Source organism: Sapajus apella, unplaced genomic scaffold (assembly GCF_009761245.1).
Source record: "Sapajus apella isolate SASKATOON/1434 unplaced genomic scaffold, GSC_monkey_1.0 scaffold183, whole genome shotgun sequence".
NCBI classification, from domain to species: Eukaryota; Metazoa; Chordata; class Mammalia; order Primates; family Cebidae; genus Sapajus; species Sapajus apella.
This window is the reverse complement of record NW_022437123.1, coordinates 43,144-186,800: the sequence shown is the minus strand read 5'-3', so window position 1 is coordinate 186,800 and position 143,657 is coordinate 43,144. Positions and strand designations below refer to the sequence as shown.

At 48.8% G+C, this 143,657-nt stretch overlaps 1 protein-coding gene, 1 long non-coding RNA gene and 1 pseudogene across 10 annotated transcripts; 2 read left to right on the top strand and 1 right to left on the bottom strand.

Moving 5' to 3' along the window:
• The first annotated feature begins 22,957 nt into the window (after positions 1 to 22,957).
• Positions 22,958 to 101,257, top strand: TSPAN11 (tetraspanin 11). Of its 8 annotated transcripts, none has more exons than XM_032268544.1 (9): positions 23,265 to 23,571; positions 29,324 to 29,468; positions 57,091 to 57,185; positions 71,257 to 71,448; positions 86,261 to 86,335; positions 87,530 to 87,634; positions 90,795 to 90,953; positions 91,317 to 91,403; positions 100,106 to 101,257. In XM_032268544.1, the coding sequence occupies exons 3-9, from the start codon at positions 57,102 to 57,104 to the stop codon at positions 100,163 to 100,165; spliced, it is 762 nt and encodes a 253-aa protein (XP_032124435.1). In that variant the 5' UTR covers positions 23,265 to 23,571; positions 29,324 to 29,468; positions 57,091 to 57,101; the 3' UTR covers positions 100,166 to 101,257. The 8 variants fall into 8 exon arrangements, 6 of the variants coding, with proteins under 6 accessions (XP_032124434.1, XP_032124435.1, XP_032124436.1 ...); XM_032268545.1 differs by lacking the exon at positions 29,324 to 29,468 and adding an exon at positions 23,877 to 24,084; XR_004265500.1 differs by lacking the exons at positions 23,265 to 23,571; positions 29,324 to 29,468 and adding exons at positions 55,560 to 56,584; positions 91,589 to 91,699.
• On the top strand, positions 60,174 to 61,661 carry LOC116543165 (annotated as a pseudogene). Its single transcript, XR_004265498.1, has one exon. The product of XR_004265498.1 is annotated as a U1 small nuclear ribonucleoprotein 70 kDa pseudogene (transcript).
• An 11,329-nt stretch (positions 101,258 to 112,586) lies between the features above and the next one.
• LOC116543164 lies at positions 112,587 to 139,637 on the bottom strand. The gene is made up of 4 exons (XR_004265497.1): positions 139,627 to 139,637; positions 137,795 to 137,800; positions 129,875 to 129,881; positions 112,587 to 112,923 (listed from the first exon to the last, which is right to left on the bottom strand). It is a non-coding gene; the product is annotated as an uncharacterized LOC116543164 (long non-coding RNA).
• Positions 139,638 to 143,657: the final 4,020 nt, after the last annotated feature.

Below are 143,657 nucleotides of genomic sequence, written 5' to 3'. Positions count from 1 at the left end.
TTAGGGCTCTGCCCTCATGACTAATCACTTCTTAATGCCACCACATAGGGGATACCAACACATATGAATTTTGACGGAACACAAACATTCAGCCCATAGCTGACTTGCATGCTAAAAGCTACAAAACACTGTTGGAAGAATCAAAGATCTAAATAATGCAGAGACACACTGTGTTTGTGGTTTAAAAGACTCAACAGAGGAAAGATGCTAATTGTTCCTCAAATATATGTACAGATTTAACACTATTTATCAAAATCTCAGCAAGGTTTTTATAGATATCACTTATTTTAAAATTTACATGGCAAGACAAAGGAACTAGAATAGCTAAAACAAATTTGAAATAGAGGAATAAAGCAAGTGGAATTAGTCTACTTGATTTCAAGACTTCTTATTTTGAAATATATCGCTGCAGGCCGGGCGCGGTGGCTCAAGCCTGTAATCCCAGCACTTTGGGAGGCCGAGGCGGGTGGATCAGCAGGTCAAGAGATCGAGACCATCCTGGTCAACATGGTGAAACCCTGTCTCTACTAAAAATACAAAAAATTAGCTGGGCATGGTGGTGCGTGCCTGTAATCCCAGCTACTCAGGAGGCTGAGGCAGGAGAATTGCCTGAACCCAGGAGGCGGAGGTTGCGGTGAGCCGAGATCGCGCCATTGCACTCCAGCCTGGGTAACGTGAGCGAAACTCCGTCTCTCAAAAAAAAAAAAAAAAAAAAAAGAAATATATCGCTGCAGTGACCAAGACTGAATGGTACTGATGGAGGGATAGACACATAGCTCACTGGAACAGAATAAAGAACCCAGAAATAGACTTGCACACATATGCATGAATGATTTTTAGAAAGGGTACAGAAGCAATTGGATGGAGAAAAGAAAATCTTTTCAACAAATGGTACTAGAGGAATTGGACATTTACAGGGGAAAAATAGCTTGCCCTACTATTTGGTATAAAAAAATTAACTCAAAATATATCATGGACTTATGTACAACTATAAAACTTCTACAGAAAAGCACAGGAGAAAATCTTCATGATATAGGATTAGGCAAAGAGTTGTTAGACTTGGCATCAAAGCATGGTCCATAAAAGGAGAATTTGATAAATTGGACTTCATCAAAATTTGAAACTTTTGCTCTAGGAAAAACCCTGTCAAGAGGATGGAAAACAGTCCACAAATAGAAAGAAGTTACTTGTAAACCACATATCTGACAAAGAATGAGTATTTGTAATACATAAGAATTCTTAAAACTCAGCAGTTAAAAATTTAGAAAATAGACAAAAAATAGAAACAAATATTTTATCAAAGAAGCTATACAGATGGCAAATAATACGAAAAGACAGTCAACATCACTAGTGATCAGGGAAATGCAAATTTCAACCACTTAGATATCGTACACACTTACCAGAGTGACTAAAAGGTAGTTCTAATTAATGCAGCTGAGGACATAGAGAAACTGGATCTCTCATACACTGCTAATGAAAATTAAAATGGTACAGCCACTCTGTAAAACAGTGGGGTGGTTTCTCTAAAAACTAAATGTACAGCTGCCATATGACCCAGCAATTATAGTCCTGGGCATTTATCCCAGAGTAATGAAAACTTATGTTTACACAAAAACCTGTACACAGGGCCGGGCACGGTGGCTCAGGCCTGTAATCCCAGCACTTTGGAAAGCCAAGGTGGGTGGATCATGAGGTCAGGAGTTTCAAGACAAGCCTGGCCAAGATGGTGAAACCCCATCTTTACTAAAAATATAAAAAAGTTAGCCAGACATGGTGGTAGGTGCCTATAATCCCAGCTACTCGAGAGGCTAAGGCAGAGAATTGCTTGAACCCAGGAAGTAGAGGTTGCAGAGAGCCAAAATCATGCCACTGCACTCCATCTTGGGCAACAGAATGAGACTCCACAAAAAAAAAAAATCTATATACAGGTCAGGCATCGTGGCTCACGCCTGTAATCCCAGCACTTCAGGAAGCTGAGATGGAAGGATTGCTTGAGCCCAGGATTCAAGGCCAGCCTGGGCAACATAGTGAGATCCCATCTCTATCAAAAAAAAATTTTTTTTAATTAGCCAGGTATTACATAGCTAATTTTTTTTTAATTAGCCAGGACTACATGCCTGTAGTCCCAGCTACTCAGGAGGCTGAGGTGAGAGAATCTCTTGAGCCCAGCAGGTCGAGGCTGCAGTGAGCCATGATCTTGCCACTGCATGCCAGCCTAGGTGACAGAGCAAAACCCTGTCTCAAACAAATAGACAAACCAAAAAACCCTGTATACAATTGTTCATAGCAGCTTTATGCATAAAAGCCAAAATCTGGAGATAGCCCTGATGTCCTTCAATGAGTGAATGGTTAAATAATCTATGGTACATCCATACCGTGAAATACTGTTGATAAAGGCAACAACTTCTTTAATCTCCAGAGAATTATGCTGAGTGAAACAAAGAAAGTCAATCCCAAAAGGTTACATACTGCAATATTCCATTTCTATAGCTTTCTTGAAATGACAAAATTAAAGAAATGGAAAACAGATCCGTGGTTGCCAAGGGTAAAGAAGGGGGCTTGTAGAGAAGGGAAGTGTGCGTGGCTATAAAAGGGCAACAGTGATGGAAATGTCCTCTATCTTGAATGCATCAATGCTGACACACTGGTGATGGTACGGTACTATAGTTTTATAAGACATTACCATTGAGGGAAACTGGGTAAAGGGTATGTGGAATCTCTTTGTAGTATTTCTTACAACTTCACGTGAACCTACATTCATTTCAAAATTAAAAGGTTAGTTGAATAAAAACCTGCACCATAATCAATAAGTCTGTGGAGCCATGCAGCCCAGAGCTGTGTGGCATGGACTTAGAAATAAAGGCAAAAACAGGCCCCGAGGGTGAACAAGAGGGAGGAAGCCAACAGCCCCACACGGGGTCGAGATAAATGTTCATTGACATTACATTTGCAGAAAGAAGAAAGGAAAGACATCACCATATGAGCTGATTTACAAAGAATCTTCTTTCAGCCTGAATCCATCTGAAGCCAGAGATTCCATTCAACCTGGCACACATTCAGATAGCAAGTCTGCCTGGTACAGAAATTAGGCTCTCCTACTCACGGTGAGTAATTTGATCCATTTACTCCAAGTCAGCAGTTTGGACATATGTTTGCAATCTGAGGGCTTCCTGTGAGGTACACAGACCCATAATAACATTTTTTACGGGAACTTTCTGGTTTTGGATGCCAGGCCAGACTGGAGTTGGACTGAAGTCATGATTGGATGTAAACAAGAGTTTTAAAGGTCAGTTCTCCAGCCAGCAGGCTGGACTGTGTGGACCTTGATGGTGGGTGGGGAAACTGTTCTCAATGGGTTTTCTCATAAAAAGATCATTTATATGTGTTTCCTCATATCAGAGCAGAAAAACCCCACAGGACTTTTCCACTTTGCTTCTGCATCTGATGAGAGGCAGAGGAAATGGCACAAAGCCAGTACCCCCAACCTTCGCCCCCAATTCTCCCAGTGCAGCCTTGAGAGAAATGCTAGCACACTGGGTCCCACATTATGCAAAGCCACTGCCTCTCCTCCCAGCCCCTTGGGGAGCCACTGCGTCCCACTCACCCTGGCTTTTGCACAGGGACAATTTTACATAAGTCACTCCTACAGGAACAAATTCTCTTCCCTATGTGCTCCTTAGGCATTTCAAGTGATTCTGTAAACCACATGTTAAAAAAGTAAAGTTCTCATGTATTCATTTGACCAATACCCCATCGAATATGCCCCTACGGCTCGCAATTTATTCTGCCAAACACCGGCATCCGGAAAAGCTCATTCTTTCTTACTTAACACTAACACCCTTTTAACGATTTAATCTCCTCCTTCTGCTGCAGGAAATAAAAACTCGGAGTTTGAAGGGAACACCTCCCTTCAACTGTAGACATAAACACTGCCTCTGTCTGTGGGCTTTGATCAGGAGTCCTAAACCTTCATGCCTCAGTCTCCAAAGGGCTGTCCTCAAAGACAAGGGGCAAAGGAAAGTTGACTAATTTGGCAAGAGGCTCTTGACCAGGGATTCCTAATTCATCTGTGGCCTCTCCAGGCCCCCAAACTGGAAGTCTATAGGATTATAGGGAGAGTATGAATATGCACATCTTCCACATATAAATAGATCTTTCTCATTTCCTATGCTTCTCTTCAACAGGGGATGGTGAAGGGCACAGACAGAAGGAAAACACAAAACAGATTAAGAAAGCAAACTGCCCAAATAAGTAAGAAACCTCGTGCCAGAACGGGTGATGAATTCTGAAGTCCTGGCTCCCGGCTCACAGGAATCAATCTCATGTCCCAGTGAGTTGCAGGGAGTGTCTTCCTGAGCAGGTGAATGGGGCAGTGGTGTGGCTGCTCATCACCATTCATCGCCATACTGTGAAGGTCACATGCAAGACAGGAAAAGCCACAGAGCAGATGAGGTGTGGGGCCAAGAACACTGAAGCTGGAGGTTCTCACTGTGGGCTCAGCTATGTGATTATGTGCTAAGGCAAGCCCATTGCCCTTCTGTGCCTCAGTTTCCTCATTGACAGGATTCAAACGTTAATACCCGTCTCAGGAAAAGATTGTGAGGAGTCAATGTTAGGAATGTATTCTGCTGCAAGTAATGGAAAGCCCAACAACTATACCTAAACAAATTAGGAGTTTGTTGTTCTCACATAAGAAGTCTAAAGGTAGGTATTCCAGGGCTCAGATACCTGTGCAATTTTCATTGATTCCAAAACACAATTGTTTTTCACATTTGAATATCTTGGGAATCTGATTGTGTCTTAAAAACAAGTCAAGTTGTAGCTTAATTAAGAGCATTTTGTCTTTCCTAATGGTACTTAAATACTGCTGTGTCTTATAATATTTCTTATATATCCAATGAAGACAGTATCAGGGGCTAGACTCTTTCTAGCGTTTATCTCCATTGTCCTTAGTCTGAGGACACCTTGCTGCATCCTCAAAACCTCATGGATGCAACATAGCTGCTGCATCTCCAGGAATCACGTCCATATTACAGGCAGGAGGGAGAGAGAAGTGGGAAGAATACAAAGGGTTTTCTCTTGTTGAAGTTTTTTCTTATAGTTGGAAAGAGATGCCCTCTCTACCAACTTTCACTTAACATATTACTGGACAGAACTATGCTGAATGGCCAGCTACGGAGTGCTGGGAAGTTGAGAGTTTAGATTTCCAGGCTCTCTAAAAGAGGAAGGAAGGCAAGGGAGGAAGTAGGTGTTTGGTGCCGAGTGAGCCCACCTATTGTGTCTGCCACAGTATTTAAAGTACCTAGCACAAGTCTCTGGCATGTATCAGATGTCAAGAGAGAGAAACCCTGTATTTACTATACACACACACACACACACACACACACACACACACACACACACGTGATTTGTTTTGGAGATGAGGGAAGCCAGCCCACCAAACAACTTCATTTCTTGGAACACTACAATCAACACTCTGTAGGAATGCAAATGAAGTTTACCCAAGAAAGAGTGATAAACACACTTCTGTCCTTTTCAATTCTGCAGAGCCGTTTCCATAGGCTCATGCACCAGAAGATTCTGGCACAAAATAAATTTAAAAAACGGTTTTGCTTTTCTCACACGTGAGGTTTTTTTTTTTGTTTCCCTCCACCAAGCTGAGGCTGTCTCTCCCTTCAGCTCTGCAGCAGCCAAAGCCCTGCAGCCCCCGCTTGCCTCAGTGGGAAGCATTTACAAGCTGGCATCTGTGAGCAGGGGATAAGCATTTCTATCTGCCAAAACTGCATCTCAGAGAAACTAGGAACACGTTCAAGGTCATCCAATTGGTAAGTGAGGAGCCGAGACAAACTGAGGCCGCTCTGGTGCCAGTACCCTTCCTTGTACATCTCTTTGCCCCCGAAGGATTGCTTTCTGTTTAACTCTCAGTTTCAGGCCAAAAAAGTCAGGCATCTCCCAACGTCAGGATCCCATGGCAGGGTTGTCACAGTGATGATGGAAAGTGGAGGCACTATAGGATTTTCTCTGCCCCTCTGCTCCCGGGCGGGCCTGGGGTACACAAGCCGCCTTGGGACTCTCCAAAGACATCTGAGCAGCAGAGTCCATCTCTGGGGGCTCACCTAGGGACTCCAGGGACTGTGTGCTTCTTTCTACTCAATAGATGGGAGACACTGAGACTTCTGCCAAGAGAAGGCAATGCGCAAGGTCATAACAGGACTGAGAGCCTGTGTGAGGGCCAGACCAAGGGCTTCATGCTGCCCTCTGTCTGGGACCGAGGGCTGCACTGGCTCCTGTTTTGTCCTTGATTAGAGATACCAGCTCTCAGGCTTCTCAGGATCATAGACAGTAGGGCTGAGCTTGGAGGGCATGGGTTGGGAGGGAGGGAGGGATACTGAGCTAAGACAGTGAGTCCTGGGGCAAGTGTTTGTGTAAAGAGCAACAGGAGAAAGGAATGAGGTAGGGAAGTGGTAGAAGTGTGTAAAGAGCAATGGTCTTTGGCCATTTTCGAGACTTCATCAGGGAGGCCTACCCTGACCTCATGAGTGAGCTAAATGAGCCTCTACTTCATTATTTCCTTTGTTCCTTTCCACTGTAGCCCTCATTACAATTTTCTTTGTGTGTGTTTTTCTTGTTCATGTCTGTCCAGACCACTAGACTCTAGAGTCCATGAAGGCAGGAAAGACATTGGTTGTTCATTTACCCAGGACACAGCAGTGCCTGGAATATAGTAAGTGCTCAACAAATATGTGATGAGAAAATGGTTTTGGGGTTTGTTTCTCTTTTAAAATTCCTGATTCAGAACAGAGAGGAGAGATCCAAGATGGCTGATCACTAGCAGCTCGGGATTGCAGCTCCCAGTGAAAGCAAAGAGAATGAGAGGACGCCACACTTTCAGATGAATTTTTGTTGCTTACGCACCAGAAGATTCCCAGTGGAGGAGCCCCATGGATTGGCAGTGCGGCTCTTGTGGCCGGCGAGGCGGTTTTGCTGCTGCCTTGGTGCGGTGGTTCTTGGTGCAGAGTCAGAAAAGCACCATCAATCTTAATACCGCTGTTTTGGCTGGCGCAGTGGGCTGCTCAGATTTTAGCGCCGGGAATCAACAAGTTGGACGTCCACTCAGAAACCCAATTATAAAGACGGTAATTATAAAGACCACAGATGGATAAATCTATAACGAAGGGAAGAAACCAGCCTAAAAAGGCTGAAAATACCCAAAATCAGAACGCCTCTCCCTCTACAGGGGATCACAGCTCCTCATCAGCAATGGAACAAGGCCTGATAGAGAACGAGTGTGTTCCACTAACAGAAGCAGGCTTCAAAAGGTGGATGATAAGAAACTTCTGTGAATTAAAAGAACTTGTTCTAACCCAATGCAAAGAAATTAAGAACTTTGAGAAAAGGTTTGACAAAATGTTAACAAGAATACACAATTTAGAGAGGAATATAAGTGAATTAATGGAGCTGAAAAACACAACACGAGAACTTCGTGAAGTATGCACAAGTTTTAACAGCCGAATCGATCAAGCAGAAGAAAGGATATCAGAAGTCGAAGACCAACTTAATGAAAGAAAACGAGAGACAAGATTAGAGAAAAGAGGATAAAAAGGAATGAGCAAAGTTTCCAAGAAATGTGGGACTATGTGAAAAGACCTAATCTACGTTTGATAGGTGTACCTGAATGTGACGAAGAGAATGAATCCAAGCTGGAAAATATACTTCAGGATATTATTCAGGAAAACTTTCCCAACCTAGCAAGGCAGGACAATATTCAACTCCAGGCAATACACAGAACACTACAAAGATATTCCTCAAGAAGACCAACCTCGAGGCACATAAGCATCAGATTCACCAGGGTTGAAATGAAGGAGAAAATACTGAGGGCAGCCAGAGAAAAAGGTCAGGTTACCCATAAAGGGAAGCCTATCAGACTCACAGCAGATCTCTCAGCAGAAACCCTACAAGCCAGAAGAGAGTGGGGGCCAATATTCAACATCCTTAAAGAAAAGAACTTTCAACCCAGAAATTTACATCCAGCCAAACTAAGCTTCATAAGCGAAGGAAAAATAAAATCTTTTGTGAACAAGCAAGCACTCAGAGATTTCATCACCACCAGGCCTGCTTTGCAAGAGCTTCTGAAGGAACCACTGCACATGGAAAGGAATAACCAGTATCAGCTTTTCTAAGGAATACCAAAAAGTAAAGAGCATCAACATGGTCAAGAATTTGCATTGACTGGTGGGCAAAACAGCCAGCTAACATTAAATGGCAGTGTTAAACTCACATATATTATTATTAATTCTAAATTTAAATCGACTAAATCCCTCAATCCAAAGACACAGACAGGCAAAAAAAGCCAAAATCCATTGTTATGCTGCATCCAGACCCATCTCACATGCAAAGATACACAAAGACTCAAAACAAAGGGATGGAGAAAGATTTACCAACCAAATGGAGAGCAAAAATAAATAAATAAATAAATAAATAAAAAGCAGGAGCTGCAATTTTTGCCTCTGTAGACTTTCAAGCAACAAAGATCAAAAGAAGCAAAGAAGGATATTACATAATGATAAAAGGATCAATGCAACAAAAAGAGCTAAAGATCCTAAATATATACTCACCCAATACAGGAATACCCAGATATATAAGACTTATAAAGAGACGTCGACTCCCACATAATAATAGTGGGAGGCTTCAACATCAATATTAGACAGGTCAATGAGACAGAAAATTAAGGACAATATCCAGGATTTGAATTCAAATCCGGAACAAGTAAACTTATTAACATTTATAGAACTCTCCACTTTAAATACACAAAATACACACTCTTATCAGTACATCACACCTACTTATAGGTTTAAATGAAATATTGGTTGGCTGCTTGTTATTTTCTTCCCTCATTTTTTTTCATGTCTCTATTATTAAGCATGATTATAGGCTTACTACATTGTAGCCTGGGCAATAAAGCAACACCCCCGTGTTCTCTCCCTCTTCCTTTTCCTCTTTCTTCCTTTCCTTCATTCTTTTTTTTTTTTAAAATTTTTTTCTTTCTCTCTTTTTTTTTTCTTTAAAAAAAAAAGCAAACCCTCTTCTTGTGTTATGGATCCCATCTTCACAAGCCTTCACCAGAATTTTTCATAAAAAAAAAAATTCCTGATTCTCGTTTGGACATTTATATGAACCGAAATATACGACCACTGAATAGCTGCAACTTGTGTCTGTGAGTACTCACCATTAGGTACAAGTTTGAAACAAATGTAATCTATTATAAAAACAGTTTTTTGATCATCTGTGGGTGTTTTTAGTGCTGAGGCAGATAATAAAAGATTAGGCTGGGTGTCGTGGCTCACGCCTGCAATCTCAGCACCTCGGGAGCCCAAGGCAGGAGGATCACTTGAGCTCAGGAGTTTGAGACCAGCCTGGGCAACATGGCAAGACATTGTTTCTACAAAAAATAAAAGATTAATGTATTTTCCAATAGACATGAGTTAATTAAAAGTACAAGATTATTTTTTATCTTATTATTTCTCATATTTACTTCACAGCATAATGATCAAGTCTGACACATAATGATTTGTGGTCTTGCTTTTGTGTAGAAAATGATGTTAAAGGGGTTTTCATTTTGCTTCTTTGACATGAGAACCTAGGGTAGAAGGTATCTTACCCAAAACCCCCAGGCCCACTACACACAGCCTCAGAAGGTACTGTTCCTACTGCTGCTCAGGTGAAAGGCACCCCTGCAGTTGAGCAGTGTGCACCCTGCACAGCCTTGCGGGAGCAGCCTTGTGAAAACCCAAGTTTGACAGCTCATCTCCCTGTTTTTAATCTTGTCCCTTTCTGTTCTTCCCATGACATCCAGAATGATCTTTTCAAAACTTAAGTGAGAGCCTGGGATTTGTCTCCTTAAAATCCTCCAGTGACCTCTCACTGTATTGCAAACAAAAACAAAATCCCTCTCCTGGCCCTCGGGCCCCACAGAATCTGCCCTTCACCTGTATCTCCTACCTGTTGCTTACCTCCCCTCTCTCCTTTGCTCACTGAACGCAGGTCCTCGGTTAGCCAAGTTCATACCTGACTCAGGGGCTTACACCTGTGTGCCTTCTGCCTGAACTGGGTCTCCTACCTGGCTTTCTAGCTTTGACTAATCTTCACTGGTATATCAGTCTGCTTTCACACTGCTATAAAAGAACTGCCTGAGACTGGGTAATTTATCAAGAAAACAGGTTTGTTTTTTTTTTTTTTCCCATTTATTTATTTTATTGCATTTTAGGTTTTGGGGTACATGTGAAGAACATGCAAAATTGTTGCATAGGTACACACGTGGGAATGTGATTTGCTGCCTTCCTCCCCATCACCTACATCTGGTATTTCTCCCCTTGCTATCTCTCCCCAGCTCCCCACCCCCCAAGAAAACAGGTTTAATTGACTCACAGTTCCGTGTGGGAGGCCTCAGGAAACTTACAGTCATGGTAGAAGGCAAAGAAGAAGCAAGGCACAACTTACATGGTAGCAGAAGGAAGAGAGCGAGATGAGGGTGAACCACCACACACTTAAACCATCAGATCTCATGAGAACTCATTATAACAAGAAAAGCACGAGGGAAACCACTCCCATGATCCAATCACCTCCCACCAGGTCCTTCCCTTTACACATGGAGATTACAATTTGAGATGAGGCTTGGGTGGGGACACAAAGCCAAACCATATTAACTGGCTATTTTCTTCTCATCACTCAGATCTCAGCTTAAATAACCCCTCTGGGGGGCTCTTCCCTAACCCTGATTCTGAAGTGCACTCCTCAGTCATCCTCCATGACATTTCTGTGTCTCTTCTTTCCACAGAACTCATCCCTATCTGATATGTCCTTTTTTCTCTACATTTATTCACTCATTATCTGTGTGCTCCCCTAGACTTTCAGCTCAGTAAGAGCTGGGGCATTATCTTTGTTGTTCTTTGCTGCAGTTCCAGTGCTGAGAACAGTGCCAGGCCCTTGGTAAGTACTCTAGAAACATTTACTAAATGGAGGAATGAAAATCCACAAGGAGGCTTGGTGGTTGTGGCTCCCCAGCCTGGCTTGCTGACCAATGGGGGAGTCCATCTGAGAACTCAAGAATGTACAGGATGTGCTGGAAAGAGTCAAGAAGTCAAGAGGCCTGAGTCTCCTGCCTTTTCTTGTCACAGCCATTAGTCTCTGTGTCTCTGTCTCTCTGTCTCTCTCTCTCTCAGAACTTCCATTTTCTCATCCGTCTTGTGAGGCATTTGGATTGGGAGGTCTCTGAGGTCAGAGGCTGCATATCTTTGTGGTAGCCAAGTCCCTAACTCTCCCAAGCCACTGCAGGCCCTGAGCCTGGGACAGGGCCAGACCACACACAGGCTTCCAAGAGACACAGCTGCAAAGCTTGTGTGCTGGTCCCTTCCTCAAGGCCACAGAAACAGGTGCTTGAGACAAAATGAGGAACATGATAGGAACTCTGTGGTTGAAGAGAGTGTGTGGGTTTGGCTTCTGGGCACTGTATTCAACACTCAGCCCAGTGTGAGTGAGTCTCCCACTGCCTCAGTTGTTGGCCTCCACCCTCAGCCTGTACCCCATGAGAGTCTGGCTGATATTCTGACTCTTCATTAACACAAACCCAGCAGTGCCAATGTGGTATTCCCAGAGGCCTAGCTGGCCCTCGACACTGCCGACTGGGGAGCAGATAGACCTTGCTGTCATTTCCTCTCCCAAACCTACATGGGTTCAGCTCTGCCACCTCTTAGGGTAGGACTAGGGAATGGCCAAAGAGCAGCTAGGGAGTAGGCAGGAAGAAAAACTGCCACAGAGCTGGATGAAAGAAGGAGTAAGGCACACATGTAACCACAGGAGGGAGAAGGAGTCTCCAGAGGCTATTCAGCCAACACCCGACCATGTGGCAGCCCCTCCCTCTCTGGGGATCAGTCTCCTGATTGTGAGATCAGACAAGTGACCTCTAAGCCATCTCCGAGCCCTAGAATTTTCAAGTTCTCAGTAAGTGCTAATTTCTAAAGCCGTGCTCGTCACATATGTGCTATGTAGGAAATGGGGCAGGGAGAGAGACCGCAGGAATTCCTGTCTGATAAGAGGAAAGTGCATTTGTCAGCAGACTTCAGGCTTTCTTTCAATAACACCATGTTGTAAAAGGCTAATTGAGAGTTTAACATACTCCCAGGGATTTTTGTGGACTTCAGCACATATGCAAAGGATCCAGGGCTATGCATGATTCTTGGAGGCTGGGGATTAGGGGTTGGGGTGACAGCTATAATATTTACCATATCACACTAGTGTATTGAACACCACATTTAAGAGCCACTTAAAATCTGCACCAGCAGACCAGGTTGGAAAATGTACATTAACAAGGCTATAGACCAGGCCCAAATCATGTTGCACACCATCAGCAGAGTGTCTTGATGGTTTTGTAATTTATTCTACATGTATTAATTTATCTTATTGTCCAGCATGTCCTAAGTGCTAAGGAAGTAAAGATGAGGAGAATCTAGCCCTTGCTTTCCAGCAGTTCCCAAAGAACCTGCTGTGGCATCCAGGTTTGCCCAAGCCAGAGCCCCCACCATTACTCCAAATGATACCTTTTGTGCAAATTTTAAAAAGGCCTGCCCTTGGGACGGATGCAGCCCAGGGTGCATACAGCCAGGTGAGCTCATTAAACTGACCATTGGTTTCCCTTTCCCCCTCAACTGAGCACCCTAGTGCAGTCAACAATCTGTGCAATTGATCCTGGTGGTCACGGTGGGCTGCCAAATTTCAATTAATATCTGACATATATTTTCATTCTAATGGGATATACATGTTAGCAATGTCTGTCAAATGGAGCACAGCCCCAAAAAAGTCATATCACAGTGGAACGTGGGCACGTAAGCTGACTATGATATGAGGTAAGAAATGTAAAATCTGGCCAACTTCGTGTTTATCGGAACATAAAAAATGTAACAGAACAGAAAATCAGTATTAAAGAGAGACCAAATAATAGTATGGTAACAGTTGGATGCTTTTACAGTTGCTTTGAAAACCATTCATACCGCAATAGTAATTGCATTGCAATGATTCCTGACTTGTTGTGTTTTAGTATTTTAATGCTGTGACGTGTGCACACACACACACACACACAAAGTTGGGAACCATCACTCTAGTGGTTATAGTGGAAAAGAAGTATATAAAAAAATTCTGTTCTATGATTAAGTTCTTCTTAAAGATATGAGATAAAAACAAGTCACTTAACTCTACCTAGAGAGGCCAGGGAGGGCTTCCTAAAGGAAGTGATAAGCAAAATTTGAAGATTATATAGGGATTCACCAAGCAGACAGGGTGGGAAAGGGCACTGCGAGCAGTGGAAGCCACTTGGGCGAATGTGTGGAAGAAAGGACAGGTTGTGTGTACTGAACTGCAAGCTATGATATAGACGGGAGAGGAAAGCATGAATAAGAGCATCAGGAGGTGAAGGTGAAGCCAGCTCACAAGAGTCCTAATGGATGTGGCTCTGGTCCTAATCCTTCCCACAAATTCAAACCTCCCACCACCGCCACCAATTCTGAAGTAAAGGTAAGAATTTTCCCAAGACACACATGATGTGTTTTCGCTTTGGGTTCAGCAAAATGCCACAAGCTTTAATCTTTTAACTAGGGTAGAAAATGTATAACACTAGCTAGGTGTTTCACAGAAATACCAAGGACCAGTACAACATGAAAACATGGAGCCTCTTTTTCAAAAATTGTTAAGAATTTCAAGATAGCAACAGCAGAGCATTAAATGAAGTGCTAGGCCCATCTAAGTGTGGGGCCTTGTGTAACTGCACAGATTACACACCCATATAGCAGGCCTTGTCTGTAGTTGAGGGCAACCAGGAAAAAGGAAGAAAGAAAGAGTTGGTGGGGAGGAGATAGAGAGAAAGAGAGGAAGAGGGAGAGAGGAAGAGAGATTGAGATGCTAATTCTAGGCAGTCGAAACCCTTTTTTTATATTGAACTTCCTAAATTTTGTCCTCAAAGTATCCCTAGTAACAAGAAGGATCCGCAGTAGAGCAACCGTCCACAACCACATAATTGATTTGAGTTCTTATGTCACTGAAAACTATTTTGCGTGAATTCTTCGTAATGATACATCAGTGTTTAATATGAAAAGTGTCTTTAGTAAGGTGACTGGTTTTGAGATAAATCTACCAAAACGTATGTCTCATACGTTTTGATCAAGAGGTCAGAGTGCACACCAGCTTCTCCATCTTCACCTACACAAAGCACCATGAAATAACAGAAATTGTATTTTGAAAAAAATAGATTTATAACATGGCTGGAAATCAAGGAAGAATGCTACCTGCGGACTAGAAATATTGAGTATGATTTTTTTTTATAAAGACAGGACTGAATTGATTTAAAAAAAAAAAAAGAGAAGGAAAGAAAAAAAAAAACAGCAAGCAAAAATGAGTAGGAAGAACTACACAAGGCAAGAATAGTTCCAGAGCACCCCAAGCTAAGAGTAATGAGATCCATGTGGGGAAGAGAGTCTGGGATCTCACTGTTATCAGCTGAATATTTCAGAATAGCTGAGCCAGTCAGGCCTGTCCCCTTCCAGGTCTCCACTAACATGGAGCCATTTGTAGACAGGACATTTCCTCCTAGGCTCAAGCTGTTGTCACTGCACTCTGAAAGGGGAGTTCTGACTCAATAAATCTTGTGAGTAGGACCTCTGGTGCCATGGACTACCGAAAGAGACAGAGAATCCCTGCCATCATGGTCATGCTATCTGCAGACCCCACCTGCATAGACACCTCCCCATAATCACTGGGGAGGGCAATAGAAATTGGTATAGGCAATGGGGATTTCCATCTGAGTTGGGGAAAGCATTGTGGTTGGATATCAGAACCTCTGCCATAGCTAGTTTTCAGATATTTTTGAGATCTTCCCATGGTCAGGTGATTGATCAATTTATAAACATTGTGTGACTGAAAAGAACATAAAATCTGATAAGTCAAAATGTTTCTTTTATATAATTATCCCGTATTTGTTATTTGTGTTCATTTAAATCCTCTTCAGTGCTGTCCAATAAAAATACAATGAGAAACACATGTTATTTTAAATTTTCTAGTAGCTGCTTTAAAATAAGCAAAAATAAACCGAGATTAATTTTAATAGATTTTGTTTATCTGTTTATGTTGTAATCCTTTTTAACTTTTATTTTAGGTTTGAGGGTATATGTGAAGGTGTGTTACATACGTAAACTCAAGTCGCAGGGGTTTGTTGTACAGATCATTTCATCACCCAGGAGTCAAGCCCAGTACCCAATATTTATCTTTTCTGCTCCTCTGCCTCCTCCCAACCTCCACCCTCAAGCAGACCCCAGCGTCTGTTGTTTCCTTCTTCGTGTTCATAAGTTCTTATAATTTTAATAGGTTTTATTTAACTCATATCTAAAGTATGATCTTTTCAAAATATAATCAATATTTAAAATATTAGAGCTATTTTACTTTATTTTTTTATACCAAGTATTTGAAATTAAATGTATGTTTTACACTTTATAGAACATTTCAACAGGATAAGTGGACTAACTATATTTGAAGTATCAAATAACCTAGCGACTATTGGCTATGCTGTGTGGCTAGTGGCTACTATATTGGAGAGTGCACCTCTCAATCTTTGGTTATTTTTCATCTACTTGTCCTATCATTTTTGCTTTATGCATTTTGAAGCTATGCACGAAGGTTCGTGGGTGGACATGAACAAAATCAAAGTCTTCTTTGGTCGGGCACAGTGGCTCACTCCTGTAGTCCCAGCACTTTGGGAGGCCAAGGAGGGTGGATCAGTTGAAGTCAGGAGTTTGAGGCCAGCTTGGTCAACAAGCAAAACCCCATCTCTACTAAAAATACAAAATTAGCTGGGCATGGTGGCATGCGCCTGTAATGCCAGCCACTTGGGAGATTAAGGCAGGAGAATTGCTTGAACCTGGGAGGTGGAGGTTGCAGTGAGCTGAGAAAATACCACTGCACTCCAGCCTGGTGACAGAGCAAGACTCCATCTCTAAATAAATGAATAGTCTTCTTCGACCACTAATTCTTTTGGCTTTGGGTTCATTTTATCTCATATTAATATTGGCACACCTACTTCTTGGTGCCAGCATTTCATTAGTTAATATATTTTTTCCACTGCTTTATTTTGAAACTTTGTGTTGTTTTTTCATGTGTCCCTTTTAAGCAACATATAACTGCATTGGTTTTGTTATCCAGAGAGTTGCCATCTTTTAACAGACACATTAACCAAATCATATTAATCCGAAATATGGGCATATTTGGACTTATTTGTCCAGATGCTTGTACTTTTTAGTTACTGTGTTTTCTTGTCTCTTTTATTTTTTTCATTTCTTGTTTTGTTGGATTAATCAAGGTTTTAGGTGTCCAGGTTTTTTTTCTCTTCCTTTAGCAGTTTAACATTTATACATCCTATTTCTATTCTTCCAGTAGTTACCATTAAGTTTTTTCAGCAGAGGAAGCAGATTGTTTTATCTGCAATGACGTGTGATTGTCACTTGATAACTACTTTATCTTGTCCATTTTTGGTTATTGTTACCCTTTAACTAATTTTAAGTTAAACATATATTTTCTCCCTGTGAAAAAACTAAAACATTATAGGTTTAGTCAAATTTCTCTGACTGCATCCCCAATCCCAGTTTTTTCTCAAGAAGAACTATATTTACGTTTAAAACATTATTTTTTATGTGTGTATATGTGAATGTCTACATATACATACATCTACATGTGTGTATGTGTATGTGTGAACATATCTATATGTGTGTGCATGTGTGTGTCCAGCTACCAAAAGAAATACTTTCTGTGACTCACTCTCTAGGAATTTGCCATAAATAATTGAATAAGTAGGTAAGTATATATATATGAAAGAGTGTTTCATAACAACATCATCAACATTTTTTTAAAACTGAAAACATCCCAGCTAGGCACGTGGCTCATGCCTATCATCCCAGCACTTTGGGAGACCAAGGCAGGTGGATCACCTGAGGTCAGGAGTTCGAGCCCAGCCTGGCCAACATGGTGAAATCCCATCTCTACTAAAAATACAAAAATTATCTGGGTGTGGTGGTGCATGTCTGTAACCCTAGCTACTCAGGAGACTGAGGCAGGAGAATCAACTTGAACTTGGGAGGTAGAGGTTGCAATGAGCCAAGATCATGCCACTGCACTCCAGCCTGGGCAACAGAGTGAGACTCAAAAAGAAAAAAGAAAGAAAAGAAAAAGAAAAGATCCTAAATATTCATTCATAGGGTATTGGTTAAATAAATTGTGGTATACCCATATATTACATCATTTAATATGATGTATTATATTCTTAAATCCATTGACATAAAAAGCTGACTAGAATATAGTCTCAAATTTTAAAAAATCAGATTATAAATACATATTCACAAACACGATTAAAAGATATTCACCAAAATACAATAATACAGTGATTATTTCTGACAGGTAAGAGGCTAAGTGACTTTTTACTTGCTTATTAAATATTTTATACTGATCAAATTGTCTAAAATGAGCATAGGCAGATGTTAGTTACACTTCTGAAAATATTTTTTTAAAATGTAATCCCTTCTTTCCAAAAAATCTTATATGAAATCTTAAATAGGATAGTTGCTCCAGGAAAATTCATGACATTTATCCAAAGTGACCTTGGGTCCAGAGAACCTGCCTCCTTACAGAAGCAGACTTTAGAAAGCTGTAAATAATTGTTATTTTGTATGTTATTTATATATTTGCTCAGCTGTCTATACTTACGTTTTCTGTATACTAGATGTGCTTTTCTGTTTTGCCTCCACTAATGTTCTCCTGGGAAAGAAGCAAGCTGTAAGTTCCTTCATGTAGAATGTCAAGAGAGCATAGACATTTGAGCAATGCTTTTGACACTGCTGATGAAGATCAATATTTCAAGCACTAATTAGTGCAACTAATGTTCTTGGTATGATTGGAAGTATGCCTGAAAACAGCTGAAAAACTTCTACTTGTAACATCTTTCTCATGGGAATTATACCTGAGACTGTGAGGTTCAATTCCATGGTCATTTCTTTACCTATTAAGCCCCAGGTATTATTGCAAAAATCAGCAGGCTCAGTCATTAAGTTCATAGCCAAATGCAGGCTGCATTAAAGATAAGCCTAGCTGATCAATATTTAACATCTGTTCATTCCCCAGTCCTTCTAGAAGAAAGACAGATGCTGAAAAATGGCTTTTTAGCTCTATTTTTCACATGGATAAAAAACCAAGGCTACTTTCCACTCTCTAAGCGAGAAGAAAGAATCTTAAGAGGAGTTTCTCTTCATGTTAAAGACGGAGCAGCAGGCTGAGTGAGACTAGCTGTCTCTGATGTGTATCCTGAGGGGAATGTTTTTATTAATATCTCCAAGAACCTAGCTGTTCCTCCTCAGAATAGCTCAGTCGAGAGTTTATACAGCATACTCATTAGGGCCATATCAGGACAGCAGCTTAACCAAGCATGAATGTCAGGGAGGCAGGAGTAGCTTCATTTTCTTGCAACCCTCCTAGGTCGTGACTAGAAATTGTTTTGAAAGACAAGCTTGTGCTCAGAGGATGGAGAAAAGCAAGTTTTACAGTTCCTGACCTATAAGGGTTTACTGTATAACCTGAATGCCAAGTTAATGTGCCATATATCCTGGGGATGCTAACAATAACAGATCATTCTCCTCACTGTCCTGTGTGTGTGTGTGTGTGTGTGTGTGTGTGTGTGTGTGTGTGTGTAGCCATCCACAAAACAAAAAATGGTATTTTCTGTGACTCCATTTCTAGGAATGGATATAGATACTGTTGCTGGGTAGAGAGGATATCAGGCCCTGTGCTGGCATGGAGCAGGGTCTCACAAGATCTACACTGTATCATTAAGTAGCAATAGATGTAGGTCATTTCAGATAAAAAAACAAGGAAGTCTAAGTTTTGTTTTGTTTTTTTCTAAATTTCTAAAGGAGCGTCTACAAACTCTATCACTACTGCATCCACTGACAGATCTATCAGACATAAAGGCAGGGGAATGGTGCCAGAGCATGGCCTAAAAGCAGAAGCTGCCAGCACCCAGCCAGGGACAGAAGATGAGCTACAGGCCCACAAAATGTCTTTGTCAGTTTGTGTTGCTATAAAGGAATATCTGAGGCTGGGTAGTTTATAAAGAAAAAGGGTTTATTTGGCTCATGGTTCTACAGACTGTATAGGAAGCATGGTGATAACATCTGCTTCTGACAAGGGCCTCAGGAAGCTTCTACTCATGGGGGAGAGTGAAGAGGAGCCACATATGCAGATCACAAGTTGGGAGAGGTGGCAGAGAGTGTGGAGGAGGTGCCAGGTTCTTTTCAACAACCAGTCCTCACAGGAACTAACCGCAAGAACACTCTTGCGAGAATGGCACCAAGCCATTCGTGAGGGATCGAACCCCTCCCACCAGCCCCTACCTCCAACACTGGGGAGCAGGTTTCAACACAAGACTTAGAGAGGACAAATAAACCATATCCAAACCATAGCAGAGGCGTAGGCCTCCACTGGATTAAAACTCTCCTCTGAAGGATTTCACTTAGCCCCTTCCATTTTTTTTTCCAAATAAGGGATTACTCTTCCCATTTTGCCAATGCAGGAAACAAGACCCAGACTTAGCCACGTCCTAGGTTTGTGACTCAGCCAATGCTCCATGCTCATGAGAAGCTGCCAAATGGGAGACTGTGCTAACAGTTGTCCTGTACATTCTCACAGCTCCATCCATTCAATCCCTGCAGTACTCAACCTGGCAGATAAACCGCCTTCCTCATATGACCCCAGAACAACAATCAAAATGGAATCTTTCGATCTCTTACCTCATCTTTCTCAAACTTTTTCTAGTCCAAGCTGAATTCCCATCTCTGTTTTCATAGATGGTGGATTCTCAATCTTCCCCATCACCTTCTTCAAGTAGGTTTTGTGAAATAAGATGGAACAGGTTAGGATATTGTTAGTGATGCAATGCTGATAGGAGAAGAGGTCCATTCCTTCATAAAAGGTGAGGACAAAACAAAGCCAAAATCAAAAGGTCTAGGAATTAGAATTCTAGGCCTGTGTGGTCTGATATGGTAGCCACTAGCCACATGTGGCTACTGAGCACTTGAGATGTGCTACATGCAACTGAAGGACAGGATTCTTTATTTCATTTAATTAACATAAACAAATTTTAAAACTGACCATTTGATTGGATTGTTGGAAAGCCTAAGTATGTATGCAGTAACATAGGGTTGTTAATCTATTTCCTCAACCATAAATATTCTGAAATCTAAATGCACATTGAATATTTCCAATGAAAATGTAGTGTCTGAACTTAGATGTGCAATACACATAAAACATAACCAGAGTTGGAAGACTTAGTAGGAAAAAATGTAAAATAGCTTATTAATTTTTCATATTGACACATGTTGAAATGATATTTTAGATATGCTGTATTAAATAAAATATATCATTACAATTACTTCCACCTGTTTCTTTATATGCATTTTTTTTTTAAACGTGGCTCATGGAAAGTTTTAAATTACATATTATATTTCCACTGGTTCTCCACTCTAGATGTTTAATGTTACTGGGGATAGTGCTGGAGAAGGAATACCCTAGTCCAGAGCTTCATTCATCACTCACCCTCTCCTACTGCTAGTCACTCCAGGCCATTTTCCAATCCTTGCCTTCCTCGTTGCTGTTTTAATATTGTTAACTATGGTGAATATTGACTTCCCCTCACCCTTACCCTCTTCCAGCAATCCTCCCCCTCCTAAAGCCTACTCCACTCTTCTCTCTTCCACCTGGCTTTTGAACATTCATATTCTACTAGGAATAAGCTTCCTCTTTGCTCCCCTTTTCCCAGGCTCTTCCCTGCACACTACCTTCTCTGAGTCTTTCTGACCATCCTGTCTGTTTAAACTGCTCTGTCAGAGGTCAAGGGGAGCGGCATCGGAGCATGTGCTCATTCAGGCCTCCGCTCCCGCAGGCACTCGATGGATGGGGGTGGGTTTTACCTCCATTCCACCTTTTGTCTCCCGTGACCTTTTTCAGTGCCCCCGTACCTTCGGTTGGATTTCTAGGAAACAGACTCTGCACGGAGATGAAGATCGGCACGTGGGAGGTCTCCTGGGAACAACACCTTGAGAGAGGGAGGGAAGCAGGATTCGGCAGAACATAAGCTTGAACGGTGCTGCTTTCCACAGAGGCCTCCGAGGATCCCTTGGGAAGCTATGGAGCTGGGGTGGCCCTTCGGGACCCTCCCTAATGGAAGGAAAGAGATGAACCTTTGTATCCCCGCATCAACCAATTGGATCCAGATGCCCCCACCTTCCCCCGCGAAGGAGTGGCAACCTGGTTTATACAACCCATCACAAACATAGTTATCTCGACCTTGCCCAGAGATCTCCTAATTTGTAAATCTAAACCTGTTTTCTTGGGCGTCCTCCTTCTTGGTGTCCCTGCAGCCCGGGCCCTCATTGAACGTCCCTCTACTCCTGGGCCCTGTCACCCCGCACAGTCCTGACCCTCCCTCATGGTTTCTCCTGATGGTTTCCGTTCCTTTCGTGGGCTCCTTCTCCGTAGACCGAGGTTCGGTCTTCAGCCCTGTTCTCTCTACCTTTTCTTTTCTTTTTTTTTTTTTTTTTTTGAGATGGAGTTTTGCTCTTGTTACCCAGGCTGGAGTGCAATGGCGCGATCTCGGCTCACCGCAACCTCTGCCTCCTGGGTTCAGGCAATTCTCCTGCCTCAGCATCCTGAGTAGCTGGGATTACAGGCACGCGCCACCATGCCCAGCTAATTTTTGTATTTTTAGTAGAGACGGGGTTTCACCATGTTGACCAGGATGGTCTCGATCTCTTGACCTTGTGATCCACCCGCCTCGGCCTCCCAAAGTGCTGGGATTACAGGCTTGAGCCACCGCGCCCGGCTCTCTCTACCTTTTCTACCCTCTCCTTCCACCTCTCGTGTCTGCCCAGCTTCTTTCCAGACTATTCCAAAATTGGCAACTCTTGCCTCAGCCTCTCCCATGAACCCCAGAATCACCTTTCCAATTGCATTTGCTGGATATCTGTCCCTGGAAGAAGGTGGCTTCTTCTCCAATCCAACTTGCCCCACACTAAACTCAGGCTCAAATCACTCCAGGTTCTCCTCCAGTCTCACAGCCCGTGTGCTCCTCCCGCAACACGCGCAGCAAGCTCTGTAGACGCTTCTTTGCCGCAGCTTCCTCACTGATCCCACAGTTAAGGTCTTCAACTCACGGGACTATTGCAATCATCTCCTTTCCGCGAGGCCCCTCTGCGAAGCTCTTCCCAGCAGCCAGCCCGGGTATTTAGAACACTGGTGCTCCGGGTGCAGTGGCTTTGTCAGCATTCCCCGCCTCCCGTGGCTTCCCTAATCTAGCAACCTGCTAAATAGGTAGTCTTACTCACTGCAGCTGAGTTTCAAAAGAACTCTGTTGGATAAGCACGAGGCCCTTGTTACTTTGGGAAACACATAGTGCATGCCCCACTGTTAGGGCCGGTCCAGTTAGCGCCAGCTTTGCACCTCCATCTGGGCACAACAGGGACAGATGGCCTCTACTCTTTGCTCTTCCTTTTAGCTTCAGAATAGAGAGACCTTGATTCTCCCCAGGGCCCAGAGAATGTAAAGCTGATGGTCCACAGGACTCTGAGAGGGACAGGGCAGTGATGGGGGTGGTGACGAAAGGGAATGGAGAGGCTCTCTCCTACCAGACAGGCTTTAGGAACCCCCAAAGGCCAACCTCTCCCAGGGACCAACAAACGTAGGCGGCAGGGAGTCCTAAGCCGGGATCTGAGGAGGGCGGGAGTTTGAAAGCCGCTCCGCCGCCCCCTGCAGGGATTCCCCGGGCAACCAAACAACTGCCTCGCACTCTGACTTAATTCCCTCCGCGTGCTCTGAATCGCAGAAAGCCCAACTCCCAAACAAAGGGCCGGCAGCTCGCGTGCGGGGCTCCTGGGCGCGTCCTGCCGGCGGGGCTGGGACAGCCGGCGCCGGGGCGTCGCGAGCGCGGGCGGGGGAGGCGCGAGGGCCGCAGGAAGCCTCTGTGGGCGCGGGGGCGCGGGCCGGGCTGTCCGCACGCTGACCTTCCCCGGCTGGGAGGGACGAGCACTGGGAGCCAGCGGTGGGCGGCTGGGCGGCCCCGGGAGCCGCCGCTCTCCGCCTCTCTAGGCGCTGCTCCCTCCGCCGCGTCCGGAGCCCCGGGCTGGGTAAGTGCAGACGCGCGCCGGGGGAGTGGGGGCACCGCGGGAGAGGGCTGGGGTCCTGGAGAGGCGCCGCCGCCTCCGCTGCCCGCCCCGCCCGAGGTCCCGAGCTAGATAGACTGTCCCGAGCTTCCCCCGGGCGGGCAGAGGGAAGCCGGCTGGGGATGAGGAGTGGAGGAGGCAGGAACGCCTGGGACGCTCGCGGGGCTCGGGACGCTCAGCGCGGCGTCCGTAACTACGCTCCCGAGTCTGCTTTCTGCACTTGTGCCTTGGGAGAGAGCTCTGGGCCTCTGAGGGCCTCGTGTCGTCCAACGTGCCTGAGGTATGTCTGTGCTCTTGAAAATGTCATTCTTTGTCCACCCTAGCGGCCGCTCATGCGGACACCAAGATGACAGACCCAGAGTTGTCTTAGCAAGACGCTCGTGGGGGGGGGGGGGCGGGGTGCTTGGCAGGGTACTCAGGGGTTAAGTGCCGGCAGCAGCTGTATCTGGTGCACCTGGCTTTCAGAGGGCCTGTCTGCCTGTGAAGGGGTGTCCCCGTGTTCCCTGGGCATATCTGTGTATTTGTGACAACATGGCTCTGTAGGCCCTGTCACCTGTGTTTTTGTGCCCATCCTTGCACATGCAGTTGGCCGGCTCCATGTGAAAAGAAGGCGTGGAAGGGTCTAGGGTGTATCCTTTTCACCAGCAATATGTGCAGTGTGCACGTGTGTGAATTGGCTGGAAAGTCTGAAAGGGAGGCGGCCCAGTTGGCCTGGGCAGGACAGCATCTAAACTTGAGTCTAAGCTGCTATGTGTGCAGGAGGAATAAGTGTTCCAGAGGTCTCCAGTTCGGGGCAAGTATTGGGAGGTGGGGAGAAGAGGCAGCTTCTGGAAAAACTCCTAAGTGCACTGTGGGGCATAGGGTGTGTGCCAGGGAGCGTGAGAAAGAGAATGAGGTGGTATTAGGCCAAAGTGGATAGTCTGTGTTCAGTTTGTGGGCAGCTGGATTGTAGTGGAAAGCAGCAGTTGGAAGCTGGAGACAGGTTTGAGTCAGCACTTAATGTTTGTCACTGTGTCAGTAGCATTGTTCCCCGGACAGGTAGGTCATCTGGGGTTCAGTTGCTTTGCGTGCAAAATGAGAGTAATAACCACTGGCCCACCAGTCTCCCAAGGGACTGGAGGTTCCAATTACTTAATGCCGGGAAGTGCTTTGATGGTAGTTAGAACTCTTAAGGCGAGGGGCCCTACTGGCCCACAGGTGCCAGGTTGGTGGTCTGGCCACTGCTTAGGTGGCCCAGAGCTGTTTGGTTTGTGGGTAGCAGGGGGAGGCATTTGCATGCTGCTTCCCACAATATTCAGCACAATAGAAATTTTACACCCAACTTTGGACTCATGTGTAAAATATGTACAGGCCTGTGTGATTCCCCATAGTTCCTGTGTGAATGCCTGCTGCAGAACGAAAGGAAAACTGGCTTTGATGCCTTTAAGTCTCCCTAGAATACCTTGAGTTTCCAGAGAACCTTTCTCCAGACGAGCCCAGGCCGTTTATACTCACCAACTTGCTTTTATCTTTATGCCGCCAAATGAAGCGAGAAGGAGCACCCTCCACAGTTGCAGTTTGCAGCCAGAGACAGGAGATAAAGAAGCTTTCTGGCGGGGCGTGGTGGCTCACGCCTGTAATCCAAGCACTTTGGAGGCCAAGGCAGGTGGATCACCTGAGGTCAGGAGTTCAAGACCAGCCTGACCAACATGGTGAAACCCTGTCTTTTATTTAAAAAAAAAAGCTTTCTCAGCCAAGGTCACAGGTCTAGGCTGTCCACCACAGAGTTCTGTCTCTTGGGTTACAGCACCTTCAGACCCAGGGCCAACCCTGGACTGGGCTGGAGAAGGAGGGAGGGCATGCACAGGCGGGGTACGGTGGCTCACACCTGTAATCCCAGCACTTTGGGACACCGAGGCGGGTAGATCAAGATGTCAAGACATCCAGACCATCCTGGCCAACATGGTAAAACCCTATCTTTACTAAAAATACAAAAATTAGCTGGGCATGGTGGTGCAGACCTGTAGTCCCAGCTACTCAGGAGGCTGAGGCAGGAGAATTGCTTGAACCTGGGAGGCAGAGGTTGCAGTGAGCTGAAATCTCACCACTGCACTCAACCTGGTGACAGAGTAAGGCTCTGTCTCAAAAAAAAAAGTCATACACAGAGAGCACCGAATTCCAGGATGTGGTTGGGTGGTTTGTCCACCCTCAGATGTCACCTGTCACTGAGACTTCTTTGCATGTGGTAGCTGTGTAGAAATGTTCATAAAAGGAAAGATCCTTGGGTGGGGTATGCTGGCAACCCAGGTCAGGTCCCAGCTCAGATACCTGCCTGGGGAAGGTCACATCACCTCTCTCGGTCTGCTTCCTCTTTGGTCCAAATCAAGGCATCTTTCCAGATTATCATTCCGATTTCAACTGTGCTTTGCTTCCTCGAGAGGCCTTTCCTGATCCCCCATCTAAAGTAGCCACCGCACAGCCATGATCACATCCTTGTTCCCTCATAGCTCTTGCCACCTCTCTGAACTTAGCTCTGCCACATCCTACTACAATGTGAACTCGCTGAAAGCAGGGCTGCCTTTGTGCTGTTACCTGCCGGCTCCACCTAGAACACAGTAGATACTCAAGAGATGTTATTGTGTGAACGAGTGAGTGAACAAATTAATAAGGGGGTGTGCATGTGTGTTTTTCAAATTGTACTCCCAGGAGCTTTTGAGGGCAAGAGCAGGATCCATTGGCAGGGCTCCAGGTCCCTCATACCAGCAGTTCGGGGTCAAATTAAATTACATGTCAGCTTCCAGATAGGATCTCCTTTGAAGAAAGGGCTCTCCCACTAAAATAAAACTAGAAAACCATTGCATCAGAAGACATAGAGGGGTCTTTCAACTCCAAGTAAAAATAACAGTACTGCAACTGGAAGAAGTGGATGCTTGGTCCTCAACGAGGATTATAGGCAGGATTCAGGTGTACAAAGTAGTTGTTCCACAAACCATTTCCGCTTGGCCATGGAATTCATCCTATGGCTTTTTTTTTTTTTTTTTTTTTTTTAAGTCTCACTCTGTTGCCAGGCTGGAGTACAGTGGCGCAATCTCAGCTCACTGCAACCTCCCTGGCATGTGTGTGTGTGTGTGTGTGTGAGAGAGAGAGAGACAGAGAGAGAGAGTGTGTGTGTGTGTGTGTGTGCGCGTGTGTCTGGGTCGCCAGGCTGGAGTACTGTGGCGGTATCTTGGCTCACTGCAATCTCCGCCTTTCAGGTTCAAGCGATTCTTCTGCCTCAGCCTCCCCAGCAGCTGGGATTAGAGGTGCGCACCACCACACACAGCTAATTTTTGTATTTTTCATAGAGACAGGGTTTCACCATGTTGGCCAGGATGGTCTCAATCTCTTGACCTCACCGTCCACCTGCGCCTCCCAAAGTGCTGGGAGTACAGGCATGAGCCACCACTCCTGGCCTCCTATGGCTGTCTTTATGCTACTGGTTTAATTTCCTGAATTTTGGTCAGAGTTAACAGAAATTTTGCTTACAACACAGTGGCAAGGGCTATGTGAGAACTCTGACCCATCTATGTGTGAGACAGGTATTAGATAGGGAGGACACGGGACATCTGCAAGGTGGACAAGGTGTGCACAGACATTTGAGAGCTACCTACCTGGGGTGACTCTGTCGTCGTCCTCTATTGGGGGTATTCCTAGACATACTGCCCAGACGTGTCTCATCCCCAGTAGATGCCCACTCAGCATTGTTTTTCTTGAGTAGTTGGTGTGCAGAGGAACTCTGGTCTCTGAGTGATTACTGAGCCTAGAGAACAGCCATGTGACAGAACCTGGCTATATTTACACGTGATGCCCCTGACCTATATTTATAGCAGCCATGCTTCCTGGGGTTTCCAAGCTCTCCTCCACGTGAAACAGTCTCTTGTGTTGTCTTTGCCTAGAAATACACTGGGAAGCGGCAGCACAGCTGCTGTATTCAACACCGTGCCTGGGTCTGGGACACCGAATCTAGATTTACCACCCTTTTATAAGCCCCGCAGGAGGAGCATTAATGACCATGGCCATGACGGAGGAGGTGGTGGTGTCCTGTTTGGTTGGCTTAGGTGGGTTGTTGAGGAGGGAGACTGGAGAGTAGTGAAGAGTCAGGAGTAGAGAACTGGACCCTCTGTTCATTCCTTTTGATGCTGCCCTTGCTTTGTGTAGATGCCCTGCTCTGACTCTGGTGGCTTTCTGGGTTTATACCCACAAGACAGCACTCCACAGGGTAAAGAGAGTTAAGGAGGGGCAGCAAATAGACACTCTACATGCATGTTTTCCAAGTGCCTGCTGTGAGCTTTGAACCTCCAGGCCCTGACCTCTGAGCACTAGTTGCTGAGGACATTAAACTCATTTCTAGGAGGGATGAGAAACAGCTGAGTGCAGACTAAGTGGCACTCACCCAAGCCCCAGCTGGAGCTCTGAGAGGGAAAGGTGTGCAGAGAGTACAGGCAGCCAGCAGCAAGGGTGGCCAGAGAGCCCACGTCTGGGGCCAGATGGTTCAGGCGCAGATCCTGGCTCTGCCCCTTCCTCTCCGTGTGACCTTCTGTGTGTTATGTGACCTTGTTAAGCTTCAATTTCCTCATCTGTAAATCGAGGAAATGACCTCAACTCCTAGCAGGGTGCATGGATGCCTGCCTAAGCTGAACTCAGGAGAAGGGTACAGAGCACCCAGGTGTCTGATGACCACAGTGAAGGGGTTTGAAAAAGGGCTCATGGCAAGAAGGGAGCTTGAGGGGTTGGTGACTGCTGTGGGACCTTGTCTAATGCTGGTCTCCCCTGTAGTAGTCAGGTCCATGGCATCCTACGGGGTAGGCCCCAGGCCAGCCAAGCACTCCCTTTCTCCCTGGGGTGCTTTTCCAGCTGGCCATGTGAGCTCCACTCACAGCTATGGAGAGGAAAGTGGCTGCATCCTGGCAGCTTCTCCCTCCCTCTCTCACTGCCCTGCATTGTACAAGCACATGGTCCTGCTTAGAGGCTTAGGGATCTTTGCTATAAAATACCAATAAGTGGGTATGTTACAGAGGTTCAGGAAATGAGGGGCATTGCTCTGATGGTTCCCTGGTCTGTTTTGAAGCAGGGAGAAAGGGACCCTCCCTAACAGTAGTGTGGGATAAACACCCCAGTGGTTCTCAGCCCTGTCTCGACTTAGGTATTCATTCTTTTTTTTTTTAAACATATACTTTGTGTTTTGTCTGCCAAACTTCAGTATACATGAGAATTTGTTTCTTTATCTTAAAAAGATTAATAATCAAAGACCCTATAACAGATAGTTTGATTCCTTTCTGCGTGATAGATACCAGTTTAGGTCATTTGCTAGCAAATGCTAGTGTTTAAAAGGCTCAGAAGGAAAAAGGACAAAGGACAGAAGCAGACTGGTGTTGTCTGGTTTGTCTGAGGTCTGGAACAGTTAGCAAACATGTAATCACACAGCTTGTGTGGTAGCTTCACTGAAGCCTTTTTGTCAGGTAGAAGTTCAAGTATCTATAAGAATTCTTGAAATGCTGTAAAGAGATTTCTCTCTCAGAGCTGCCTTTTGTAGATAAGCACTAGGGTTTTGACAGTTGGAAACCATGGTCTTATACTCTGCTTTTAGACTCCTAGGCTGGGCGCGGTGGCTCATGCCTGTAATCTCAGCTCTTCGGGAGGTTGAGGCGGGCAGATCTCATGAGGTCAGGAGTTTAAGACCAGCCTGGCCAACATGGTGAAACCCCATCTCTATTAAACATGAAACTTAGCTATGCGTGGTGGTGGGTGCCTGTAATCCCAGCTACTGGGGAAGTTGAGGCAGGAGAATCATTTGAACCTGGGAGATGGAGGTTGCAGTGAGCCAAGATCACATGCCACTGCACTCCAGTCTGGGCGACAGAGCCAGACTTCGTCTCAAAATAAATAAATAGAAGAATTAGAGTCCTCATCCTATTTGAGAATAGAATTATGTTTATTGACTTTTTATCCCTAGCAACTAGTACAAAGCTTGGCAAACAGGAGTTCAATAAATGTTCATTAAATGGACATTTCAGGAAGGAGCTCAACAGTCAGTCATCACCAAGACTGTGCCTCGAGGAGAAGCTCCTCAACCAGAGCCAGACACGTAATTTGTGGTATCCAGGGCGAAATGAAAACATGGAACCCTAGCTCAAAACGTGGGAAAAGATACCATTAAAGGTATCTATACCTTTATAAATACAAGTCCTTTCCCTTCTTCAATGATCTTTCCCTCAACTTGTCATGTGGTATTTTTATTTACTATTTAAGCATATTTAAGTAAAGAAAAATTAAAATTTTAAGTTATTAGCATGAATTTTACTGTTCATCCTTATGTTGTGCAATTCCAGTGTAAAAGACTATGAGCATTTAATGTGTGTAGAATCGGCAAACTACACAATTCCTATTTCATAGCTCACATATGCACACGTATTTTGTTCTTGTCAGAACAGTGGCATTGCTGTGCTTAACTACTCATCAATGCACTCAGCATTGCTAACTCAACTGTTTTTATTTCACTTCTGGATACCACACATTCTACCAACACTCTCTACCTTCAGCCTAATGTTAGGAAGGACTGAAAGGAAAAAGAACTATCCAAGGCTGTCTTTTCCTTCTACGTCACCATTTGCATGTAAATAGTTGGTTATTGTGGTAAGTAACACAAATAAAGTATAGGACATGGCCAGGCACAGTGGTTCATGCCTGTAATCCCAGCACTGTGGGAAGTCAAGACAGGCAGATCACTTGAGGTCAAGAGTTCAAGACCAACTTGGCCAACATGGTGAAATCCCATCTCTACTAAACATACAAAAATTAGCCAGGGGTGGTGGCATATGCCTATAATCCCAGCTATGCAGAAGGCTGAGACATGCTAATCACTTGAACCCAGGAGGTGGAGGTTGCAGTGAGCCAAGATTGCACCACTGTGGTCCAGCCTGGGTGTCAGAGTAAGACTCTGCTCAAAGAATGAAAAATTTTTAAAAGGCCGGATCAGTGGCTCACACCTGTAATTCCAGCACTTTGGGAGGCTGAGGCAAGCAGATCACATGAGGCCAGGAGTTTGAGACCAGCCTGGCCAACATGGCAAAACCCAATCTCTACTAAAAATAGAAAAATTAGCAGGGGCTGGGTAGCCTAGGACTCTAAAAAATAAACCTGTGATCACAGCACTTTGGGAGGCCAAGACAGGCAAATCACTTGAGGTCAGGATTTCAAGACCAACCTGGCCAACATGGTGAAATCCCATCTCTACTAAAAATATAGAAATTAGCGAGGCCTGGTGGTGTGCGCCTGTAATCCCAACTACTTGGGAGGCTGACACAGGAGAATCGCTTGAATCTGGGAGGCAGATGTTGCAGTGAGCTGAGATTGTGCCACTGCACTTGAGCCTTTGCCACAGAGGGGAATTCCATATCAAACAAAAACAAAAAAAAAAAAAAAAAAAGTAGCTGGGAGTGGTGGTAGATGTGTGTAATCCCAGGTACTCAGGAGGCTGAGGCACGAGAATCACTTGAACCCAAGAGGTAGAGGTTGTGGTGAGCCAAGATTACGCCACTGCACTCCAGCCTGAGTGATAGAGCCAGATTCCATCTAAAAAAAAAAAAAAAAAGTATAGGATGTCATAGTGTTTCTTGTTTTTTCATGTTTCTTAGAATATGTAACTTTCTTTCTGCATATGAACCAAGTTCTGGTTCCAACCCAGAGTATGACATGCTTTCTCTGTCACAAGCAGATACCCTGCCTTTGAGACTCTGAGCACCCGTGCTTTGTGGATCCCTGGAATTCCGTGCTCACTGGCATCATGAACACTATATGCAACTGACACAGCAAGGAAGAATGGACACACATGTGCATATCTCCTCTGTTCATGTTCGTGTCCCACTGTTCCATTGGCCTTCACTTTCAAAACACACGTTCAAAGATAAAATTATTAAGAATTTCAGCCAACAACAGGGCATTAAACCAAGGGCAGGGCCCTTCCAAACATGAGGCCCTTTGAGTCTACACAGGTTGCACAGCCATGAAGCCTGCATGGCCTCAACCCTTGGTTTCCCTTTGGGGTCAAATTTTTGGATGGTGGCCCAGTTAGAACAGAACGATTCATTTCAACAGATGAGCCATTTGCATGCCCTAGGCTTTCAGTTAGTTGTTTTTATCTTTGGAAAATGGTAGACACTTCATTTCTATATTTAGGTCTTCACTCTTCTGCTTTACATCATTTATGTTTTGTAAAAGCTTAGGTGGTTTACTAACAGGTGGTGTGTTTAAAAGGCTCAGAAGAAAAGAAAAAAAATGATAGGAGTAGAGGTGGATATTGTCCATTTTGTCTGAGGTTTGGAACAGATTGAAAAGCAAAAAACTCCTAGGAATACTTAGGACCATTCAAAGATAACTGCTCACTGTTCGAGGCTTGATCATTTTTATACCAAAGCTGAGCAAATAGGTTGAGATGAAGGAGGAAGGGAAAGAGCGGCATAGTTGTGAAGGGAGTGTCCTTTGGTGTAGAAAGAAGAGAAGTACAATGAAGAGGACATGAGAAAGTGCCTGGTAACTCTACATTTTGGGGTGTTTTTTGCACAGAGGGGCTTAGGGCAGCCAGGCCTTCCAGAAGAAACAACCTCCTCGGTATGGGAAGAGAGGGTGAGAAAGGAAGTTAGTACTAGAAGCACTGGGAGAGAATGAAATGCTAGAAAGGCAGTTAACACTTTCTGACAGCGCTGAACAGATAGCTAAGGGCTTTTAACTTGGCTGGAAACCTGAAGTTCCTTGAAAGTACTAGGAAGCAAGACTAGTACAGTGAACTGCAAAAGAGGAAGGGGTGCAAGGAAACCCCTCCTTGTCTTTTGTTAATGTACAAAGGAGAACTGGGTTAGGAAAGCCATGAGGGATAACAACAGTAAAAGTTTAACAAGAAGCAGCCACATGTGCATTGGACCTTTAATTCCTTTAAATAGCTCTACATTCTGCCTTGGTTTTAATTTATTGTATAAATGCTGCTAATTTTGAGTAGCTATTTTCATCATTAAATTTGATAGATACATGACTGGCTGTTGCACATTCTCCAAGGGGCCCACAAACCATTTCTACACTATGACCTGGAAGCTAAGAGTCATTTTTTAAAAACATATTTAAAGATTTGAAACAAAAAGCAAAGAAAAATATGCCACAGAAACCATATATGGCTTGCAAAGCCTAAAATATTTACTAACTAGTCCTTTGTTCACTGCCCTCTAATCTCTCTACCCTCAGCCTGGATGATCAACAGCTAAGTGAACCCAAAGCACTGAGGCTGCTGTCACTCTGGGTACCACCCTCTGAGATCCCAATTTAATTTGCCTGGGGTGCAGCCTGGGAATTTTTTTATTAGGTGGTTCTAATGGACATCTGAGGTTGAAACGTGCTGGCTGAAGACAGTAGTTCCCTAAGTAAGGTGTGAGAGCAACAGCATCAACGTGGCCCAGCTTGTTAGAAATGCAGAATCCCAGGTCCGCCCCACACCTGCTGACTCAGAAACTCTTGGCTGGGGTCCAACAAGAGTTCAGAGTGATTCTGAAGCATGTTGGATTTTGAGAACACTGCTTTAAGGCTTGGGCTTTCAAACCTAAACCTGCTCATGGCAGGCAAACCTCACAAATGGGTTAGGTTGAAAGCCTAAGAGGAAAGGCAGAAGCTGATGAGAGAGAATGGCAAGGCCTCAGGTCTCAGCCTAAAAATAACCACAACTGTTCCTTACACAAAACTGAGGCCCTGGGATATGAAGTGAGCTGCAGGAACCCCAGCCAGGACTAGAAAAACACTACAAGTAACAATAATGAATTCCTCCCTTAAAAAAAAAATCATGTATAATAATTGTAGCTTTGGGCCCTTTTTTAAATTTTTTATTTTATTTTTATTTTTTGGTCTTGAGACAAAGTCTTGCTGTGTTGCCCAGGCTGGAGTGCCCTAGCATGATCTCTGCTCACTGCAACCTCTACCTTCCAGGTTCAGGCAATTCTCCTGCCTCAGCCTCCCGAGTAGCTGAGACTACAGGCGCTTGCCACTACACCCAGCTGATTTTTGTTTTTTGTGTTGTTGTTGTTGTTAATATATATTTTATTGCACTTTACGTTTTGGGGTACATGTGAAGAACATGCAGGATTGTTGCATAGGTACATACAGGGCAATGTTGTTTGCTGCCTCCATCCTCATCACCTATATCTGGCATTTCTCCCCATGTTATCTCTCCCCAACTCCCTACCCCCCACTGTCCCGCCCCTAGTCCACCCCAACAGACCCCAGTGTGTGATGCTCCCCTCCCTGTGCCCTTGTGTTTTCATTGTTCAACACTTGCCTATGAGTGAGAACATGCAGTGTTTGATTTTTCTGTTCTTGTGTCAGTTTGCTGAGAATGATGGTTTCCAAGTTCATCCTACAAAGGACACAAACTCATTGTTTTTTATGGCTGCATAGTATGACATGGTGTATATGTGCCACATTTTCCCTGTCCAGTCTATCGTCGATGGGTATTTGGGTTGGTTCCAAGTCTTTGCTAAACAGCGCTGCAATGAACATACATGTGCATGTGTCTTAAAATAGAAAGATTTATAATCCTTTGTATATATACCCAGTAATGGGATTGCTGGGTCAAATGGAATTTCTATTTCTAGGTCCTTGAGGAATCGCCACACTGTCTTCCACAATGGTTGAACTAATCTATACTCCCACCAACAGTGGAAAAGTGTTCCTATTTCTCCACATCCTCTCCAGCATCTGTTGTCTCCAGATTTTTTAATAATCACCATTCTAACATCATCTCTATAGTGAGATGGTATCTCAATGTAGTTTTGATTTGCATTTCTCTAATGACCGGTGATAAGCGTTTTTTTTTATTTGTTTGTTGGTCTCATATATATCATTTTTTGAAAAGTGTCTGTTCATATCCTTCACCCACTTTTGAATGGGTTTGTTTTTTTCTTGAAAATCTGTTTTAGTTCTTTGTAAATTTTGGATATAAGTCCTTTGTCAGATGGGTAGATTGCAAAAATTTTTTTCCATTCTGTTGGTTGCTGGATGACTCTAATGATTGTTTCTTTTACTGTGCAGAGAAGCTCTGGAGTTTAATTGGATCCCATCTGTCTATTTTGGCTTTTGTTGCCAATGCTTTTGGTATTTCAGTCATGAAGTCCTTGCCTATGCTTATGTCCTGAATGGTTTTGCGTTGGTTTTCTTCTAGTGTTTTTATGGTTTTAGGTCTTATATTTAAGTCTTTAATCCATCTGGGGTTAATTTTAGTGTAAAGTGACAGGAAGGGGTCCAGTTTCTGCTTTCTGCACGTGGCTAGCCAGTTTTCCCAACACCATTTATTAAACAGGGAATCCTTTCTCCATTGCTTGTTTTTGTCAGGTTTGTCAAAGACCCCATGGTTGTAGATGTGTGGTGTTGCCTCCGAGTCCTCTGTTCTGTTCCATTGGTCTATATCTCTGTTTTGGTACCAGTACCATGCTGTTTTGATTACTGTAACCTTGTAGTATACTTTGATGTCAGGTAGCGTGATGCCTCCAGCTTTGTTCTTTTTGCTTAGAATTGACTTGGCTATACAGGCTCTCTTTTGGCTCCATATGAAGTTTAAGATGGCTTCTTCCAGTTCTGTAAAGAGGGTCATAGGTAGCTTGATGGGGATAGCATTGAATCTATAAATCACTTTGGGAAGTATGGCCATTCTCACTATATTGATTCTTCCTAACCATCAGCATGGAATGTTTTTCCATCTGTTAGTGTCCTCTCTTATTTCCTTGAGCAGTGGTTTGTAGTTCTCCTTGAAGATGTCCTTTACATCCTTTGCTGGTTGTATTCCTAGGTATTTTATTCTCTTTGTAGCAATTGTAAATGGTAGTTCCTTCTTGATTTGGCTCTCTTTAAGTCTGTTATTGGTGTATAGGAAACCTTGTGATTTCTGCACATTGGTTTTGTATCCTGAGACTCTGCTGAAGTTGCTTATTTTCAGGAGATTTTGGGCTGAGACGATAGGATATTCTAAATATACAATCATGTCATCTGCAAATAGAGACAATTTGACTTCCTCCTTTCCTAACTGAATACCCTTTATTTCTTTTTCTTGCTTGATTGCTCTGGCTAGAACTTCCAATACTGTATTGAATAGGATTGGTGAGAGAGGGCATCCTTGTCTAGTGCCGGATTTCAAGGCAAATGCTTCCAGTTTTTGCCCATTCAGTATGATATTGGCTGTGGGTTTGTCATAAATAGCTTTTATTATTTTGAGATACATTCCATTGATACCTAGTTTGCTGAGAGTTTTTAGTATAAAGGGCTGTTGAATTTTGTCAAAGGCCTTCTCTGCGTCTATTGAAATAATCATGTGGTTTTTGTCTTGGGTTCTGTTTATGTGGTGGATTACATTTACAGACTTGCATATGTTGAACCAGCCTTGCATCCCCAGGATGAAGCCTACTTGATCATGATGAATAAGTTTTATGATGTGTTGTTGCAGTAGGTTTGCCAGTATTTTATTGAAGATTTTTGCATCTATGTTCATCATGGATACTGGCCTGAAGTTTTCTTTTCTTGTTGAGTCTCTGACAGGTTTTGGTATCAGGATGATGTTGATCTCATAAAATGATTTGGGAAGGATTCCTTCTTTTTGGATTGTTTGGAATAGTTTCAGAAGGAGTGGTACCAGTTCCTCTTTGTATGTCTGGTAGAATTCAGCTGTGAACCCATCTGGACCTGGGCTTTTTTGGGGTGGAAGGCTATTAATTGCTGTCTCAACTTCAGCCCTTGTTATTGGCCTGTTCCGGGTTTTGACTTCTTCCTGGTTTAGGCTTGCGGGAGGGTGCAAGTGTCCAGGAATTTATCCATTTCTTTCAGGGTTACTGGTTTATGTGCATAGAGCTGTTTGTAGTAATCTCTGATGGTAGGTTGTGTTTCTGTGGGATCTGTGGTGATATCCCCTTTATCATTTTTTATTGCATCTATTTGATTCTTCTCTCTTTTCTTATTAATCTGGCTTGTGGTCTGTCTATTTTGTTGATCTTTTCGAAAAACCAGGTCCTTGATTTATTGATTTTTTTGTAATGGTTTTTTTTGGTCTCTCTCTCCTTCAGTTCTGCTCTGATTGTAGTTATTTCTTGTCCTCTGCTTGCTTTTGAGTGTTTTTGATCTTGCTTCTCTAGCTCTTTCAATTTTGATGATAAGGTGTCGATTTTAGATCTTTCCTTGCTTCTCATATGGCCATTTATTGCTATAAATTTTCCTCTAGACACTGCTTTAAATGTGTCCCAGAGATTCTGGTATGTTGTGTCTTTGTTCTCATTGGTTTTGAAGAACATCTTTATTTCTGCCTTCATTTCATTGTTTATCCAGTCAACATTCAAGAACCAGTTGTTCAGTTTCCACGAAGTTGTGCAGTTTTGAGTTAGTTTCTTAATCCTGACTTCTAATTTGATTGCATTGTGGTCCAAGAGACTGTTTATTATGATTTCCATTTTTTTGCATTTGCTGAGGAGTGATTTACTTCCAATTATGTGGTCAGTTTTAGAGTAGGTGTGATGGTGCTGAGAAGAATGCATATTTTGTGGATTTGGGGTGAAGAGTTCTGTAAATGTCTGTTAGGTTTGCTTGGTCCAGATCTGAGTTCAAGTCCTGGATATCCTTGTTAATTTTCTGTCTTATCGATCTGTCTAATATGGACAGTGGAGCATTAGACTCCCACACAATAATAGTGGGAGACTTTAAGTCTCTTTGTAGGTCATTAAGAACTTGCTTTATGTACCTGGGTGCTCCTGTATTGGGTGTGTATATATTTAGGATCATTAGCTCTTCTTGTTGCATTGATCCTTTTACCATTATGTAATGTCCTTCTTTGTCTCTTTTGATCTTTGTTGGTTTGAAGTCTATTTTATCAGAGACTAGGATTGCAACTCCTGGTTTTTTTTTTTTTTTTTTTTTTTGCTCTCCATTTGCTTGGTAAATCTTCTTCCATCCCTTTGAGCCTATGTGTATCCTTGCATGTGAGATGAGTTTCCTGGATACAACACACCAGTGGGTTTTGACTTTTTATCCAATTTTCCAGTCTATGTCTTTTGATTGGAGCACTTAACCCATTTACATTTAAGGTTAATACTGTTACGTGTGAATTTGATGCTGCCATTTCTTTGCTAGCTGGTTGTTTTGCCCATTAGTTGATGCAGTTTCTTCAGTGTGTCAGTGCTCTTTACCATTTGGTGTAGTGTTGGAGTGGCTGGTACTGGTTGTTCCTTTCTATGTTTATTGCTTCTTTCAGGAGCTCTTGTAAGGCAGGCCTGGTGGTGATGAAATCTCTCAGCAATTGCTTGTTTGTAAGGGATTTTATTTCTCCTTCTCTTATGAAGCTTAGTTTGGCCAGACATGAAATTCTAGGTTGAAAGTTCTTTTCTTTAAGGATGTTGAATATTGGCCCCCACTCTCTTGTGGCTTGTAGGGTTTCTGCTGAGAGATCTGCTGTGAGTCTGATGGACTTCCCTTTGTGGGTAACCCGACCTTTCTCTCTGGCTGCCCTTAGCATTTTTTTCCTTCATTTCAACCCTGGTGAATCTGACGATTATGTACCTTGGGGTTGCTCTTCTTAGGAATATCTGTGTGGTGTTCTCTGTGTTTCCTGGACTTGAATATTGGCCTGCCTTGGTAAGTTGGTGGAGTTCTCCTGAATAATATCCTGAAGACTATTTTCCAGCTTGGATTCATTCTCTCTGTCACATTCAGTTACACGTATCAAACGTAGATTAGATCTTTTCACATAGCCCCACATTTCTTGGAGACTTTGTTCATTCCTTTTTATCCTTTTTTCTCTAATCTTGCCTCTCGTTTTATTTCACTGAGTTGATCTTCGACCTCTGATATCCTTTCTTCTCCTGGGTCAATTTGGCTGTTGAAATTTGTGCATGCTTCCTGAAGTTCTAGTGTTGTGTTTTTCAGCCCCATCAATTCATTTATATTCTTCTCTACATTGTTTATGCTTGTTAACATTTCATCAAACCTTTTTATAAGGTTCTTAGTTTCTTTGCATTGGGTTAGAACATGTGCTCTTAGCCCAGAGAAGTTTGTTATTACCCACTTTCTGAAGCCTGTTTCTGTGAATTCATCATACTCATCCTTCATCCAGCCTTGTTCCCTTGCTGGTGAGCAGTTGTGATCCCTTGGAGGAGGAGTGGCATTCTGGTTTTGGGCATTTTCATCCTTTTTGCACTGGTTTCTTCCCATCTTTGTGGATTTATCCACCTGTGGTCTTTGTAGTTGGTGACTTTCAGATGGAGTCTCTGAGTGGATGAACTTTTTGTTGATGATGAAGTTATTTCTTTCTGTTTCTTAGCTTTCCTTCTAACAATCAGGCCCCTCTGCTGTAGGACTGCTGAGGTCCACTCCAGGCCCTGCTTGCCTGGGGATCAGCAGCTGCAGAACAGTAAAGGTTGCTGCCAGTTCTTCTTCTGTCATCTTTGTCCTAGAAGGATACCTGCCAGATGTCAGCCTGAGCTCTCCTTTATGAGGTGTCTTTTTGGACATATAGGGGTTGGGGAGCTGCTTGAGGAGACAGTCTGTCCCTTATATTAGCTCAAGTGCTGAGCTGTGAGCTCTGTTGTTCCTTTCAGAGCTGCTGGGCAGGTACATTTAAGCCTGCTGCAGCGGAACTCAGAACCACCTTTTTTTCCCAGCTCCTCTGGCCTGGGAAGGTGGGGCTTTATTTGTAAATTCCTGATGTGCCCTGCCCAGCGAGGAGGTAGGAATAGTCACAGTCTACCAGCAGAGGCATTACTGAGGTGCCATGGGCTCTGCTCAGCTGCTGTGTGAACTTCCTTTCAGTTTTGTTTATAGAGGTATAGTTAGAACTGCCTTGGTAATGGCAGTCAGCCTCAGTAATAGTGGACTGCCTCTGTAAGGGTGGACTGCCTTGGTAATGGTGGACGTCCTTGCCCCGCACAGAGCTGGACTGTCCAGGGTCCAGCTGTGCTTGCTGTGAAACTCTCAATTCAGAGCGTTTCAGATTGCTGGGCTTTGTGGGGGTGGGACCGGCCAAGCCAGATCATCTGGTTCCCCGTTTCAGCCCCCTTTTTTTCAGTTGAATGGGTGATTGTCTCTCAGGCATTCCAGGTACCAGTTGAAATGGCTGCCCACATTTGTGTGAGTTTTTGTGTAGAGACCTGCTGTGCCAGCTGAAACAGCCATACTGGAGACTCATGGCACTTTTTCGCCTGGGCATCTCCTGGTCTGTGGGCAGTAAAAACTCGTTTGGAAGTGCAGTGATCACTCACCCTCTGCATCCTTGCTGGACTCTGCACTCCACAGCTGTTCCTAGTCAGCCATCTTGGATTGAATCTCTGTGGTTCCTCTTTTGTCTGCTCTCCAGAATTGTCTCGCATTCCCATCCTTCCTTGGTCTTGGCCAGCAAAAGCAACTGGGTGGTGAAGATGGGCTCCAGGTATAGCGGACTTGACAGGCTCTGAGGTGGTGACCAGTGGTGACGGGGAGCCTCACCTACCGTGGCTGCCACTGGGGCTCCTGTTTCTGTCCTGACAGCAGGACTAGGCGTCTCCAGTTCCAAGCTGCATCCCCCCCATCTCTCTTTCTAAAAGAAAGGAATGTAACGGGAGTTATACTGAAGACCTACCATGTGCCAGGCACTGTGTGAAGTGTTACATTATCTCCTATAATCATCACAACCCTATAAACTCAATGTTATAATCCCCTTTAATAATTGTGGATATTAAGTCATAGAGAGGTTAACGACCTCCCCAAAATCCCACAACTGATAAATGGAATGGCTGAGATTCAAACCTAGGGAGGTCTGGCCTCAAAATTGATGGGGTTAGAAGTGGGGAACCCTGTTCATGGTTAATTATAGTGTGACATTTCAATACATCTAAATGATTGAGCCTATGAATGTCCAAAGCAATCATTCCTGGCTCTCCCAAGTATTGTGCATTTTCTTTTGTGCCCTGGGCACAACATGAGCCCACACCATATTGGATGGCTGATATGCCCATCTTAGAAAGAATCTAAGGACCAGAGGCATACAGGGCAACCAGAGATAAAGACTTCATCCAAGTTGTCTAGAATGCAGTTGCCATCAACAGAGCTGTGTCCTTAAATTCCTCCTCCTTCATTTTCAAAAGTATCAGTCAGAATGATGTGTCAATATTACATTTGACCATCTTCATCAATAATATTGAGGTATCCTTTCAGAGCTCCTCATGTCTCCAAAGCATTGCATGTTCATTAGCTCCTGATGTCCTAGTATTTAATAACGCTCATGACTTTGTTACAGTCAGAGACAAGGATACCTCAGAGACCAGGACTGCAGGAGTCAGCACTGTGAGTCTACAGCTCCCCTATATCTGTAGCATTGAGCTGAGAATCAGAGATACAGGTTTGAATCCCAGCACTTGTAAGACTTGTGAGAGTGGAGACATGACTTGCAAGAGTGGAGACATGACTTGCAACTTCTGGGACTCCCCAGCCAAAAGATAGGAGTGGACTGATTTCTACAGTTCCTTCCCCAGGTGGGACATGCAGCCAGTTTTCAAAACCTTGGAAACATGGGGAGCCATGAAGGTGGTGATGCTGTAACTAGTACATGAAGAGGGGGCCAATTAGGGCAATATCTAGGGTGTTCTGATGCCAAGTCCATTTCTACAACATCCCCCCTCAATAACTCATGGAACTAAAGTTCTTCCTTCATTTTTTGAAAGAATGAGGGCGACAGTGTGGGGTTGTTGGTTAGTCACCAGGTAAGTGCACAATTTTCTTGCCCAGAAAGGTCAAATATCTTTTTAAAAGACAAGTATCTATTTATGCTTGGCTCTCTAGCAGGGAGAAAATTCTGATGCTTTCCAAAGGGATTTATAAGTCCCTAGAAAGCATGTTTTCCAGACCTGAGATGGAGAAACATGGTTTATTTAACAGGGAGCTTAGCAACTTCCAAGTGCTCTTAAATAAGTTATATCACTTTCTGGACTTAAGACCTAGCAGATTTATGTCCAGGTATCCTGGTGAACATTAGAATTTAAATCTGGATGCAGGCTTGTTCTCTCCTTGCTCTCATTACAGATTCATCAGCCAGGTGGTGTGGGAGAAGGCCAGCTAAGCCAGGAGCCTGGACACCTAGGATGCGTGGCTTCTAGCTCCAGCTCTGCCTCTAGTAGCATTCCTGGGGCTCACTGGGTCTCGAGACTGTGCTGGGCATATGGTCCTTCTCTTGAGAGTTGATAGTTCAGGCCTTATCTCTGCCTACCTAAAAAAGAAGGAAGGGTAGGACATCAGTGGTTCATAACCTATTTGTATGAGAGAGTCACAAACTCCTTTGGAGATCTACTAAAACCTGTGGAACTGCAGCACATAGATGGTAAAAAAATTATACAATTTCAGGGGCCCCCCAATTATAACTGCATGGAAGGAATTGTCTTTTGGGCTTATTGCTATACCATGGTATCCTGTTCTAGAAACAAGACAGGGACTATTTTTAAAGCAAATTAGAAATTGTTCAAATCCTCCTATCTGGGAAAGCAGAGGAGATTTTAAGTCATTTGGCTTTTTTAATTCAATTCCTGACACCTGGAAGGGAATGACACTGCCTTCCTGATTCCCAGTGGGCAGGTCTTAAATGTCCTTAAGCATGAAATGACATGGTCCATGATGAAGGCTCTTGTGGGAGAGCCCCTCTTTCCATCCCACAGACTGGACTCTCCTCCAGCCTGGCTGACCCCTGCCAGAGCCACAGGATGACAAACTGCCACCATCCCCTTGCTGGGCTGCAGCTGCTGCTCTACTGGGGAGAGGCAGCTGCACATCCAGCCAGCACTGACTGAATTCAGGCACAGGCTAGGGCATCTTGGTCACTTTCTGGATGATCCTTGCCCTCTAATTCCACTGGGCAGAAGAGGACACTGGCTCTCAGGCAGGCTAGATGACCTGGCAAGGTCCTGCAGCCAGTAAGAGTGATAGTAATCTTAACCACCACGCATGTGACAGCCCAGCCTCCAAACCAGACATCAGAAGACCAGGCTCATGTTTGTGTTCCCCCTTCCGGTTCCCTCCTCTTAGCACTGGGGCTGGAGGAGGAGGAAAACCACCCTCTACCTGTGCCCAGAATGGTGCAGGAGCCTCTCCACTGTAGACCTCTTGCCGAAGCTCGCGGGTGTCCTCTGCAGCATCCAACCAGAGTCATTGCCCATCTACCTCTCAGAAATTGTCAGGTCAAGCACATAATGGCTGCAGCTGTGGACCTGGGAGGGGCTGCTCTGGGGACCCTATCCAGTGGAAGGTATAGCAGTGTTGTTGAGGCCCCTGTGTCTTAGATTCTTGGTCCCCTGCATCAAGCCTGATGGTGAGCTCTTGGTTCAGACTGAGTTGGGATCATTGTTGATTTGGGGGCCTGCGATGCCTCCCACATCCTCTAGACAGCCAGTTATCTCCCCTTGGGTCCCTACCATAACACTTGGGAATTCTGGGAGATACAATTCAAGTTGAGATTTGGATGGGGACACAGCCAAACCATATCACCTGGGCAGAGTATGGGGTCCAGAAGGTCTGGCTTCTTTCACTTAATGTAGTGTTTTCAAGGTTCAGTTATGTTGTAGCATGGATCAGTACTTCGTTCTTGTTGATAGCTGAATAATATCCCATTTTATATGTGTGCACCTTTTGCTTTTCCATTCATCTGCTGATAGACATGTGGGTTGTTTCCACTTTTGGGCTGTTGTGAACAGAGTTGCTGTGAACATGCATGCACAAGTCTTTGTTTGGACACCTGTTTTCCACTCCTTTGAGTAATACTTAGGAGTGAAATTGCTAGATCATGTGGTGACTATGTTTAACTTACTGAGGACCTGCCAAATGGTCTTCCACAGTCTCACTCCTTTTTTGAGTACTCTCTCTGTCATGGGGAAGTGCACCCCTTTCAGCATAACTCAGAAGGCAGGAGCCCCTGCTTACCAGCCAGGGTGGCCTGCTATGTCTGCCTCTCCAGGCTTTAGCTCCCTGGTTATTTGCACAAGCAACGGTAATAATAATGATACTGTGTGGGCAGTGCTCACATTAGCTAAGGCACTCTTGGGATCCCCAATTCACAGATAGACAAATTCATTCAAGGACACGTTGCATTGTCTGAAATACAAACCCATGCTCTGCTCTACTGCCTCCACTGCCCTCCAGGAGCCTTCCTGACCCTCCCTACTTGGAACAGTCTGGCAGATCCCCCACCCAGGTCCTGGTGCCTGCCTCCCAGGAACATGTCCTAGTTGGTTCCTGAGGTTGAGCTGCTTCAGCTTCTGTCACTGCCCAGGCTTCTCCGGTTAGTGCCCAGCTCCTGTGTGATGACGAGAAGCACCACCACCCAGCCCTGCTCTGCACCCTGAGGCTGCTGGGCTGCGGACTGGTGCCAGCTCTCTGCCCTCTCCAAGACAGCCTTGACACTTGTAGATTCACATTGTTGAGTATGCCTGGATTTTGGAATACTTGGGGATCTTGGAACCAGTCCCCCGCATACACTGCGGGACAGCTGCTGTTAGTAGCATGCCTGATGCATAGTACCTGATAAACTGTAGCCATGGTTACTCCTACACACACAAAATACAGAGAGCCTTAGGTGATGCAGAAATGGTCTGAAACTACTGTGCCCGCAGTAAGTCTTGCAATCAGGCAGCATCTTTACCCAACCCAGTAAGGAAGATGGTCACTCAGTTTGTAAGTGAGAAGAACTGAGGCCCAAAGGCAAGGGGCAAGTTAGAAACAGAACTGGGACTAGAACCCAGGTCCTTGGGTGTAGGTCTAGCCTCCCTTAAGTTGCAAGAGTGTTGAGGGCCTATTGAGAAGGGAAGGAATGTGTAGGGGTAACCCAAGCACCAAGACAGCTGTCAACCTTCTTGACTTAATGACTTCATTGGCCTTGCTGGGATGGCAGAGGCCTTGCCTGTGCTGCCTCCTGGAACCCCACCCACAGGGCCCTCCAGTTGCAGCCCTGCCTGGGGGCACCTCTTCCCACCCCACCAAGGGTGCTCCTTTTGCTGTCCCTTGCTGCTATGTTGAAAACAGAGATAAGGGGCTTCTCTCACTCTATAGCGCTTATCACTGCCTTTTTCCCCCTTCTTATCATTGCCTTTTCCCCACTTCTTTTAAATGACTTTCCTGTTGGAACGAGTCTACTTTGTTAAACTGAGGTCTTGGTTTTCTCTAAGTGGATTTTTCATGGCCACCTGGAGACAGGGTCTCCCCTCACAATCATCTGAATAGAGTACACTAGCAGGCCAGATAGGCTGAGGGGCAGAGGCCCTGAGACTACACCCCAGCCATCAGATTCAGGATCTGGTTGATGTACTTTTACAGTTACCCAACCTTTTCCCATTGTCCTTCACTGGGAAGCTCCTGGAGACTTGGGTCTAATCACTCCTTTACCCTTGTCTGGCACTGATGCTGTAAAATTGAAGTGCACACTGATCTTGCAAATTCTCCATCCCATTTGGTCGTCAAAGCCACCCTGCAAGGAGACAAAGCCAGCCCAGCATCGTCTCCATCTCACAGAGGAGGAAAGGAGGCTCCTGGAGGTCACGGGATTTGTCTAGGGTCACACTGCTATAGGTGGCAACTGGTAATCACACCCGAATCCTCAAATCTGCTGACTAATGGTTATTTTCTGTTTGCTTCATCACTGATTTTTGTCACAAGCACTGAAAAAGTCCTCATTTCATAGGTCAGACTGCAGTTTAAAAAATAAAAAATCTGGAAAAAACATGGCGTGCATGTGGCATTGGAATGTAACAAGAAAAGAAAAAAACCACACTGCAAAGCATCCAGAGACTCTGTGTGTATGTATGCATCTAGGGAATAAAGACAAGAAAAGCCACTTGCCTAATGACAGGAGCAAAGTCCTAAGACATGGAATGCAATTTGTTACTTGCAAATGAAATAAAAAATAGTCATGTACTTAGGAAAACATGTCTCTCGGGGCATAGAGACAAAGAATTCTTAGTGCTAGAGTTTTAATTCGAGTTCTGCCTACAGCACCATCCACATGGCTCTGTAGTTAGCAATCTTGACCCTAAGTTTGTAAGTTTGGCCCAAAAAAGTTGCCTGCATTCATTTACAGGCACACAATGAACATGGTGATAGAAAAGACCAGTGGTTGCTCAGAGACCCCAGTCCAGCCTGTACCTCACTGTGGCATGGGCAGCCACTGGATCTCTTGGCCTCAGTCAAGGAGACAGAGGAATAGGGAGAAGGTGTGATTCCCTCCAGAGGGTTCTCCAAGCAGTTGGTTTCTTTGCAGTGGTAGCTGTCATGGCATTCCTGACTAAGGCTCTCTTGAGGGTCAGAGAATACTGGCCCTGCTGCCTCCCACAACCCTGACTAGGGTCTCTGCCCAGGGCAGAGCCCCTCATTCTTGGCTTCCACCAGAGACCACCAAGCTAAAAGCAGCTACAAGAAACCTAAACTAGACCTGCTCAAGGAAAATTCAACATCTGCTCTGGGTGTCTGGGTCACCACTTACTGTTCTGTGCCTGTTTTCTCCTCTGTAAAAGGGGATAATTCCATCATGGGATTATTTTAGGTGTTAATTAATGCATATACACCACTTGACTTGCTGCCTAGCATGTAGTTAGCATTTAGTAAATGTTTGTAATTATTGTATCTGCCAATCAAAATCTTGTTGGTAGCTGTGGAAAGAGCACTGCCCTGCCACTAATCTGCAGCATGATTTTGGCCACAGTGTGATCTCCTGTTCCCCCACCCCAACCTCCACCAAACTGAGGCTCAGCTTCCTTGATTCTCAGACAAAAGGGCTGAGCTCAGGATGGTTTTGGTTCCTTCCAGCTGCCCCATTCCAAGGGTCTGGGGAAGTCTCACTTCTCTGACTGCTTCAGAAAGATGGACAGTCAGTGTCCACTCACTGGGAATGGAGCAGGAAAGTGAAAACTAAGTGAGAGAGAAATGGGCACTGAAGGACAAGGCTGTTGGTATGGGGTGTGGAAATCCACTATGTAGGGGCTGTAACCAAGTTTCATTAGAGGCCTACATTAAGTTATAAATTAAACCACTTAGACTGTTAGCCATCAAGCAAGCATGACCTCTTGTTGGCCAAGAACTCAGAGGTAGAAACTGGCACTTACTTAACTGAAGGAGTAGGGAGTGGGGACTGGCTTTCCCCCATAGCAGACACACTAGTTTTGTGGGGAGTTTTGTTTTTTGTTTTTTTTAATGACAGATAAAATTGTATGTATTTACCATGTACATTATGATTTTTTGAAGCATATATACATAGTGGAATGCCTAAGTAACATAGGTAGTACTTCATATAATTACCGTTTTGTAGCAATTTTAGTTATCATGTTGTACAATGGATCTCTTGAATCTATTCTTGTCTAAAAATTCTGTACCCTTTGACCATCTCCCCAGTCACTCTCACAACCACCCTAGCCCCTGGAAACCAACATTCTAATTCTATGGGGTCAACGGTTTTAGATTTCACATGTGAGTAAGATCATGTGTTGTCTTTCTCTGCCTGGCTTATTTCACTTAACAGAAGCCACTTCTGTGTCTATATCCAAAGGAAGTGAAGTCAGCATGTTAAAGAGATATCTGTACTCACATGTCCATGTCAGCACTGCTCACAGTAGCCAAGATAAGTAATCAACCTAAGTGTCCCTCAGCAGATGAATGGATAAAGAGAATGTGTGTATACATGCAATCAAAGACTGTCTGGTCTTCTTTTAAAAGAGGAAATCCTGTTGTGATGACACGGTTGAACCTGGAGGACATTATTTACAGTGAAATATGCCAGCTTTGTTTTTATTTTAGAAGCCCCAAGTTCCCTGGAAGCCCTCTCCTGAGTATGGGGTGCTCCCCACTTAGAGAGTCAGGGTCCCCTAACCTGAGCTTTTGCTAATGGGAGCAAACAGAACAAGACGTTGATGAGCTCCCAGGAGTAGAGAGTGTGGGGAAAGGGAGGGAAGTCGCAACTAAGTGAGGCCAAGCAGACTGTTCCAGGCCTTAACCTGACTTCCTGTTGCACAGGCCCATGCCGCCCAGCCAGTCCTCCAGGCCTTTGCTCACACTGTCCCCTTGGCCTAGGCAGCCCCTTCCTCCTCTTCTGCCCTCAGAAACCCTGCCTGTCCTCAAGGACCAGATTAAAAGCCCTTTCTTTTTGCCATCCCCCTGCCCCCACCACCCCTATCTGGCATAATGAATATTCCTTCCTCTGTGTTCATATTATCAACACAGGCCAGCATCTAGAAAGCGCTCCCCAGTGTCTGGAAGTTGAAGTGCAGTGATTCTAAGTACCAGGCCTGGCACCTGCTGGGGACTCCATACATGTTTGAGCATGTAAAAGATGCAGCTGACCCAGGGCCTGAAAATGCTTTGTATTTATGTATGATTTATAAAAACCAGCTCCCAAGCAATCCCCAACTCCCTGCTACCCATTAAAGGACTCAGCTCTGCCCCTCAGCCAACAGTTGTGATCCCTCTGCTCCTGGGCACTGGCCCTGGCTGGAGTCTTGCCCTGTTCACCAGGACTCCTGGCACATCTGGCCAGCCAGCTGGGCCCTTTCCACATGTCCCTTGTCTTCTCTGTGCTTTGAGCCTCATTCACTTAGGGAAGTGGGGATGCAGCCGAAGAGACAATGCAATGATCCCCAAGTCTCACAGCCCATGACATTACACATCCAGCCTGATGAAAGTCGCCAAAATGCATCACATCACCATCAAGGCATCTGCGGTTGCTTTTCTGAGATGTCCTATGGCGTGGGTCCTGCGCATGACATTAACGGCCCCCAGGGCCTGTCGGCTGCCCCTGAATCCCAGCTTTGTTCTGCAGTCAGAACCTCAGCCTGGAAGAAGGCCCACTGAGGCCCATTACCAGGATATCTGGGAAATCCTTGACATTTCAACAGGAACTGTGTCCTAAATGTGAGTTTCTATGAGAGGACACGGCCACTCTTGTGCTCTGCCCCACTCAGTAAGTTTGTTTCAGATGTGAAGGATACTCTTGCACTGCAGGGTCGTGGATTTTCAGAACTAGAAGGGGCCTTGAATACTGGTTCAAAGTGTGGTCCCAAGACCAGCAGCATCTGGGAGCAGTGGCCAGCCATCCTGGTTTTCCAGGTTGACTGAAAAACCAAGAAATTTTGAATTGAAAGTCCTTAGTCAGGACTTAGCTCCTACCATATTCAAAGAAATTTCTCTGTCCTGATCCCAAATGGGGATCATTAGTGACCCTGCTGGGAGCAAATTCTCCAGGGTCTCACCCTAAACCTAGTGAATCAGAAACTTTGGGGGTGAGCCCAGCAATTTATGTTTTAACAAGCCCTCCAGATAATTCTGAGACTTGCTCAGGAGAACCACTCTACTGATAGCTGGGAAAAAAAGAAACACCCAGAGAAGACAGTAACATGCCTCACCATCCACAGGCAGCAAGGAAGGGCAGAACCAGAGAAAGGGTCCTGACTGTACCATGTGGCTCAGCTGCCTCAGCTCAGCCAACAGGCTGAGGGCGTTGGTGGGGGGTGGTTACCCAAGTCAAACTCCATCAGCCTGCTAAGTGAGTGTGGTACTGAAGAGGACCTAAATCACTTGCTGTGGTCCATGGGCACTGGTTGCTGCTCCGGGGTTCTGGGAGGATGGGGACAGCCACCTTCAGAGAGGATGGGATCCCTCTGAGCCCTGAAGCATTTGGACAGAGAGGAGCAGGTGTTTCTGATTCAGATCACAGCATGAATGAAAGCCTGGAGGGTGATGCAGCAGGGCCTTTCAGAGGCCAAAGAAAAGACCAGCTTCATGGAGGTAGGGGGCCTGGGGATGTGAAGATACTGTCCCTCTCCTTTGTCCTCCTAGGCCTGTCGTGATTCTGTGTCCAGTGCTGATTACCACCCCCGGGTTGGAGTCTCTGCATTGCCTGCCCCTCAATGTCTGGCTTTTGCCCCTTAGGGACACCTCCTCTCATGGGTTCAAGAAACCCAGTTCCTGTGAACAGAAATAACTCACTTTGGAAGGCCAGTCTGCTTACCAGAAATCAGAAGACACTCTTCAAAGCTCAGTGAAAATAATTTCAGGGGATTATCCAAAGCCCAGGTCCCTCCATTCACTGGCAGGAGCAGGTAAGCCCACCTCAAATGGCATATGTTTGCTTCTCTCCAGGGGCTACTGCAGCCATTACAATGCCCACCTCATGTATCACTTTCTAGGCAGAGAAAAGCTGTGGGGTGCAACAAGGTCCTAGAGAGGGTGTCCATTAGGACAGCCAGGAGGAGGGCTGGGAGTGGTTGCTAGAAATAGTAGCTTCTCCCCCCTCGCCCTCCTTCAGCCCTGTCCTGTTTCTCTGGAGGCAGCAGAGCTAAGTGGGCTTTGGAGTCTGTCCCAGTGCACTAGGCATGCCCCAGCCTCCCTTGCTTACAACATAGAAGTGCTTCTGTATTGGTCCATTTTCACACTGCTGATAAAAACATATCTGAGACTGGGAGGAAAAAGAGGTTTAATTGGACTTACAGTTCGGCATGGCTGGGGAGGCTTCAGAATCATGGCGAGAGGCAAAAGGCACTTCCTACATGGTGGTGGCAAGAGAAAAAGAGAAGCAAAAGCGGAAGCCCCAATAAACCCATCAGATCTTGTGAGACTCATTCACTATCATGAGAGTAGTGTGCAAAAGTCCAGTCCCCATGATTCAATTACCTCCCCCTGAGTCCCTCACAAAACACATGAGAATTCCGGGAGATACCATACAAGTTGAGATTTGGGTGGGGACACAGCCAAACTTTATCATTCTGCTCCTGGCCCCTTCAACTCTCATGTCCTCACATTTCAAAACCAATCATGCCTTCCCTACCATCCCCCAAAGGCTTAACTCATTCAGCATTAACGCAAAAAGTCCACAGTCCAAAGTCTCATCTGAGACAAGGCAAGTCCCTTTCACCTATGAGCCTGTAAAATCAAAAGTGAGCTGGTTACTTCCTAGATACAGTGGTGGTACAGGTATTAGGTAAATACAGCCATTTCAAATGGGAGAAATTGGCCAAAACAAAGGGGATACAGGCCCCATGCAAGTCCAAAATCCAGAGGGGCAGTCAAATCTTAAAACTCCAAAGTGATCTCCTTTGACTCCAGGTCTCACATCCAGGTCACACTGATGCGAGAGGCGGGCTCCCATGGTCTTGGGCAGCTCTGCACCTGTGACTTTTCAGGGTATAGCCTCCCTCCCACTTACTGTCACAGGCTGGCATTGTTTGTGGCTTTTCCAGGTGCACGGTGCAAGCTATCAGTGGATCTACCATTCTGGGGTCTGGAGGACAGGAGCCCTCTTCTCGCAGCTCCACTAGGCAGTGCTCTAGTGGGGACTCTGTGTTGGGGCTCCAACCCCACACTTCCCTTCCACACTGCCCTAGCAGAGATTATCCATGAGAGCCCCACCCTTGTAGCAAACTTTTGCCTGAGCATCCAGGTATTTTTATATATCTTCTGAAATCTAGCCAGAAGTTCCCAAACCTCAATTCTTGACTTCTGTGCACCTACAGGCTCAATACCACATGGAAGCTTCCAAGGCTAGGGGCTTCCACCCTCTGAAGCCACAGCCTGAGCTGTATGTTGGCCCCTTTCACTCACAGATGGAGCAGCTGAGACACAGGGCACCAAGTCCCTGGGCTGCACATAGCACGGGAACCGTCCCACGAAACCACTTTTTCCTCCTAGACCTCTGGCCTGTGATGAGAGGGGCTACCATGAAGACCTCTGACATGACCTGGAGATATTTTCCCCATTGTCTTGGGGATTAACATTTGGCTCCTCATTACTTATGCAAATTTGTGCAGCTGGCTTGGATTTCTCCTCAGAAAATGAAACATTGTCAGGCAGCAAATTTTCCAAACTCTTATGTTCTGCTTCCCTTACAAAACTGAATGCCTTTAATAGAAACCAAGTCACCTCTTGAATGCTTTGCTGCTTAAAAATGTCTTCTGTCAGATACCCTCAATCATCTCAAGTTCAGAGTTTCACAAATCTCTAGAACAGAAGCAAAATGCTGCCAGTCTCTTGGCTAAAACATAACAAGAGTCACGTTTGCTCAAGTTTCTCATCTCCATCTGAGACCACCTCAGCCTGGACTATATTGTTCATATCACTATCAGCTGTTTTGTCAAAGCCATTCAACAAGTGTCTAGGAAGTTCCAAACTTTCCCACATTTTCCTACTGTCTTCTGAGCCCTCCAAACTGTTCCAACCTCTGCTTATTACCCAGTTCCAAAGTTGCATTCATATTTTCCGGTAACTTTTCAGCAATGCCCTACTCTGTTAGTACCAATATACTGTATTAGTCCATTTTCACACTGATAAAGACATGCCTGAGACTGGGAAGAAAAAGATGTTTAATTGGACTTACAGTTCCACATGGCTGGGAGGCCTCAGAATTGGGACAGGAGGCAAAAGGCACTTCTTACTTGGTGGCAACAAGAGAAAATGAGAAAGATGCAAAAGCAGAAACCCCTGATAAAACCATCAGATCCCATGAGAATAATACGGGAAAGACCAGCCCCCATGATTCAACATATGGAAATTCCCCCCTGGGTCCCTCCCACAACATATGGAAATTCTGGAAGATACAATTGAACTTGAGATTTGGGTGGGGACACAGCCAAACCGTATCAGCTTCCTTTCCCAGGCCTCCTAGCTGCTTCCCTCCTGACCTTGTCATTTAAAAATATCCACCACCGTGGGGCACGGTGGCTTATACCTGTAATCCCAGCACTTTGGGAGGCTGAGGCAGGTGGATCACAAGGTTAATAGTTCAAGACAAGACTGGCCAATATGGTGAAACCCCAACTCTACTAAAAATACAAAAATTAGCTGGCCATGGTGGCGGGTGCCTGTAGTCCTAGCTACTCGGGAGGCTGAGGTTACAGTGAGGCCGGATCACACCATTGCACTCCAGCATGGGCGACAGAGTGAGATTGTCTCAAAAAAAAAAAAAAAAAAAATCCACTGCTGGGTCTCATTGTCTCATTTCCTTCCACCTAATGGTGCATTCCTAACCCCCAACCCGTCCTCCATGGATGAAAGTGAGCCCTTGCTAGTCCTCATGTGACTGAGACCTCTTGGCAGCATGTGGCACTGTGGACCTCCCTGGCTTCCAGGACCCAGCATTCCCCTGGTTCTCCTCCTGCCTTCTCCCTTGCACATCATTTTGCTGCCTGGTTTCTTCTTCCTCCACTGGCTCTCTTTTTAGAGAGCAGGGTTCCTCCTCAGAATCTTTCCTCCCCTGCCTCTTACTCACACACTCTGTCTGCCTGATGGGACCTCCCCTCTATGCTGTTTAGGCATCTGTCCCCTACTCTCCATTCCCCCCACCCAATTCTCTTTCTAGAACTTAAGCAACACCATCCTGGGGTTGGCATCACCTTCAGGATGTGAATCCAAGTCCCCAAGCTTGACATGTAAGGACGCTCTTGACCCCCTACATACCCTTCAGTTCTCACTCCATTCATACTCTGTACCAGTGGCCTCCAGAGTGGAGACAGACAGTACACAGGTACAGGGAGGACTTACTGGAATCTCTATTCCTTAATTATTTTTACCTTTAAAAAATGCAGAATTAAAATTTGAATATCCACTGGGCATGGTGGCTCATGCCTGTAATCCCACCACATTGGGAGGCTGAGGCGGGCAGATCATGAAGGCAGGAGATTGAGATTGAGACCATCCTGGCTAACACAGTGAAACCCCGTTTCTACTAAAAATACAAAAAAATTAGCGGGGTGTGGTGGCACGTGCTGGTAGTCCCAGCTACTCGGGATGCTGAGGCAGGAGAATCACTTGAACCCGGGTGGCAGAGGCTGCAGTAAGCCAAGATCACGTCACTGCATTCCACTCCAGCCTGGGCCACAGAGTGAGACTCCATCTCAAAACAAAACAAAAAAAACCTATACTGCAGATACTCAGGGGTTTAACAATAGTATATGAATAAAATTTATCAAATTAGGGCAGTTGTACTGTCAGAATTGCTTGGCAACCACTGTACGGCATCACCTCTGGTCCTACTGTGTAAGACCTGCCATGCCCTGGCATGGGATGCTTTCGCACACCTTAGTACCTAGTGCTTCCTCTTCTGTATCAAGATGATGTTAGCTGTGAGCCATAGCATATCGAAACATGTACTACAAAGAACCTACAACTTGTCTTTCTCTCATGTAAACCCAATCTGGAGGTAAGCAGCTCAGGGATGGTATGGCAGTTCTAAAATCACCTGCGATCCAGACTCCTTGAACTTATTGACCTGCCGCTTTCAACCCATGGTTTCCAGCTCATGGCCCAGTATGGCTGCTTGAGCTCCAGCCATAACATCAGCATTCCAACCAACAGAAAGGGTGAAGAGAGACATATCCCCCACATACATTAAGGATTTCCTCTGATTATTACAGATAAAGAATGGCATTAATGATTTAATCCACCAGAATATCACAACTCCAAATTTCTTTGCACTCTATAAAATATCTGCAAAATATGTGAGGCAAAAATTATCAGTATTAAATGATAAATGCACCGTCATAGAGTCTGTTACATACCTTTTTCAATAGCCAACAGAACAAGTCAGTAAGGATATAGAAGATGTGAAAAGTACAATCAGCAAATTTGATCTAATTAACACATACAGAATTCCGTACCCTATAATGACAGGATTCTCATTCTTTTCAAATGCATATGAAACATATATCAAGAAATGATGCTTCTAAAAAGTTGCCTATACCACTTCTTATATACCATTTACTGGCCAGTGTGAATCCTGGCTATACCTAACAGTATAGGAGGCTGGGAAATGTTGTCTGTTCCAGGTGACTAAGTACCTAACTAAAATGGAGAAGTTCCGTTCCTAAAGAAAAAAGAGAACAGATATTAGGGGAATCAGCAGTCTGGCCCCTCCCCTTCCCCCTTTGCCCTGGCAAGCCTGGTCCTGTGAGTACTGCACAGTGGGTAAAAGCTTGAGCCCAGATGAAGAGATTATTTATTCAACTCTGGCTTTGTCACTGACTTGCTGTGAGTTTGGATGAATTATTTAACCTGTCTAAACCTCAGTTATATTATAAAATGGGAATAACCCTATTTCCATAGGGCTATTAGGAAAATGGACTAAAATAATGCTTGTAAAGCACTCAGTTCTGAACAAACGCATAGTGTTCCATAAATATTAGCTACACAGAGAGGTTAAATAACTTGCTCAAGGTCCCACAGCCAGTAAAATGGCAAGGCTGGCTTTCAGAGCCAGTCATCTGGCTGTAGGCTGGTGCTGATGCTTCTTTGGGGCCTCTGCCACCCCCAGCACAGGGCCCCACCCATGCTGTTAGGGGAAAGGGGCACTGAACGGTGGGGAATAGGAACCTCAACTACAGATTAGCCATGTGACCTTAGAAAAGGCTGGTCTATTTTTTTTTTTTTTTTTGTTGTTGAGACAGAGTTTTGCTCTTGTTACCCAGGCTGGAGTGCAATGGCACAATCTCGGCTCACCGCAACCTCTGCCTCCTGGGTTCAGGCAATTCTCCTGCCTCAGCCTCCTGAGTAGCTGGCATTACAGGCACGTGCCACCATGCCCAGCTAATTTTTTGTAGTTTTAGTAGAGACGGGGTTTCACCATGTTGACCAGGATAGTCTCGATCTCTTGACCTCGTGATCCACCCGCCTTGGCCTCCCAAAGTGCTGGGATTACAGGTGTGAGCCACCGCGCCTGGCTGAAAAGGCATTTTTAAATGTGCATCTTAAATATGTAAGTTTCCTCATTCTTTCTGCAGAAGAATTAAGGGATCCCAAAGGTTTCACCTGACCCGGACATTTTGTGGTTGTATCTTCCCTACCACCAGTGGCTGAAATGTTACCATTAGAATGGTTTCTTTTCCTTAAGCCCTGCCTTCTGCCTGAAGCTATTTTTAAAAAATACAATTTTCCTTTAGAGGGCAGGGCCCTGACTCTGTGGTTTGAGTGAGTCAGGCCCCTTTGCCACAGATAGAAGGTTCTGGGGCAGAAGTGCAGGGGCCCTGGCTGGAGGGAAGGGATGTGCACAGTGGGAGAGACTGCATCCCAGAGCTGCCAGACCCCACAAACTCTGCTGCTTGCTAAGAACCTGCAGTGGCCCAGGACACCCTGCACCTGGCCTCTTGTCAGGACTGACTGCGTAATGACCGTGAAATCGCTCCGGTTAGATCCCCTGGCCGACCCCATCCACAGCCATTTCTTACAGCCTTCCTTTTTTCGTCCTTCTATATATTTCTTCCACCATCCTACCTCAAAAACTAAATTGAAGAAAAGTGAGTTTTGTCTTTTTTTAATGAGAAAACTAACAGTCTTAAATTACCTTCTTCAAAGTCTGCAAATAGAAATCACAAATAAGTCAGTCACATGGCTCAGTGAGCCCATGAGCTTGAAATAAGAGGCAGAGCAATGGCTCAGAGGAAATAATTGGGGCGTGGCCCAGCACCAGCCCAGGCAGCAACAACAGAATGAAAGGAGGGCCCAATTGGGGGTTGGAAATAATGGAGGAAGAGATGGAAATGCTAAACTCCCCAGCCCAGCATGTGTGTCTTCTCTGCAGGCTCAGCAGCCATGGTCCATTGTAAGACTGACTCAGACTGCTGGCTGAGCATCTCCCTGAATAAGCATAAACCATGCCTCATTGCTTATGGTTCTGAAATAAAAGAGGCTCTCAAAATGGGGGTGATTTCTTAAAGAGCAACTATTCTGTGAGTGTGAGTATCCAGGTGCCCAGGGGCACATGTAGCTTAAGGAGAGGAGGAAACCACAAAGGCTTCAGACTTTCTGAGGTTAAGACTGAGAAGCAAACAGGATTACCAGGCACAGTAGGACCTGCCTTTATCATCACCATTGATGTCATACCTCCTAGAGAGTCCATCAGGGGACGTCAGGACAAGAGACAGCATGGTGTTGGGGTATACACGGGAGCTTTAGGACTGGAGTCTTAGGCTCTAGCCCCAGTTCTATGACATGTAATAATACCTAATACTGATTGAACATATACTTCATGCCAAGGACTATGCTAAACACTTCACGTAGATTATTTCATTAATCTCCAAAACAACCCTATATGTGTCATTATTATCCCCATTTACAGATGAGAATGCTGAAGGATGGAGGTCACGTAACTTGCCCTAAGTATCACACATCTTGTGACAGATCAGGGTGTGAATCCAGGGAGTCAGACTCCAGAAGCTCTTGTACTTCTTCCTGCCAAACCACCAGGTGTGGCTGGGCCTACTTCCTCATCTGGAAAGTCAAGCTGCAGCAGCCAGGTCGGGTGGCCTGGGTGATCACTGGGGCCCTTTCCAGCACAGGTGCTCTGCTCTGGGGCTCATGCCACACTTGTGGATGCAGGGTCCTGTTCAAATGATGCAGAGTGCAAGTTTCCTATGCAAAGTAATGACGCTGAGCATCTGTATGTGTCTGTGTGTGTGTGTAGGACAGGTACACTTGCGTCCTGCAACGCTGATGAGACTGGAAAAGAGATTAAGAACACAGTAAGACCTGTGCAAAGTCTGTGGGAGACTAGGTTAGATCTTTGTTAAGAGGACAAAACTGACATCCAAAGGTCTGGAAGATTCCGTCCCAATTCACCTCCATTTGGTATCCTTTGCAATTCCCTGATCTTTGCTCCATGCTGCACACACATAGCCTCAAAGCCCCCAACAGATAGGCTAATGAGCCCTTTGACGGGAGCCTTGCCAAGGTGCTCTAGCTCCAAGAAGGATGAGGTGGTTGTTGGTGATTCCCCGGCCCAGCATATGTGTCTTCTCTGCAGGCCCAGCAGCCATGGCCCACTTTAAGACTGAGCAGGATGACTGGCTGATTGTCTACCTGAAGTATTTACTCTTTGTCTTCAACTTCTTCTTCTGGGTGAGTGAATTCTGCACACACATCCCCTTCCCCAGGCACTGAATGAGTCAAGCCACCTTTTGTTTTTTGTGTCACCACTTTGAGGTTAATATCTTCCAAATCAAAAATCAACCATGGGTGAACTCTTCCCACTTTAAAGCAAATATGTACATTTGCTACTAAGAAGGAAGAAAAGAATTGGTCTGCAGGTTGGCACAGAGCTCGTACCACATGGCATCTGAATAGATGCACAAACATAACAATAAGCTTTGTGTTCTAGCCCTGCTGTGCAAAGGGTCCAGTTCTTTCTTCCCCACTAACTTGTCGCGCCCATGCCTTTTGGAAAATGGGACTGCCTGAAATAATGACTGGAGTCCATTCACCTTTCATGGTTAACATTCTCCAGGCCCCGGGCAGAGAAACAGAAGTCCTGGGGGCTCTGACTACCGCTGCCTGTGATGAAAATGATCTCTATGGTAACTCCCCTCAGGAGCCTGCTTGGGTGAGGTCTTCCAGAGGGGAAGACCTTCCACTTGAAGCAATCACCTGAGTAATTGGGAGCAGAATACCACCAGTTCCCACAAATACACTGGAATGTATATATTTGTTATTACAGTCTCACTAAATTTGAGAAGGTAGAAGAGCACCAAGAGTGCAGGCTTTGCAGGCAGCTGGACCCGTGCTCTGCTGACTACCAATGGTGCAGCCTTGGGCAACTTACTTAAGTTAAAGGAAACTGTTTCCCCAGCTACAACTCAATGATAATTTCTAGCCTGTTGGGGTTGCATTCAATAAATGCAGTATTTTGAATACATTAGATGTCAAATGCCTGAAAATGCCACCAAGTCAACCTATGATAAGGCAGAGCTGGGCTTCCTGCTTCCGTGGTAAGAGAGAAGTCTTTGAGTCTTGGAAGCATCTCAGAAATGCAAATGCAAAGGTGGGACATGTCTGAGTTTTCAGGGTCTTTCTTGCAGGGGCCTGCTTAGCATTGGAAAGTATCATAACATGAGAGTTTAGGATGGGTAGACATGGCAAGGCAAGAGTTTTGAAAAGTCTTGGAGAATAGCCCAGTCAAGACGCTATCTATTAAAAAGTTGGGCAATCTGCTATTTGTTCAAATGTTGTTTGCAAAGTTCCTGAAAGGAATAATAATTTGTCACTTTTATCTCCCTGGGCAAGAGTTTCCTGGAATAGTGAAGTTGTGATTATGAAGATGATGCGATAATAAAGCTGTGTTGAAATGGACAGTAAACTGTGTGGTAGAGATGGTTTCCATTCTGAGACACAAATCCAGTAGGATGATTAGGATTCTTGCTAAATAAGCATTTCTGCTTAAGAATATTTATTTCCTGGAGAGAATCCAAGATGGCCAAATAGAAACAGCTTCGAGTGCAGTTCCCAGCAAGAACAACACAGAGGGCGAGTGCCCCACCACATTTCCAAACAAATTTTCACTGCCCACAGACCAGGAGATTCCCAGGCCAAAAATCATCAGGAGTTTTCAGCACAGCGGTTTCAGCTGGTGCCAGGTTGGTACACAGAAACTCACACAAATCTGGGCAGCCGTTTCAACTGGTGCCTGGAACGCCTGGGAGACAGAGCCACCCATTCAACTGAAAGGGAGAGGGCAGAGACAGGGAGCCAGGTGATCTGGCTCAGCAGGTACCACCCCCACAAAACAAGCAATCTGAAATGCTCTGGATTGAGTTTTGCAGCAAGCGCAGCTGGACCCAGGACGGGCCAGCTCAGTGGGGGGAAGGGCAACCACCACTACTGAGGCAGTTCACACAGCAGCTGGGCAGAGCCTGGAGCAGCTCAGCAACTCCCTGCTGGCAGACTGTGACTAGACTACTCCATGTGGCACAGGGCATCTATGAAAAAAGGCAGCAGCATGACAGGAACTTACAAATAAAGCCAACCTTCCTAGGACAGAGCACCTGGGAAAAGAGGCAGTTATGAGTTCCGCTGCGGCAGACTTAAGAATACCTGCCCAGCATCTCTGCATGGAACAACAGAGCTCACAGCTCAGCACTTGAGCTCCTATAAGGGACAGACTGTCTCCTCAAGCAGCTCCCCAGCCCCAGTATACCCAAAGAGACACTTCATAAAGGAGAACTCGGGCCAAAATCTGGCAGGTACCCTTCTGGGATGAAGATAACAGAAGAAGAAACCGTCAGCAACCCTTACTGTTCTGCAGCCCCCGCGGGCGATCCCCAGGCAAGCAGGGCCTGGAGTAGACCTCCAGCAGTCCTGCAGCAGAGGGGCCTGACTGTTAGAAGGAAAACTAAAAAAAACAGAAAGAAATAACTTCATCATCAACAAAAAGGACATCTACTCAGAGACCCCATCTGAAAGTCACCAACTACAAAGACCACAGGTAGATAAATCCACAAAGATGGGAAGAAACCAGTGCAAAATGGATGAAAACACCCAAAACCAGAACGCCTCTCCTCCTCCAAGGGATCACAACTCCTCACCAGCTAGGGATCAAAGATGGATGGAGAATGAATCTGATAAATTGACAGAAACAGGCTTCAAAAAGTGGGTAATAACAGACTTCTCAGAACTAAAAGAACATGTGCCTAAACCAATGCAAAGAAACTAAGAACCTAGAAAAAAGGTTAGATGACATGCTAACTAGAATAAACAGCTTAGAGAAGAATATAAACGACTTGATGGAGCTGAAAAATATAACAGGAGAACTTCACGAAGCATACACAAGTTTCAATAGCCAACTTGACCAAGCAGAAGAAAGGATATCAAAGATGGAAGATCAACTCAATGAAATAAAATAAGAAGGCAGGGATAGAAAAAAAAGAGTGAAAAGAAATGAACAAAGCTTCCAAGAAATATGGGATTGCACCCCCGCGCCAGTCAGTAGCCGAGGCTGCGCGGGTTCTTGAGCAGCGGCCTTGTGAGCTCGCTGCGCGGGTGAGGGAATCAGGCAGATGCAGATGCCCTCGGAGTGGAAGCCAAAGCAGGAGTTCTTGTTGCTGAGGGGCCACTGCAGCCACCCCGAGCCTCCAGACCCATGCCATACCAAGGAAGGCTCCGCACAGCAAACTTGGCAAGATGACCCAGTTCCTGCCACCCAACCTTCTGGCCCTTTTTGCCCCCCATGACCCTATCCCATACCTGCCACCCCTGGAGAAACTGCCACATGAAAAACACCACAATCAACCTTACTGTGGCATTGCGCCCTACATTCCAGAGTTTGAGGCCCCTCGAGATGCCCCTCCTCCAACTCGTGCAGAAACCCAGAGGAAGGCATGGAGAGGAAAAGACGGGAGAAGATTGAGCAGCAACAGCAGGAAGTGGAGACAGAGCTCACATGATCCCAATGCTCAGGGGGATACCTTCAAGACTCTCTTCATGGCGAGAATGAACTGTGACACAACAGAATCCAAGCTCTGGAGAGAGTTTGAGGTGTAGGTACCCATCAAAAGAATCCACATGGTCTACAGTAAGCGGTCGGGAAAGCCCCGTGGCTATGCCTTCATTGAGTATGAACACGAGTGGGACATGCACTCTGCTTACAAACACACAGACGGCAAGAAGATTGATGGCAGGAGGGTCCTTGTGGATGTGGAGAGGGGCCGAACCGTGAAGGGCTGGAGGCCCCGGCGACTAGGAGGAGGCCTCGGTGGTACCAGGAGAGGAGGGGCTGATGTGAACATCTGTCATTCAGGCCTCGATGACACCTCCCACTAGGATGAGAGGGACCAGGACCGGGACTGCGAGCGGGAGCGCAGAGAGCCGGGAGTGAGACAAGGAGCGAAAACAGCGACGCTCCCACTCTGGGGACCAGAGGAGGCGCTCACAGACTCAAGACAAGGAGGAGCATAGGCGCTCCATGGAGCGGAGCAAGGACAAGGACAGGGACTGGAAACAGCGAAGCAGTCAGAGCCGGGAGTGGGCTGGGCGGGAGCAGGAGCTCAAGGAGCAGCTGCGTGGAGGCGGCGGCGACACGGCGGAGCCCTCTGAGGCGAGTCATGCGCCACCTGATGACGGGCCTCCAGGGGAGCTCCGGCCTGATGGACCTGATGGTCCAGAGGAAAAGGGCCGGGATCATGACCGGGAGAGAGAGCGGAGCCATCGGAGTGAGTGTGAGCGGCACCGGGACGGGGATTGTGACCGTGACCGCGAGCACAAGCGGGGGGAGTGGGGCAGTGAGCGGGGCAGGGATGAGGCCCAAGGTGAGGGTGGCGGCGGCCAGGACAATGGGCTGGAGGGTCTGGGCAACCACAGCTGAGAAATTTACATGGAGTCTGAGGGCAGCGACAGCTACCTGGCTCCAGAGAATGGGTATTTGATGGAGGCTGCTGCCGGAGTGAAGCGGGCCTCTCCACCTGCTGTGACTGGACGCATTCCTGTGCCACTCCCTTGCTGTCATCCCCTCCCCCAACCTTGGCCACCTCAGTTTGTCCTCCAAGGGTAGGTGTCTCATTGGTCCTGGCCCCTTGGATTTAAAAATAAAATTAATTTCCTGTTGCTAAAAAAAAAAATATATATATATAGGATTATGTGAAAAGACCTAATCTATGTTTGATAGGTGTACCTGAATGTGACAGAGAGAATGAATCCAAGCTGGAAAACACTCTTCAGGATATCCAGGAGAACTCCCCCAACCTAGCAAGCCAGGCCACCATTCAAGTCCAGGAAATACAAAAACCACCACAAAGATATTCCTAAGAAGAGCAACCCCAAGGCACATAATCGTCAGATTCACCAGGGTTGAAATGAAGGAAAAAATGCTAAGGGCAGCTAGAGAGAAAGGTCGGGTTACCCACAAAGGGAAGCCCATCAGACTCACAGCAGGTGTCTCAGTAGAAACCCTACACCAGAAGAGAGTGGGGGCCAATATTCAACATCCTTAAAGAAAAGAACTTTTAACCTAGAATTACAGATCCAGGCAAACTAAGCTTCATAAGCAAAGGACCAATAAAATCCTTTACAAACAAGCAATTGCTGAGAGATTTCATCACCACCAGGCCTGCCTTACAAAAGCTCCTGAAAGAAGCACTAAACATAGAAAGGAACAAGCAGGAAATCCAGGACTTGAACTCAGATCTGGATCTGGATCAAGCAAACCTAATAGACATTTACAGAACCCTCCCCCACAAATCCACAGAAGATAATTCTTCTCAGCACATCACACCTACTCTAAAACTGACCACATTATTGGAAGTAAATCACTCCTTAGCAAATGCAAATGAATGGAAATCATAACAAACATTCTCTCAGACAAAAGTGCAATCAAATTAGAACCCAGGATTAAGAAACTAACTCAGAACTGCACAACTTCATGGACAACTGGCTCTTGAATGTTGACTGGATAAACAATGACATGAAGGCAGAAATAAAGATGTTCTTGAAACCAATGAGAACCAAGACACAATGTACTAGAATCTCTGGGACACATTTAAAGCAGTGTCTAGAGGGAAATTTATAGCAATAAATGCCCACATGAGAAGCAAGGAAAGATCTAAAATCGAAACCCTATCATCAAAATTGAAAGAGCTAGAGGAGCAAGATCAAAAAAAACTCAAAAGCTAACAGAAGACAAGAAATAAGTAAGATCAGAGCAGAACTGAAGGAAATAGACACACAAAAAAAACTTTCAAAAAATTAGTAAATCCAGGAGCTGGTTTTTTGAAAAGATCCACTAGCCAGACTGATAAGAATCAAATAGATGCAATAAACAAACAATAAAGGGGATATCACCACAGATTCCACAGAAATACAAACTACCATCAGAGAGTACTACAAACAACTCTGTGCACATAAACTAGTAAACCTGGGAGAAATGGATAAATTCCTGAACACTTGCACCCTCCCAAGCCTAAACCAGGAAGAAATCAAAACGCTGAATAGACCAATAACAAGGGCTAAAGCTGAGGCAGTAATTTATAACCTATGCACCAAAAAAAGCCCAGTTCCACATGGCTTCACAGCTGAATTCTACCAGACATACAAAGAGAAGCGAGTACCACTCCTTCTGAAACTATTCCAAACAATCAAAAAAGAGGGAATCCTTCCTAGATCATTTTATGAGACCAACATCATCCTGATACCAAAACCCGGCAGAGACTCAACAAGAAAAGGAAACTTCAGGCTAATATCCATGATGAACATAGATGCAAAAATCTTCAATAAAATACTGGCAACCCAAATGCAACAGCAAATCAAAAAGCTAATCCATCACAATCAAGTAGGATTCATCCCTGGGATGCAAGGCTGGTTTAACATATCTAAGTCTATAAACATAATCCACCACATAACAGAACCAAAGACAAAAAACACATGATTATCACAATAGATGCAGAGAAGGCCTTTGACAAATTTCAAAAGTCCTTTATGCTAAAAACTCTCAATAAACTAGGTATAAATGGAATGTATCTCAAAATAATAAAAGCTATTTACAACAAACCCACAGCCAATATTATGCTGAATGGGCAAAAACTGGAAGCATTTCCTTTGAAATCTGGCGCTAGACAAGGATGCCCTCTCTCACCACTCCTATTCAATATAGTATTGGAAGTTCTAGCCAGAGCAATTCAGGCAGAAAAAGAAATAAAGGGTATTCAGTTAGGAAAGGAGAAAGTCAAATTGTCTCTATTTGCAGACGACATGATTGTATATTTAGAAGACCCCATCATCTCAGCCCAAAATCTCCTGAAACTGATAAGCAACTTCAGCAGTCTCAGGACACAAAACCAATGTGCAGAAATCATAAGCATTCCTATACACCAATAACAGACTTAAAGAGAGCCAAATCAAGAATGAACTGCCATTCACAATTGCTACAAAAAGAATAAAATACCTAGGAATACAACTAACAAAGGATGTAAAGACCCCTTCAAGGAGAACTACAAACCACTGCTCAAGGAAATAAGGGAGGACACAAACAGATGGAAAACCATTCCATGCTCATGGTTAGGAAGAATATTGTGAAAATGGCCATACTTCCCAAAGTACTTTATAGGTTCAATGCTATCCCCATCAAGCTACCTATGACCCACTTCACAGAACTGAAAAAAACCACCTTAACCTTCATATGGAACCAAAAGAGCCTGCACAGCCAAGTCAATTCTAAGCAAAAAGAACAAAGCTGGAGGCATCACGCTACCTGACATCAAACTATACTACAAGGCTACAATAATCAAAACAACATGGTACTGACACCAAAACAGACATATAGACCAATAGAACAGAACAGAGGCCTCAGAGGCAACGCCACACATCTGCAACCATCCGATCTTTGACAAACCTGACAAGAACAAGCAATGGGGAAAGGATTCCCTGTTTAATAAATGGTGTTGAGAAAACTGCCTAGCCATGTACATAAAGCAGAAACTGGACCCCTTCCTGACACCTTACACTAAAATTAATCTAGATGGATTAAAGACTTAAGACCTAACACCATAAAAACCCTAGAAGAAAACCTAGGCAAAACCATTCAGGACATAGGCATAGGTAAGGACTTCATGACTAAAACACCAAAAGTATTGCCAACAAAAGCCAAAATATACAAATGAGACCTAATTAAACTCCAGGGCTTCTGCACAGCAAAAGAACAATCATTAGAGTGAACCAGCAACCAATAGAATGGGAAAAAAAATTGCAATCTACCCATCTGACAAAGGGCTAATATACAGAACCTACAAAGAACTAAAAGATAATTACAAGAAAAAAACAAACCTATTCAAAAGTGGGCAAAAGATATGAACAGACATTTTTTAAAAGAAGACATATATGAGGCCAAGAAACATATGAAAAAATGTTCATCATCATTGGTCATTAGAGAAATGCAAATCAAAACCACATTAAGATACCACCTTATGCCAGTTAGAATGGTGATCATTAAAAAATCTGGAGACAACAGATGCTGGAGAGGATGTGGAGAAATAGAACACTTTTACACTGTTGGTGGGAGTGTAAATTAGTTCAACCATTGTGGAAGACAATGTGGCACTTCCTCAAGGACCTAGAAATAGAAATTCCATTTGATCCAGCAATCCCATTACTGGGTATATATCCAAAGGATTATAAATCGTTCTATTATAAAGACACATGCACATGTATGTTCATTGCGGCACTGTTTACAAATAGCAAAGACCTAGAACCAACCCAAATGCTCATTGATGATAGACTGGACAAGGAAAATGTGGCACAGATACACCATGGAATATTATGCAGCCATAAAAAATGATGAGCTCATATCCTTTGTAGGGACATGGATGAACCTGGAAACCATCATTCTCAGCAAACTGACACAAGAACAGAAAATCAAACACCGCATGTTCTCATTCATAGGCGGTTGCTGAACAATGAGAATACATGGACACAGGGAGGGGAGCATCACACACTGGGGTCTGTTGGGGGGGTTAGGGGAGGGACAGCGAGGGGTAGGGAGTTGGGGAGGGATAACATGATGAGAAATGCCAGATATAGGTGATGGGGATGGAGGCAGCAAATCACATTGTGATGTACGTACCTATGCAACAGTCCTGCATGTTCTGCACATGTACCTCAGAACCTAAAGTGCAATAACATAAATTTAAAAAACAGATGAACGAGGTTTAATCAAGAGGCTAAAATAGGAGGCACACAAGATAGCCAATAAAATAGGATATGATGAGGGCAATTATGGAACCATGTACAAGACACAGAGCTGGGACAGAGGACAGAATGGTTTGCTGGGAGAGGGGGCAGGGACAGCTCTAAGGAAGGTTTCCTCTGGGCTCTGAGCTGGGTTTGGAAGATGAACAAGTGATCTCATGTTCCCTCCCAGCTCCACCACTCAGTAAGACTCATGATTTTACTCTTGTTTTAGGGGTAGATGGGACTGGGGAAGGCAGCAGAGGAGTAGTAGTGATTTATATTATCAAGGGCTATTTAAAACCAGAGAGCCAAAAACAAGGATGCCTCCAGGTGGAAAATGGCCCTTAGCATGACAAGCTTATTGTTGAAGATTCCATCAACCAAGGCAGCAGGAGCATGGGCAGGAAGGAAAGGGATAGGGCAGAAACCAGGACAACTTGAATCTCAATAAAGGAGGATCCTCTGGGCAGGGGAGTTCTCCACTGTCAGTGAGGAGGAGCCCATGGTTCAGGAGGTGGAAACGCACAAGGAGACGGGCAGTGCACAGGGTGATAGTAGACTCTGCATCTGCTGGCCACCTGCTACATACCAAGCCCCACACCAGACTGAATCACCTTCTGGGCTGGACAGGAGCTCACCCATGGAAACCACACTCGTCATCTGTGTTCCTCCTCCCTGCTCAGTCTCATCCATGGCACTATCACCCACCCACCCCAGACCCCGCAGGGTCCCTATAGACTCTGCCTTCTCTCAGCAACAACCATGTGACCATTCCCCTCTGCCCTCCAACCTGTCTCCATCTCCCCGCCACACTGCCCACCTGGATTCCCCACCGTGGTCAGCTCCCAGCTTCTGCTCCGCCCACAGGCTGATTCCCTACGGCACCCCTGGCTGAGACGTCCCCATCTGCTCCCACGCCCAGGGCACCAAGCCCAAACTCTCACATGGCCTCAGGGCTCTTACAGTCTGGCCTTAACTTTTTGGCATCATATTTGCTACTTTCTTTCCCCCACACCTGGGTTTTAATCACTTTGAACCAAGTAGTTGCTTTTTCTTGAAAATAGTGTGGTTACCTAATAACTCGGGCACTGTTAGCATAGTGGTAAACAGGGTGAACTCCTGGGCGCAGCACAGTGTCCAGTCCAAGCCCCTCTGTTTATTGGCTGTGTGGATTTGGATAAGTGAAACAGCCCTGTGGGCCTCAGGGAGGCTCTCTCTCATCCCTGCCCACCTTTCTCACATTGTTCTCTCGGCCCTCCCTCTTCTTTTGAACTCCTACACACCCTCTAAGGCCCATTTTGAGATTTTGAGTGTGGCATCTGCTCTGACTGTCCTGGGCAGGTGAGTTCAACCCTTTCCTACATGTCTGTGGTGCTGCTCACTTCACAGCAGCCCTCGGCCCTGGGGGGTGGGGATCTCCCCTCACTCCCCTAAGAACGTGGCCCAGCACCCGGGAGCCACCCCAGGAAGTGTGGGACTCAGTGGATGGGGCTCTTAGAGGGCTGTAGAAATGGCATCTGCTCCCCCACCTGCCTCAGTCTGCTGAGCTCCTGGGGCAACAGCTAGTGTTCCTCTTTCCTGCTTTATGGTTGTTTTGATTTTAAAGGGGCAGTCCACAAAGTCCCAGCAGTCCCAGAGGGGAATGGGCTTTTTCTCTGGGTCATTAGGAAGAGTCTCCTGGAAAGGCTGGGGTTGGACCCTAAGAATCTTAAGGCTAGACTGATGCTTGGTTATTCTCATTCTTTCAACCAGTACCCATTGTGCACCTGCTACAGTGACGTCAGGCTCTTGGGCTGTCATGGGACCCATACTGCCACTGTCCCTGCCCCAATATCTGACTTAGGGTCTTTAGTCACCAGAGTGACTTCTGCTATGAAGAAGAAAAGAATGGGTCTAATTTGGGGAGCAAACACAGCATGGAGGCTCAGGGAGAGGACTGGGAGACTGGGTCTGAACAAGGCTGTTTCTTTTAAAGAACAGCTTCCCATTCCCACATCAGAAGAATCAGCTGAACCCCGGGCTGCAGCCCCAGTAGAGCACAGCTCAGCTGTATGCCCACAGGCAGGCAGGGTGGATGGCACCCCTGTCCCACGCCCAAGCAACCGAGCGCCCCAGGAGGGCACACAAGTGGGCATTAGGCACTGCTGCTCGCCCTCCTCATGAACGAGCTTCTCTGAGTGCCAGGCATGCATTTCTCAGGCTAATGCTTCACCCCGTCGTGTTTCCTATGAATGGGAAGTTCCTAAAATTACACAGCAGGGGTAACCTGCTCCACCCCTCCCAGCCAGCTCAGCTTGCATCCTCGTTGCCTGGCTTCACCCTCTGCAGGGCTTGCTGGCTAGTTGGCCACAGGCTATGGCTTTGAAAATGTAGTTATTGCCCAGGCAGTGGCTCACGCCTGTAATCCCAGCACTTTGGGAGGCCAAGATGGATGGATCACCTGAGGTCAGGAGTTCGAGACCAGCCTGGCCAACATGGTGAAACCCTGTTTCTACTAAAAATACAAAAATTAGCCAGACGTGGTGGTGCACGCCCCTAATCACAGCTACTCGGAAGGCTGAGGAGGGAGAAACACTTGACCTGGGAGGTGGAAGTTGCAGCGAGCTGAGATCACACCACTGTACTCCAGGCTGGGCAACAGTGTGAGAAAAAAGAAAAAAATGTAGTTATTACCCCAGTGGAAAATTACACCAGTTTCTGAAAAGAGCCAAATACTATTGAATCAACTGTATGCCAATGGCTTTTGAGTAGCTCACTGGAGTCAGATCTCTCCCTGCCCCATGAGTCCCTCTTCCTCCTCTCTGCTGACTTAAGCAGTTTCCAGGTGACTTTAGTGACAGCCTTGAGCCACTGGTTCAGAACCATCTTGCCAGAGGTGGTTTGGCAGAAACTTGACCCTCGGTACTAACAGGGACAGTTTAACCACGTGGAAGGAACCTCAGAGGTATTCCCATTCAGTGCCCCCAGTTTACAGATGAAGAAACTGAGGCTTAGAGGGGCTGCTTTCTGTCCCACAGTCATGTGGCTAGTCAGGGGCACAGGCAGAACTAGAACCCAGGCTGCTGACTTCTGCCCTCCCGTGAGCCCCTCTGGTGACCATCCAACAGTGAGCAGTGTTAATTTTCCGATCCAGAGGAAAGCTTGTTTTCTAAAGAGCTGACCACCCAAGGAGGTGGCCCCCTGAATGACTGAAACCTTCTCATTCCTTACCTAAGGATGTAACACTCTGGGGGAGAGGTGGAGGCCCTCAAAACATTAGATCGACAGGGAAAAGTACTCAAAGGGGTTCCCAGTGGTTATAGGTTGGAAACCACTGATCTAATACAACTCCCTTATTTGAGAGATGAAGAAGCTGAGGTCCAGAGAGGTTAAAAGACCATGTTTAGGTCACACCGCTAGTTATACAAAGTTAGGACCCTCACCTAAGCCTTCCAGACATGCTGTAGGGGGGAGAAAGAATTCTTTACAGGATATTTGGCTGCAAACCCTCATTTTACACAATTTTGTTGACCCAAACTCAGGAAATCCCTCACTAGTCATGGAGATTGTATGAGATAACCTATACCCACAGAGAATTTAAAAGCCTATTGTATTCTAGGATTTCACTGAATCTAAGATATCATCAGTGGTATGATACATTATTGTTTTTTGTACCACTAAGAAAACCTGCTGCCAAGTATAACTGTTAAATACTGTCAGTCATAAGATACATCCCAATTTTAGAGATGTTAAAATGTGAGGGAAAAATGTGTGCATCATGGAACTGAAGAAATCTGCATGGTAGCTGCTCCCATTCTGTTTGCCATAGCCCTGATGGTGTTCTTCCACCTGCTGGAGGTGCCAATGGAGGTACAATGGCACTTTGAAGAAATAGCACCTACTAAAGACACAGAAGTAGTGGAGCAGGCCCAGCCCAGTCTGTGGGATCTAAGACAGGTGGCAGAGAAGGCGGAGGACTTGAGCCCCAGCAGGGGAGTGAGATGGCTTGAGGGCATCACTGGGGTGGGATCTGGGGACAGAGTCCTGGATTTGCTCTCCGGAGATGTAGGTTTTAATCTCAATTCTGAAACTCTAATGGTGTCATCTTGGGCACATTCTTATTCTCTTCAAGCCTCAATTTCCTCATCTGCACAACAGAGAATATGTGCCCTGCCACCCTGCCCCATATTCACAGAGCTGTTGCCAAGCTCAGAAGAGAAAATGGTAAATACATGTTCACTTGCTCAACGGATGTCTGTGACTGCCCAGAACAGAGAACTAGGAAATGACAGAGTATGTTGTGTGGAGTCTTCCTGGGGCAGATGGGGAGCTCCTCTCAGTGACAAGGCTCAAGGGGGGCATGGACAGAACCCAGGGCACTTCTCTAGCTTTGAGCATGCCCAGGACCCCTTGAGGAAGCATCCGACATCCATCAAAGGAAAGAGACCCATCCTTAAATGGGGACAGGGAGACTAGCGGGCAGAAGGCCATCTTCCCAGGAGCAGATGGCAGAGAGGGTCAGGAGTCTTGGGGTCCTGTCCCCAAATCCTGGGCAAACACCCTAGTACTCCCCATCTGGTACCCTGAAGATGCTGTGCGTGTGTATATACACATACATTATGCTCTGCTGGGTCTAAGAGTCACAGAAAGAGTTACTTGTCTTCATTGCAAATAGAGCCAGTCAAGCTGAGCCATCCCTGCTATATTTCCCAAGTACACCGGTTTCTAAGGAGGCATCCCCCCATCTGCAAATCAGGAGTGTCCTATGCCTGCCCCCTTCTCAGGACCAAAGAGGAGTCAGACAGTTAGCCAAAAAATTTCTCCTCCTGCAGTCCAGGCAGCTCCAGCCTGTCAAGCCCCCTGGCTCTTTGATCATAGAGGCAGTGTGACTGAGTGGGCAGGCCCTGGGCTCCGAACTCTCATCCTGCCTCTGCCCCTGCCCTCAACTACAGGCAAGACCTTGGACAATTTACCTTTCCTCCGTGGGTCTCAGTTTCTTCCTCTGTAGAATAGGGATAAAAAGCCCAGCTGTGCTTCCCCAATCGGCAAACATAAGGTTTAAACAAGGGGTGTTGCTCAGTCCCACTGGGGAAGTGGGGCGGGGGGAGGGAAGTGGGGCAGGGGGAGGGAGTGCACTGAGGGGAGAGGAGCCGGGGGTGGCAGGAGTTGGGGAGGTGAAAAGCTGGGAGGTGAAGGGTCTCAGATATGTTGGTCAACCCTGAAACTGCTGTCCTCTCCCCGGCCTCATATGCAATAGGCCACCACAGTAAAAAGCACTGAATTCACAGACCTGGACTCAAAACCTGGCTCTTCAGGTTGCTTATCTTGAACAAGTCTCCTAACCTCTCTCAGCCTCAGTTTCCTCATCTATAAAATTGGATAACCACGCCATTCTCACTGACTGAGCCAGTGCAGGAGAAGACCCTGGCACCCTGTGGGCACTGAATGAATGGTAGCTGCTGAGGCCCCCGCCCGCCCCCTGCTCTAACTCAGTGGTGTCCTGCAGGTCGGGGGAGCAGCCGTCCTGGCCGTGGGCATCTGGACCCTGGTGGAGAAGAGTGGCTACCTCAGCGTCCTGGCCTCTAGCACCTTTGCCACCTCCGCCTACATCCTTATCTTCGCGGGCGCACTTGTCATGGCCACCGGCTTCCTCGGCTTCGGTACCATCCTCCGGGAGCAGAAGGGCTGCCTCTCCACGGTCAGTGCCTGCCCTGTGCTCTACAGGGAGGGGGAGCCCTGCACCACTCAGTTGGCTTCCCAGCAAGTGAGAGGGGCCCCAGCCCTGGAATGGGAGGGGCTGAGGCTGTGGGAGAGCCAGAGACAGGGTGGCATCTCCTGTTTACGATGGTCTCCAGTTTCTTAGACCTAAACAAGCAGGGCCATCTGGGTCACTGCAGCAGCAGCTCCTACCCCACACCTCCATGTCCGTCTCCTCCCACTCCCCTTCGGCCCCTTCCTCCCTCTATTTCTTCATCTCCTCTTCTTCCTGCTCCACTCCTTCTCCTTCCTCTACTTACCCTTCCCCTCCTCCTTATCCCTTTTCCTTCTCCTCCTCCTACTTCTCCCCTCTCCCCTTCTCCCTCCTCCCTCATCTTCCTCCTCCTCCTTCTAGATTTTATTATGGCAACTTTCAAAGATATGCACAAATAAAGTGTGCTTTTCATGAAGCTCTGTCTTTCCGTCACCCAGAGCTCAACAGTTACCATCTCAAAGCCAGTCCTGGTTCTGTCCACACCCTCACCTGCCCACTTCCTAACACCAGGGGATTCTGAAATGGTCCCCGACAGCCTGTCATCTGTCAATGTTTTAGTGTGTACCTCTAAAACTTAAGGACCCTCTTTTAGAAAATATAACATTACCATTATCACACTTCAAAACCATTAACAGTCATTCCTTAATATCACAAAATAACCAGGAATTTCACATCTTCCCAGTTGACCCACAAACCATTGTTGTTTTATTTATGTTTGAGTTAGAATCTAAATTAGGCCCATGTGTTCACATGGGTTGATTTGTCTCCTAAAGTGAAGGCCCCCAGAGTATGGGTTTTGAGCTCTTTTCTAGCAGAGAGCCAGCCACACCACCACCTACTCCTACATGGGGCCTACCGTGAGGATTTCCAGCAGGGCAATGCAGTCGGTCAGCCGAGGCCCCTGAGAGCCATGTGGCACATCCCAGATCTGACCAACTTATCTGGATGAAGGCATGTGATGTGACTGAGTAAAACCAGGCATGTAGCGCAGCCTGGGGGTGTTCCCTCTGTGTGGCACTGACCAGACCTTATGGGGTCCGAGGCTTATGGGGACCAGTACAGTTGGGCCCAGAGAGAGACCCTTCTCCTCTGCAATGTCAGCAAGCCTGCCTGTCCTGGCCGGCTCTGCACCCCTTAGCAAGCAGGGCCTTCAGCTTGGCCTCAGGCTTTAGGCTGAGCCTCTGGCCCTGACACCTGGAGGTCTGCCCATGAGCAGGCTGCTGAGCCTTGTGCTCTTACTTGCTTCCTTCTGTCAGGTCATCTTGCTGAGGGAGGACAAGACTCACCTCTGGACAACCCAAGAAGGAATTCAGAAGCCCTCACCAAGCGCCTTCCTTCTGACCCAGACCATCTGTCCTGGTTCTGTGGAGCCGGTAGAGGCCAGTGGTCCTCCTGCAGCACTGAGAAACAGGCCCTGCATTCCTCCCTGAGCCCAATTAGAACACAAATGACCGCCATTCACTAGAGTCACCTCACTCTATCCTCACTACAGCAACCTGCAAAGTCCCAGTAATCTGAACTCTGTGCGGAGCAAGCATTGTGCTCAACATTCATGCACATCAACTCACTCAGTCCGCGTCCCGCCCCAAAGAGCAGCAATTTTTTTGAGACAGAGCCTCATTCTGTCATCTAGGCTGGAGTGCAGTGGCACAATCTCAGCTCACTGCAGCCTCCGCCTCCTAGGTTCAAGCAATTCTGTGCCTCAGCCTCCTGAGTAGCTGAGATTATAGGTGCTTGCCACCATGCCCAGCTAACTTTTTTGTATTTTTACTAGACACAGGGTTTCACCATGTTGACCCAGTTGGTCTTGAATTCCTGACCTCATGATCCACCTGTCTCAGCTCCCAAAGTGCTGTGATTACAGGTGTGAGCCACTGTGCCCAGCCCAGCAACTCTTGTTATGTGTATGCACAGGGAGGCAACTGAGAGCAGAGGTGGGTGAAGCAATTTGACCAGAGTCATCTGGCGGTTGTGTTCCTTTAGGTGATGGTCAGTAAGGTGTGGCCACAGAGGTCACAGGAGAGGCACAGGACAGCAGAGTTATCAGACTGTTAGGTCCTAGACCTAGCTTGTCCAACCTGTGGCCCATGCAGCCCAGGACGGCTTGGAATGCAGCCCAACACAAATCTGTAAACTTTCTCTAAATGTTACGAGATTTTGGGGGGATTTTTTTTTTTTTTAGCTCATGAGCTATCGTTAGCATGTTTTATGTGTGGCCCAGGGAAGCCAAAAGATCAGACACCCCTGTCCTAGACAGAATCACTGCACACCCCACTGGGCGGGGGGGGGTGTCACACAGGAGGTGAGCCAAAGACAAGGGCTCCCTCAAGCAGGCAGGGGACAGACAGTGGGTGAGACCCTTTCACTAGGGGTCATGGTGGAGCCATAAGAAAAGGCAGGAGAGTCCACTGGTGCATTTGAATGTCACTGGGTCACACGGGAGGGTAGCAAGGGGAACTTGTAGCAGTGCCAGCCCTATCACACTGGTGCACCTGGTCACCCCAGCAGGTGCACACAGCCCGCATATAGGGATGTGGAGGCAGCAGGAAAACGCGAAGTTTTAAAATGCATGATACACACTGCTGATGAGCAGTATGCGGTCTGCCTCCAAGCCCGCGCTCGGACAAACCACACTATTCTGTGTCCAAAGAGGTCATATTCACCCCCATTCTCCAGATGAGGAAACTGGCTGAGATGTAGAGCAAGTAATGGCTGGAGCTGGACTGCGTGTTGCAGTCCATTGGAATCACCTCCAAGAATCTGCTTCCGTGGGGAGGCCAAGCCTGATGGGAAGCAGAGGGACCAGAGGCCAAGGGGGAGGATGCGTGCAGGGCACACCCTGCTCTCCACCTCTGCAGAGGTCTTCATGGAGCGGTAGCTTTCGGAGGTCTGGCCGGTAACAAGGGAGGGCTCCCTGCAGCACCTAGCTCAGAACACTAGGGCAGGAGACAAGGGCATATGGGGGGACCCTAGAAGCCTCAGGCATCCAAGTGCTTCCTTGCTCCCATTATAGTAAGGAAAGAACAGCACACCTGGTTGAGAGCATATTCAGTTTAGAAGGGTACTTGAGGATCAGAGTCCAGTGCTCCATTCAAAGGTTACCGGCTGAAACACACCGGCTGGGTGAGTGGGTGGGTCACCCAGGAATTAGTGGGAGACACTCAGATTTATCAGATTTTTTGGAGAAGAGTGTAATCATAGGAGCTCTTAGCCTTGGCCATCTCAAAGGCCAGATGGGAAGCCTAAGCTTTAGCACCTGACCACACTGTGCTCTCCAAGCCACTGAGCACAGCCTCCCATTCCTCACTTCCTCTTACACCATCCATTCATGAAATCTGTCCTGCCATCCAGGCTGATCCATGAAGAATGAATGTCTTCAGCCTCTGCATCTCAACCTGACTGTCACTTAGTCTGGATGAACTGCCCATAGGGAACCAAGCCCTGTGCCCGGGGCATGCAGGAGAGATGTGGAGAGTCAGTGAAGGCAGTGAAGGTCAGGGCCTTGTGTTTGCCTAAAGGCTTGCTGCGTACCTCTTGCCATAACCTTCTGCACTTCGGGGCGTCAGCAGTGAGCCTTGTCATCCCTCTGGGGCTTGAGGCATGGCTGGGGCACAGCAACTGTTGGACAGGCTGGTACAAGATTCCCTGCTTCTTTTCAGTTCCACTTTACTCCCTCCTATAGCGACCTGCCTGTGTTCACTCCCAGCCCACACAGAACTGATGATCTCTCTGGTCTAAGTCACTAACAGACACATCAGGGAGGCAACAGCTTGAAACTCTGGTCAGAAAAAAGTGTGCATGCACACACACACATTCATGCGTACACATGCCTATGCACGCACACATGCGCTCAGCCACCAACACAGGACTGTGGAGACAGGCATCTCTGCTGGGGTGCTAGTTTGCTAAACAGCAAACTCCATGGCCAAGAATCTGCTTTCTTTGCTTTCTCTGCCCCTCTGTGAAAGAACCAATGACGGAACCGGCCCAAGAACAGGGCAGGAGGTAAAGCAGGAGATCGTGACTAATCCACATCCGGGCCCAGCAGCCCCTGAAGCATCAAGCACTTGATTGTTTAAACCAAGAACGTTAACCTATTACCTTTCTTGTGCTCACACAGTAGGAATTTTTAAACCCAGGCTCCCATTTAGAGTCCAGTGGTGTGGTTAAGGCAGTGTAAAAGTGCTGTATGGCTCTTAGCAGTTCCTTCTCGGTTTCATTTCATTTTGTCCCCTCCATGTCTAACTTCCATTTAAAATCTTGAATCAGCCGACAGGTGAGGGAAGCTCCAAAGGAGAAGGGCAGTGGGTCTATCACTAGACAAAGCAGTCCCAGAGGAGAGGGAAAGGTGAAAGACCAGGCGTCTGAATGATGTGCATCTATCTTGGATCAGGAGGAGGAGGGGAGGAGTTACCAAGGAATGACCCAGAAGGGGACCGTCCAGCTTCCACTCAGGCACAACGTCTGTCCTGGGACAACCCTTCCTCCTAGCTCATCTGCAGCACCTCAGGGTCACTTTCCCAAGAAGGAAGTGGCCATCGGGGACAGAAATAGCACATCTCTGCTGGTGCCGAAATGATGATCAGCTTGATATTGGAAATCTGCTGAGAAGGAACAGGAATGGGGCTTAAATTATTCACACCAGATCTTGTTTAGCAAAGACTGCATAAGAGAGATAATTCAGGCCATCTGAGCCTAAGGCCAATGACCAGGACAGAGGCTACCTACATCAAAAGAGAGGGATATTTTTAGAGTTTTGAATGGGAACTCTGAAAACTTTTATATTTTAAGCCAAATGAAGATCATGGTGGATGATTCAGACTAAACTGGGTCTTTATTGGGGGTTCTTTTCTATTTAGGGGATGGATTAAAACATAAAAAATTCTAAAAACCAATTTCTGAAAACTAGGGGATCCAGAATTGCCATACCTCCATCAAATAGGCCAAGACTTGGTCAACCAGGGCACTAAGGTCCACAATCAAAGGTGAAAATATCTGGGCTTGGGCTCAGAAGCTGGTTTTCCCGTAGCTTGCCCAGCTTGCTCTGGGACCTGGGGTAAGTCACTCAGCCTCTGCCTGCCTCCTCGTGTTGCCATTTTATACAGGATGATGTGAGGATAATGAAGTTGTATTTTCAGGTCTTAGGAAGAGAATCACATTATAAAAAGACAGTAAAAATGTGGCTGTAATGAACTTTCATATCACCACTGCCATCACCATGACCAAGCTCCCTGAAGAAGGAACCTAAATAAATAAGGGTTTTTCTAAGCCCTGTGGCTCCTGGGGCCTTGCAACCTGAGCTGGGCCACATCCTCTGAAGTCGCTGGTGCTGGTGGGAAGTTCAGGGTGAGGGGAAATGGACTGTGTCCTCCCTAGCCCATTTCTTACCTGCAAGTTCTGATGTGTTGTTCCACCAGCCACCCAGCTCCAGGGTGGGCCTTGCCTTGTCTGATGGCTCTTTAACCTTTCAGTCAGCTGCCCCCACCATGCAGTAGAAGGGAGCATTCTACAGCCAAGGCTTGGGGAGCCCCGACCTCTCTCCAGCATAAGTGTTTCCTCATCCACCGTGGCTTATGCAATGCAGGCAGGAAATGGACCAGGTGGCCTTGGAACCCTGGAGGCTCCTTGGGAAGAAGGATGTAGACATCTCTAAGAACTGGCTGCTCAAGAGACTCATAGGGTCTGTGTGGACATCCACCCATCTCAGGCTGCAGCAGGTGTGCCTGATCACCACAATCCAGCAGCATTTTCTCGATGGGGTGGTTCTACAGCCAATTAGCTTCCACCACCACCTTCCTCCAATTTTCTTTAATGGATGCTCCATATTGCATTGATGGGACTGCCTAATTCATCAACATCCACAAGTATTTCTAGCACATTCCTGGCATGTCCTGCTCTGCTGGACAGAAGGCAGGGTGAGAAGGAAAAGAGGGAAAAGGGGACTCTGATCCAGTTCTAGGCTTGGAGTCTAATGAGGAACACGAGGCGCCCGTACTAAAAGGCAAAGGGCCATGCAGGTGATTTAAATTTGTATTGGATTTGGTCAGAGGCTCTGACCTCTCTGGGCTTTCCCTAGCTTCCAGGCTGTCCTCTTCCCTCCTTGTCCTTGGGAGCCTTCCGTTTCCACCCATAGCCAGTCTTGTCCTAGAATTAATTACCACTGCTAGGAACCCATCGCCAGCCCTGTCCTGGTGTCCCTGCCACTGCCCCTTGCACAGGTGCCTGCAGGCTGTACTGTCTCTCCCACAGCCTGCAAGAAGACAGCCAAAAGGAAAGTCTGGGTCCTTCCAGGGTTCAGGGAGGAAGTGGCAATTGGTCACTTTCCTCATGCCTGAATCCACTGGACACCCGCATCCTCTGAATTCCCTGGGCCGTGTCTCCCTATGGGGGTTTGGCCCTCATTTCCCCCAGCCAGCTGGCCAGGCCCTGCTGCCAACTCTGGGTGCCGCTCCCGCTCAGCCTGTTCAGACTGGGCTCTCGGTAATCCTGGCTTGAAGCCTAGTAGATGCCTGTCTCTGGCTTGCAGTTCTGGAACTGTGTTCTCCCTCTGTGACCCTCTCTGCCCCCCAGAACACACACAGTGTGATCCCGTTAGACCCCCAACATTTGGGCTGGGACACTGAAGGGGCTCATTTTCTTGATGTGCCTCTAGAAGACTTGCTGCCTCCTCAAGACCCAGTTTTTTTTCCCTCCCTGCCTCTTCCAGCTGCTCTCACTCTGCCCACCAGCTCTCTTCACCCCAGCCCTGGCTCCCTTTTCTGCTCCCAGAACCACATGTCAGTGTTGGACATTGGCCAGAGCACACTCTTGAGCCCTCACTGTACAGCTATTCAGGTGGAATGGCTGAATACCAACTGCTGGTGTGCCTGCAGCTGGACGACCCAGGCGTTGAGCCCTGGGCTGGGGCCAGGAGGGGTAGAGGTTACCTCTATCCATGTAACAGTGACAGGAGTGGCTGAAGGCTCCCAAATCCGCATCCTCTCTTCTCAGCACAAACGGGTGGGCAGCTGCACCTCTGAGCTGACTGCAGTTAATGGTTAATTGCCAGAAAACAATTCACCTGAGATCATTGCCGCTGAAACAGCTGGCTTCACTTTTCCCGTTTGGCAGTGGTTCTGAGCTCCCTGCCCCTCCCTCTGGCTTCCTCTGTAATCCTCTCACACACACAGCCAGCTGGGAGCCTCGGGCTGGGCTCTCCTCCCTGCAACTTAACCTTGGCAGTGTCTTGGGTTTTCTTTGGCTGTTGCCACCCCGTTCTGAGAATAGGCTAGTACCTCTCTCTCATCCCAGCCTGCCTGGACTGCCTTGACTGTCTGGCTGTGGTTTGGCAGGAAGCTTCACAAACCCTGACTATCTCTATGCAGAATGGTTGGACATACAGAAAAGGAATGCTTCAGTGAAGCTCCCTTCTTTGTGGCAGAATTAATGGAGAAATTTTGAAAGTCCAAATGTCATAAAGTTCTTCAAACTTACCTTAAAGACGGCACCAGCTGATGCTGAGCTGCCCTGTCTCTTATGCACCAGTGGATCTGCCCCCAAAATCTCTATCTGGGGCTCAGCTTGCCCCCACATGATGTAAGTCCAACAAAACACTCAATTTCTGGCAGGGGGCATGGTGGCTCATGCTTATAACCCTAGCCTTTTGGAGGCCAGGCTGGGAGGATTGCTTGAGGCCAGGAGTTCAAGACCAGCCTGAGCAACATGGTGAGACCCCATCTTACAAAAAAAACAACTTTTTTTAATTAGCCAGGCATGGTGGTATGCACCTGTACTCCCAGCTACTTAGGAGATAGGATGATCACTTGAGCCCAGGAGTTCAAGGCTACAGTGAGCCGTGATTGTACCATTGCACTCTAGCCAGGGTGGCAAAGTAAGAACCTATCTCAAAAAAAAAAAAAAAAAAAAAAGGACTCAATTTTTAATCACTCACCTTAATGTCACAGTGAAATATTTCTGCATATTTCCTGCAATGCCTCATGCTAAAAAAAAAAAATTGGTTTGGTTCAGAGAGTGCTTTGCTATTCTAGCTTCACTTTGGATCTATAGTTTTAGAAAGTATCTAATTTTGCTTCTAGTTCAAACTGTTCCATTAAAGAATTAATGGGAAATAAAATCATTTTTGTACAGGGAGAAAGATGAATGTTTGGATCCCATTCTATGCTTAACACGCTACCCTAGTTTGGCATATTTTGAAATGGGATAGTTCTTACTGAGGGCTCTGGGGCAGATGCTACAGGAGCTTTCTTTGGAATTCTCATTATCTGTTTCCATCAGACCAAGCATAGGGGGTCGCTTTTGGAAGGACAGACAGCCAGCCCTGGATCTGTAGGGGCAGGCCAGTCACAGAAACCACAGTGGGGCTGGAGATCAGCAGGGAAGGTTCAGGTCACATGAAGGGCACAGGAACCATGAAGGCAGAATGAGGTACAGATCAGAGCCAGGAGGGCAAGCGGGGATCAGCCTATACACAGGCCCAGGGGTAAGATAAGCAGAGAGGCACCAGAGTCAGAGGGAGGCTCAGAAACAAGGATGCTAGCAATGAGACCATGCTGAGAAACTTCTGGCTCAGGAAGGGATGCATGGAGGCTGTGCCTAAGCTGAGAGTGTTGGTGGCTGAGCAGCCGATAAATAGAACACAGATGGGGTCAGGGCAGGGAATTCCAGGCAGGAGGAACAGTGAGAGCAAAAGGCACAGAGGCTGGAGGCTTTGCTGTGCACGGCTCTCTGTGCACACACAGGAGTGTTTCACAGGCCTGTACAACAGTGACTAGCTTCTGAGGTAAGAAGAGCGGACTGGGCTGAAAAAGTAAAGGGCGGAGGGGGCAGAAACAGGCACTAGAATCCATGGTCATGAACCCAGGATGGACCACGGGGTGGAGGAGCAGGGAGAAGCAGGCGAAAGATGCTCTTGTGCCATTCTTGACAAAGAGGAAGGCCTGCTGCCTGGGGGAGGGACCACTGGGAACATCTCTTGCCTGCCCCACTGGTGCCCAGGACAACTAGAAGGGGACTGACCACAAGGCAGTGATGGATGCTTGTGCACCAAGGGAGTGCTTCCCTCTATTCCCTCCATCTTCACCTACTCGTGCCTCACCTCTCCTGATACCCTGTCCTTTGCGGGGGAGCATTGACACCCCTGTGTTCACCTGAAGCATACCTAGCCTAAAATGCTGGACCCACCCTAAGCAAGCCCAGTGAGCTCATCTGTCCAGCCCTCCTCCATTTAGTGGGGACAGCACCACGCAGCAGGCCTGAGCACAGGTTCTGTAGCTGGAACTCCTGGGTTCTGTTCCTTACTCACCACGTACTTGCTGTGTGACCTCCAGCAAGCTACTTAGCTTCTCTAGGCTCCTGTCCTCATCTGTGAAGTGAGGCTGATGCTCGTGCCCACGTGGCAATGTGATGAGCAATGCTTAGTACTCTCCCCAGAGGGTGGATGGGAGAGACATGCTTGCGAGGGGCGCTAGTCTCTGGAGAGCTTGTACACGTGGGCTGTTACTGTTACATGTGGGAACCATGTGCCGGGCTGCGCAGATGAGTAAGGCACTGCCTCTGCCAAGGAAGGGCTGGTTTTGTTTCTTTTGCTGGAAGGGATGCCTGTCTATTGCTTCCACTACAGAAAACCTGCATGTCCTCTGCTCCCCTACTAAGTTTTGAGAAGCAAGGCCAGCCCACTCGGAGTTGAGGTATTGCCTCCTAAGCCATGGGCCAGTGATTCTGGGGGCTCCCTGAAGAGAATTCTGGACTGTGTTGGTGGAGTGTGGGCCCTCCCTGGCACAGTGAGCTGGGAAAACAGGACAGCATGAGGTCCAGTGAATTTTAACTACATGGATATATGGGCTATCTGAGAATTTCTTATTATTGAGTTTTGTATACTAATTCAAAAAAGACCAAACCCAACTTAAAGACAGCAAAGAGTATTTCCAGAACCTTCTTCATGCTTCCTAGAGTCAACCCCTTACACAAACCTTATGGCATCACACCCCTCATCAGCTCATTGAGGCAACTGGAAGAATCCACAGCTGCTTCAGAAAACAGATGGTCCCTAAGGAAGCATTCAGAACTCTTGGGATATGCCTGGTCTCATGGAATTCCAGCTCCTGGGTCCCATGGGGATGTGAGCTGAAGCAATATAGGCTTCCCTGATCCCTCCTTGTGTCGAGGCCAGCAGCCTCCTGCCTCCTGCCCTCCCAGGCAGGTACAGCGCTATGCAAGTCTATCCATGTTTGTTTCCAGCTCCTCAGGAGCTAGGTAACATTTCTTGGGGATGGGTGCAGTGGCTCACACCTGTAATTCCAGCACTTTGGGAGGCCAAGGCAGGCAGATCACCTGAGGTCAGGAGTTCAAGACCAGCCTGGCCATCATGGTGTGACCCCATCTCTACTAAAAATACAAAAAATTAACCGAGGGTGGTGGCAGGCACCTGTAATCCCAGCTACTCAGAAGACTGAGGCAGGAGAATCGCTTGAACTCAGCCGGTGGAGGTTGCAGCAGAGATCATGCCATTGCACTCCAGCCTGGGCAACAAGAGTGAAACATAAGCAAATCAAGTCTCAGCATCAGCCTGAGAATCTGAAGGTAAATGTGCGACCCAGGATTTTGCAACCTCGGCACTACTGGCATTTTGGGCCAGATCATTCTTCACTGCAGGAGACTGCCCTGCACCCAGTAGGATGCTTAGCATCCAGGCCTCGACCCTCTAGATACTCCTTTTGCCAGATACCCACTGGGTGCAAAATTGTGCCAGGCTGAGGACCACTGGTGCAAATTTAACTATAGTAATTGTTCTGTGCTACACTCAGATCAGAAAAAGATGAAGCTACTGTCCCCAGCATGGGGCTGGCATGCTCCAGCTGGCCCTGCTGTCTCATAGGTGTACTCAGTTAGAAAGTATACCCCAGCACCATACCAGGCACGGTGGAGGAGCCAGAAGCAACCTCAGATGTGGTCCCTATTCCCTCGAAGCTCATAGTTCCAGGGGACAGAGTGGTAACACCTGTAGCAAAAGTACTGCTACAGAGCGATGGGGAAAGTTGTGTCTCTTGTCCAGTGATGACCTGCACTGAGGAACCGCACAGCAGGCAGGGGAGGGACACATAGGTGAAGCCCAGTCCAGCTGAGGAGAGAAGACGCAAAGCAGAGAGTGCAGGTGTCAGGAGACAGCAGACGCGCGCTGCAGGCATTCCGATGGCAGGGAGTGGCAGGTGCTCCCGCCCAAGGATGGCCTGGTGGAGCCATGTCTGAGCCGAGCCAGGTATGGAAGGACAGGTAGGCCCCTGCATTCCAGGCAGAGGGACAGGCAGGGCAAAGGCCTGAAGGCTGGACGCTCAGCCTGTGTGAAGAGAACTGTGTGCAGCAACGCCAGGAACACTTCGCAGCTTTGCACACAGAGCCAGCGTGGGCTGCAGGGGCCCTGAGATGATCCCGCCAGACCCAGGGAGTCAGGAAAGCCTGGGTAAACTGCAGAGTGTCAGGGCAGGGGTGAGGGGTTTGTCAGAGCCCATGACCTCCCCCAGCTGAATCTTGATGATCTGGGCCTGTCTCACCGCCTCCTGGGTCCGTCACACCTGCCCAGGTGAGGCACACACCTGCAGCCTCCCTGCTGTAGAAGCTGCTGCCTGGAACCAGCACCTGTGCCCACCAGCACCCAGCCTTAGTGCCCTTGAAGCCCCAGGCCCGCCCTCAGTCCCCTCCTAGGCATCTTTACACACTGAAGCTGGAGAGGGCTATCCCCATACACCGCCGCCCCTGCCGAGCGCCTTCCCCTCCTCCTGACCACTCCAGCAAGTCAGAGAGCCTGTCTGATGCCTCCGAACAGGCCTGTGGAATAGCATGTACTGCCTTATCCAGCCACTAAACCAACGGGCGAAGTTCAGTATCTCTGCCTCCCCATCCTCCCTGTTCCCCACCCTGTCTTTAATAGCAACTGGGGCAGTGACTTACCCCAAGAAGCAGCATGACACTGCCAGCTATCCAGGAGTATCCTCTGGGCCTGACTCACAGCCCACGGTGGTGATGGAAAGAAGGAAGATGTTGAAATGCCAGGATGGACCCTCCTAGCTGCCAGCAGCCTGGGTGTTCCTGTCAGTTAGGGGCGCTCCATCACCTCTTCTTCCCATGCCCCAGTGGGCTCTGGGAGCAACTAGCATCAGTGCCTTTAGGTCCTGTGCAGTGGGAGGGAGTCGGCTTCAGCACCATAGTTGGGGGTGGTGGAGGGAAGTTTGGAGCAGGCAGGAGGGGCATGCATGTCAGAGAGGAGCTGCAGGGCCCAGCAGCTTGTGGCAGGGGAGGGCCTTCTGGGTGGGGTCAGGGTGAATGTGTAGCCATGTTCTGTCCGATGGGCTGAGCGGCTCACAGGGGACCACACCTGGCATGGGCTGGCTGTGCCTGCCACTGGCTGACAAGGACCACACCCCTCATGCTGTGTTACCTGGAGCTCTGGGAAGGCAGGAGACAGGTCAGATCACTGGAAAGCACATTTCCCCTCTCGTTGGGTCCTCATTGGCCCTAAAGTTTGCATCCTACCCGAGGGGACCAGAGAAGGCTGAAATCCAGCCCATGCAACTCTTGCTGAGCCACGTTTTTCTAATTGGCACCAAAGCATTAGCAGCCACCCAGCTAGAGCCAGCATGTGGTGGAGACTGGACCCAACCCAAGTTCACGGACATTTCCCCCAGCCTTCCTCAGTGTCAGGCCCTGCTTCCCAGAGGCTCCTCAAGCAGAGGGACCATCCACAGACCCTCTCTTCAGTCTCCTGCCTCAGCTTACCCTGTATACCACTCAGTACCACACACAGACCCAGGGCCCTGGCCTGGGGCCCTCCTCCATCCACACTCCTCCCCAGGGAGTGGAAAGTCCATAGGGCGGAGGGAATGTGCCCTTGTGGAATCTGCAACTCCCTTCCCCACTTCCTGACCTCCTAGCGGGGACCCAGGAGCTTAAATCCTCTGTCCAGAAGACCTGTGCCTGCATGCAGCACCTGCAAGCATGTCCTGAGGCTGACTAGACCCCTAGCATGTGTGCCCCTAGCCTGCACCACACCCAGCCCTCTCCACACCCCTGGCCAACAGGCATCTGACCCTGGGGAGGGGCAGACAGGGCTCTCGGCTGGAGGTTTTCCTTGGTGCAGCGAAGAGCCTGGGGTAGGCAAGGAAGGGGCAGGGACCTTGCTTTTGTGCTCTTGGCCCAGGCCCCATAAATGATGGGGCTAGGCCTGACGCTGTTATTCTGAGACTGGAAAGTCTCCCTGTGTCCCTGACTCTGGGAGATTATAGGACACAGCAAAATTGTAATGAGGAGGGGGGTAATTCACTTCTTTTGAAAGGAAGCCTTGCTCTCAGGCACAGTTCTTTCCCTGTGAAAAGAAATGGCCCCTCCCCTGTATTCCTTAATCCCTGCCCATGCCAGGCTCGCTGCTGAGTGGTGCAGGAGATGGTTGGGCGAGGCCCATGGGCCCATGAATAAGGTTGCCCCTGAAATGCCCAGCAGCCCGTCTGTCCTGGGCACCACCACCACCCACCACCATATCCCTTCTGCCCACACTCCTTTGCCTGCTGAGTGAGCCCTAGGGTCTCAGTCTCACCCACAGGCTGGGTCTTCCCTAGAATCCAGCCATCTCAGGGACCATGGGTAGCTGCCCTGCTGTGGCTGGGTGGGCAGGCAGTGCCTGGGGCAGCCCAGGTCGGAGGTGCTCATTAGTCAGGCTGAGCTTCCCCGCAGTGGGGCCAATTTCGATCAGCAGTGCTCCCCCTCTCTTCTCTTCCCTTGTCCCTGTCTGGGAGCTCTGTGGCTGCCTGTAGCTGGCTTCATCCCTGCTCTTCCAGGGTGGGGAGAGAGGGAGGCCCAACGTGCTTTCTAGACCTGTTGCTCCTGCAAGCAGAGTTGGTCGACCAGGATCCCAGGAGCCTCCCTGACTGTGCAAGCCAGTGGGGGAGTGAGAAGGAAGCAGGGCCCATGTCCTCCTACAGGTCACACTTGAGTGCAGGGCTGGGAAGCCAGCAGCAGCAGCAAGGCTGTGAGTGGCGGAGCAGGAATGAGAACCCCTGCAGGGGCATGAAGGACGGGAAATGGGCATTGGGGCTGAAAGACAACACAGGAATCACCTGCCTTCCCTGGACCTCTGATTTGCTTTTTCCTAAGGCTTGGTTGCCAGAGTCCACCCTGGTCCCTGCACTCCAGCTACATGGGCATTCTCCACTCCCTGAAGGCAAATGCCCCATGCTTCCTGCAAACTCCAGGCTTTTCACTTGTCCTCCCTTCTTCCTAGAATGTGCTTCCCTCCTTCACTTAGCAAATGCCTGTTCAATCCTTAAAGATGTTACTTAGGTGTCACCACCTCCAGGAAGCCTTCTCTGACTGCCCACCCTACCAGGAACCTCCCACCATTTCTACAGCGTACCCCATAGTTGCATTTGTAACACAGCATTGCAATCACTCATCTGTCTTCCCACCATCAATAACGTTGAGAGTATTAGTTGTCTTAGTTACACTACCTGGCATCTGGCATCTGGCATCTAGCAGGTATTTAATACCTATTGGGTGGATGGATGCATTACTGAATTGTCAGCTGACCAAAGAGGGAAGGAGTAAGTGGGGAACTTGGTGCCAGCAGCCAGTGAGGCTGGTACGGCCAGGAGGAAGATGGCATGTTTGATAGGGGTCCCAGCAGGTATCTCTACCGCCCCCACCACTGTAGGGAAACATCTGTCATAGCAGCGTCCCAATCCCAGTGGTGACCCTCCTCTCTCCTTGCTCCTAGTATTTCTGCCTGTTGCTCGTCATCTTCCTGGTTGAACTGGTGGCGGGAGTCTTGGCCCACGTGTATTACCAGAGGGTAAGTGACATTTCCTCCTCCTGCATCCTCTGTCAGTGCCCTGAAGAAGCAGTGTGGGTGGGGAGGTTTGCACTGTGATGAGGGAAGCTGAGGCAGGCGCAGGGGTGGTCCTGTTTCCCAGGCCCCGGCAATCCCCCCGCACACCTGCATCCCGGCTCCAGCAATTCTGTGCTGCATCTGTTGATGCTGATGTCTTCCATGTGGGAGCTGGGGATGGGAGTTTCCCATGGGACATTGGCTCATCCTTCCCCCCCTTCCAAGGATGGTCTAGAGGATGAATCCATCTGTCAGAGACATCCAAGAAGAAAGGCCTGGGCCAGGATCACATGCCAGACCCTGAACAGGATCAGGCCTTGCCTGCCTGGCTTGGACAAGGATGGAGTGTGTCCCATCCACTCCCCACTTGAGCCCTCTGAATCAGAGATTTGAGGTCACGACTGGGGTAATGTTTGGCCGGTAGAAAGAGTGCAACCCTGCTGGTTTTTCAAGCCAGTGCTTGAAGTTATAATTTTTTTTTTTTTTCCTTTGAGATGGAGTCTTGCTCTGTCTCCCAGGCTGGAGTGCAGTGGCATAATCTCAGCTCACTGAAACCTCTGCCTCCCGGGTTCAAGTGATTCTCCTGCCTCAGCCTCCTGAGTAGCTGGGATTGTAGGTGCCTGCCACCACGCCCACCTATTTTTTGTATTTTTCAGTAGAGACGGGGTTTGCCATGTTGGCCAGGCTGGTCTCGAACTCCTGCCCTCAGGTGATCCACCTGCCTCAGCCTCCCAAAGTGCTGGGATTACAGGCATGAGTCACCACACCCGGCCCAACTGTAAATATTTTCAGTGTCACCTCATGATCACAGTTAAGATCAACAGACATTTTAAAGCACCCTATGTCTGGCCTCACTGCCACTACCCACCAGCTTCTGGATGTGACCCTTTACCTGAGCCGTCTCCCCAGCCTCTCAGCTCTGTCCGTTACACCTTTGCCCTAAGTAGGGGCCCGGTTTTTGCAACCTCCTCTCCATGGCCGTCTTCTGCACTGTCTCTGGCTGATGGTCCCTTCCACTGCTGAGAAACCTCTGCATCATCGCATCCTCTGCAGTCCACAGTATTCTAGAATTAGCTGGGGAGGCTTGGGAGTGGGCCTGGTGCCAGGGCAGGGTGGGGCTGGTCCCGTTGATGGCGCCTTCACTCCCTCCCTCCTCAGCTGAGTGATGAACTAAAGCAGCACTTGAACCAGACTCTGACCAAGAACTACGGGCAGCCGGGAGCCACGCAGATCACCGCCTCAGTAGACCGGCTCCAGCAGGATGTAAGCCGTGCCCCACATGGCCTTGAAGGCCAGGCCCACATGGGTTCAAACACTGACTCTGTTCTTTCCCGTCTGTGTGACCCTAGGGAAGTTACTTAGCCTCTCTGAGCTTCAGATGTCACATCCTAAAAATGAAGCCTCTTTAGGGCATATGGGCATTAAATATGATCACATCTGTAGATGTCCTCACCCGACATGAAAAGTACCTGCTGAAGCCCGGTTCCTCTCCTTCCCCGACGACCTCCTCCAGATCCCACCCCTTCTGCCTTCCCATTCTGGGGCCTCTGGGGCCTCCCTGGCCAAGAATCTGTCTGTGCCAGGAGAACTCCATCTCCTGCCAAGATCTGGGCCAGGAAGCTCCTCCCCAGCCTGCTTCCACCCGTAGGGCTGCCTTCCTCCTTCCTCGGATAGCTGCCTGCTGCGGTTCTATAAGAGTGAGCTGTAGCCAGCAGAAGAATTTCAGTTACGCTGCCCCAAAACCTTCCAGTGCAAACCATCAGGCAGAATGCTGGGGGACAGAAAGCTTTTCTCCTTTCCAAGAAGAGTCGCAGCAAATCTGTCCAGGGACACCCACTGGCCTGACCAGACGCAGGGGACACGAGCAAATGGACCTCAGAGCTGTCCTGTCCAATACGGCAGCCACCACCACCCACATGTGGCTGTTTCCAGCTCGGTTAAATACAACATTCAATTCCTCAGTCACACCAACCGCATTTCCAGTGCTCGTTAGCCCATGTGTCCAGTGAGCTCCAATTGGACAGCACAGACAGATGTAGGACGCCGCCTTCATTGCAGAACGTTCTCCTGGACGGCGCTGCTCAGGATCCAGAAGTGTTCATGTCAGATAATTCGAGGCAGTGCCCCCTGCCCACTCTGGTCCCCCTTCTCTCTGCCACCCTATTCCTCACCCCCACTCCCTAGACCTGAGGCCTTGATCTTGCCCCCCGGGAACGTCAGGCAAGTAGAGGAAGTAGAAGTACCAAGCTCTGAGCCCCAGAGGCATCATGACTCAGGGCCCCTCCCATCTCTCCAAGACGCTGGCCCAGCTCCCAATGGGGGCTGCACGGAGGAGTCTCTTCTCTGAAATAGTGGCCTGGGACCCACATATACACTCAAGTGCATGCCCACAGGCACACTTGCACCCATGGGCTCAGCTCAGGACCAAGATGAGGCAGCACACACTGCTGGTCAGCCCTGTACAAACTAAGTGTGCACTCCACCCGCTGGGCCTCACCTATGAGGAACTGTGCTAGAAAAAGAGGGAACAGGTCAGGATCCCTGCCCTCAGGGAAGCTGGACACACAGCAGTCAGTGCAAGGCTGGACCACACTCAGAAGAGAGAGCAGGGGAGGTGGGGAGGCCCCCATGGAGCAGAGGTGGGGTTTGATTAAGTGAAGAGGATGGGAGCAGCAGGTCAGGGCTAGGGGCAGATGAGGAAAGGCACAGCTAAGAGCGGAGGCTGGGTCGCTGATGGAGACCTGCAGGGCATCTGTGCATGCAGACACCGCCCTCATATAGGCCAGGAACACTTAGAACCCCAAGCCACGTCTCAGCCAGGAGACCAAGCCCCGAGAAAGCAGTGGCTGCAGAGCCAGGGCCAGCACTGGGCCCTCCAGCAGCGCCACGTGGATGTAAATGACAGACACACGATGCTGTATTCACACAATAGTGATGGTGGAAGTAAGCGTCTCTCCTTCACCACTGACTTGGCGGCAGGCTCTCTTCTAAGTGCTTTATGTGAGTCACCTCTTTCAGTCCTCACAACAGCCTGGCATGGGGGTACTTTTGTTGTCTGCACTTTACAAATGACACAGCCATCCGGCGAAACCAGCACAGACGGGCAGAGTCACGTGGAATGCGCAGTTCCCCCGTGACTCCTTGTGCACGCTGTGCCTGTCTCCGCGCTGTCTGTGTGGCCGTCAGACTCTCCTCAATTCCTGGGGCCCCTGTTCACCCTGTGGCTCTCTCCTGGCCCTGGACAGAGCACTAACCCCTTCCTCCTCTGTGCCACACATAAGCTTCTATTACCTCCTACTGCATGACAGTGGATGCTGAGCTACCCGAGACTAGGCCCCATGCCTTACTCGGGGTTCTTCACTCCAGGCACATAGCAGCTGCCCAGCAACCTCTTGTGAGTTGATCTAAACATACCTCCACCCCTCCCATCTCCAGACACACACCAGCGATAGCCTCACAGCAGCCTGTTCTGTCCTGTGCAGGGGCTTTGAATCTCAGTGCTGCAACTGGGAAAGGCAAGAAGTAACCGGTGTCCACTGTCTTGGAATCATTTTACAACTGGGCTGGCACGTCCCTGCCCTGGAGTGGTGCAGACGGCCCCAGGTCTTAGCACTCACGACAGCCCCTCTGACTGACCCTGGTCTGCCAGTGCCGTGGGCTGGCTGGGGTTCTGAGACGTCAAAGCCTGAATGGGAGCCGGGAGCCTCTAGCCAGGCTGGATCCTTGTCCCTGTGTCCTGACTCCTGGGTGGCCAGGAAACTCCCCCACCTTGTGGTTTTGCCCACACCCTGGGCTCTGTCACCCTGTGGTACACAGCCTCACTCTCTGGGGACTCACCTTGCAGACCTGCTCTGCCACCAAGTCACCCGGCATTAAAGGACTTGTGTGGCTAAAAAGACTCACACCTGTAATCCCAGCACTTTGGGAGGCCAAGGCAGGCGGATCACGAGGTCCACAGATTGAGACCATCCTGGTTAACATGGTGAAACCCTGTCTCTACTAAAAATACAAAAATTAGCCAGGTGTGGTGGCGTGTGCCTGTAATCCCAGCTACTTGGGAGGCTGAGGCAGGAGAATCGCTTGAATCCAGGAGGTGGAGGTTGCAATGAGCTGAGATTGCACCACTGCACTCCAGCTTGGGTGACAAAGTGAGACTATGAGTCAGAAAAAAAAAAAAAAAACAAAAAAAAACAAAAAAAAAAAAACCTGGCAAGCAGGTGTCCTGCAAGCAGTTAGCACTGAGTCTAAGAGTGTTAGAGTGACCAGCTCTCTGCTCAAAGCAAGGGAAGGGAAAACACATGATACAAATACTAACCATGGTTCAGGCAGACAAACAGGGGTCGGGTTAGTATTGAATAATGTGTCCTGCGGCCCTGGAACCCTACACAGGCCTCTCACCTCCAGCCTCTGCCTCTGCCTCCAGTTCAAGTGCTGCGGAAGCACCAGCTCAGCCGACTGGCAGCGCAGCACATACATCCTGTCGCGGGAGGCCGAGGGCCGCTGGGTGCCCGACAGCTGCTGCAAGACAGTGGTGGTGCGCTGCGGCCGGCGGGCCCACCCCTCCAACATCTATAAGGTGGAGGTGAGCATCCAAGCTCAAGCTGGGGGTGATGAGAGGGCCCCAGCCTGGCCGTTCAGGAGCCCCCAAAAGGCAGATGGGTATGGGAAAAGCAGGACATACCTGCTCCTTGGCCATAAGCCCACAGTGCCTGGAGCTTTCCAGGGTCTCTACAAAGTCCTGGGACAAGCAACTCATACTGGAGAGTCTAGGACACCACAGCATGCCCCTGAGGCCATTCAAGTAGCCTCTGACCAATTCAGGGTTGGGTCCAGCCCATGAGTCCTCTGGCTTGTCCTCAGCCTCTGCTGCAGTGACAGCCCACCCTTCCTCCCTGCCCATCCTCGCTCCTGGCCCATGGCCACGTCACCTGCCCATCTCTTACAGGGAGGCTGCCTCACCAAGCTGGAGCAGTTCCTGGCCGACCACCTGCTGCTCATGGGGGCGGTGGGCATCGGGGTGGCCTGCCTGCAGGTGAGTTGCAGTGCAGGGACTGGCGGGGTGGAAGGGCTTGGAACCCCTCTCCCATTGACAGAGGTCTTCAGTAACTGCCTGGGCTGAGCTAGCTGACCCTTTGCACACCTGTGCCCTACCCTGCTCTCTTCTCTCCCCTTCCCTCTGCAACTAAGGCTGAATCCCACGGTCAGTCTCTCCCCCAGGGAACATGAAGGAAGATACCTGGGGACAACATGAACTTGTCAGGAACAGGGACCTGGGAGGAGTGTGAGTGTGGGCTCAGGCATGTGCATGCACCCCGTGTGCACGCAGGGGTGAGTGTGTAAGCCATCTGTGCCACATGTGTCTGCATGCATCTGGGTCCATGTGGTTGGGGTTGTATGCACATATATGTGTTCAGGGTGCTTGTGCATGTGTGTGTGTGCACGTATCTGCATTTGTTCCTTTGTGTGTGTGCATGTGTGTTTGTGTGTATGTAGTCAGTCCTCCAGGTCCATGGGTTCTGCATCGTGAATTCAACCAACTGTAGATAAAAAAATATCCCCCAAAAATGGACGACTGCATTTGTCTACACTGAACAACCTTGTCATCATTCCCTGAGCAATGCAATGTACCAGCTATTTACATAGCATTTATACTGTATGAGGTATTATAAGTAGACTAAAGATGAGCTAAAGTATAATATATGGGAGGATGTGCATAGGTTATGTGCAAATATTGTACCATTTTATGTCAGGAACTTGAGCACCCATGGATTTTGGTGTCCAAGACAGTGACTCTGTGTGTGTGTGTGCACATGCACTCATCCAGCTGTCTCCCTGAGGATGAGCAATGTCTTTGGCTCCCATTTCTCCCTGTACTCTCCCTACTGGCTGCCTCCAAAGGAAATCAGGGTGACTCTGTCAGGTTGCGCTAGTCAAGAATCCGAAGGAGGGGAGCCAGGAGGGACTCCTCAGCAGCAAGGGCCCCTGCAGTCCCCACCTCAAGGGCACTCCTGCTTCCGCTCAGCAGGAGCTGAGTGTGGGCTGTCCTAGAGTCTTGCTGTCCTGCACAGCCCCTCCCACTCCAGGGCTGGGCACCGTCTAGAGAAGGGGAGGAGCAGAGGCTTTGGCCTCAGAAGGCCTGGGTCCAGCCCTGGCTCTGCTCCTATGTAACTCTGAGCTACTTAACTTCCCTGTCCACTGACTTCTTCATCTGCATAATGTGGACCATTTCCCCAGCTCTTAAGGTCTGAAAACAAGGCGACGCCCATGACCCACTTACGAAGCACCTGGCAGGTAGGAGGACCTCCACAAATGGAAGCTGTCTTTCTCCAGTTTTCTGTAGACTTCAGAGGATTTCTAATTCTTCCTCTCATTGGGTCCACACAACAACCTGAGATGCAGGCCAGACAAGGAGTAGTGTTCTTTGCTTTTTTTTTTTTTTTTTTTTTTTTTTTGAGACAGAGTCTTACACTGTTGCCTAGGCTGGAATATGGTGATATAATCTCAGCTCACTGCAACCTCTGCCTCCCAAGTTCAAGTAATTATCCTGCCTCAGCCTCCCGAGTAGCTGGGATTATAGGTGTGTACCACCACGCCAGCTAATTTTGTATTCTTAGTAGAGGCTGACGTTTCACCCTGTTGGCCAGGATGGTCTCAAACTATGCCCAGCTCGGTCTCTCAAAGTGCTGGGATTGCAGGCATGAGCCATGGTGCCCAGCTGTTCTCCACATTTTACAAATCAGAAAGTTGAGACCCAGAGAGGTGACTTACCCAGGGCCCCACACCCTGAACCGGCACCCAGGTCTCCTGGCTTTGGCCCTTTGCTTTTTCAGACTCCCTACCACAACACAGAGGTCTGTGGGAAAGAGAAGCAGGGGACAGTGGCCTTGGCTGGCTTGGAGAAACTTCCAGTGCAGGGCCCTTGGAGACCATGGAGCCACCTACCCACATCGTCTGTGGGCCTGGAGCCCAGCTGCAGCCTGACACACTGGGAGGAGGGTCTGTCGCCTCTGGAGGGACACCCATCTTGGTTCTGCCACCTACAGCTGTGTGACCTAGGGCCAGTTCTTTCATCTCTGACCCTCAGTTACTCATTTGTAAATGGGGCTGGTTACACCTCATCTGGTGGCTCGTGATGGGAATTAGCAACATCCATATAAATCACTTGGCTCATTGCTGAGCAGATAGCAGGTGTTCGATAAATCATACGCATAATCTTTATATTTCTGCATAAGCACATTATCTCAAAAATAAAAAAAACCTGTAGTTGTTCCTTGGCCAGACCAGCCTTCTCCCCTTCATCCTCACTCACCTGCAGGGCCAGGGAGCCCAGGTGGCATTAGCCTCGCCCCTCTTTTGCACTTCCCCAGGGCAGGCCTTCTGTCCCATGTGCTGAACCCCAGAGGAGTCACTACTGGGAATGGGAAGGGACACTCAGCAGCACAGGGCAGCTGAAGTTTCCAGAAGCCTGTTGCTCCAGGTGCTAGGGGCCTGCTCTGCATGGACACTGACCAGGCCTAGGCCACTCTGTCCATTTCTTCCCCACCTCTCTGGCCTCCAGAACCTGTAGAAGCTGCAAAGGCAGCGGAGCCAAGGGCAGGGCATGTGGCTACAGATGCCCGGGGCCGACGGTCACGGTAGACCGCGGCTGTGTAGGTCTGACGTTGAGGAGGTCAGGTTGTTGAGCAGTGGACCTGCAGGCCTGCCACGCCTCCTGCCCGCTCACAGCCCCCACTGTGCATTCTGTGTTCCTTCGCCGTTGCTGTGGAACAGCTTTTGGTGGCTCTGGACCTCTTGCCCAGTTTTCTCCTCTGCGACCCACTGAGCCAGCCCTGCAGCAGCCAAGCCTCGGGTTACAGCTCCCTCTGCCAGCCGACGCTGGGCACTACATTGCTCAGTCCCTGGTGGGCCATAAGCCTTGAGAAAGGGCTCATACCAGTGTCTTCCCCAGGGTCATAGTTTCCCTCTCAGCGAGCAGACACCAGGCATTTATCTCCCCTACCTACCCAGCCTGGCACTTCCAAGACCTTCAAGGCTGGGGACATATCACCCCAAGATGGTGTCATCATGTTCCCAGCTCCCAGCTACTGCAAGAAATCTTGCTTGGGAGTTACAGGGCCTGATTTCTAAACATAGCTCCACCTCCTGCTGTGTGACCTCAGGGAAATCACATTCCCTCTCTGAACCCTTAGTGTCCTTACCTGTAAAATGGACAGATTGGATATTTGTGAGCCTATTTTAAGCAGCAGCATGCTCATTTCAATGGAAGTCTCACATAGAGCCCCGTACATGAAGTATAGGAGGTGTCCCTGCTGTTCCAGGCAGGGACAAGCCTAGCATGACAGCCTCCCCTCACTGCTCCTCTTGGTGGCCCTGAGCTACACTAGGAGTTTCTGGTACAGCTTGAAAGCTGTGTGTTAGGCTGCAGATGAACTCCAGGCCCACAGACAATGTGGGTAGGTGGCACCATGGTCTCTAAGGACCCTGCACTGGAAGTCTTTCCAAGCCAGCCAAGGCCACTGTCCCCTGCTTCTCTTTCCCACAGACCTCTGTGTTGTGGTAGGGAGGTTGGGAAAGCAAAGGACCAAAGCCAGAGGACCGGTTCAGGGTGTGAGACCCTGGGTAAGTCACCTCTCTGGGTCTCAACTTTCTGATTTGCAAAATGTGGAGAACAGCTGGGCGCCATTTCTGGGAACCTTCTGGATCTCACGTGCTATAATTTTTCAGTAAGGCTCCCGTCTCAGGAACCGATGACCTTGAGACTGACGTCCTGCAGCACCTGGAATGTTAGAGCAGATGGTTCGTGAACACTGAAAACTAAGCAGAATGTTTAGTGAAGGCAGCACACCTTGATTCCAGCCAGGCATCTGGCAATGCATCACTTGTTGCCTCGAGGACGTGTGGACCAGGCACTTGTATGCTCTGGAGAAATCGGGGCAGGCTGGATGACCACACTGTGAGAGGGAGAGGAGAGCGCTCACGCCAGCCTGGCAAAAGGTCTCCAGGAGCGGGCCATGGCCTTCAGCCTCAGGCCTGTCTCTTCAACATTTTTCTTGGTGATCTCAGCAAAGACCCAGAAAGCACGCTAAACTATTTACATAGCATGTCTGTTCTGTCGCATGATAAAGCCAGCATTGATAAAAGAGCTTGTTGGACATGAAGACATGCTGAAACGAAGGGTAAAACATTTAACAGAGTTAAAGTCCTTGCATTTGAACTTTGTTTTGTTTTGCATTGAAGCCTGTAACAGAGTGGGGGCCTCTGCCTGAGTTACAGGATAGGGTGCTGCCCACAGAGATGTGGCCTGGAGCTGCATTGGTGGAAATCGTGGAGAGAGCCAGGGGTGGGGCTGCTGGCTCAGGCCACCCTCCAGGTGGGACCAGACCTCTGCAGAGCCCCCAGGGAGGGGTCCTCAACCTTGGCCGCACATTGGGATCACCTGACAAGCTTTAAAACCACCCCAGGCCTGGGCTGCCCCCAGCAAAATGAAACAAAATGGTCTGGGGCTGGCACCCGGGTATCCGTGTCTTTGTGAAGCTCTCTAGTGATTCCACTGTGTGGCCAGAGGCAGAGGGAGTGGCAAGGGATGTGTGGGGCCGGGAAGTCAGATGTGCGAGAGGGCAGAAGATGGGGAGCACACGCAGCACCCTCATGGTCTCGAAACACCCAAGGCAGCCATGTGGGGAAGGGAGGGACTTCCTGGGAGGTTCCAGAGGACAGAAGGGAAACAGTCGGTGGAATTCTTTTCAAGGAGACACATTCAAGAACTTTTGAACAATTGGAATTGCTAAACAGTGGCCCTTGCAGACTACTACACTCTCTGTGGCTACAGGCTGGGGCAGAGGCTGGGGGCCGGCAGGGATGCTGAGGGGCAGTCCCCGCACTTGATGGGCAGAGGCCCCTCCACACAGAGGTTCTGCATTCTGGGAGTGCACCTATCCCCTCAGCAGGGGCCCCCCACGCTTCTCACTCACCTCAGTCATGGAACAGTACCCAAAGGCAGTTCCAGACCTGGACAGGTTCATCGCAGTGCTGAGGTACCCCCTGACCCCCGCCGGTCCGACTATGCCACCTGAAAAGGCCTTACAGACTACCCGGACCAGTGCTGCTGGCCCTGGCTTGCATGCTAGAATGGAATCATATAATACATATAATTATACAATTATATACTAGAATAAAATACCACTGTATTTTATTCTATAATAGAATTAAATACCATTGCAGCCAGGTGCAGTGGCTCATGCCTGCAATCCCAGCACTTTGGGAGGCCGAGGCGATCAGATCACAAGGTCAGGAGATCAAGACCATCCTGGCTAACACAGTGAAACCTCGTCTCTACTAAAAATACAAAATATTAGCCAGGTGTGGTGGCACATGCCTGTAATCCCAGCTACTCGGGAGGCTAAAGCAGGAGAATTGCTTGAACCCAGGAGACGGAGGTTGCAGTGAGCCAAGATCGTGCCCCTGCACTCCAGCCTGGGTGACAGAGCAAGACTCCATCTCAAAAAAAAAAAACCAAAAAAACCCATTGCTCCGGCCCCCCACAAACTGGCTCAGATTGTCTGGGCTGAGGTCTGTGCACACGTATTTTTAAACCTCCTAGGTGGGTCAAATGTGCATTTGGGGTTCAGAGTCCCTGGGCTCATCTTATTCATACACATTTGAGGACATCAAGCCCTACCACAAGTCACCTGCTGAAGGTGACACAGCTGCTGTGGCAGAGTGGCCAGGCCTCCAGCTCACAGGCCTGCTTCCTCCACACCAGCTTCCTCTCTTGTGGGTGGACTCTGGGGGCACTCCACTTTGAGGTAACTTTAGAAGCTAATTTCTAGAATATTCTAGCTGGGGAATATTTTACTAAAAATGTCACAGTAGCCCAGCCCTTTTCCTGCTGCCCTCCTCATATCAGCGTCCTGGGAGCCTCCGCCCACAGCCTGCAGAGGAGGCTGAGGGGCCCATGCTCGTGTTTACTCTGGAGCAGAGCTGCCATGTGCTAGGTGCTGGGGCCCCATTGCAGGCAGGGTGCCATCCCTTCTCCCAGGGAGCTTTTGCTTGAAGGAAGGGGACAGATAAGTGTGTGGCAGTCACAGTGCAGTGCTAGGTGTTAGCAGGAGCGCTGGGGTTTAGGAAGCAAGCATCAGTGGCCCTAGCCAGTCACGGGAGGTCAGGGAGGGCTTCCTGGAGGAAGTGCCATCTCATTCAGTCCTGAAGGAGCCCAATAGGAAGTGACAGAGGGGAAAGCCAGGGTGAGAGAATAGCATGTGCAAGCCCCGGCTTGCAGGCAAGGCGAGGAGCGGGGGCTTTATCCTGAGGGCCCCAGGAAGCCACTGCCTGGCCTCTCAAAGGACTGGGATGCTGGAAGGACTGGGTGCTGTGCTGTTGGTACCTGTTATTCTAATTTTTAAAGAATCTCACCAAGGAACACCCTAGACCAGTGTAGAAACCAGATGTTTTCCTATCGGCGGAGGGGGGTTTGAGGCTGAGAGAGAGATAACTGTACCCAAGCTCACATAGGCCATTGGTGCAGCATCGAATAGAACTCAGCCCACCTCCAACATGCTCACCTTGCAAGATGGAAACAGTCTCAGAGCATAGAATACTCACAAGATAGTCAAGACTGGGGCCTGCAGGTCATTAAAAGGCAAACCAAGCAATCATCTTGGAAGGACTCCCCAGAAGCTCCCTGGCCCTCCCTTCATGCTCTCTGCTGACAGCCAGGTGCTGTCAGAAGCGTCAGAGGAAGCTGAAGGCACACGGCCTCCCTGTTAAAAATGTCCTATGTGTGGCCAAGTGCCACACACAGGCAGCTGCCAGAAGACAGCACCTGACACCGTGCCGGCTGGACCCACAAGCCTACCCCTGCCCCGTCTGCCACCTTCAGCACCTGCAGTTAGCTGGCGTTGTGTTGTCTCTGTGTGCCCCCTGCTGGAGCCACCCGTGCTGGTTTCTCAGTGTCCTCTGTCAGGAGGGAGACAGCGCTTATTCTGGAACCACACTGGGTGGCATCCCGTATCCCTCCACATGTTTCTGCATGGGGGTGTGCATGTGGACACAGTGATGAGGGTCTGGCCCACTCACCTCTCCCCCTTACTGTGCCTGTCCTGGGAGGCTCCCTGGGAACACCCAGCTCATGCAGGAGCCTGTCTGCCGGCGAGCTTGGCCCTTCCCTCCCCCAGCAGGAGACGTACATTGCAGGTGGTACAGACGTGGTTTCCAGCATAAATCTGTGCCGGCGAAACAGCCCCCTCTGGCCTCCCGCTTAGCACAGATTAGATTCAGAAAGCCCCACAGGAAAATCATCAAACCATGAGGCAGGGACAGGGAAAGAGAACGCGCTGCACCACACCTGCATGGGTGGAACGGCATGACCGCCGCCCACTTAAAGCTGGTGGGCGATGAGAAAACCTAAGCCGCCTTTCAGCCTGAGGCCCCAGGTGAATTGACACCATGTCTGCAGGCTGAAAGCAGTGTTCATGCCCCGTGCTGTCCTCCAGGTTGGGAGGGACAGAGAGGAGGAAGGCGGGGAAGAGGATAGGCCCCTTCTGCACTTCCTCTCCCAGCTAGCCTGTCAGAGGCTGGGTACCGGACACACACAACTACACCAGCCTGCTCGCCTCCTGCTAGGTAGAGCTCCAACTGCATCCAAGTTTGCACCGACAAGGTCAGGGTAGCAGCAGCTGCTAGGAAAGACAGGAAACTGCCTCAATACTTAGGAGAGCCACCTTCACCCCAGGTACCACAGACAGTCATGAGGCTGCTCTAGGCCAGTGCCCTTCTCCTGTGTGCAGACAGCCGAGATCCAAAACCATGTCATCGTCATCAGCAGGATCATAATCACATCACCCTCAATGCATCCTTGGGTGGGAGGGAGGAGAGGAAGAGGAGGAAGGTGGCAGAGGAGAGCCCATGAAGGGCAAGGTGAGAGAACAAAGCTCCTCTGCGTTCTGGAAGTGGAAAAAGTGAAAAGGGGTATGTGGGGTGATCCTCCCAGGCCTGCATATGCTTTGGACTGGATGCTCCAGCCCCTCCTTGTTCAGCCTGTGGATACCAACAGAAGGGCTGGCAGACAGGACTCTCGGGGCCTGGGCGTTTTGCTGCATTCTAGGCTGATTGACAGGGTGAGCTCGCCAGCTCTATCATTCTACACTGACAGACCGGGTGACAGCTCAAGGGGCTCCTCCCAGAGTCTCAGTTTCCCCCATGGCTCCCGTACACCAACCAAAGCATCAAGGATGGACCTGAGTTTATCTTTGGAGTCCAAAAACAGCAAAACACAGGCAGACTCTTTCCTAGAGAGACAGTCTGCTTCAGACAGTTCTGATGAGGGAGTGTAGACGTTACTCTTAGGGTCTAATTAAATCAGGCCATCTCTGGAGAAGATGGAGGACCACAGACCAGCAGCAGCAACTGGGAGCTTGCTAGGAATGCAGACTCTCAGGCCGCCACCCAGGCCTGCAGACTTGGAATAAGGAGGTCCCCAGGTGACACATGCCCATGAAAGGGTGGAAGCCCTGCTCTTGGAGAGTACCTGGCAGATTGTGGTTCCCCCACGCCCATCGCCATCACCCAGGAGCTTGTCAGAAATGCAGAACCTCAGGCCCAGCCCTTTGAGCAGGAATCTGCCCTTTGTCCAGGCCCCAGGGATTTGAGCGAGCAGCACTGCTCCAGGGCCCTGAAGGCCAGCAGCTTCCAGGAGTTCTGATTTATCTTTGCTCCTCTACTCTCTCCACCCGGCAGATCTGCGGGATGGTTCTCACCTGCTGCTTGCACCGAAGGCTCCAGCGGCATTTTTACTGATGGCCAACCACCTCCTCTTCCAACTGCCCTACAGGAGGACAGGTGGCCGCATGCCATCCGCCTGCAGAGTTAGCACCAGCTCCACTAGGGCCATAGATGCCCCCTCCTCTGTGCCCAGCATCTACAAATCCACCAAGTGCCTAAGACCATAGCTTCTACTGTGCCCACCCAGGCAGGGACCCTCGGACCCCTCTCCTCCACTTCTGAGCTCCCATGGCCAGATCCTGGGCAGGGAAATGATCCTTTCAGGAGACAACCAGAGCTCCGCACCAGGCACAGGGACACTGTGGACTAGGGAAGGTTGACAGTTGGGCTCTTTGCTCCCTCCCAGCTCTTGAACCGGGAACAATGGGCAGAAAACCCAGGTCTCCCAGGTTTTCAGCACTGGATTCCCCCACCCATGCTCAAAAGCCCTGACCTTGCTGATTCTGGAAGATGCATGGGGTGGGGTAGGGAGGGCTGGTGTTTCCTCCAGAAGACCTTGCTCTTTGACCTGCCCACTGTCCACACTGCCTCACCTGGAAAGCCATGTCCTGCTGGCCTCACTCTTTCCTGCAGGGCCTGGGAGTGGGGAGGCCTGGGTAGGGCAGCCACAGGCTGGGTGGAGTTGCTCTGGCAGGGAGCGGGGGTAAGGTGGCCACACCAGCACATGCTGCAATAGGAGCAGAGCCCCGTGCCTGCCTAGCAACCTTCCTGGGAGAATCCCCTTGGGGAGACCCTGGCCCCAAGCCCTGACCTCTAGGGACATGCCCCCCAGAGGGATCTCCTGTTCCAGGGCCTGATTCTCAGGAACATCAGGTTTTTAAACCATCTTCAGCACCTAATGCTGGTGGGTGTCAAGCATTTCCTGGAGTGGACCAACTCACGACCCTTTAAAGTCGCAGCCACTGAGAAAGGGCAGCTCTGAGTAGAGGGGTGTCTGCCTGAGCCTCACCTTTCCTGGGGCCCTCTCCTTACCCTGTGGCCACCAGCACTCTGCTTCCCCTCCCACCCGTCCTGGAGTGAACAGAGCTTTTGTCTTGGGTTCTCTCTTGCATCACTAAATTCAGCAGGGAATTTTTCAGTAAGAACGTTCCCCAGTGCTAAGGGAGAGCAGAAAGCAAACCCTGGAAAATACAGAGTATCCATGCTGGAAGTTTTCCAGAGAACAGGTGTCAACTTGTACAACACCCATAGGGATCCCCCCAAAATGGCTGTTACAAGGGGGCAGCCCATTACACTAAAACCCCTTGCCTGGCTTCCACCCTCCCCAGGTCCTGCACTTCTTCCCAGGGCAGGACCCTCTTTCATCCCCCCTACGACGGGAGCCACCTTGTTGTGCTACCACCGAGGCGGAGAGAGACCCCAGCTCGTCTCCCTACATGATCCAGCTCACACCGTGATGAGCACGTTGCTGACCTAGGCCAATCCTGGGGGAGGGGTGCTCTCTCTCGCATACATAGGATTGGCCTCAAGGCCACCCAGTGCTGACTGCAACAGGGCCCTGAACTGCATCCTTAGCATAGGAAGTACCCACATGGACAGAGGGAAGCCCAGCCGCAGGGCCAGTTGCCTCCTCTTCTCTGGGTATTCTCCAGTGGCTTCTTGGAGTCTAGGCTGGTTTAACTCCCCTGCCTAAAAGACCCTGGAGTTGCTGATGCAAATTCATTAAAAGGAAGACCAGATACCCCAGACTGCAGGAGGCCAAGCGAAGTGGCGTAGTGCGTGATTAGCTTTGCCGCCCTCCCACCTCCTGGGAGTCGTGCAGGTAATCAAAAATCAACTGTGACTCCCAAGCTCTCTGAAGGGCTAGATCACAACAGATAAGTCTTATTACAGAGGGAGAGTGGAGAGAGAGAGAGAGACGGTACTGGGCTAGAGCCATGTTCTTCCTGGTGGGGTGTCAGGGGAGGCAGCCATGAGCAGGGGGTGCTGGGGCCTTATCTGTCTGCCACGGTGGGGAAGAGAGACAGGTGGCAGGCAAGTGCCCTGTGCACAGCCCTGTCACTGAGGGCAGGCCCAGGAGAGCTGCCCCATCTGCCCCAGCCCCATGTGATGGTTGGGCCAGCCTGACTGGGGCAGGATTAGCTGCTTCCTGCCTTGTGTCATCCAGCCAGACTGCCACTTGGAGGATGGCTGGTCCAAGCTGCAAACAGTGGCAGAACCACCCAGGGCTTCTTGGAAATCTGACCACCTCGTCCATGCCAACAGCCTGGGGGATGAGACAAGGTTAGAGGAAATGGAGGCCCAGGATAGGGCAGGTTCTGCCTGGGAGTGCACAGCAGCTGGAGCCTGGACTCAAGGATGCAGCCCCCAGCAGGGTGTGCCCCTCCTGCTGACGAGGGCACAGATAGGGGCCCAGGTCAGTTCCTCCCACGCCCCTGCTTGGAGGCTGGCAGTCTTGAGAGAGAGAAGACATGCCTGTGGAACGTCACCATCAGTCCTCTGCAGGCGAAAGGCTGCTGCACACCGGGCCCCAGGAAAGCAGCATTAGGTGCTGGGATGCCACCCAGCTGGCACAGGCACGTCCTTGCCCTGCACACATCATGCTGCCCTTTCCTAAGCTCGCAGGGGCAGACGCCAAGAGATAAGGGCATGTCCACAGGTCCCCCCGGGTGACCTGCATCAGGATGGGAGGCAGGAAGGAAACGCGGCCTTGGCTGAAGGGATGGGACGTGTGTGCCCATTCTCTTTTTCCCTCCTGCTTCCCCGGCACGCTAACCCCATCTCCAGGAGCCCCTCAGGCAGATAAGTGGGGAGCGTGTCCGGGGATTTTTTGTGTTTATCAAGGGCCTGCTGTGCACTTAGAATCTGTCACCATACTTATCTTGCAGTTACCCCAATAAGAGGGTGACTTCTCCCATTTTATAAATGAGGAAATTAAGTCTGGGCAAAGTTAAGACTTGTCAGTGGTAATGGCTGTTGTCTTGCCACCCCCGGAGAAGGAAGGAAAGCTGGGCCAGGAGCCCCTCTCCTCAGTGTCCCACAGTTTTCCATCTCTGTAATGAGCCATTGGGCTGTCATTAAGGAACAAAGTGTCACTCAGGGGGCACTGTCACATAGCAGCCACCACCATAACTCCTTCACATGTGCCAAGGGTTCGGAAGCCTGGCTCATTCAGGCTGACAGCTGGGCCCCCAGGTGCAGGGGCTCAGGCAGCGGGCAGGAGCCCAAGGGGCCAAGGCCCATAACAGCCACCCAGCCCATCACTCCAGGTGCCAACAATGACCCCAAAGTGAGAGCAGGGACTGTCCCTCAACCCTCAGAACATTCGTGCAGGGTGTGGACTGTCATGTCCATGTGGAGATCTCCCCTCAGGCCACACCCACTCCCAGAGCCACCCTGGGCAGGGAGGGGCATGCTGAGGGTGTGTTGACCACCTCCCTTCAGGTGAGGCCCTTCTCTGCCTTATTTCTAACCCCTGCATGGAGCACCTGCTGTTGCTGGGGCTCTGGGGTGGACCCTATGTGATTTCTGTTGGGGAGCTTGCGCTGTGCACAGCCAGAGGGCCCAGCATGGCCCTGCGGGGTGTGGGGGGAATATGGGAGTTCACTGTGATGTGGCTCGGGGCCCTCCTGCTCCAGCTTTGGTTTCAGAATCTGCTACTTGGGCCCCGCTTCAGGGTCTTGAGGCTGGAGACGTGAGTTGGAACAGCCATTGTCATCACCGCCCACCCTGCCACCACTTAGAAAACATTCTTGATGTACTGGCCACCCTGGGCCTGAGTCTTTTGCATGGCTGCTGTGCCGGGCTCACATCCGCTGAGGGTATAGTGACCAAGCGTCTAAACCAGTCATTCTCAAACTTGGCTGAGCATCAGAATCACCTGGAAGGGCTTTTCAAAACAGATTGCTGGCCCTACCCCCAGAGTTTCTCATCAGGAGGGGCAGGGCCAACATTTGTATTTCTAACAAGTTCCCTGGAGCTGCAGCTGATGGCCCTGGAACCACATTTTGAGAACCGCTGCTTTAGACCAAACCCCAAAGGAAGATGCAGCCACCCTCCTTTGTATGTCACAGCGCTCAGGGTTCACAAGTCCCTTGGGTTCTACAGCTGAGCTCCACCTGCAGCAGCTGAGATTCCCAACTCACTCCACCCCTGGGGGTTGGGAGTGAAGCGCGTCACCATGATCAGCTCACCACCTGCCAGGAAAGCCTCTCTGCAGTGCATCTGTTCAGGCACTGCTCTTCCTGGAGGACTCTCAGATGGTCTGTGATCTTGGCCAGGAGACCAGGTGCCTGGGTCCCTTCCTGGAAGGGGACAAGTTACACATCCCAGCCCGATTTTCCCACCACCTTCTATGTGCCTTGGGAGAACCTGCTGCATTTTGGCTGCTCCCTACCCCTATTTCAGCTGTGCCCAGCCCTGCTTAGAAACCAGAGGCCTGCTCCCCATGCCCTACCCTGTGTAAGTGCCAGGCCTCATTCCAGGTAGCCTGATGTTGGTGAGGCCAGATGGGCTCCTGGAACCAGCTCTCCCATGGACATGGGTCATCACAGTATCCTAGAAACAGAGACGATGCCTAACCTAGTGCCTACAGAGAAATTGTTCTCCTTGTAAACATACCCCTGTCCTTAGCTGATCTCAGTGGAAGCCCAGCTTTGTGTGCTAGGGGGCATGATAATGATAATAAAGGAATTATATCTAGCACTACCTTCTGTTGATTTTTTTTTTCTCCTCTGCAAGGAACTCCCAGGCCATCAGTTCATCAAATGTACCACTACCCACTGCTACATTGTGAAGCTGCTCTTAGCCACGGCTCCCCTATGAGGAAACCATTGGCCACATTGGATAGGGTCCTGCTTACCCTTCTTTTGTCAGCCGTCATCACTGATGTGTTTGAACTGACTTCTCCTGTTCACAAGTGTTATTAGCTGCTGGCTGCAATGGAGAGCCAGGCTCAAATATGTGTACTTAAATTGTGTTCCTCTTCAGGCTTTCTCAGTCCATGTTTTCATACCATTTACCTTGATGCACCACCAGCCTCTGTTCATGAGCCTGCAGTGAGCTCTTCCCACTGCAGGTGTCACCCTCTGCTTGGCTGCAGCAGATGCAGAGTGTGGCAAGAAGTCAGGAGCAAGGGGGCTCCGTCTGGTGAGACACACACTCCTGCCCCCAAGACTATCTCACTCCACTGTGACAGGGTTTCTCCACCATGTACCAGCTGATTTGTCCTCATCCCCAGACCTGGAGTTGGACACGTTTTCTTTGCAAATGCAGAAAGATGAGTCTTTGCTGAGGGGACTAGTTGCCCAGTCCAGAGCTAAAAGGAAGTACATGCTTTTGTCTATGATATAAAATGCTCATATTATTTCATTCACTATTCTGTCTAGAAAACTTGCTTGAAAGGTAATGTATTCATCTGTATTCACACTGCTAAAATGGACTAACTGAGAGTGGGTAATTTATAAAGAGAAGAGGTGTAATTGACTCACAGTTTCACAGGCTTAACAGGAAGCATGGCTGGGAGGCCTCAGGACACTTACGATCATGGCAGATGGCAAAGGGGAAGCAGGCACCTTCCTCACATGGTGGCAGGAGAGAGAGAGAGTGTAAGGGGGGAGGTGCCACACACTTTTAAACAACCAGATCTCATGAGAACTCCCCATCACGAGAACAAGGGGGAAGTTTGCCCCCATGAGCCAATCATCTCCCACCAGGCCCCTGCCTCAACACTGGGAATTACAATTTGACATTTAGGGAACACAGAGCCAAACCGTATCAGGCGGTGAGAAGCCTGAAGAGCACTCGAGTAGTCTGGGCTCGGGGGGATCCCCAGACAGAGGGATGGGGGTGGTCAGGGAGGCAGCTGAGGGCTGACCCACACGGCTGCTGTGAAACCAAGTCCCTGCCACTTGCGATGTAAGCACATTGATCCACCCAGGGAGGTCCCCAGGCAGGGACACATTTTGCAGGGGAGCTCTAGCCACTCACTCTGCTGTGTCTGCAGGGCCTCTTTGGTCAAGGTCCAGTTGTTCACAGAACAGTAGTAGCAGTGGCCTTCTGACTGTTTGGATGTTGGACAGGGGAATGGAGCCAGCCAAGGGCATGCTCACGGTCATCTCTGCCATTGGAGCAGGTTGCCTGCTCCCCTCCACCATCACTATGAGCGTGAGTGTGCACGTGCACGTGCAAATCATCCAACACAAACATACCAAGGAGAGACAAGTCCCCTCCAGGCCCTTTCCTGCTGCAAAGAGGCAGCACCATTGCTGGTTTACAACTGCTGCCTACACAGCCCCAACAGCCAACAAGGGCCTTGTCAGCCAGGCAGCCAGCACGATGCCATTGCTGAAGCTGTGCCTTTGGTGGCTGCTGGCTGGCCTGCCAGCTGCCACTACTTCCCAGCAAGTGCTGATGCCTCATTTCAGCCCCAAGGACCAAGTTATCATTGCTGCCCCTGGGTGGGGACCCTGGTTCCCACTCCCTCTCCACAACTGAACAGAGAAACTGCCCATGGGAGGAGAGGACATGGGGCAAAGAGCATTTTCTTCTTAAAAGCAAATACATGAGAAGCCCCTACTTCCTTCTCCCTCTGGCTTCTGTCTCCAGCTGAAACCCTGTCTGGCAGTGACTTGAGCAGAAAGGGGAGGATCCTGCCAGGCACCTGGTGGGAGCCTTTGCATCAGGCCAGAGGCCAAGAGGGAAAGAGTGAAGCAGGAATCCAGCCCTTTCCATCAGCAAGGTACAAACAACGTCACTGCACTAAGGACATTAACAAAGCCAGCCAGAGGCAAGAAGGTTAACATTCCCACAGTGGGGGCGAGGAGCAACTTCCACTGGACTTTCAAACACACTGTAGTCCATGAAGCCCGAATTCTACTTTAGAGAGCCCTGAGTCAGGGGCCAGCGGTCAAATTCAATATGCTCTCCCCAAGTTACCCATTGATAAATAAGAAGGCTGGGTCATTTTAGGAACTAGGGTCTCTTGCTAGAGAAAAGAAATATGTTGAGAATATACAGATGGACCTCAACTTATGATGAAGGCTACCTCTTGATAAATACATTTTAAGTTAAAAATACTGTGACTGGGTTAGACGTGGGGGCTCACACCTGTCATTCAACACTTTGGGAAGCTGAGGCAGGAGGATTGCTTGAGTCTAGAAGTTCCAGCCTGGACAACATAAGGAGACCCTGCCTTTACAAAAACAAAACAAAAAAACAAAACAAAACAAAACAAAACAAAACAAAACAAAAAAAAACGAAATTGGCCAGACATGGTGGCACACACCTATGGTCCCAGCTGCTATGGAGGCTGAGGTAGAAGGATTGCTTGAGCCCAGGAGATCAAGGCTTCAGTGAGCTGTTGTTACAACACTGCACTCCAGCCTGGGTGACAGAGCGAGACCTTGTCAAAAAGAAAAAGAAAAGAAAAAGAAAACATCAAGAAAGAAAAGTCAAAAATGGATGTAATACACCTAACCCAGCAAACATCATAGCTTAGCCTTACCTACCTTAAACGTGCTCAAACACTTATATTGCTTACATTTTAGCAGTTATCTAACACAAAGTCTGTTTTATAACAAAGTGATAAATGTCTCATGTAATCTATTAAATACTATTCTGAAAGTGAAAAACAGAATGGGTTTTTGTATGGATACTGAAAGTATATTTTCAACTGAATGCACATGCCTTTCACACAATCATTAAGTCAAAAAATCATAATTTGAACTATCATAAATAGAGGACCATCTGTCTTGGGATTCCAGAAATTCAGTGGGGGAGAGTTAGGGTGGGATGAGGGAGGCAAAGGCAAGGAGCTTCATGAGGTCATTAAAATTACAGAACACGGGCTGCAGCTAGCTTTGCCCACAGGTTGGATTGGCCCTGCTCTGGACATTGGATACGGTTAAGTTCCAGAACTCAGTAGCCAGGAGAAAAATTTGTAGGCAACAGGTACTAACCACAGGGAACAGGTACTAACCACAGGCAACAGGTACTAACCACAGGGAACAGGTACTAACCACAGGCCACTGTGTAGCCCTCCCTACCAGTTCACCTGTCTCCGCTGCACATAGGGCCAAGGGAAACTAGGCAGTGCCCAGGTCTGCCACCATTGGCTCTCAGCTATCTGATGGTCTCTGGGGCCCCAAAGGGAAGTCCCAGATGGCAGCATCCATCAGGAGAGCTTGGTTCAAGCGTGCCCTGCAGAGGGTTGTTACTCTTTCTGTTGGCTTGAGGAGACAATAGGCTGCCTCATGGCTGTCATTAAACTCAGAAAAGCTAGATGGCTAAATCAATAGCCTCGCAATTGATGATGAATGCTTTAAGGATGGACCATCCCAACGCCAATATCTGTGAGTCCAAAATGACATTTCATCTGGATTCCCTCTTGCCTCTGTGGAATGTTGAGTGCTGCTGCTGAGCTAGCCCAGAGCAACCTGAGGCATAGGGAAGCTTGTTCCCGGAGCGGCAGCTCACCCACCTCCATACACCAACTCCCCTTCCCAGACCAGCTCCCTCCCACACCTCTCTCCTGTATCCCCAGCTTTCAGCCTGCGGGATGCTCTTCCTTGGGGACCTGACTTAAATTGAGGGATTCATGTTCAACCAATTTCTTGCCAAGCTCCTGTCCTGGTCCAGGAACAAGCTGGATGTCTCCATACACATGCTATTATTTCATCCCCACAGCAACTCTGTAAAATAGGCATTAGCCTCATTTTGCAGATGACAAAACCAAGACAAGTTCAATGACTGCACAGGGTTCATATGGACACCAAATGCAGAGTGGGAATTTTTTTTTTTTTAAGACAAAATTTTGCTCTGTTGCCCAGGCTGGAGTGCAGTAGCACGATTTCGGCTCACTGCAACCTCCGCCTCCCAGATTCAAGCAATTCTCCTGCCTCAGCCTCCCAAGTAGCTAGGATTACAGGTGCCTGCCACCATACCCGGATTTTTTTTTTATTTTTTTGTATTTTTAGTAGAGACGGGGTTTCACAATGTTGACCAGGCTGGTCTTGTACCCCTGACCTCAGGTGATCCACCCGCCTCGGCCTCCAAAGTGCTGGGATTACAGGTGTGAGCCACCGCGCCTGGCCCAGAGTGGGAATTTAACCCAGATTCTCCAATTCCCAAACCAGTGCCCTTTCCACCCACGCGACGATACTTGTCTAATGGTGAAAGTTCAAGCATGGTTGACGGCTGATAAGATAGTTTTGGTCTGGAGGAACCTCGATGATGTTTATGGGAGCATTCTGCAAGCTTTAACGCTCAATACACACAAAAGAGGTTTAATTACACCATGCTGGTATCTGTCCTCTCCTGCACAGGAGGAGAGTCCAGAAAATCCATTCATCCATTCCTTTGGTGCAAACAATAAGTCATCTTCCTGTCCATGCTGGATGAATGGCAAGAATGCTCCCTCTCCCACCAACAAATCCAGTTAACTACAAAGGCTGTGCATCTCTCAGATCTGCGCTCTGTCTCCACCCACTCCCCTTCCCTGCAGCTCTGTCATCTCTCATCTACATTACTGCAGTGCCTGTGCCTGATCTCCCTGCAGCCTCCCCTGCCCCTCTGACCACTCTTCACACTGCAGCCACAGCCAACTTTCTAAAGGCTAGGTCTGAGCCCATCACACTTGGGCTTAAAGCCTCTCCATGACTCCCAGTGCTCTCAGCCTAAACTTCAAGATCCTTGATCAGGTTTTCAAGGTTGTGATCTGGCGGTGTTTCCAGACACTCCCCCTTCACCCTATGTGCTTCTGCTATGGACCACATCCATCCACAGGACACATCTCCTTCCATTCATTGCCAAGTTAACTAATGTCACCTGTCTTCAGCTCTCAGCATCAACATCACCCCCTCTGGAGGGCCTCCTTCTCCCCAAGTTGTGTCACTGCCTCTCCCACACGGCCAGCCAGCATCCTGTGAATATCACATCAGCACTGACCTGCAATCACGTTCACTCTTCTGGGGTCCCCACTGGATAGTTGGCCCTGGAAGCACAGGGACTGTGTCTGCATCCTCCGTAACTGTCATCTAGGGGCTTGGCATGAGTTACTTGAGTATTCTGTAAGTCTGAGCCAATAGACATTTATGTGTGCAGGCACCAGGTTAGCTGCGTGGAGGGCTAGCAGGGTTCTGCCGCTGCTCATAAGCCCACCTTTCTCACTTGTGCTTTGCTGAGCACAACGGAGAGGCAGTTTTTGCACATCACACAACAGTGAGGGGCTCCCAGAGTCATCCCAGCCACTCCCATGAACTGAGGAGCCCAGACCCATCCCAGAAGGCACTAGCCCAGACACCAAAAGTCCCCAGGGAAGGAAGATGACCCTTTCCTATATAGCCAGGGCAGCCTGCCTTCCACGGCTCCGCTTGTGTGACCAGGGCCTGGTGCTAAGAGAGAGGCTGGTGCGATCCACTGCCCTGTGAGCCACAAGCACACAGGTAGGTCCACTGACCTGGGGGCAGGATCCAAAGCAAGAACAAGCAGAGACGGGGTGGCTTCCACCCAAATTCCCACAACTTGGTTGGTCCTCCACAGATTATGGGGGTCACCTGCCCCTCAGCCATGACCAGTCCTCCCCTGCAGCCACTGAGTCTCTCTCAGTCAATCTCCTGGGGAGGTTCTCAGGGACCCTGCTCCAGCTGGACCTTTGGCAGAGGGTCCCCTCAGACACAGAGTGGTCTCTACAGGCTTTCGGACACGGTGGCTGCAGGATGGGGCCCTGAAGGCTGTTGCTTTCGGACAATTCCATGTGGACCTGGCCACCCCCTTGAGGAAAGAAGGAAGTAGAACTCCACGCAGAGAGGGTTTCGAGATGCCCACCTCCAACTGTTGTCAGACCCACAGACCCATGTGCACAGTCGTTTTTTTGTTTGTTTGTTTTGACGGAGTCTCGCTCTGTCACCCAGGCTGAAGTGCAGTGGTGCAGTCTCAGCTCACTACAACCTCCGCCTCCCAGGTTCAAGCGATTCTCCTGCCTCAGCCTCCTGAGTAGCTGGGACTATAGGTGCACACCACCACACCCAGCTAAATTTTTTTGTATTTTTAGTAGAGACAGGGTTTCACCATGTTGGCCAGGATGGTCTCCATCTCCTGAATTGGTGATCCATCTGCCTCGACCTCCCTAAGTGCTGGGATTACAGGCCTGAGCCACCGCACCTGGCCTCATTCTTTATGCCTGCTTCCTCTCCAGGGACATGTAGTTCAGCAATGACCCAGGGCAAGGGGAATTCTCAGCTTCTTTCATCTACCAAGTGTCACTGCGACTGTGACAGCATGACAGCCAAGGACCCAACCAAGGCCACTGGAAGACTTTTACTGCAGCGGTGCAGTGGGGCGCCCCCAAACCCCACCTCCTCAGAGTGCCTGTTCGGAGCAGGGACCCATCCTGGACTACTGCCTCACTGCAGCAGAGGGGTAGGCCAGACTCTGAGGGTCTGCGGGACAAAGAATGGGCCCCATGCACCTGGCACCCAGCTCCCATCCTGTGCCATGTCCCTGCTAGTTAGCACCTCCACCTATAGAGGGGCGGGAGAGGACAGGACAGTCATTTCCATCCACCTGAACTGCTCTTTGGCCACCCAACCCTGGAGGGATGGTCATCTAGTTTCAAGTCAATCCAGAACATCTACAAGAGGTTCTAGGGCAGGGCAGCAACCTCTCCAGAGACCCCAAGATGCAGGCCCATGTTGGAGGGAGAGGGGGCGACACTGCTCCAGCTGGGGGCTGTGGGGAGGAGACCTGCATCCTGACACCCGCTGCCAGTCACCTGGAGGCAGTTATCAGGCCCTTCCTGCTGACCTTGTCTGTGAGATGGCTGCAAAGAAAAGCCGAGTCCACATCAGACACTCCCCTGTAGTCATCTACAAACCCAAAAGGACTTTCCGAGACAAGTTTCTAAATTGCTTGCATCAGAACTGATTGAACTAACTCTGACATTGGCAAGGGCTAAGCAAAGTGAGGGAATTCACTCAGGGGAATTCTGCCCCAATGAGATCACAGTCAGCAGACACTGAGGAGAGACACTGAGCCACCTTCACTGGCATCACAGGATATGGCCCTCTGGGAGGTGTGGGGACAACTCCACAGGAGGGGCAAGGGACTTGGAGAGGAACAACTACTCTAGGCATGGAGGCTTCCACCTAAGGTAGACTCAGCCAAATGATCAAACAGCAAAGCACAGGGTGAGGCAAGAAGGCAGTTTGAGGGCCTGTGAACAAGGCTCTGCAAACAGATGGATGAGGTGGGGGGTGGCCAGGGAGGAGACACTGCAGCAAAGACTCCAGGGCCAGAGGACACCCTGAAAGCACTCCAGAGACAAGACTTTCAGGGAGGCCATACCTCTCCCAGTGCACTGGACTGTTGCTGTTAACAAAAATTAAAAATTGCATAAACAAACCCACCCACATCAGAAACACATGATGCTCCAGGTCCCACTGGGCGACTTGAGCACTTGTTTGGTGAGCATCTGTCCACAGGGGCATGTTTGCTCTGGAATATGCACTTTGGGGCTCCCGGGGAGGACTCCTTACCAGGAAGACTGGCCAGAGAACCAGGGAAGGGCAGTTTTGCTCAAATATGCACCTCTCTCATATTCCATCAGCAACCTGGCTCCTGTCTCAGAGAAGCTGTCTTCACCCCATCCAACACCCTAAGACCAGCCTATTCTCCACTCCCACCCACCAAAAATATGAATCCTGAGCTCATCAAAAGTTCTATCCTCCTGTTCCCAATTTATATGTTACATAAGATGAACAGAGGAGTGACTAGGGGCTGGGTGGCCATGTCTCAGCTCTGGGAGCAGACAGGCAGGTGGAGGCTGGAGAAGAGACCTCATCTGGCTGGGACACCAGGGTAAGGAGCCAAACTGTGTAGGAGGAAAGGGAGCCACCCACCAATGCCCCACCCAGCGACATGTACTGGATCCTGCCTAGTGGATAACCATTGCACACTGAGTCCCATAGATTCTTGACATTTTTTTAACTGCAAAACATTACACTAGACCAGCCCCAGCTCTGAGGGGGCATCCTGCCACAGTTGAATATCCCACCCTGCCTGTTCACCTCACACATCAGCGTGTGCGCACGTCATGACTCCAGCTGCTTTCTTCCTGGGGCTATGGTAGCTCAGGGCTAGTCTGATCTCTCTTGGGCTATTTTTGTTTGTTTGTTTGTTTTGTTTGTTTGTTTTTGAGGCAGAGTCTTGCTCTGTCGCCCAGGCTGGAGTGCAGTGGCATTATCTCAGCTCACTGCAACCTGCACCTCCTGGGTTCAAGCAATTCTCCTGCCTCAGCCTCCTGAGTAGTTGGGATTACAGGCACAAGCCACCAGTCCCAGCTAATTTTTGTATTTTTAGTAGAGACGGGGTTTCACCATGTTGGTCAGGCTGGTCTCAAACTCCTGACCTCATGATCCACCCGTCTCAGCCTCCTAAAGTGCTGGGATTAAAGGCGTGAGCCACCATGCCTGGCCTCTTTATTTCTTCTCTTTGAGATCACAGGGGATGTGATTGCCACCCACCCACTGCTGATGTCAGTGAGCTCTGTGCAGGAGATAGGAATCCTAGGACCAAGTGACATCTTTCCCTCCCTCCCAGCAGGGCAGCCTGCAGCTGGTGACGCTGGCAGGAACAATCAGGGGCACCACTTCCACTTGCCCTCCTGACGGGTCCTCTGTCACTGTCCGAGTAGCAAAACTTAAGGACGGCTTCCCCACCCGGAAGCAAGGGGAGAAAGTGAGTAGCATCTGAACTAGAGAGAAATTTGAGAGTTTCTAGCAGGAATATCTGTGAAAGGAACTAGGGTGTGCAGAGCCTGTCTCCACATGTGGTAGAAGGGGTGGCCTCCTATGCCAGTGGAAGGCAGGAGGAAAAAAGCAAGAAAAACTCAACAACTACTCCTCAGTGAAAAGCAGAGGCCCTGCCAGCTCTGCTGCACTCCTGGCAAAGCATTTCTCCAGCCCCCGGGGGACCCTCACTGCTTTGGCATCTGAGCTCTGTTAGCAAACACCATCACCCTGTGCAGGAGTTGCCTCCAGCCTCCTTCCCACGCCTCTCTCCATCTGCCTCTCCCTGGCTCCTGTCCGCAGAGGCCAGGCCTCTGGGTCATCTCCATGCATTCTGAGAGAAGGCCAGCAAGTCTCATCTGAGAGCCTTGTGGGGGTACACAGCGATTTGTCCTGATTGAGACTGAATGGGTATCCTATTTCCCCACCTGTCCCCCACCCTTAGGGAAAAAAGTAATTAAGCCATTGGCAATTGGAGCCCCAGGAAGGCAGAGTCGCCCATTCACCTGATTAAAAAGGGGACTGAAACAGGGAGCCAGGCCAGGAGATTCCCCGGGCAAAAAAAGCACCACAAATCTCAGTGCTGTTATTTCAGCCAGTGTAGTGAGTTGCCGCATAGGATATCACACAGATCCTGGTGTCTTTTCAACAGGCGAATGGAACACCTGGGAGAGAGTCAACCATTCAACTAAAAAAAAAAAAGGCTCTGAGGCAGGGAGCCAGGTGATCAGGCTTGGCTGGTCCCACCCCCACAAAAAAACAAACAACAACAAAAAGAAACCCAGCAATTGGAAACGATCTGGGTTGAGAGTTTCACAGCAAGCACAGCTGAACCTGGGACGGTCCAGCTCTGTGGGGGAGGGGTGTCCGCCATCACCGAGGTACTCCACCACTACCGAGGTAGTCTGCCATTGCTGAGGCAGCCCGCCATTGCCGAGGCAACCTGCCATTACAGAGAGAGCCCGCCATTACACAGGTGGGCCACCATTGCCGAGGCAGTTCTGACTACACCCATATAAACAGGACTGCAGAGAAGATCACACGGCAGCTGGGCAGAGCCCACAGCAACTCAGAAAAGCCTCTGCAGGCAGACAGTGACTGGGCTGCCTCCTTGCTGGGCAGGGCAGCCCAGAAAAAAAGGCAGCAGCACAACAGAAACTCATTAATAAAGCCCTAATTCCCTGGGACAGAGCACCTGGGAAAAAAAAAGGGGTTTATGAGTTCTGCTGCAGCAGACCTAAATGTACCTGCCCAGCAGCTCTGAATGAACAACAGAGCTCACAGCTCAGCACTTGAGCTCCTATAAAGGACAGACTGTCTCCTCAAGCAGCTCCCTGGCCCCCGTATATCCAAAGAGTCACCTCATAAAGGAGAGATCAGACTGACATTTGGCGGGTATCCTTCTGGGACAAAGACAGCAGAAGAAGAAACTGGTAGCAACCCATACTGTTCTGCAGCTGCTGCAGGTGATACCCAGGCAAGCAGGGCCTGGAGTGGACCTCAGCAGTCCTACAGCAGACGGGCCAGACTGTTAGAAGGAAAACTAAGAAACAGAAAGAAAGAACTTCATCATCAACAAACTGGACGTCCACTCAGAGACCCCATCTGAAAGTCATCAACCACGAAGATGACAGGTGCATAAATCCACAAAGATGGGAAGAAAGCAGCGCAAAAAGGATGAAAACACCCAAAACCAGAACACCTCTCCTCCTACAAGAGATCACAACTCCTCACCAGCAAGGGAACAAGGTTGGATGGAGAATGAGTGTGATGAAATGACAGAAACAGGCTTCGGAAGGTGGGTAATGAGAAACTTCTGTAAGCTAAAAGAACATCTTCTAACCCAATGCAAAGAAACTAAAAACCTTGAAAAAAGATTTGGCAAAATGCTAATGAGAATGGACAACTTAGAGAGGAATATAAGTGAATTGATGGAGCTGAAAAACACAACACGAGAACTTCATGAAGTATGCATAAGTTTCAACAGCCGAATTGACCAAGCAGAAGAAAGGATATCAGAGGTCGAAGATCAACTCAATAAAATAAAACGAGAAGGCGAAATTAGAGAAAAAAGGGTAAAAAGGAATGAACAAAGTCCCCAAGAAATGTGGGACTATGTGAAAAGACCTAATCTACATTTGATAGGTGTACATGAATGTGACGAAGAGAATGAATCCAAGCTGGAAAATACTCTTCAGGATATTATCCAGGAAAACTTCCCCAACCTAGCAAGGCAGGCCAACATTCAAGTCCAGGAAATACAGAGAACACCACAAAGATATTCGTCAAGAAGAGCAACCCCAAGGCGCATAATCGTCAGATTCACCAGGGTTGAAATGAAGGAGAAAATGCTAAGGGCAGCCAGAGAGAAAGGTCAGGTTACCCACAAAGGGAAGCCCATCAGACTCACAGCAGATCTCTCAGCAGAAACCCTACAAGCCAGAAGAGAGTGGGGGCCAATAGTCAACATTCTTAAAGAAAAGAACTTTCAAACCAGAATTACATATTCAGCCAAACCAAGCTTCATAAGTGAAGGAAAAATAAAATCCTTTGCGAACAAGCAAGTACTCAGAGATTTCATCACCACCAGGCCTGCTTTACAACAGCTCCTGAAAGAGGCTCTACACGTATAAAGGAACAACCATTACCAGCCACTCCAAAAACTTACCAAATGGTAAAAAGCATCAACACAATGAAGAATTTGGATCAACTAATGGACAAAAAAGCTGGCTAGCATCAAAATGACAGTATCAAATCCACACATAACAATATTAACCCTAAATGTGAATGGACTAAATGCCCCAATCAAAAGACACAGACTGGCAAATTGGATAGAAAGCCAAAACCCATCGGTGTGCTGTATCCAGGAAACCCATCTCACATGCAAGGATACACAAAGGCTCAAAATAAAGGGATGGAGGAAGATTTACCAAGCAAATGGAGAGCAAAAAAAAAGCAGGAGTTGCAATTCTCATCTCTGATAAAATAGACTTTAAAGCAACAAAGATCAAAAGAGACAAAGAAGGACATTACATAATGGTGAAAGGATCAATGCAACAAGAAGAGCTAACGATCCTAAATATATACCCACCCAATACAGGAGCACCCAGATACATAAGGCAAGTTCTTAATGACTTACAAAGAGACTTTGACTCCCACACTATGAGAGTGGGGGAGTTTAAGACCCCATTGTCAATATTGGACAGATCAACCAGACAGAAAATTAACAAGGATATCCAGGACTTGAACTCAGACCTGGAACAAGCTAACCTAATAGACATTTACAGAACTCTCTACCCCAAATCCACAGAATAGACATCCTTCTCAGCACCACATCACACCTACTCTAAAATTGACCACATAATTGGAAGTAAATCACTCCTCAGCAAATGCAAAAGAACGTATATCATAACAAACAGTGTCTCAGACCACAGTGCGATCAAGTTAGAACTCAGAATTCAGAAACTAACTCAGGTCCGCACAGCTTCATGGAAACTGAACAACTGGCTCTTGAATGTTGACTGGATAAACAATGAAATGAAGGCAGAAATAAAGATGTTCTTCAAAACCAACGAGAATGAAGACACAACATACCAGAATCTCTGGGACACATTTAAAGCAGTGTCTAGAGAAAAATATATAGCAATAAATGCTACATAAGAAGCAAGGAGAGATCTAAAACTGACACCCTAACATCAAAATTGAAAGAGCTAGAGAAGCAAGATCAAAAAAACTCAAAACCTAGCAGGAGACAAGAAATAACTAAGATCAGAGCAGAACTGAAGGAGATAGAGACACAACCCTTCAAAAAATCCATAAATCCAGGAGCTGGTTTTTTGAAAAATCAACAAAATAGACCACTAGGCAGATTAATAAAAAAGAGAGAATAACCAAATAGATGCAATAAAAAAGGATAAAGAGGATATCACCACAGATTCCACAGAAATTCAAACCATCATCAGAGATTATTACAAACAACTCTATGCACATAAACTAGTAAACCTGAAAGAAATGGATAAATTCCTGGACACTTGCCTCCTCCCAAGCCTAAACCAGGAAGAAGTTGAAACCCTGAATAGACCAATAACAAGGTCTGAAGTTGAGGCAGCAATTAAGAGCCTACCACCCAAAAAAAGCCCAAGCCCAGATGGGTTTACAGCCGAATTCTACCAGACATACAAAGAGGAGCTGGTAGCATTCCTTCTGAAACTATTCCAAATAATGCAAAAAGAGGGAATCCTTCCCAAATCATTTTATGAGACCAACATCATCCTGATACCAAAACCTGGCAGAGACTCAACAAGAAAAGAAAACTTCAGGCCAATATCCATGATGAACATAGATGCAAAAATCTTCAATAAAATACTGGCAACCCAATTGCAACAGCACATCAAAAAGCTTATCCACCATAATCAAGTAGGATTCATCCAGGGGATGCAAGGCTGGTTCAACATACACAAGTCTATAAACGTAATTCACCACATAAACAGAACCAAAGACAAAAACCACATGATTATCTCAATTGATGCAGAGAAGGCCTTTGAAAAAATTCAACAGTCCTTTATGCTAAAAACCCTCAATAAACCAGGTATTGACAGAACGTATCTTAAAATAATAAAAGCTATTTACGACAAACCAACAGCCAATATCATACTGAATGGGCAAAAACTGGAAGCATTCCCTTTGAAATCTGGCACTAGACAAGGATGCCCTCTCTCACCACTCCTATTTAATATACTACTGGAAGTTCCAGCCAGAGCAATCAGGCAAGGAAAAGAAATAAAGGGCATTCAGTTAGGAAAGAAGGAAGTCAAATTGTCTCTATTTGCAGACGACATGATTGTATACCTAGAAGACCCCATTGTCTCAGCTCAAAATCTCCTAAAACTGGTAAGCAACTTCAGCAAAGTCTCAGGATACAAAATCAGTGTGCAAAAATCACAAGCATTCCTATACACCAATAACAGACTTAAAGAGAGCCAAATCAAGAACGAACTGCCATTCACAATTGCTACAAAAAGAATAAAATATCTAGGACTACAACTAACAAGGAACATAATGGACCTCTTCAAGGAGAACTACAAACCACTGCTCAACAAAATAAGAGAAGACACAAGCAGATGGAGAAACATTCCATGTTCATGGTTAGGAAGAATCAATATCGTGAAAATGGCCATACTACCCGAAGTAATTTACAGATTCGGCGCTATCCCCAGCAAGTTACCAATGACTTTCTTCACAGAACTGGAAAAAAAAAAACCTTAAACTTCATATGGAACCAAAAGAGAGCCTGCATAGCCAAGTCAATTCGAGGCAAAAATAACAAAGCAGGAGGCATCACACTACCGGACTTCAAACTATACTACAAGGCTACAGTAATCAAAACAGCATAGTACTGGTACCAAAACAGAAATATAGACGAATGGAACAGAACAGAGGCCTCGGAGGCAACACAACATATCTACAACTATCCTATCTTTGACAAACCTGACAGAAACAAGCAATGGGGAAAGGATTCCCTGTTTAATAAATGGTGATGGGAAAACTGGCTAGCCATGTGCAGAAAGCAGAAACTGGACCCCTTCCTGACACCTTACACTCAAATTAACTCCAGATGGATTAAAGACTTAAACATAGCACCTAACACCATAAAAATCCTAGAAGAAAATCTAGGCAAAACCATTCAGGACATAGGCGTAGGCAAGGACTTCATGACCAAAACACCAAAAGCACTGGCAACAAAAGCCAAAATAGACAAACGGGACCTAATCGAACTCCACAGTTTCTGCACGGCAAAAGAAACAGTCATTAGAGTGAATCAGCAACCAACAGAATGGAAAAAAATTTTTGCAATCTACCCATCTGACAAAGGGCTGATATCCAGAATCTACAAAGAACTAAAACAGATTTACAAGAAAAAAACAAACAAGCCCATTCAAAAGTGGGCAAAGGATATGAACTGACACTTTACAAAAGAAGACACACATGAGGCCAACAAAGATATGAAAAAATGCTCATCATCACTGGTCATTAGAGCAATGCAAATCAAAACGACATTGAGATACCACCTCACACCAGTTAGAATGGCGATCATTAAAAAATCTGGAGACAACAGATGCTGGAGAGGATGTGGAGAAATAGGAACACTTTTACACTGTCGGTGGGAGTGTAAATTAGTTCAACCATTGTGGAAGACAGTGTGGCGATTCCTCAAGGACCTAGAAATAGAAATTCCATTTGACCCAGCAATCCCATTATTGGGTATATATCCAAAGGATTACAAATCATTCTACTATAAGGACACGTGCACACGAATGTTCATTGCAGCTCTTTTTACAATAGTGAAGACCTGGAACCAACCCAAATGCCCATCGATGATAGACTGGACATGGAAAATGTAGCACATATACACCATGGAATATTACGCAACCATCAAAAACGATGAGTTCGTGTCCTTTGTAGGGACATGGATGAACCTGGAAACCATCATTCTCAGCAAACTGACACAAGAACAGAAAATCAAACACCGCATGTTCTCACTTATAGGTGGGTGTTGAACAATGAGAACACATGGACACAGGGAGGGGAGCATCACACACCAGGGTCTGTTGGGGGGAAATAGGGGAGGAACAGCAGGGGTGGGGAGTTGGGGAGAGATAGCATGGGGAGAAATGCCAGATATAGGTGATGGGGAGGAAGGCAGCAATGTGTGTACCTATGCAACAATCTTGCAGGTTCTTCACATGTACCCCTAAACCTAAAATGCAATTAAATAAATAAATAAATAAACTAGTGGATGGGAAGACTTTTTTTTTAAGGCTTTAATTTCAAGCATGACATGCCTGCTGGTAATGAACCTGCCCGGCCCTGGGAGAAAAAAACCTGCCAAGAACTTCATCTCAGGGAGCAGGGACAACATGTCAGTGCCAGGAGTACCCCTGCTTTGTATTCAGCACCCCTGGCCACCAGGGACCCCGCAGCTCCTCCATAGAGGCAGAGGCAGGGGAGGAGGGAGAACTGGATGGCACTTCCACTTCTGCATGGAAGGAAATGAAGGGGCAGAGACATCTTTGCCAAAGTTATCCAATAGGCAGAAGGACCACAGCTCCCTGGAACCACAGAGGGGAAGAGGCAGCCACACAGGGTCCCCAAGGATCCAAGTGTTCAACCTCCAACAACTTATTCTGTTTCTTTTCTTTTTTTTTTTCTTTTTTCTTTTTCTTTCTTTTTTTTTTTTTTTTTCATAACTTTAGTCAAAATTCTTACTTATTAACTCAAGAATCTGGCTGGGTGCGGTGGCTCACACCTATAATCCCAGCACTTTGGGAGGCCAAAGCAAACGAGTCACAGGGTCAAGAGTTCAAGACCAACCTGACCAACATGGTGAAACCCCATCTCTACCAAAAATACAAAAATTAGCTGGGCATGGTGGCAGGCACCTGTAATCCCAGCTACTTGGGAGGCTGAGGCAGGAGAATCACTTGAACCCAGGGGGTGAAGGTTGCAGTGAGCCAAGATCATACAACTGCACTCCAGCCTGGGTGACAAATCAAGACTTCGTCTCAGAAAAAGAAAATGAAAAGAAAAAAAAAGAATCCACTTCTCTGTAGGTAACACACATCCGTCCTAGTTTTGCCCAAGAAATCTACCAAGAACAAGTAAAACAAGCCTTTAAATATTTGGAGATATGCATGGAACAGTTCAGGTTACTCTGCTGAAAGCTGCCTGTCCACAGTTTCCCCAGAAAAACATGCCCAAGGTCACAGAGCTCCTTATGGTGCAGCCATGCCTGCTCCCAGCACCCAGAGCCCACCTTCCCTGTCCTTCTTTCTTGGTGCTGTGCTACTGTGGATGGTAATGTACTGGTGGCTGCAGCCGGCATGCCCCAGGCTAAAGAGACCAGGCTATGCGTCAGGAGCCGGTAGTGGAAAGAAGTGAGGAGGTCCTGCCACTGCCTCCACTGCTCCAGCCCCAGCCTGCACACCAGGGGGCCACTCTGCTGGCCTCCCAGAGCCCCATCCACTCAGGACCAGCAGCAGCATCTACTCAAACAGGCTCTACGCCCTCTGCCATCCTCCTGGGAGCCAGCTCGCCTTTCCGATTTGCAGGCATGCTTTCTTTTGGCAGGGAGCTGCTGCTATCTGTTCTCTGGACCGTAAAGCAAGTATTCATCAATAAATTAAGAGAGTGACTGAGATGGGAAGGCTGACAGATAGGAAGTCACTCTGCAACACAGAAGAGGCCAAAGTGAATCTAAAGCAAGACTGGGTTCCCACCCACTTCCCTGAGTCTCCTGTGCACCATGCAGCCCATGCTTCTTTCTTGAGATGGAGTCTCGCTCTGTTGCCCAGGCTGGAGTGCAGTGGTGCGATCTTGGTTCACCACAACCTCCACCTCCTGGGTTCAAGTGATTCTCCTGCCTCAGCCTCCTGAGTAGCTGGGATTATAGCCATCCACCACCACACCTGGCTACTTTTTAATTTTTAGTAGAGACGGGGTTTCCTCATGTCAGGATGGTCTCAAACTCCTAACCTCGTGATCTGCCCGCATTGGCCTCCCAAAGTGCTGGGATTACAGGCATGAGCCACCACGCCTGGCCTCGACGCAGGCTTCTAAGAGAAGGAGAGACTTGGAAAGTCACCTGCCTCCCTCTGGCCCCATGACATCCTCAGGGTGAATAAGCCAAGTGTCACAGCAACAGGTAAGCCAGGCTTTCAGCAATGCCCTAAGCCAAAATAATGACCCTAATCGCTGTGTTAGATGAGCTAAGTCACTCCAACACTGCCTGCCCAATGACTAACACTATAAAACCTCCCTGCAAATCAAAATGCTTCTCCCCCAGAGCCTCCTCACTCTTCAGCATGAACCTTAGTTCTCACAAATGCATCTTCCACACCTCTGCCTCTCTACCCAGCTCACAGCACATCCTCCTACCCAAAAAGCCTTCCTTCCCTTCTCTGCACTGTTCTCAATCCAATCCACGGCCTCCAAGGCCAGCAGAAGCCCCATCTCCTCCTCCAGGCCTGCCCCCCTATTGCTCTGCAGTGGCTCCAGCCGTCCGTACCCCTCATCAGTCTTAGAGCCTTCTCCCGCCTTGTGAGCACTGACCTTTGCTGGGTGCCTGTTCTGCCTACAAATGGCTGCATGAGGGCAGAAGCCTCCTTTCAGCCTTCTCTGTGCAATGTCCTCACATCAAGCACGATGCCAGACACGAGGGAATCTTGTTCCTAAACAGTCAGATATGGGCTGGGTGAGCCGTGGAGGAGGGAAGCAGCAAGCAAGACACGTTTTCAGCCCTGCAACAGAAGTGCCCCCCCCACCCCTTGGTGCGATGACACATGACCTCCTTCAGTCCAGCCTGTACTGCCCAGAGCAGATGGCAGGAGAGGGGCCATCTGTCCGTCCACAACCACACACAGAGAGGTGAGCCCCTCTGCATATGCTTGTGAGTTAACAGACAGGGAAGCCTTTAGCTGAGGCAGTGTCAGGAAGGCCAAATAGCACAGCACGCTGACCATATACTGCTAACGGGCCGCGCCATGCTGGGCGCCATTCATTCCTCTAAGCCTCAGTTTTTCCATCTATAAAACAAAAAGTTGAAATTAATAATATCCAAAGCCCTTTCCAGCCCTAAGAGCCTATGATTACTCTTCTATTTAGTGCTCCCTCTAGCTGTATGAGGTAAGTAAGACAACTGCTCTTCGTTTATTTTACAGATAAGCAGGCTGAGGCCTCCGAGGCTAAGTTACCTGCCCGCAGAGCTAGGAGCTGGAACCAGGCACCTCTGCCTCCGTAAGAGTGGCCCCACCTCTCTTAGGGAGGGGCACAGAAAAGAAACGATGTCCCCCAAGTGCTTTGTGAGCTGGGCCTGAGAAGTGCTGTTACTTGCCTCTTACCCCCTTGTGAGATGACATCATGAGCTAAACCCTTGGCTCAGGAAACCAAGGCTCAGAGATGTGACTTGCTTAGAGACCCATGGTCAAGGTCTGATGCCAATTCACCACCCTGCCTCAAGAGCTGACCATTTAAATATACACAAACAGAGAGAGAGAAGATGGCAAAGTTTCAGGTCACAATGACATTAAATCACAACTGCTAATTATACCCCAACCTGAATATAAATCAGAATCAGTAACTTCTGAGTTCAGGCACTTCCCATATGTGGAGTGAACAGAGTTATGTGAGGCCCTTGATCAAGTGTAAGCTGAGGGTGGGCAGCTTTAAAGCAGACCCCAGGCTGGGTGCAACAGCTCATACCTGTAATTTCAGCACTTTGGGAGGCTGAGGCAGGAGGATCACTAGAGTCCAGGTGTTTGAAACCAGGCTGGGCAACATAGTGAGACCCCATCTCTAAAAAGAAAAAAATGTTTTAATTCACTGGGTATGGTGGCACATGCCTATAGTCCCAGCTACTTGAGAGGCTGAGGTGGAAGGATGCCTTAAGCCTGGGAGGTCGAGGTCACAATGAGCCATGATTGTGCCAATGCACTCCAGCCTGGGTAGCAGAGTAAGACCCTGTCTCAAAAAAAATAAAATAAAATAAAAGCAGGCCGGGCATGGTGGCTCATGCCTGTAATCCAAGCACTTTGGAGGCCAAAGCGGGCGGATAACCTGAGGTCAGGAGTTCAAGACCAGTCTGACCAACATGGTGAAACCCTGTCTTTAAAAAAAAATAAATAAAATAAAATAAAAGCAGACTCCATAGGCCCTCCCTCCACTCCTCCAAGCCTTCATGATAAAGATAAGCACTCCCACCATGAACACCTGGAGGTAGGAAATGATGTTGTATTATAAAGGGCAAACGGAGGGGTCAGGAAAGCACCTGTGTTGAATTGTGAGCTGGCAAGAGGAGCTGAAAGCACAGTTCAATGAACAGAACAGAAACAGACTGACAACAGCAAAAAGAAACACTTAATATGCATTTTCATATAAGATCAGAGGAATAAATTTGTTCTTGCTTTTGCTTATAGGCCAGGCACAGCGTGGTTCATGCCTATAATCCCAGCACTCTGGGAAGACGAGGAGGCAGATCACCTGAGGTCAGGAGTTTGAGACCAGCCTGGCCAACATGGTGAAACCCCATCTCTACTGAAAATACAAAAATTATCCAGGCATGGTGATACATGCCTATAATCCCAGCTACTCAAAAGGCTGTCTTTTAGGCAATGTAGAATAGTCATGACTTCGGGGTTTTTCTGTAGTCTTCCTGAAATACTTAACCTGGCTTCCAAAGTCAAGATCAGGGGTGCTGCTGGGGAGCTTCTCTGACCTCCTGAAGGAATTAGTATCCAACTCAATAAATGCCAATCAGGCCAAATTTAACCACTTCCACCCCTCCCAGCCCTAGCCAAGGCACTCCCAAAATCCACGATCACATGACAGGCAACTCTCACCTCAGCCTGACATCAGCTCCTCACAACCACTCAGTCTCTGCGGGGAGCCAGACACCTCCCATCACAGCACGTGCCAGGCACCAGGCCTATGGCCTTGGCCTCAGGGACTCCGTCACGCTGCTCACATCTGCACAGGACCTCTGTGCCACCAAAACAAAAAAGGAAACCCCATCGGTGGGTCCATGAAACTCACACAGGCCCCTGTGCTGTCCTCCCTATACCAGCTTACACAGGCCACCTGCTTTGGGGTGGCAGAGGCTTGAGAGGGAAGAAAGCACTAGAGAAAAGTTTAACACAGCTGGGTGGGGCTCCTTTATCAGCTGCCCTCGTCAGCTATTCCCATTACATGATGTGGCCATGGGCAGGGCCAGTCAGCTGCTGGGGAGATTCAAACCCAGGTCAGCCCTGGCTCCCCATCTCCTTAGACAACCTCTGCAAAGGGTCCGCATGCCACAGTCAGATGAGGTCCATGCACAGCTAATTCGGGCTCACCTAACACTGCCTCTTTATAAAAAGCCCGGAGCTGGTGGGACAGACAGAGCCAGGCTGGAGGACTCAAGGCTGACTGTCCCTGCACTATCAGCCCTCCAGCCCAGCCACGTACGTGCCTTGATCCTCATTGTCTCTCCTGACTGTGCACCGCTATTTCGGCCTCTGGGGGACAGAGGGGAGTTGAAGACTGTAGCAGGGAACCCCCAGGATGGGGAGGCTGGCATCAGAGCAGCTCTCTGGGTGGCGGGGCAGCTGCTCCTCCACCTCTCCCGTCCCCTGGAAACCAACAAATACATTTCACTCAACAGTCAACACATACCGTGCATGATGCATCCACCCCATGCAGTGGTCACAAACCAGAGAGAAATGTCCACATGAAACTGTGCCACATGCTGCCCATCACTCATGGACCATTAAAGAAAACTGACATGGAATCACTATTTTAAGGACAGGATGGCGGGGAGGCATACGTGTAAACAGAGCCCTTGGCGACTCCAAGTTCATCTGCGACTCATTTCTCGTATATGTTTAATGGGTTTATTAAGAGTATCCCCGCAAGGTCATCACAAAGCAAAAACAAGTTTACATATGAAAAGCCCTTGAAACAGTGCCTGGTGCCTAGTGAATGTTCTCCAGGCACTGGATGCTGTCGTCATCATCATCATCAGAATGGACAAGACAGAAGCCAACAGCCATTCATTTCAGCTCTGTTTTCGGTGAAGGACTGTGTTGAGCATTTAGCTGAAAACCTGGCACTAAGGCACAAGGTTTGTGTAGAAGGCACCTGCAGGCCTGACCCAGGAGCCGGGGCAAGGCTAGGCACCTGTGTCCAGTTCTCTGCTGACTTGTAGGCAGTTCTCGCTCCCTGCTCCTTATCTCTAGAGTAAGGAGACTCCCTCAGCTTTGAGAATGTGGGAAGAGCAGGGGCGAGGGCAGGAAGAGGGCGTCTGAGCATTGAAAAGGCTGGGAAAAGACACTGGAGCCTTGAAGGCAGTCAGCACCTGCTCCCAAGAATGCAAGACTGGGCCTGGCAGAGAAGCGGGCTCTGCCCAGCCTGTGCTTCAAGGGGATGACATCACCACCACCACTGCCCTTGACAGAACCAGCCCTGTGTTCCAGGCTCTGCGCTGGGTGCTCCCAATGCTCTATTCCATTTCACCTCATACCAGTGGCTCAAGCAGGTGAGCGCTGCTATCCAATACCCATGCCCTTGGCAAACAGGAGGGTTCTGTTTTGGTTGCACACTGTGAGATGCTGGATGAGGAACAGTGTCCCAAATCAGCAGCTGCCTCTAGCCATGGTGAAAAAAGGATCCTGCAGAATCGGTCAGGACCCAGTTAGTGGCAGGCTCCCTACAAGTGTACATCGGGGCGGGGGGGGCTCTGTCCCCACCCCCACAGCCCTGGGAGAGCAGGAATGGCTAAATAAGGGCATAGGGCTGGGGGAGTCCAGGGGCTGAGATTTCTCCCTGGCTCCAGGGTAAGCCCCGCTCACACAGGCCTGTGCATACACCTGCCATGGATGAACGGCCATTCCTGTGCCATTCCCTGGCCTGGAATGTGCTTCCCTATCTCACTGCCTTCATCAGGCCCTCCAAACGCCATTCCAGTCTCACCCACTCCACAAAGCCTGGCTACAGGCTCCACCTCTCGCTGTCTGTACCAGCACCAGGGCGTGTGGAAATCATATTCCCCACAGGAACTGGGAGGGAACCAGAGGTGCCTGGCCTGAGAGGACTTGAGGGACATGGCAAGGAACACAGAATAATGCAGTGTTTTTGTTCATTTTTTTGAGACAGAGTTTTTGCTCTTGTTGCCCAGGCTGGACACAATCTTGGCTCACCACAACCTCCGCCTCCCAGGTTCAAATGATTCTCCTGCCTCAGCCTCCCGAGTAGCTGGGATTACAGGCATGCGCCACTACACCCGGCTAATTTTGTATTTTTAGTAAAGACAAGGTTTCTCCATGTTGGTCAGACTAGTGTGGAACTCCCAACCTCAGGTGATCCGCCCACCTCAGTCTCCCAAAGTGCTGGGATTATAGGCATGAGCCTATAATGCAGAGTTTTAAGTGTGAGAGGGATGGCCAGGTTTACAGTGTCAGGGCTTATTCCATGAGGCTCTGGGGGCCAGAGCAGAGACCAAGTGCTAGAACCTACAAGGTAAAAACAGATCCCTCAACTTCACTCAGCCAGGGACCCAGAGCTGGCCAACACAGCGGCTCAGTGGTGAGCTCCTTGCCATGAGAAGTCTGTGTGGAAAGTACCTGGCCCCCTGCCAGGCCTCCGCTCTAGGGAGGTTGTCCTGTGAGCTTTCATCCCAGCCTCATCTCACTGTTTGCTCCCACATTGCACTAGCAGCTCCGGGTCCCCTTTCCAGGTTGGCCTCCCCTCCCAGTTCTGAGCTCAAGCATGGCATTGATGGGCTGCCCAGCATCCAGGGGTGGTCAGCTGGTACTGACGGTCAGAGGCAGGAGGGCTGAGAACCCGCCGTCCTCTGTGTAAAGTAAAGGTGTCCTTTAAGCTAAAGGTGCAATGAAAGAAAGAACCTCCCCAGCATGCCTAGGAAACTCAACAAAAGATGAATGCTGGTTACCCCTGGATGAAGGCGTCATAAATGGTTTTAATTTATGCTATTTTTGTGCCTCTCTATTCTTTCCAGTACTCTTCGATGACTATGTGCTAGTTTTATAATGAAATAAGCTTTTTTATTTTTGAGATGGAGTTTTGCTCTCGTTGCCTAGGCTGGAGTGCAGTGGCACAACTTTGGCTCGCTGCAACCTCCACCTCGTGGGTTAAAGTGATTCTCCTTCCTCAGCCTCCTGAGTCACTGGGATGACAGGTACATGCCACCACACCTGGCTAATGTTTGTATTTTTAGTAGAGATAGGGTTTCACCATGTTGGCCAAGCTGGTCTTTAACTCCTGACCTCAAGTGATCTATCTGCCTTGGCCTCCCAAAGTACAGGGATTATAGGCATGAGCCACTGTGCCTGGCCCAAATAAACTTCATTTTTAAGAACCAACTTTCTTCTCACCTCTCAGACACATCCATCATCTGTCAAGATCAGCCACTCAGAGCCCTCAACCCTGCCTCCTCCTCCTTCAGACCCCACGGTACTCACACACACCAGGGAGGGTGTCACAGCCCACGGGGTTTCATCTCCAAGGTACCTCATTGCTGGGAAGCCCACAGCACCCAGCTCCCTGTGCTGCCAGATGCTGGGCTCTGTGGACAGCGTGTGTCACACAGCAGGTGCACACTGACGGTCCCCTTCCTTAGTCCTGGAGGTGGTCTCTTCTGTGGTTCTGCATGCCACCAATGCTCTCTGACTATCTCTAAAGACAGCCTTTGGGCCGGGTGCGGTGGCTCACGCCTTTAATCCCAGCATTTTGGGAGGCAGAGGCGGGTGGATCACGAGGTCAGAAGATCAAGACCATTCTGGCCGAAATGGTGAAACCCCGTCTCTACTAAAAGTTACAAAAAATTAGCCAGGCATGGTGGTGAGGATCTGCAGTCCCAGCTACTCAGGAGGCTGAGGCAGGAGAATCGCTTGAACCTGGGAGGCAGAAGTTGCAGAGAGGCGAGATCATGCCACTGCACTCCAGCTTGGCAACAGAGGAAGACTCCATCTCAAAAAAAAAAAAAAAAAAAAAAAGAAAAAAAGAAAAAGAAAGAAGGAAAAGACAGTGTTTGATGTCAGAAATGCCCCAGCCTCCAAGTAACCCATGACAGTATGAAGCCAACAATCAGGCATTTCTTCAGAGCTGTCTCCTGGAGATGGGGTGGCGGGAGGGCATGCCTGCAACCGAGGTAACTGCCAAAGTGCAGCAGGGAAGGAAGAAGAGAACGACGAGGAAGAAAGGGAGCAGGGAAGGGAGGGGAGGCAGACAGGGACGAGGCAGTGCATGGAAGAGAGCCCAGTCGTCCCCATAGGCCACCCTATCACCTCGGTCTCTTCCAGTGTCCAAGGCCCTTCTTCAGGGCTGCTGTCCCTAACATGTCCACTAACCTGGCAGCCTGGCAGCCAACAGTAACACCAAAGTCCAAGAGCCCAGCTTTGCACACCTCCAACACTCCTGTCACAGAGCAGGAAAGGGTTCTGGTGTCACAGACCTGGCGCCTTGAGCCATCCTGGGACAGACAATGTCTGTGGCCACTGAGGAGCTGACCTCAGCGTGGCTCAGCTGGGACTAGAATGGGAGCAGAGACAGAGCTTCTGCGTCTATCTGTGTGGTGGGAAGGTCTGCCTGTATGTGCATTATTCACCCTTCCATGGCCCTGCCTTCAGGGTGCCCCAGCTCTACTGGGGAGACTCACTCTGACACATGAAACATACCAGACACCCAAGAGGCACAGGAAATAGTAAGACATGAATGAGACATCACGGGTGAATACTAAAAAGCCAGGAACCCCATTCTGGAAAAACAGGCCTGACGGCATTGGATCAAGTCTGCAAAATCACCAAGGACAGTGAAGAGAACCGCCACAGACCTGTCTAAGATCCTGAAACAGACCCCCAGGCATCCCGTGAAGCTCGGAAGAATGATCTGAGGACAAATAGAGAGCAGTTGATTTTTACACAGTAGACAAAGGCACAGGCTCCTTACCATGCAGGCAACACAGGATAAAACATGGCTGAGACCAGGAGAACTCAGATAAACTCGTGGGAGAGCCACAGTGTGCCGTGGAGGGGAGCAGGCATGTGGGGGCGCTCCTGACCGCCACAGACGGCCCCTACCATCAGTGCCTGATGGAACTGCCTATCTAGCATGGGTGGGCCTCCTTCCTTCAGAGAAATTAAAGAAAATTTAATTTTCTTAAAACCCTTTAGGTTTTCTTGTTTGTTTTGTTTTGTTTTGTTTTTGAGACGGAGTCTCACTCTGTCGCCAGGCTGAAGTACAGTAGCCCGATCTCAGCTCACTGTAACCTTCGTCTCCCAGGTTTAAGCAATTCTCCTGCCTCAGCCTCCCAAGTAGCTGGGATTACAGGTGCACACCACCACACCCAGCTAATTTTTGTATTCTTAGTAGAGACGGGGTTTCACCATGTTGGCCAGGATGGTCTCAATCTCTTGACCTCGTGATCCGCCTGCCTCAGCCTTTCAAAGTGCTGGAATTATAGGCGTGAGCCACTGCGCCTGGCCAAATCCTTTAGTTTTAAGGGATTTAAAATGAAAACCTTTAAGCCAGCCCTGCCCTTGTGTGTGCTGAGCTCCAGAACCAGGCGCTGCCCACGAGCAGCAGAGGGAACACACCTGCCTAGGCTGGAGGGAGCGCAGGTGGTGTTTCCTCTTCTTCCCAGGAGCACCGAGCACCTAGGTGAGCTGAGCCACCAGAATCCTTGGAAAAACCCAATGTCCTTCTTCTTAGGGCCAAGAAGAAAGGTAGAGAGAGGGAGAGAGAATGGCAGAGAGGCCCCCAAGCTCCCACCGAAGGCTGCTCTATGCTGAGAGATGAGACTGGGTCAACTGCCCCAGGAGGGGATGGGGAGGAGAGAGCCCTAGCAAGGAAGCCTCCGAGACTCCAGACTCCACAGGAATCGTTTCCCGGGCCTGGCTGGGGTGGTGCAAGCCTAGTCAACCACACACCCTCCATTCCCTGCTACCGAGCTCCAGCAGGAACTGGCCCCTGTGAGCCAATGCCCACCTTATCCAATCTCACACTGTGACTAAAGAGACCAGCCACCATGCGGTCCTGGTTCTGGGAATGCTGGGGCCTTGCCATCTGGCAGGACCTGCTGCCACCCGGCACTTGCTGTCTGTGAGCGCAGGGTCTGGTGGGGTGGGAGATGACTGAAAAGCATGTTATCCCAAAGGAGAACTGCAGGCTACTCCTCAGAGGCCCCAGTCCCCATCGCCAGCTGCCTCTGCTCCTCCTACCTGTGCACCTCAGGCCATCAGGGGAGGGCTGGGACCTAGCTCCAGGGCTGTGGCTGGCAGAGACCGACCTGCCCTCCTGCCCACTGGGGCACAGAGGTCGTGGGTGGGGCTTCCACCCTCCTCACCTCCCCAGATGTCCACAGGCTTTGAGGAAATGCTTGAGGGGCTTTGGAAGTTCAGGGAAAGAAAAGGAGGCCCAGGAAGAGGATGAGGTCAGCCTGGACTTGCCTACTCGAAAGGACCAGAGTCCATGTGGCTGACGGTCTCTGGGGGAAGGGACAGGCGCCTGGGTCAAGAAGCCTAAGTCACACACACAGCCATCTCCCTGCCTCTGCACAGGCTGTTGGGGTGGAAACCAGCATCATATAAGTGCCTCCACCTGGGAGTGCACTGTGGGGGCAAGGCACCCCCAGACAGGCCCTGCTGCTAACACTTAACCCAGCAGTCCCAAGGGGCCAGCTGAAAGGACAGCCTCGCCCCAGGTGCCAGGCACCAGAGAGCTTATGACCGACAGCTAAGGCCACTGGTAAGCCCTTGCTTCCCAGGAGTGCAGAGCGAGAGGGCCTGTGACACAGGGAAGCCTCAGGACAGCGCAATCAGAGCTGGCTTCTCAGAGGCGGTGCCCTTGAGCTAGCTCAGTCTCCTTGCGCCCCTCTGCCACCCATTACTGGCACCTGGCTCGGGCTCTCCATCTGCCCAACACCTCGTTTCAGAGGAAAGAGGAAACCAACAGGGCCTTCACTGCCCTGCTCAGTCAAACCCAGGCAAGGCCAGCCCATGGAAAGGGAGCCAGGAGGGTGACAGTGGAGGGGCCGAAGCCCGGCTGCTTCTCCCCTGTGTTGTGATCTGGGCGCACACTGAGCTGCTCAGCCAACAGCTCTATCTCTCAGACTCAGGGCTCAGCCACGTGGGGATGAAGGGACCAGTGCAGCCCTGTGAGAAGAGTGAGGGCCTCGAGTCAGGCAGAGCTGGTGCCCCACAAACTGCTGCGAAACCCAAACAAGTTACTTCTCTGAGCCCCCTTATGTGCAAAACAAGGAACAACAGACAGGAGCCCCACATCTGGAGTTGTATGGGAAATTCAGTGAGGTGGTAAAGCACCCTGCTCCACACCTGCCTATGAGAGATGCACCACAAACAGTAGCCATGATGTCAGTAGGGTCATCACCACATGATGGCTGAGCCCAACAGACAAGAAGACATGGAAATCAGCCACTGTGCAGTCACTCTCAATAAGGAAGAAGGTGGAAAAACTCATGAGAGGCGGGGCGTGGTGGCTCACGTCTATAATCCCAGCACTTTGGGAGGCCAAGGTGGGCTAATCACGAGGTCAGGAGTTCGAGACCAGCCTGACCAACATGGTGAAACCCCATCTCTACTAAAAATACAAAATTAGCTGGCGTGGTGGTGCATGCCTATAATCCCAGTTACTTGGGAGGCTGAGGCAGGAGAATTGCTTGAATCTGGGAGGTGGAGGTTACGGGTGAGCCGAGATCGTGCCACTGCACTCCAGCCTGGGCAACAAGAGTAAAACTCCGCCTCAAATAAAAAAAAAACCTCATGAGAAACAAGCATCCTTATGACAAGCTTGCATGCATGCCTTTGTATTCAGTTATTTTTTCTGGTTTGGTTTTTAAGGCTCATCGATGATAGCCTCTTTCATTTCCCCAAATATACCACCCACACCCTAGCTTTCTCAGGTTGATTCAGAGGCTGTGCTAGGAGGCCTCTGGGGACCCAGTTCTCCCACAGAGATCCTGGCTGAATGCCCTGCCTCAGGGTCCCTTTAAGACAGGCCCGCAGTTCACTTCTGCACAGTTGGGGAAGTGTATGAGGCATGGGTGCAGCCGCCGTAGAGGGAAAGGCTCCCAGCCTGGGTCAAGCCCAGTGAGTGCTGGAGCCCCTTGTTCATTTGTTATGTCCTCCGCTGGCAGGCAAAGGGGAAAGAAAACTCCTGGCCATCGGGGCACCCAGACTCTACTCTGGGCTCTTTCCGGAACTGGCCATGGGAGTTTGGGCAGGTCGTGTGGCATGTCTACGTGGTTGCTCCTTATCTACAGAATGGGAGCTATGCTCACTGGTGAATGGAGGAGGGAGAGGGGGCAGGCTGGGTGGAATCCCAGGGCTGCAGGTATTGGACAGAAGGCATGTCCAGGGCCTGGGCCATGACCACAACAACCTAGAGCAGGGCACGTAGCAGAGCTCCTCCCAGGCTGCTGGCAAGGTCCCCCTTGTCCTAAAACAGCCCATCCCCTCCCCACCCCAGCTAGTGACTTTGAAAGAGCAACTTCTAGATGCTTGACCAACTACACACGAAGGCTTCTCCCTACTGGGAACAAAGAATAATGCCACCTTCATGGGCCCAAGGAAGCCCTGAGAGGGGGATCCACGAAGCCGGCCTCGGGAACCAGAGGAGGCAGAAGGCAAGAGGGCTGGGCGGAAGAATGTTTGCTCCCCTGATTAGCTGACCCCACCCAGAAGAAGAGGGAGACTTCTCCTTCTCGAGGAGCCCCCTGCCTCCTGGGGCCCCAGCTCTGAATAAGCTGCCTGGCAGCGACGGTGAGGAGGGTGCAGGGACAGGACTTTGCCCTCCACTGCTCATCAGCCAGGACACAGCCCCAGCTGGCAACATTTCATTCAGTACTGAGCTAAGGGACACACACCAGAGCCCCAGGCTGGCCAGGCCCTGCCACCTCCCAGCCCCACTGGGCTCACTGGCAGGCCAGGGTCCCCGCCCATAGGCAGCACCTATCATGGCCTGGAGCCCACACCCACCCTACTGACTACAGCAGGGCTGAGGGGCACTCATGGTATCTCAGGGAAAAAACTGAGGCCCAGAAGGAAAATGTTTAAAATTATGCACACCATTTCTCCAGGGCCACTTAGTTTGATCACTCTTTAGTGCTGTCCTTCCGGCCATATGAAGAAAACATATGTTTTCAAAACTTAGGAACATACTGTATTCTATTTTTTCTCACTTGAAATTACATTGACGCATCTGCAAATGTATGTGTTTTTCAAAACTCCAAGAACTGTACACCAAAAAGAGAAAACTTAAAGCTAGGAGTCATGGCTCATGCCTATAATCCCAGCACTCCGGAAGGCTGTGGCAGGTGAAGCCCAGGAGTCTGAGACAAGCCTGGGACAACATGGCGAAACCTGTCTCTGCAAAAATTAGCTAGGCATGGTGGCGCACACCTGTAAGCCCAGCTACTAGGGAGGCAGAGGTTGGAGGATCACTTGAGCCCAGGAGGTTGAGGTTGCAGTGAGCCGAAGTGGTGCCACTGCTCTCCAGCCTGGGCCACAGAGCCAGACCCTGACTCAAAAAATAAATAAATAAAAAGAGCCAACTTTAAGGCATGCATGTTGGTAATACATAATTATACGTACATACATATTATGTAAACTTCATAATGCACTGAGAACATTTTCCCTGTATCATTGAACAGCTTCCCAAACCCACTCATCCATGCACACATCATACGTTACCTAAAATGTTCCCCTAATGGGCCAGCACCGTGGCTCACTCCTGTAATCCCAGCACTTTGGGAGGCCAAGGTGGGTGGATCATGAGGTCAGGAGTTCGAGACCACCCTGGCCAACATGGTGAAACCTTGTCCCTACTAAAGACACGAAAATTGACTGGGTGTGGTTGTGTGCACATGTAATCCCGGCTACTCAGGAGGCTGGGGAAGGAGAATCACTTGAACATGGGAGGTGGAATTTGCAGTAAGCTGAGATCACGCCATTGCCCTCCAGCTTGGGCAATGTTGTGAGACTCTGTCCCAAAAAATTTAAAGTAAATAAAATGTTCCCCTAATGTAAGATATTTGCTCCTTAATGAGCACTTTAACACATAAAATATTTGATAGCTTTTCTTATTGTTTTCTTAGCATGGAGTTTTAGAAGTGCAGTCACTGGTCTGAGGATAGACCTTTAGTACCCTTAGCCTTAGTTCTGAAGGCTTTTCATACTCTCTGCAAAGCAGTTTTCCTCAAAGGTTTTGACATGTTATACTCCACCAGTGCTGGAGTAAAGGGCTGTATCATATTAGCAATTATCAGCTTAAAAAACCTGTGCAGTTGGAAATCGAGATGGTGTGCACCTGTATAGTCCCAGCTAGTAGGGAGGCTGAGACAGAAGAATCACCTGAGGCCGGGAATTTGAGCCTGCAGTAGCTGTGATTGCACCACAGCACTCCAGCCTGGGCAACAAGGTAGATCCTGTCTGTATAATAATAATAATGAAGAAAAAAGAAAGGCAAGAATAGAATACTATTGTTGCCATAATTTGAATTTCTTTGATTACTAGTGATGTTGTGTTCCTTCTCATGTTTATTGATCACTAATATTTCTCATACAAACCTAGTTACAGCAACAGCGAGCAAGCCACAACTCTGAAACTTCCTTGCCATCTTAATGTTATTGCTGTAATATACAAAACACACATTAACAGCAGTTAACCCTGTGCTCGTGTTTAATACCACAGCGCACTAAAGACAGGCTGGCGTGGCATGAGGAGTGGAGATTTGAAGCCAGACAGCCCTGGGTTTAAACGTCTTCTCCCTCATGGACCAGCCATGTGACCTTGACAAAGTAATTTAACCGCTCTTACCCTGGATGTCATCTGCCGTGGAACTATAAAATGAAACAGTTGTCACTTCCTTCTAGGGTCCCATGAGAATCAGGTGAGGATGGCACAGGGGAGGCAGGTGCACACGGCCACACACCCGAGGGGACTCAGCAGGAGGCAGCAATGACCACACGGGACATTACTGAAGAGTGGAGGATGCAGCACTCCCATTCCAGAGAGGAGGGAGGACGAAGACACCAGTGATACTGAGCTGTATGTTAGGACACTCGAGTCCAGTGTGGCATCCAAGAGCGCCCCTGTCAGTCTTCCCGTCGAGTACACTTTACAGGGAGCCTCATCCTCTGAGGGCTGATCATGGGAAGTCAGAACTGGACCCAGAGACCCTGGCTTTTCCTCCTCAGGAAACCAGGGGTGAGCTCAGCATCCCCATATGCTGAAGGCGGCAGGAGGCTGGCTGGCTGACGCCCCTCCTGCTTTGTAAGAGGGTCTGTCCTAATGCACAGCTGGGGAAAAGGGAGATGCTGCAGGGTGGGGGGACTAGAACGGCCCACCAGGGAAAAGACTGGTGCTCTCGGTGGTGGCTGGCTCTGGCTGAGGGAAGAAAGTCATTCAGAGAAATGCCAAGACACAGAGAGCAGCGTCGTGGCTTAGATCCCTCTTTCCTCTCTTCTCCAAGGGCTGGCAGTGGAGAGTGTATATTCCTCCGAAAATGAGAGCTGGCTGATACCAGGAAGCCCGGGGCCTCTGTGCCTACTCACTTCCCACCAGAAGAAAGCACCATTCCTCAGCACCGCCCCCACCAACTCAGGAACAGGTGAGTCCACCCAGCCAGACACAGGCACGGGGGGACAGATGTAGGGAGAGGCCCCACCTGGTGAAGAGAAGATTAAAGACTCACTTTGATCCTAAATACAATCTCAGCACTTTGGGAGGCTGAGGTGGGAGGGTCCCTTAAGGCCAGGAGTTTGAGACTAGCCTAGGCAACATAATGAAACTCTGTCTCTAAAACTTTTTTTTAAAAGGGCCGGGCACAGTGGCTCAAGCCTGTAATCCCAGCACTTTGGGAGGCTGAGGAGGGCAGATCACCTGAGGTCTGGAGTTGGAGACCAGCCTGACCAACATGGAGAAACTCTGTCTCTACTAAAAATACAAAATTAGCTGGGTGTGGTGGCACATGCCTGTAATCCCAGTCCAGAGGCTGAGGCAGGAGAATCACTTAAACCCAGGGGGCGGAGGTTGCAGTGAGCTGAGATCATGCCATTGCACTCCAGCCTCGGCAGCAAGAGCAAAACTCCTTCTCAAAAAAAAAATTTTCTTTTTTTAAATTAGTCAGGCATTGTGACTAATAACAGTCCCAGCACCTGTAGTACTAGCTACACAGGCTGAGGCGGGAGGGTCACTTGAGCCCAGGAGGTTGAGGTTACAGTGAGTTACCACTGCACTCCAGCCTGGGTGGGTGACAGAGTGAGACTCTGTCTCTAAGTATAGCTATACATACACACACTTTAAATAAGAAAACAAGCCTTTCAACAGGCAAGGAAGACCCCTCTCACAGTCAGAACCATGGGCTACTCCAAAAGCCACAAAGGGGCCAAGTAGAAAAGCAATTCTGATGCCTCCCCTCTCTTAACACCCCTCAGAGGTAACAACAGAAAAGAGCGCGGACCTCAGAGCCGTGAGACCTGGATTCGGATCCCGGTTTCCTCACTACTGCCCGGCTGTGTGAGTTCCGGCCTGTCACCTAACCTGTCTGAGCATGTTATTCCACATCCATAAAACAGGAATGAGGACAGAATCGTCCTCATAGATTGTCATGAGGATTAAGTGAAGTGAAGCGTGTGAAGTGCCCAGAGCAACGCCTGGCCCATACAAGAACTCGATTGCTAACAGCTACTGCTGGTGCTCCCTCGGAGCGGAGTTCCCCACCAGCTGCCCACTGTCCCAGCGACCACCATGCTCTCAGGCTGCTCCTCCACCTGACCCCACACTCTCCCACCCTGTCCTCATGACTCACATTCCCCCTAACCTGCAAACATATTCCTTGAAGAGTTGGAAAAGTAGCTGTGGGTAAAATGGCAGGATGTCTGCGAACTGCTTTAAATGCTCCAGGAGGCTGGCAGGTCACTTGAGCTCAGGAGTTCCAGACAAGTCTGGCCAACATGGTGAAACCCATCTCTGCTAAAAATACAAAAATTAGTCGGGTGTGGTGGCGTGCACCTGTAATCCCAGCTACTTGGGAGGCTGAGACATAAGAATTGCTTGAACCAAGGAGGCGGAAGTTGCAGTGAGCCAAGATCGCTCCACTGCACTCCAGCCTGGGCCACAGAATCAGACCTCAGCTCAAATAAAGAAAATGTTCCAGGAGGGAAAGAAAGGAGTGAGAGCAGATGGAATAAAGTCACAGTAGAATGTGGCAGCCAGGTGAGGGTTACACGAGAGTTCACTACATTATTCACCATATTTTTGTGCATGTTTAAAAATTTCCACACAAAAAAGCTAAGAGGAAAAAGGGGAGTAATAGGAACAGGGGACTATGTAAGGCCATGGTGCCTGTCCCTCTTTGTCACACTTCTCTGTGCCTGTCAGTGATGCCCTCCCTGTTCCTCCCCTGTAGCCAGCATTCTTTTGCCTTTATTCCATTTCAAAATGTTCATACCCTTGGCTGTTTTCCTCACCCCCACTCAGCCCCTTGCTTTTCTCCCTCTTCCTCATCCTCCCTGTCAAGAGCCTGTCACAAGCTCTGATGACCCTCCAAGAAGACCAAGTCCAGGAGAGCAGACCAGGAACAGGACTCCTGGGTTTCAGCCCCAGCAATGCCACTGTCTGCACCTATGCAACTAACCCCTACCCAGTTCACACCACATGAAAGCCCAGCAGAGCCAGCAAAGAGGTGTCCAGAAGTCACTTCTGCTGCTACTTCTAAAAGGCAAAAAAGGAGAGCCCCTTCCTCGGAGCCTGTTTGCTGGGATCCACCTCAGGCAGCAGAGCGGGGATGTGGTGGCTGCCTGGCAGACACTCCTCCCCACGGAGGGCTGGGGAAATGGGAATAGAGATGCCATGATGATCATATTAATGACAGTAAAAATTAGGACCAACAGAGCATGTCCCCTCTGCACAGGTGTACAGTGTGTGCTTTTCACAGACAATAGAGGTGGCAGTCATGCAGCATGCACAGACAGGCCTGGCTCAGACGGGGGCCACATCCCAGACAGCCAGCCTCCTGCCCTGCGTTCCAAGCAAGAATGTGAATACAGCCCCGCCACTCTCTTTCCACCGGCACCCTCCGTGCCTTGCCTTTCTCCTTCTTTTTCATGAGGGAGGAGAGTGTGCTCGCCCTTTCCTCTTCCAGGATGATGGAGTCAGGCCTGGAAATCAGAAGGCAGGATGGAGGGACAAATCAGGGTGCCCTCAGGTCTAATGCCAGCCATGTCCTGCCACACTGGGTGCCTGTATGGCAGGACATGGCTGGCCTGTCCTCTCCGGGCTGAGAAGACAACCACCTGACCTCCTTTGGGAGATAACCTGAAGCAAGGAAACAGCTTGGGGGTGAAGATGCTGTACAGACACTGGGCCAGTCCCTCCAGCCACTCATGTCTACCATGCACAGCCAGCACACCCGTGGGTGAAAGAGTGAAGCACTAAGCAGTGTGTCTACTGCTCTGGACGACCCCTGCTAACTCTCCCAATGGACACTCATGCTGCCCCACTAGGGACTGGGCTTCGGAGAGGTAACCCCCCATTTTTGAGTGGGGAAATGAGGGCATGGGATTTTACCCTGAAACAGGGAATATAGGCTAGTTGGCCTTGGGATCTAAACCCAGGAGTCCCGACTCCCAGCCAGGGCTCTCCCCATGAGACGTGGGGGAGTTTTCTGGGGAAGAGCACCATCTTGGGTTCGGTTTTCCTGGCTAGCCAAGAAGAAGGAGCCAGCCCTGAGAAACTCAATGACAGTCACAAAGGGCATCGTGGGAACAAATAAAAGCCACAGGCCACAATTCAGCACAAGGCAGGTTGGCCCCTGGCGGCCGCAGATTAATCAGCCCACTATGTCCCACGGGGGGCGGGGGGGCAGGAGAGGGCTGAGAGATGCCAGGAAGGATGTTTGTCATGCCAGCCAGACCACGGCTGCCAGCAGAGTGAGGGCAGCAGAGGAGGCAGGCCCAGGACCAGGGTTCCAGGCTCAGCTCAGCTGCTTCTAACCAGGAGCCTCGGACACATCACTTGGCCTCTCTGACCCTCAGTTTTCCTACCTGTAAAGTGGAGGTAAAGCATCTTCTCTATAGAAGCGATAAAGGTGCTTTGCAAACCGCAAATAGCATGGGAAAATGAGGGAATATCCTAGTCCTCTTGAGGATGAGAGGGGGAGGGAAGAGAAGGGAAGGAAGAGAAGAAGGTGGAGAAGGATCCACAGTGAGGCTGAGATTTTGAAACCCTATCTGCTGGCTGTATAGCCAAGCTTTTCATCATCACTGGGAACTCAACTTGCAGCAAATGTATGCTGAGGTCATAAACATGATTAAAAAGGTTGTTTGCAAAGTTCATAGCAGGGAAATGAGATGCAGATGGTGGCGGCATCAACGTCCTCTCGCGGCAGGCAGCCGCCACCTGTGTGAACTCAGGGGCAGCTGGAGGGAGTTGTGCTAACACCCACCTCCGGGTTTGGAAGGCGGGGCCAAGCCGACTCTGCCCTCTCTGTGCCTGGGGATGCAGAGACTTGCAGACAGCTGAAACCCTAAGCCATAAAACTGCCATTTGTTCCAGAGAGAAAAGTCAGTTTTTCAATTCTAGCCCAACCAGGAGGGCAGGCCAAGCTCAGAGAAAGAAGAGTGGGCTAAGAGCACGAGCCCTTCCATGGCACCTTGCCTCAGGTGAGACAGGCTGGGGCAGCTCTGCCTGTCCATTGGGAGTGTCCCTGGGGCGGGAGGAAGGAAGGAATTTGGCAAAGCCACATCTGAGGTTTCTCAGCCAGAGGGACCCTCTGTTCTGAGGACCCTCTGTAGCCCTGGTATAAGGAGAAGGTGGAAAATACAGGCATCAGAACCTTCTCTGCTGCTTATAGCTTCATAGAATGCTTTGCAGGTGACATTTCACATAAGAGGGCACCAGCCTGCCTGTCTTTGACAGAAAGACATCAGGAGGCGGGACCCAGGACTGTCTGTATTAGCAGCTTCCTATCAGAGTGGCCAACAGAGGATGCTTAAAAATGTGAAGGAGACGTTAGATAATACAATGAGCCCTTGGCCCAAATTTGGAAAGGCCCCTCTCTATGTATCTCACTACCTCAGCTGCCATCCCTCTGCTGATCACTTCTATCCATGCTTCGGCAGCAGCCCCAACTACTCCGGGACGCCCTCCCTGATGAGTCACCTGCAGCAACCGCCTGCCCTGCAGATCGTCACACCACACTGCTCACTGCCTTGGCTGCTGCTCCCAATCACTCACATGTGTGCCCATGTCTGACAACTGGGCGCTCCCTAATGGCAGGAGCACATCCGTATAACATTTCTCAAATGTTCCCTACAGTACAGGGAGCCCACAGCACATCCAGTGACATCGGGATCTGAGCCGGCAGAGCTTCTCACAAACTTGCAGAACACCTGCCTCCCCTCTCTGACTGAACCTGGAGAAGAGTCACCAGCCTGCTACCAAAAATCCCCCACAGCCCGGACTCTTATACGATTCCCCTACGAAGGCTGGAAAGCATGGTCCCAGGCTTACTAATCTACTCTCTATCCCATCCGCATTTTTTCCAGTCCCTAGAAAGCCCCAACCAACCTCTCAGCAAATTCCTCGGGATCTGTCAGATCCAGATCCAGTCAACTGCCGGCTGGGTGCTCCTCGCCTCTCGTCTCATTTACTGCAGGAAGCAACCTGAGGACAGCAAAGAGGCAGATAGCTGGTATGGACCGGCTCTGCAACCTACCAGTGGTGTGCCCCAAATTACCTAACCTCTCTGAGCTTCAGCTGCCTCAGCTGCGAAATGGCAGGTAGACTGCCTCTCTCTTAGGTTTGCTGTTGAAATCACGTTTGTAAAGTGCTTATAAAGTGTTTGGTACTCTTAGAAAGTACTCGATAAACAGTAATTAACATTAAATCATTATACCAATCTCTCCAGATAGGTATCATTGTCTTCTCTCTACCAACGAGGAGGGTGAAGCTCAGAAGCATGAGGCCACTGGTTCAGAGCCACACGGTATCTGCTCAGGAGGCAGAGCTGGGGCTTCAGACAGAGAGAGCAGCAGAGCATGCCCTCAGCCCTGGGGAAGCTTGCAGCTTCAAGTCACAGGGACAGAGTAGCTGTGGGAGCTTGGGTCAGGTACCTACACCCCTCCCCAGCTCCAGCAGCTCCCCAGGAATCCTGGAACATGAGGTACGCCCTCAGCAAGTCTCCATTTGAGAGGAACAGCTGGGCTTGCCCAAATTAAGTGCTGTTGCAGGCAGCTGGGCCAAACCTCCCCACCCAGACCCCAGAGCTCATCAGATTGGCACCTGCTTGTCCCACACAGGCAAACTGCGATGGTGCCACTGGCCAGAGAACGCCATCAGTCTTCACACAGTCAAGCTCACCAGGAATGCAGAATCTCTAAAACTCCAGCTGCAGTGCGAGCCCAGCCCACAGGAACACCACCTTCCCCATCTGAAATAGCTGGCGATCATCACATTATGGGAGACGGGATGCAGTGAGCACCTTCCACATTAAAACCCAGTCAATTAAAACCCCACGTGTGCGGGACAGACACACACATACCCATCACGCCCAGTCTTGTGGATCGATCCACTGACACTCTGGCTGCGTTAGACACAGCCTCAAAGGAAGTAGGTACTTTCACAAACATTGTCTCCTTTGATCTTCTCAACCACCCTGGGGAGTATGTACTTTTGCCCCACTTTACAGAGGAAACTGAGAAGACATGAGGCAATTTTTCCAAGTCACACAAAGAGCAAGGAAAATGTTAGAATGCAAACCCCATGTATCCAGGTTTGAGACCAGGAGGCTAACCTGATGAAACTCCATCACTACTAAAAATATAAAAAATTAGCTGGTTGTGGTGGCGCACACTTGTAGTCCCAGCTACTCCGGAGGATGAGGCAGGAGAATCGCTTGAACCTGGGAGGCAGAGGTTGCAGTGAGCCGAGGTCATGCCATTGCACTCCAGCCTGGGTAACAAGAGCGAGACTCTGTCTCAAAAAAACTACAGCATGCTGTTCATTTGTGATCTCATTCATTCATCCATCCTTCCTTCCACTCATTCCTTCATTCACTCACCTATATTTTTTCCTAAACAGCTACAGCTCATGACTATCTGGGTTGTCTGCTACTACCTTCTGCTGCCTGAGAAAACCTCGGAGACTGCAATAATTTTTTTTTCCTATAGAGCTGCCAGAACACAGCCCTTCTCTATGCCCTACAGCAGAGATGACACA

Bases quoted from the DNA above. Each gene is read 5' to 3' on its own strand.
- TSPAN11 (XM_032268540.1), top strand. From the start codon at position 56,380: ATGTGTCATTATTATCCCCATTTACAGATGAGAATGCTGAAGGATGGA. The intron at 86,336-87,529 runs GTAAGTGACATT...CTCCCTCCTCAG, and splicing joins CCCACGTGTATTACCAGAGG to CTGAGTGATGAACTAAAGCA. The intron at 87,635-90,794 runs GTAAGCCGTGCC...CTCTGCCTCCAG, and splicing joins TAGACCGGCTCCAGCAGGAT to TTCAAGTGCTGCGGAAGCAC.